The 143,772-nt window shown below is 29.1% G+C and overlaps 4 protein-coding genes and 1 non-coding gene across 10 annotated transcripts; 3 read left to right on the top strand and 2 right to left on the bottom strand.

The window, feature by feature from the left end:
- The first annotated feature begins 64,188 nt into the window (after positions 1 to 64,188).
- LOC112593795 (homeobox protein cut) lies at positions 64,189 to 99,245 on the top strand. 4 transcript variants are annotated; one of them, XM_025338340.1, is made up of 15 exons: positions 64,189 to 64,545; positions 67,081 to 67,270; positions 78,928 to 79,101; positions 91,765 to 91,946; positions 92,867 to 93,000; positions 93,094 to 93,261; positions 93,392 to 93,845; positions 93,956 to 94,227; positions 94,671 to 94,828; positions 94,896 to 95,038; positions 95,112 to 95,503; positions 95,600 to 96,115; positions 96,215 to 96,735; positions 96,793 to 97,095; positions 97,189 to 99,245. In XM_025338340.1, exons 2-15 carry the CDS (start codon positions 67,190 to 67,192, stop codon positions 97,984 to 97,986), a joined length of 4,296 nt encoding a protein of 1,431 aa, XP_025194125.1. In that variant the 5' UTR covers positions 64,189 to 64,545; positions 67,081 to 67,189; the 3' UTR covers positions 97,987 to 99,245. The 4 variants fall into 4 exon arrangements, with proteins under 4 accessions (XP_025194125.1, XP_025194123.1, XP_025194126.1 ...); XM_025338338.1 differs by having other exon boundaries at positions 94,665 to 94,828; positions 97,189 to 97,986; XM_025338341.1 differs by lacking the exon at positions 93,094 to 93,261 and having other exon boundaries at positions 94,665 to 94,828.
- Positions 99,246 to 99,850: 605 nt separating this feature from the next.
- LOC112593668 (keratin, type II cytoskeletal 1-like) lies at positions 99,851 to 101,690 on the bottom strand. The gene is made up of 4 exons (XM_025338174.1): positions 101,570 to 101,690; positions 100,682 to 101,114; positions 100,267 to 100,372; positions 99,851 to 100,053 (listed from the first exon to the last, which is right to left on the bottom strand). Exons 1-4 carry the CDS (start codon positions 101,627 to 101,629, stop codon positions 99,921 to 99,923), a joined length of 732 nt encoding a protein of 243 aa, XP_025193959.1. The 5' UTR covers positions 101,630 to 101,690; the 3' UTR covers positions 99,851 to 99,920.
- A 10,387-nt stretch (positions 101,691 to 112,077) lies between these two features.
- On the top strand, positions 112,078 to 115,229 carry LOC112593658 (KICSTOR complex protein ITFG2-like). The gene is made up of 6 exons (XM_025338162.1): positions 112,078 to 112,236; positions 112,519 to 112,909; positions 112,972 to 113,231; positions 113,294 to 113,491; positions 114,622 to 114,859; positions 115,062 to 115,229. Exons 2-6 carry the CDS (start codon positions 112,529 to 112,531, stop codon positions 115,227 to 115,229), a joined length of 1,245 nt encoding a protein of 414 aa, XP_025193947.1. The 5' UTR covers positions 112,078 to 112,236; positions 112,519 to 112,528.
- Positions 115,230 to 117,904: 2,675 nt separating this feature from the next.
- On the top strand, positions 117,905 to 129,289 carry LOC112593566. Of its 3 annotated transcripts, none has more exons than XM_025338026.1 (14): positions 117,905 to 118,093; positions 118,253 to 118,451; positions 119,482 to 119,648; positions 119,724 to 120,356; positions 120,494 to 120,720; positions 120,804 to 121,065; positions 122,232 to 122,294; positions 123,766 to 123,930; positions 124,728 to 124,998; positions 125,074 to 125,415; positions 125,552 to 125,700; positions 125,790 to 125,951; positions 126,058 to 126,197; positions 126,585 to 129,289. In XM_025338026.1, the coding sequence occupies exons 3-14, from the start codon at positions 119,490 to 119,492 to the stop codon at positions 129,244 to 129,246; spliced, it is 5,235 nt and encodes a 1,744-aa protein (XP_025193811.1). In that variant the 5' UTR covers positions 117,905 to 118,093; positions 118,253 to 118,451; positions 119,482 to 119,489; the 3' UTR covers positions 129,247 to 129,289. The 3 variants fall into 3 exon arrangements, with proteins under 3 accessions (XP_025193811.1, XP_025193812.1, XP_025193810.1); XM_025338025.1 differs by having other exon boundaries at positions 118,087 to 118,166; positions 126,585 to 129,246; XM_025338027.1 differs by lacking the exon at positions 123,766 to 123,930.
- A 668-nt stretch (positions 129,290 to 129,957) lies between these two features.
- Trnap-ugg lies at positions 129,958 to 130,029 on the bottom strand. The gene has a single exon. It is a non-coding gene; the product is annotated as a tRNA-Pro (tRNA).
- Between the last annotated feature and the right edge of the window lie 13,743 nt (positions 130,030 to 143,772).

The following is a 143,772-nucleotide window of genomic DNA, read 5'->3' as shown; positions in this document are numbered from 1 at the left end:
TTGCCGGAGGATCCGATGTTATATTATAATATTAATATTATTATTATTATTATTGGTACTATCGCTATTATTTTATTATTATCAGTATACATTTTTTTCCGGGTTTTCGACAGCGATTGCATTACTTATATAGTATTGTTTTATTATTATTATTTTTCATAAACGACATTTTATATGTGATTATCGAATAGGATTGAGGAATACATTAATGAGACAAATCTAGGTTTCAACTGCGATTATTTCAAATGAAAGAAACAAAATGTAATATTTATAGAATACAGGCTGCCACCAACGCTATGCAGTATATAAGCGCGCGCACACACACACACACACACACATACACACATACACACATACACATGCAGTGACGGCCTCCGAAAAACGCGCGTTTGTTCTCTGCAAAATGTGATGTTTAAAATATGTTTAATACATAGTATATTATAGTATACGATAATTATTATTACTCAAAAATAAAATTATTCTGTACCTAACCTTTATCTATAATATGTACGTATTAGGTGACATATCGTTATGTTGATACGTTGTAGTGTACTATCGTGTGCGTATACAATTGTACATAATTATAATTTATTCCAACGCGTGAAGCGTACTTACTAGCTGCTACAGAAAGTGCCACGTTATATAAAATGATAAATTAATGTTCTGAAACGTGAAAAATATTAAAGACTTATTACTTTTTACTTATTCGAACGATGTTATAGCTTCTATACTGTTGAATATTTTCAAGATCATAGTTTTATTTTTTTTAAATAATCTTACATTATCCATTATTTTGTCTTTACTATATTAATTTCTCTTTTCACTTGTGCTTATTGTAAACCTTACTTTACAGATTATACAATTCTCTAGATTAAAAAAAAAATAATCTAATTGTTATAACAATATATGACATGAATCCCACACAAATCAACTGGCTCCTCAAATATTTTTAATATTTAATATTTAAGTATTTGTAGTGTGGTTTTTTTCAACATAATTAACAATTTACGTGTTTTACGTAAACAAAGATAATTATACAAGTAGTATACCATTCCGGTTTACTGTATATATAGGTATTATCGAATAGGTATAATATATAGATATATAATAGGTGATAAACACATAAAATATGATATGATATGTTTTTCAAAATTGTTTTGCGAGTTATTTAAAAAATATTATTCAATTAATCGTAAAGTAACTGCAAAATAGAGATTTTAGTTAAATTTGATATACATTATAATTATCAAAACAGATTATTATATGAATAAAATGCATCAATTTTTAAGCAAGAGGTAAATCGATATTTTAAATTAGGTACATGCAATAATTTTAGTAAAAAACATTAATATAAGAAAAAAAAACAATATTTTTTGTTTCAAAATTATTATTATATATACAATATACCCACATAACCATTAACTACATAATTATTAGTCACCATGTAACAGTCGTATTAATAATTAAAAATAGTTAAAAAAAAACTTTCTTAGTTATTTTCATTGAAATCTTTTTGATAAATGCATTATGCATAGTAAAGCATATTTAAAATGTTTCTATAGTAATATATAGTATATACTTTCCAAAATAGTATATCAGCTTATTTTATTACACACATTATAATAAGACACCGAAAACTAGAAAATTACTTAATTATTACTTTATAAATAATAATATAAATTAAAATGTAATTAAATGCTGCATCATATGTGCTGCAATTGGAACATCGTAATATATTAAATATTCCAATAACTTTCGCGTGAAAACCTTCAAAGTGTTTAATTTTATAATCTCGCAAAACAAAGAAAGTTTTATTAACTAATTATTAAATTCTGGACAAATGTATATCCTAAACATTAATAAAATGACAATTTAATTACATAAGTTTTTTACAACTAAAAGTTCACCATTTTATTTATTAATATTTTTAGTCCATTATTTATTCATACATTTTTGCACAAAATCTATACACTCAAGTAATATTTATTTAATTCTACTAATATTTAATTATGTTAAAGTTCGTTATATTTAAAAAAAATAATCTTTTCTCATGTTTTTTATTGCACAACTAAAACTTTATTTATATTTTACTTACGTATATGTATATATATATATATATAAACGAGTATTTATATATTTACCTTATTTTATTATTGTTAATAGAAAAAAAAGTTTTCCTTGTTTAAGTCCAGCTTTAACACCTAATATTGTCCGTAAAACATTGAGAATGGGTTGCAATTATATATAAATGGCGTTTTTACTTTTATTTTGTATACACAGTTCATCTATGGTTATTGTTCAAACTTAGAAAAGCTCATTTTAGCATCAGGAAATACAACAAGGAGATCACACTGAATGAACCGCAAGACAAAACATTTTTAATAATGTTCTTCATTTTGCATAACAATTTCTCCTTTTCAAAGACCCAACTACCAATAGATATATCTAACCAAATCCTTGTTGATCTAATTTGTTCTCCAAGTACTTTTATGTGCATTATAATATTATAATCATCGTAGTATAATAATAATTGCAAGTATATGATCTATTACCTGTGGTATGGCCTACAAGGGCAAGCGAATGAAAAAAAACTAGTTTGGATAACTGCAACATAAAATTAATTAAACTCATTATTGGAAGAGATTGTCAATTTTTAAATAGATTTACTTATAAATAATTTTAAAGTGAAATTCAAAACATACATAAAAAACTTGTTTTTTGAAATATTTTTTCGTTCGAACGAGGAGGTAAAATGCTACCATATTGTTTTTAAGCAGCTTTATAGGCCAACTGCAGCAATTACCGATATCTCATATAATATATATATATAGTATATACCTACTTAATATAATATAATATTGCTTCAGTAAAATGTGATATAATATAATATAATGACATAGATATTATATATAGGTATAAGTTTATGCATTCCTGTTAATGTTAATCGTCATTTTAACCTTTAACGACTATGATATTTACGATATATATATTATTTGTTATCAATGTGTCTATAAAGGATGTACAACATTAATTCTCAACACACAATCAATTACATTATATCATATCCTATCGATGATATAACTATTAGCTATATTATTATATTACGTGGGTACCTATGCAATTACTAATTAGTAATATGCAGTTGTGAACATTTATTGAAGTATTAACGAAAAATGAAGACACATAATTATATCATGATACATATATAACTGAAACGTTTTGGTATAAGTTACTTAATTTTTATGTATAGGGTATGTAGCAGGTAAATTTGACAATTATTGATCATTTTAAATGTTATTTATTATAACTCTGTATATATATATATTATGATCATGTATATTCAATATATACCAGCTAAGTTTACTGCTACAGTCTTATGGTACCTATATTAAAATTGAAAACAGCAAACAATTTATTATTCTTAACACAACAATATTCATCTCATTTCGTATACAAATATACTGTTTTGTTATTAATATCTGTGTATATACGTATGCATTTCCAATAGATGGATCATATCCAATCAAATAGTTTTACATAAAAAAGTATTTAAAAATGAACAAACGTGTACTATTGCGACGTATTATCTAAGTAGATCTGTCGCACAACAAGGTCTCAAAAATTGACCGTGGCCAATTATTAAGTTCAAACAAAATACATAAAAATATAATTATTTCCAAGATATTAAAATTAATTTCTTTTCCTATTGTTTATTTTCTTCAAGTACCTATTATTAATAGCCTACACTAATGCAACATTTTACTATTGCATAGCCCGCTGAAAGAAAAGACTTGAGCTTCATTAGTATAGATTTTACAAATCTATCTACGTTATAATACATATATCCAAATATAATATAAATAAGTGATAGATAAATCATTATAAAATAAAATAATTATTTTGATTTTGTATCATATGTATTACATATATTATAGATATATTTGATGTTAATCTGACGCAAATTTCTCAATTATAATACAAAACACAATATACAGAATGTTCAATAAGTATGGAAACGGTCATTAAACTAATTGAAACTAATAAAACGATAGTATGAAATAATTATTGAGGTTATTAATTATTTACATTATAAATGTACAGCAGTGTTATCTGTATTGCTCCATGTAGGTATTAAAATATACATATCTACAGTAATTAAGGGTTTCCAAAGTTATTGAACTTCTTATATTATATGATATAGACACTAAGATTAATGAAATAATGTGCAATAATCACTGTTACTACATAGAAAATCGTCGTCGACTGTGCGAACGGGTCAGATAAATGGATGGACAGACGACGCCGGAGGAGGAAGCAATGTGACTCGGAATCACATCTGGATGAGAGGGTGGGTTGAAACCCGCGACATGCGCAACTATGTGTCCCGGTTTTTACATCGATTGCCACATTTCTTTTTTTTCGTCAAAACGTCGTTGTTGTCGACGGCTGTTACTCAATATAAATTTATATGAATGTGTATGCGCGCTTCTATTACATGATAATAAAATTTATTTTTTATCCTATAAACATCGCGAGCTCATCATGTATATATATATATCTTTAATATTATGTATACGTGTGTAGGTATATTGTTGATTTAAGAATAGGCTAAGTCAATAAAAATTTAAAACAAAATCCCATACGCATTTTCGATAACACAATCAGCGGAACCAGATAAACGTATATAAATGGTATATATGTTATAGGTATATACATTATATACCTATATATCCTATATATTATTAGCGATTGCCTAGATCAGCATGAAAACATATTTTATAACTTGATCTCCAAAATGTTACTGTTTGATGATACGACTCCTATCCCTTCTAACTACGCATATAAATAAATACAATAAATATAATAGATACTTACTTAGGTACATAAAATTTTAATTTCAAAATGACAAATTTAAAATTAAATAAGGGATTTGTTCTTAGATAGTTTAAATAATGTTTTCATGTTGGTCTCGTATTTTATAATAATACATTTCATGAAACTGAAACTTGTATTTTTTTTTAACACTCAATCCAGACCCATATTTTTTTTTAATGACTAGAGCAGAAAATATGGTTTTACGAAAATAAATTGAAGCTATAACAGAAATTGAAACGATGTTGATTATTATTATGATACTAGATATTCAAATTTAATAGAAATCCAAAATTAATCACATATGTCATGTAGGCGTCACAGTTTCAACAAATCCAATAAAATAAAATAAATTTAAATTTTTTGTTATTTTGTATTTGTATGCTTACATATATATTTTGTAATGTACCTATATTACACTACTATATATTCTTACAGGTAATGCAAACCGATAGATGCTTTTATATCAAAAACTCGTAAACAATACTATAATAGGTAGGCGTTTATATATTTAATGTATCTATATATTATGTACACACTGCACAGTGAACGCATATTAAAAAAAAAAAATAGGAATGTCGGAGAAGTAAGTTGAGTAGTGGGGTGCAGATAAAATCATCGTTTTTGACGCAATATTCGTAATCCAGCTCTGAAAACAACGCGCGTGGCTGATTATTTTATTTTTTTTATCTCATCATATTATTAAAAAATTTGAGGTAACGAAATCCGCATAGTTTTAATCACATGACAAACTTTTCGGAACGTCTACCTATATACGTCTTAATTATACAAATATGAAATTAATAATTATCATATAATATCATTAAATATACGTATAAACATTACATAAATGTATGTGTGTGTGTGGAAATGCTAGCGTAAGGTCGAAGGCGGGTCCACCGCGATATTCGATAACGTCAAGAACAGTCGGATTCGCAGTTAGATTTTTGCGTACATTATTATATATCATATAAATAACATACCATGTATATATATATAAATACGACCTCGCGCGTCGACGTTTCCCCGCGCCTTCCTCTTCTCACGACCCAAAAGGTTTTACTACACACACACGCGCGCACTCGTATAACATGTGTGTATAAGTATTCGCGTGTGCGTGCGTGCGTGTGTGTCAAACAGACGAAGGAACAGAGTTCGGAGGATTTTAATTAAATGATAATAACAACAGTTGTAAAATGCACGAGACAGAGCTTTTCGCACTCGAGCGAATTCAATTCGAACGCCGCCGCTGCTCGGGCACATACACACATTGCATATATACATATACGGGTCCCCAGATGATGGTGGTGTACTGGAGTGGCGCAGTGTGAATGTGGGTGTGTGGTTGTGTATGAGCGGTGGGGTAAAGGGAGGGAAAAAGCGAATGTAACGAGAAGACGTTACATAAAAAGGGTCATTGGATTACAAAAGCAAGTTCCGGCATAGATCTGCTATATCAAATTCATATTACATTATAATATGATGATTGCCATTGAACAAGAGATGATGAGCTATATTCATCTAACGTATAAAAAAAATATAATATATCCGCGATAGTGCAGCAATTATAGGTACTACATGTTTAAATTATTGTAAACTATTGGTTTTCGGCTAAACAAGTTTTGGCCTCAGGTCCGAGTTGTGACCTACGAACTGCGATTATGTCAGTACAAGCTATGAAATAAATTCGATTGCCCCTGTTCTACCACGTATATAGTCACATTTATGAAAATACTTATTTAATATTTAATTCGTATCATAAATTATTATTATTATTTTTTTTCATTTTTCGATAAATATACAAAAATTCGTCTTTGTTCAATTTAAATTAATTATAAAATCGGACATGTTTGAACAAAAAATGAAATAATAAAAATTGAACTAAACGCTGTTAATTTTATTTTAAACTCGTACATAATAAATTAAAAATCGTTTATTCCAGTGTATTGTGATCCAAATGATATAAACAATAGTTTCAATTATACTGCAATAATTGTAGTATAATTGAAACAAAAGTTTTAGATACAAATACGTTATAATCTATCAGTACCTATCATTATATCTTCAACTTAATTAAAAAATAATAATAATAGTAATAAAAAATAATTTGTATTTTTTATTTATTTATAATATTATTAAAAATAAATATATAGCACACACTAAATTCGTAGTCAATCACTATTTTGTAGGCCACCATAGTAGCCTGTATTTACTGATTATGTCTTAATCCAAGTCTGTCTATCTGTCCTTCATGACTTTACGTCATTATTGAAAACCTTATTATAATATTTGAACAACATTCGTTTGACATGATAATATTATACTCATAGATATATTACAAGAGTTACCAAGCGTGCCGAGTATAATGACTATTATTGTATATTATTTTTGTCTACATATTTTTATTATTCTCGGATTCGACGTGTAATTCGTATTAGTAATACCTAAAATTATTAATTATATTGTATCTTCATTTTTAAACTATAGGCACATTCATTTTTCTTATCATATTATAACTTTTGAACATTTTTTTCTTCAAATTTTATAAAATGTTATATTTTATACGAAGGTATGTCGTAGGTACACCTTATTTCTTCCAGAGTTTGAGTGTTTTTTTTTTTTTTAAACAATCTGTCGTATCGATATTCTGATTTTTTCGACAAGCCCGTTAAACTATTTTATCGGCGCGCTCCGATAACAATGTAGGCACGTACTGAGCATAATAAATACATATATATTACATATAATTCTAATCTAACCTATCGTTTTATATTAATAACAACTATATACCTACCTAATAATAAGAGATACTCGTATATTGATACAGAATTAATAGTTTGCAATATTTAAATGCCAATGTAATTATTGTGCGTATAATTATCGGTTATATATTTATATATGATATATAGAATCAAAGTCTACAGTATCCAAATTCAGTGTACTAAATAGTTGAACTTGTGGAATTTTTCCAAGATTGTAGTTTAAATTTTGTTTACATTTATTAGAGTAAGTATAAACATTATATTATAAACATACCTAATATCAGTCTCTTAATATATATTACTATTATACAGGGTTATTCACCAAGCATTCTTATCCCTTTTTTTCTTCTATAATACAAATTACAATTAAAATATATCCTTTCTCTATAGACGAAATAATTATGTCGATGGTTGTGTACTTATAATACACACATTATTTTTATGTTTTTAATTTAGAATTTTCATATTTTATACTTTTCAGAATATATTTATACATATGTTTATTATAATTTTAATATTCTGATATTATCAACTACCTGAACATTTTTTTTTTAAAACAATATTTACTTTAGAATTTCAAACAATTTATTTATAGGTTACTAAGTAATAATCTTTAAATATAATTTTAATTTTCAATTATCCGTGAGAATTTATTATTACTGATAATTTTGATATGTATTTTATAAATAATAAAAAAACATATGACAGCCTTATTTTAAATTGAAAGATTAGTCTTTTAACATTATTATATAATACCTATAGTAGTACTTTATTTTAATATTATACTTACATATTATGATTTAACACAGAGATCCAAAACTAATATAACGTACTACCAGTATTTAAATAAATATTACAGTTTATAGTTCTGTCATAAATGTGAAGTAGATTGTATTACCACGCGTATCATAAAGGTAAAATCCATTTTTGTATCAGATACTACCAAATGTTCCATTAAATAATTAATAAACTGTACTTGTCTGTTTTCATTAACTGTTAATTGTCGATGGAAGAAAGAATTTGGTAAAAATGGATCCGGAAGTTATATTAATGAAATAGACTATAATAACAGAGACTTAATTATTTGATCATATAATGCCAAACAAAACTTATTAAATTATATACAGGTAGGTATGTACGTCTTTAATACGATGTAAAAGATACATTTTCAACTATTCAGTTTATTTTTGCAATAATTGATCCCCAAAAGTTGCTTATCATAATTATCAATCTGTAATAAATATAACAGCAGGTGAGTACCTAAAATATAATACTTATAAGTAGGAAAAAATTCTATTTTAATGTTTTTCCTGTTCGAAAGTATTCGTGTAATGTCAAGCGTATCCATTATTCTCTGAGTACCTAAACTATATCCATAAAAAAATATATATATAATATATGTTATAACCGTTGTATAAATTATAAACGATGTGTTTTTTATTTTTTTTTTTTTTTTGTATTGAGGTGTTTTAGACATAGCCCGTTTAATCTCAAAAATTTTGAAAAACCAATTGTTATTTTGAAATTATTTATCAAAATTAACTAAATTAGAATAACTTTTATTATAATTATTGAACAAAAATAAGTTAGAAGCAATGTTTCAAATCTCTCAAAACACACTAGTACAACTATTTAATAACACCAATGAATATTTTAATAAAACTATTTTTAACAATAATATTATAGTAATATATTTTTAAATTATTTAATAAAATATTTAATTTAAGCAGTCATTTATAAATAACATTAATTCGATGAATCTATAAAATCTTCTAGTAAACAATATTAGACTTTTAATTTGAATCAACATTTTAAATGCGTCTAAAACTTTAAATATTTAAAACTAAAATATAAATTATAAATCATTACTCAAAAACAAATAATTAAATATTATGATATACTTAATAGTTAATAATACTAAAATTACACCATAATTGTGATCTAATTTATAAATGTTAAAAAATAATTAATTCTTTACACCTAAGTTTAGACTGTCAGGAAAACTTTATAATAATAAAAAAAAAAAAAAAAACTAAAATCACAATATATATTAGTAGTTTTATTTTTGGTTATTGCGTAAGTAGGTACCTATGAAAAATACTTAAAAATATAAAATACCAAATACAATAAAATGATAATGTTATGATTTGACTAGGATATTTTTTTAAATTTATTTTTGTAAGATCGTTGTTTCGTTAAAATATACCTAAATTATTTTGTTTTATAATTTATAAAACATACATATATTTATTGATAACTTTAATAACCCCTTGAAATTAAATTTTCTTGTACCCACCGACACTCTATCAAGATACAAAAAATAAAAAATTGGTAACAAGTACTTATACTTTTTTTATATGGGTTTTCCTTTAAACATATATATATATATATATGTGTGTGTATACTCGAGTTTAAATCACTCGAATACTATAGATGTCTACCTACTCGCATATTCATACTAACCTTTTTCGCTATTAACTAAAAATATTTCTAAAACTTTTCTAGCAAACACTGGCATTTTAAAATGGTCTAATATACTACGTCAACTATACTTATTACCTAAACAATATACATGTTTTAATGTTTACTAAAAATATACACAAAACAAACAATATAAAATAAACGAGTTTTGCTGCATGTATAGTTCTGTGGGTATAAATTATGCTTTACTTTTAAATTTAAACAATAAATATATTTACAAAAAAAAATATTTGTCCAGTCGGTAAGGTAAACTGTGAAATAAAATTCATTATAATTTTGTGTCACTTAAAATTATGTATTTGAAAGGAGGTAACTTCGTAGAATTTTGAAGTACACCTATGTAGATACATATATTCGTACAAGTATAAACAATAATATCCAAACGTTCGCTATGCTAAAAAAGAATATTCAATATCTGGAACATAAGTGGGTACTACAAAAATAATCGTTTTATTTATGTTATTAACAATATTTTTAATTTATTACATGCCTTATGTCTATCTATTTTATTTTGACATAGTACAAATTCTTAAACTGACATCGAATGAGGAGATGTTATTAGATTATTTCATTATAACAGTCCTAAACAATATTACTTGGCTGTGCTCTGTACGTACATCCGATTTTCCCATGTGTATAAATATTATAATATAAAGAAGCATCTTATAAATTTGTTCAGACATTTACCTGGTTATTGCGTGACTAAACTGGTTCTTAAGCTCTTAAGTGTAATATATTTATAGATGAATATTAAATATACTTAACCATTCTGATAAAAAAAAAACCCCAAGTAATAGCGATCCAACTGTAATCCATTAAAATTAAAATTACGAAGGATTCATTGAAAAAAATTAATTTATAATATAAACATACCTATAATACCCACCTACTGTATTTCGAACAATGTTGTATAAACATGAATAGAATTCATGTCAATCTGTATAAAATATCGTTTCCTTCTACAGTTTATTAGTACTAGTAGGTACTAAGGTTACTATATTTATATTATCATTATATCAGGTTCAATGAAAATAATTACTGTATAGAATTTTAAATGTGTTAAATTTATCAGCTAGTCGTTTCACTCATCCACAGCAATCTTAAAAACGAAATAAATAATAGCAAATATTTAATAGTCATTAAATAGTCATCATAAAAAATAGAAATAACGTGCATATATTATTATTATATTATAACATAATAATTTGCGATCGTAAAATCTATATGACTCACTATAATATTATGATTCTTACTAAACAAAATGTTTGGACAATAGAATTTAGTTACTGTGTAAAATCGATCGGTATGTTAGTATAAATTTGTACAGAAGGTATAAATAAAATTATTTTATCGAAATATAATTATTACAGTAGATACTTGATATTATTTTTTTCATTATTACTTGCAGGTCGTTGTATAGATCACATAATATATCTAATTACCATAATAATCTTAATTATTTTTTAATAGTTTCAGCAATCAGAATCAGAATTTTACTACTTGGAAACGTATTTATTGTTTTATCAATGAGACGTGTGAAATATTGGCTTTATAAGAACGATAAAGTACTTTAAGATCGTTTAACGGATACTAATAAATTTTCAGTAGTACCATAACTATTTATTAAGTATGGTTTTACAATAATATATTACATTTTTTATTAAATCAATTTTTTTCGGAACATATGCATTAAAACTGTTAAGAAAAAAAAATCGTAAACTTTCTATGAAATATTTGCTAAGTACTTGAGTTTCGTTTTTATAAAATTTAAAAATCGTCCTAAACACATTATTTAATAAAATCATAGGGATGGTGTAATTTATCATTTTATATCATAATATATATTGTTACATAACAAGTCAAGTAATGAAGATAAGACATCTGCCTAACAACCGCATACTTAAATCTTGTATTTTATTTTTAGGTTAAAATTATATCAAAGGATATAAATACATATTTGTTTTTCAGCTGATTTTTTATTTAATAATTCATTTCAAAAAACCAAATTTAAAACGATTAATAGTATTTATAATAATTAGATATAACATATAACACATAAACGCTGTAATGGATTATAAATTATCCACTCAATAATTATTTTATCTTTCAGTTCTTAGTTATTTTTGAGGAAATGCTAAAACAAAAAAAAAATACCTATAAAGTAATGCTTGAAATCGTGTATTTGAACGAATCTTGATTTAAAAAATTAAAAACGACCAATCAGAATCAGAAGTCTATTCATATTCCAGTAAATTAGCACTTATTTTTCATCACAATTTATAGCCTTTTAAAACTGTTTTTGGTACTTTTAAATTCTTTGTTTTTATAAAAATACATTTTTATTTTTTTTCATCAAATGAATATGTTTTTTTAAATTTATTCCCGTGCGTATGACTATATAATATAATATAATATATATATACGATTATAATATGTCTATTTAGGAAAAATTAGCAAAGTATACAAACAATATGACAAATAAACTTATGAAACAAAAAATTGATTCTTTGTTCTTTGTAATGGTATGATGTATAACCACTAAACATTTTTCAATATTCCTGCTGTTTCCATTATTACAAGAAGGTGCCCTACCAATACAAAATAATATTTAATAAATAAAGTATATATATACGTGTATAAAATATTTATATACTTAAAAATAAATATGGTACTATAAACATCGATTTTTCAACAATTTATTATTCCGCATACAATTTTCAAACGAAATACTGGGGAGAGAACAAAAAACTTTCCTCTCTTTCTAGTATTTCTATTATACACTTGAATTTAACATAACGTACTTAGGCGTCTTTGGAAGCGTTTCGAATGTCCCGGTTTCATTTCCGATACAAAATACAGTTTTCCGCGTATTCCGGGTGAAAAAAAAAATGAAAAAACAAATTTATACGTGAATAACAATACCCTGTTAGTCTGCTTGTGTTTTCGGTCATAATTTATTCAAAGAAACTCTTAAGAGGACGACAATAGAGCCATTTTTCGTAAGCGAGCGGTGCCGTTCCTGCAGTGCACGAAAAGCGATATATTTTCCACAAGCGCCCCTGCCGACCTCCTCCGCACATCATCATGACCACCGTCCCATCCATTTTTTGAGCAGGGCTTATATATATATTACACATATAAAACTAGAGCACATTTCTGATACAGCAATAATAATAATGACGGGGGCACGAAAGACACGGAGGTAGCTGGAAAAAAAAGAGAAAGGAGGGAAAAAACATTTATAAACGACCCTTATGCCCATCTCTCTACTTTTACCTTTCGGCACGGCGCTGCCGCCAGAACAGTAGCTGCAGCCGCCACTATACCACCGCTGTTCCGTTTCACTCGCACCTAGTCATAAATAAAATTTCTTTAATCTCCGAAATGGAAACACGCCCGGGGTTTAATCCCCGAGCAGAAAAACAAGAGTATATATATATATAGAGAGAGAGAGGAGAATGTGAAAGACTGAATGAGAAATATATAGAGAAAGAGAGAGAGAGAACGACGGAGATGAAGAGACAGTAGAAATATAAGGCGACTCCGTTTATACGTATACGTGGTGATAAATATGAGATCAAGAATGATGTATTCGATCAACAAGAGCAAATGCTCGAAATAAAAATAAAAACTTTCCATTTTTTTTCTGTACATCAACAATAAGAACAAACTTTTAATGTATCGCTTGCCTTTTTAATCTTCGTTAAATAAATTTTTATTATCCTCATCCAAAACAAGGGTCGTAAACCCCAAAATCCAGAGGTATTATTTGAAACTCTATGCATCACCTGCGTGCCTCACTTGTACCGCAGTATTTGTGAGTATATACTGTGCAGTGCGCACCTAATAATTAAAATATCGTCAGAAATCAATTTCATATACAATTCATTAATATACGCTTGTCTCTATATTTAAGTAGATAAATATTATCGTTACAAAATTAACAACAAAAAAAAATATGTTTTTCTTGCAATAAAATATTTTGCCCTAATTATTATTATAATAAGAGATGGAAAATAAATACTTTTGTTTAATATCTCTATTAAGATAGTTACCGACAATGACACAACGTTAAATAATATACAATGATTAGCATATTTTAAAACAGAAATCTATTTTAAGTTATAAACTTATAAGTTATAACTAATCAGACAAAATATAGACATGTCTATTTATGTAAAGGTGCTAAAATGGTTTCCTATATTACAGGCACATTATATCTTATCGTTTACCATTCATAGTTTGACACTTAATTTTGTAACAGTATCTGTTAGCTGATGATAATAATATGTTTCGTTTTTATAATTCATATACGAGAAGTAAGTCTATACATATATTATTAAATGTCAATAGAATAATAATTTAATACTTCAAAGACGTCTCTATAAGTCGTAAAGAACATGGATTTGGGTTAGTTTATGAAATGAAAAACTACTCCGGTGATGTATACAATAATATTAACTAATATCTTTATGACAATATTATATTGTATTACAGCAGTATATTAAGACGTATTATACAAAAGCTGCAAATCGGGGTAGAAACGCGCGCATACGCTTCTACATATAATCACGGCAAGTGTATTTCAATATCGGACGGCGGCGTTCGAATAAAGGACGACGACCGGTCCGTCAAATGGCGGAATGGTGGTGGGTGAAAAGGATAGACGCCGCGAGGTTAATTTATACACCTCTTGGGTCCACTTGCAGGACCGCTGGCGCCGGTGGTGGGGCCGAAAAGGTCGCCGATGATTGATACAGTCCGGCAGCGCCCCGTATAAAACATAATAATGTATAGGTTGGGTGCGAGAGTACAATCGAATGGAGCGGGGCAATAAAAAGGCCTCGGCGTGTTTTATTAACCTTAAAGCGGTCGTTTTATATCATATATGCACACACGATTCGGGGTTTTTATATTATATATATATTATATTGCTGTTGTTGTTATTCTACGAATTTTACGCGTTCTCAAGTATACACGAGCATTGAGTCGACGACAATGGGAAAAAGGGTAAACACGAACGACGACGGCGTTATATTAGCAGGTGGACCGACAGCGGCGGCGGCTTAATGACCCGGCAACGGTCGGTGCGCGCGTATTGTACCATTACACGCACACAAACACACACACACTCACACATACTAATATAATATATATTTATTCAGCCCCTTTCGGTCCCTGTTCACAAAGTTTCGGGCGAAGAGCCGGACGCAAAAAGAATGTATATATATACGCGTGCACGCACGACGATGACCGGTGAGTAATTCGGAATTGTTCTTCGGGATCCACTGACCGTGCACGCCGCCTTTGACCCGCTCCGCTCGCCGGAAGGGTCGTTTAATCAACGACGTGTTTTACGGCGCGAAATGGTTTTTGGAACAAAAGTATATATTCGCGGTAAGTACACACACGCAACGTAGTCGTCCCGCGGCGTTTCGGTCCGCAAATGACCATAGGACAGAATAACACTCATGTACCTATACTATACATATATGGACATTGTATAAGACAGACAACGCTGAGTTTTATCATGCATTGCGCAAAGTTAGTTTGTAAACTATGAGCAATTAATCGCGTGGCAACTTTCGCGGCTGCTAGACCGGACCAAACGCGCGAAGTTTGATTTCCGCCCCTGGACGCGGTAAAAAGAACCGTAAAAGTTGCGGAACCCCGCGCGTCATACAATCAACGTATATACAAATTGCAAAACGGTGGCCATTTACCACCTCTACATCTCCGAAGCTGGATTTTCCTGACACATGAACAATACATAAATGTTTATTTGTAAATGCTTATCCAAAAATTATATTGTTTTGCAAGGTCTTGTAGACCCCACCTATTCGGAAAATCCGAATTCTCACTCAAATTATACATTTGTAGTGAAGTGCTCCAAATTTTGATAGTTTTTCACATCAACATATCCTGAACAATATCCGTTGTAATATTTTATTCGATAGTTGATTTACAGTGAAACTCTTCGAAAAACTTGACCACTACGACTGCTGCTACTACTGTTGCGACCGTCTCATTTGCAATTATAAAAAATACGTATTTACTGAGTATATATATAAACAAACCATAATAACAAAAGGAAATTATGATAATATTTACGATTCACGCACCACCTCGTAGACGCGTAGTACGTTATATATATTAATCCAATAAACTATGTTAACAAAGATTTTATAAGATGCTAATTTTTCCGATGACGTTCTTATGATTTCTTACAATTATCCAATATCGTATAAAAAATGCATTCTGCTACCTTAAATCATCCTAGTAAATGTACTTTATTCTAATCTATTTATACTCATTACTAGCTCGATTAACTGCATAATACATAAAAATGCAAAAGACCTAGATATATTCTCTATTAGAACTTACCTAACGTCGTCAATAATATTATCCACAGAGATTCTAGTCCGTTCACCGATTAGTACGAGATTATCTGAGTTTGGAACTGTTGATAAAAGACGCTTAGTGTCGTATACGCTGGACAATATCAGCAACTACTACATAAAAAAATGTATGAAGAATTTTGAATCACACGTTCTCAACATAAATGGAAAAAAATAAATAAAATTTTGAATATTTCAAATGTTTATAAATTGTTTAAAAATGTCAATATTTTTTGATACTTAAATAATATCTATAAAATATAAATACTTAGTAAAAATGTCAAGTCTTTACGATTAAATAATTTTTAATAAATTTTAACTACACCAAAAAGTCATACGAAAAGTTAAAAATTAAAAAAAAAAACATCATTGTATAATCGGACGACTACGAATTGGTTCCCAATTATCGAATTGGTTCCCGGCTTGTCTACAGGTAACATACGAATTGGTTCCCGCAAGCTTTCATAATAATACAACCTTGTTAAATTAACTTTTCAAATTATTATAATGTATTCAACCAGCAACAATTTCCTTCCCATTTATTCAGACTTAGGACTGTCCAGAATTCAAATAAGTTCGAATAGTTCAAACACTATTTTAATTGGCACCCGTTCAAAAATATTCATTTTAAAATGCATATGTTGTATATTTAAGTGAATATCAGGTGATTTTTTAAAGCTACATGTCCTCTGCCCTACTGATAAGTAATTTTATTCGGGAACCAATTCGAACAGTTGTATATTAGATAGTATTTTTTTCGGGAACCAATTCGTACACATTTAATTGACCCGGGAACCAACTCCACGTTTGCCGTATAATCAATAACTAATTAAAAAGTAAAAATAAATTAGAATTAAATGCTAAAGTTCATGGACTTCACCCGTATACTATTGGGACTTGTACAACTAAACAAATTTTCCTAATTTTTCTTTTAAATAATATTTTTCTTCTAAGCAGAGAAAAAATGCTGTTTTGCTGTTTACGTATGATGTTACGTGGGATTACATTATTGAGCTTACTGGGTTTTTTTTTTTTTTTCATTAACCTACTGGACCACATCGCTAGACCTTCAGGTCAGTAAACGGTGGTCGTGGTACAAGGCTATACACACACACACATATACATATATAAGCTTAATATAGAGTGAAGGGTTAATTTCGCGCATACACCCTTTGCCACCGAGATTACCCTCGTGGCTTAACCCCGTCCGCTGCAGCACCGCTAATTATATACGCGTATATCATGTATAATATATATATATATATATATATATATATATGTGTGTGTGTGTGTGTGTGTGTGTGTGTAAGTTTGTGCAGGACGACGGGTGACCGCTGTTCCGGTGGCGCGGGCGGGTCCGAAGATCATTTATATTAACTAATAGCAATTAATAGATCCCAAGACGGTTGACGCTCTTTGTGTATGTATATATATAATAATAACATAGCGTGGATAGCAAAAACGTTCAATGTAAGGCAGCCGTCTCGCGCTCCGGTCGAATTAATAACAGAATTTACGCGTAACGTCTATACGCGTATATATATATATATATTATGATATGCCAGAAGTGGTCGACAACCATGGGTGGGTCGGTAGTGTAGGGGGGTACGTTGTTTAAACGTTCAGGTGCTTATATATATATATATGTATAAATAGTCAGAACCGTACATCGCTAGGGTTGTTGGCGACTTGGTGTGTATATCGAAAGGCCAAATTGTGCACCCGTAAACTAATCTACGACTTTTCGCACAGCAAAAAACTCGACAAACAAGCGCATAGATTTATACCAATAAATTATAATGTATATAGGTATTGTTTTTGTCGGATGGTCATCAAGTGCAATACCTACGCTACTGGTCTAGCTGTATGTAGATTGTAGATGATGCGGTATTGTCTTTTTGCGACGAGTGGATGGTCACGTGATAATCGTGAAAACGATCGGAGCATAGACGTGCGCACGGAGCTCGACCGAAATCTTTTCAGGGACATAATAAAATGTCAACCAGATACTAATACTAATAAATAATAATGAATCAATACATTCGTAGCTAGATTAGTTAATGGATTTTTCACTGTACTGAAATTATTCAGTGTAATACTAATTATAAGTTGTTTCTACGAACGAGTACTTTCTAAATTATCAATAGTAAAAAATAACTTAAAGAGTATTATACATTAAGATCAACTTAATAGTTTATTATTAATGTTTACTGAACCAAAACTAACATATAATATTAATAACGACATGGTCATTGACGAATTCAAAAGTATGGAAAATAGGAAAATTCATTTATAATTCTTTAACTAAAATGATTATTTAATTAAGTTTATATAATATAATATAAAATATTATGTATATATAATTTTTTATTCATTAAACCAATTTTTTTTTAAATTTTGAATATAGCGTTTTCTCCTTTTTATATATAATTTTATTCTTAACTTCAAAAATATATGTCTAGAAATTAGCACATTAATGTTGTGCGCACATATAACTTGATTCTATTTACACAGTTTTTAATTTACAATTAGAATGTACATTAATGTGTTAAAAAAAATAAATTAAGAGCATTAATAATTGTTCCAGGATCGACCACAAATTGAAGTCTGCGCGCGCACGCCTATGGATTGAAAGACGGTATTATTTAAGATTTATCGGTACACAGATATTGTATCTTTCCAGTGTAATATTTATACCCAACAATCATCTTAATAAGTGAATAGAATATTATAATTTTCACAATGTAACTATACATATTATTATAATATTATATAGCTTATTTAATCCTATAAACAGACGTGATTATTCATTAACGCAAATTATATCATACATAACAAGATATATTATTGAAACGCATTAATATTAAACTATTTCATAAATAGATGTTTCACATTTCATATGATACCGTCACGTTTTTTACGTCTTATTATAATAACTGAAAAATATTAAAATTTGTCAGAAATTAAACTGTTGGTGAAACAGAGCAATTCATCCTGTTATTAAGAACAGTTTATTCATAAATTAAACTTAAACTTTAGATCTAAGGATTTTTTTCGTGAATTACTATATATAACAAGTACTTATAACAATATACCTAACAATAAAAATGTATATATACTAAATATTCATTATAGAAGATTATATTGATTTTTGATTTATTTATTTTATCAAATCATTATATAGTTTTAAGTAATTTTGATTCTTCCTTGAAACTCACAATAGATTTTATGTAAACACGTACATATTTAAATTCAATCGAAAATAGTTATATTAATATCAATAATTTGTTTATCAATGATTGGATTCTGATTTTTAAAATATAAAACATTAAATAATATTAAGTGATGATTTATATAGGTATAGTTTATACAAATCGACGCCTGTTCGGTAATAATTGGTATTCGGTCCATCTTGACCGTAATTGTCGTAAATTTCAGATATTTTCGGTTCAAAGGATTTGAAAAACAAAATTAATCGTTCCTTCTACAAACTTCTCGTTATACATTCTATACGTATGGGTATGGCGCAAGAGAAAGCGAAAAAGTGTGATAGAGAAAAAATACACTAACACCGTCGTAATTAATTAAATTAATTTTTTCCACAGGAACAAAAAGTAAAAAAAAAACAAATACATTTTGTACAAACACAAAGCTCGGATAATACGTATATTTCGTACAAAGGAAAACCTTTTACTCGCAGAAAACAATGTGGAAATTTACATTCCGTTTGTTTTATGAATACCTGGAAGGGTTGGGACGGAAAAAATCCTTAAAGGAACACACGCGTGGTATCTCTCAGTAGTCACCCAAAGATATTTTCGCAAAAGTATTCATTTATATTCTTTTTTTTTTGACCCTCTCTTTTCGGACTGCAAATGTAATTTTTTTCTGTTACCGACGTGGTCCAAGTATAGGACGTAACGAGGGTTATTATTAATATTTTCGGTTTGTTTATATATATAATAAGCATACGCGTACGAGTGTGTGTGTGTTTTTGTAAGTGTGTATATGTATATGTGTATAGGACAAAACGACACGCTACGTGGAAGAAGGGTCAGAGAATTTTAATTTTTTTCCACTACCCGTCCTCGTGCGAAGTCCAGACAAAAGGAAAACAGCAAAAGCGAACGTGTGTTCTGGATACTATAGAATGAAAAAAACTTAATTACGGAAAATTATATATTTTCCCCCAGAATTAATCAGCCATTGCGTATGCGAAGTGTGACGTGGAATTGGCTGGCATAAAAATACAATTTATTTGTCGTTACTGCAAAAGGCCAAGCTGTGACAAAAAAATACAATAAAAAAGTACAATCGTCGAACGTGACCCTCAAATTCAATCGTATTTGACAAATTGATATATTTAAAGCGTTCAAAAAATAAATGTGGCACATTAGTACTAAATATTTTATTATACTAAAATGTTTTATTTGCTTAATATTTTACCTTTTACCCAGCTAAGTGTTTAGTGTTATTTAAAAATATATTAATATAGATCATATTATAAATTTATAACTTATAAATAAATTGTCTTATGAAACAGTATAAAAAGAAAACAATGATTCCTTTATGAATTTCAAACAAATTTGAGATTTTATTTAATACTTAGTATTCGAAAAGAAATAGAATGATAATTATGTAATAGTTGAGGTCATATTATTTAGTAAATATTAGATAACTTTTATAACAATATAAGTATTTAGATTTAAACAATTAGTATCATCTTTACAAGGTTCATCATTTAAAAAATATAATATAAAATTATATATAACCAAAGAACCTCTTTTAAATTCATCCGCATTGCTTTAATTGCATATTTAATTTATTTTTGATTGTTACCATAAAAAAATAAAACAAAAAAAAATATATAATGTTAATTGATTACCAAACAAAATCAAATTAAAATTGTTAATAAAACTCTAATACAATATTAATAATACTCACATGAATTATATGTCAGCAGAGCTCTGTATGAAACTACTCGAAATATTTTTTTTTTTTAGTGGTCACTGTTCATCAATATTATCCCTTTACAAAAAAAAAAAAAAAAAATAATAATAAAACATACTGAGCGAATGTATTAATAATAAAATAATTTCAATTCCACTACAAACGTTTTTGGATTATTAATTAATTTGTATCCATTTTTAGCTAAATAACTTTTTATTTTAGTACACAAAACATGTACGCAAATTATATTGTTTATTTTTCTATAAAAGTCAACAAACATGTCTATTTAGCACTGTATTTTCATCATGGAATTATATTCAAAAAAAATAAAACATTAAGTGTATCATATTATAATTTAGAATTTTGATTTAATCAGACTAATGCATATATCACAGAATGTATAACAACAATCTGACACAATTAAATGTGATTTTAGTAAAAAATTGTCATATTTCTATGATACATTGTGTGTATATATTATTTATGTATTAATTATTAATTAATTAATATTATTATTTAATAATATGGTATCGAATTGTAATGTATACTATACTTGTAAATTACATATTGGTTTATACTATAATACGTTTAGTACTTAAATTGAGTCCTCGCTGTAGTTTAATATCTATAATCAAAATTTGACCCACCTTATTATAAAAATGTCAATAATTTTAAAGATTTTTTTTTTTTTGCTTTATGCATGGAACACTATAATTTTTCTTGAAGCTTGAGTGAATAAAGTAGAAAAATCATTGATTTCCATTTATTTGCTAACACATAAGACACTACGACTTTTTGTGGGCTTAGATCAATAATTGTTCACAGTCTAGTGTTTATTACCGTGGAAATTTAAACTGGCATAAGCTCTCCATGCATGACTGTTGATGGTTGAACCAGTTTCTACTTCTGGTTAAATTATTGGGAGCGCAATTGCTCTGTCACGATTGCTTATTATAACATATTATTGTCTTTCTTGCATCATTGTATCCCCAATATAATCCAAAATTCAAAGTCTAGTTGCTTTGTCATTGTTGAATTTGCTATTTAATTCAGTTTAAGTGAAAAAATATTGTCTTTTCTTAAAAAGTAATAAGTTGGCTGATGGCTATACTTTACTTGACTCATTTTAATGTTATCTATACTTTTTTTAAAACTCCGTCGAATTTCGTTTCTTGCCTTCACTTTCAAATCATTTTTAGTTTCCATCATATCTCACTTCGTTATTTATTTTGCTCTAATTGAGGTTATAACTGTCAATTATTAAAAAATATATTATTATAGTTAATATTATTAGTAGGTTACGTATTAAACTATGACCGGAAATTTTTCAATAAAAATATTATATAACTGACAATATTACGTATTTAAAATATAATATTATATACTGTAAATACATTCAAACAGGATACCCACTATAGAGATGTGATCTTAGGCTAAATATGTTAGTCATGCATATATTATCATTATTTATAACATCTTACGATTATGGTTAGAGTTTATATTATTTCAATTAACACATAATAATTTAATAAAAGAATATAATTTATTGAGTGTAATTCGTAAAATATTAAACCGCAAGGTCAAATACATTAAGGAAAAAAATGATATATCCATCCCAACGAAATTGGGAAACATTTCGTGAATTAATTATTATTCCTACAGTTATTAATTAAATATTATGATCAGTGTACCGGCGACGATGGAAAATAATTAATGGTGACTATTAAATCACTATTTACACGACTGCGTGATGAGAACGGTGAAAATTCAAATCGCACTCGATTGAAAATAATATATATACATATGTATAACATATATTATATGCATAAACGAAAACAACGAATCGCTTATGTAAGTATTATGAGCAAATGTTAGGTCCAAAAACGATTTTTGACAGTCGTAATCATCCACCTATTAAATATGCTGTTGTACAACAAAATAATATTACATTATGGATGGCCTAAGTACTTATTATATTATTATCGCCCGTAAAGATTTCGTCGCGATAAGCCGAAGGTCGACGTACATCGTCTCGATTTCGAACGTGTATACTGTATGCGATTAAGGATATCTATACATATAGTACATGGTAGGTACATCGGTACATTTATTACGAAGGTTTTGCCTCCTGTAACTGAAAATTTTAATTCCATTCAATTCGTGTGAAACGCGTTCAATATGTACCTACCTATATATAATATTATATACCTACTAATTTCTGCTGTTTGTCTTGTCTGATGGGGACGGCGACGAATGCCAACGGTTGACACAATGTGGTGGAATTAAAAAACGACAATAGCGTTTTTTATTATTATTATTATTATTATTACTATTTTATTATTATCATTTTTATATAATATAAAATATATGTAGGTACACGTCGAAATAATAGAAACCCAAACAGGCGACATTAATAACGACACCTAACAATAAATAAATAACAGACGGTGACCGAACTGGAGTGGCATACTTGCAAGTCACTCACAAGATTCCTCGTTATTTCCATGACAGACTGGATTTTGTTGTTTTTTCTCCTCCTTGTTTCACTTCTAGGCGCCAGACTCCAATAGACGTTTATATGTGTGTGCCTATACACGTAGGTACGTATATCGGTAGGTACCTATACACGTAGGGATCGAGTAATTAACTCTTATTTGCTCGGCTAAAGGTCGAATTCAGATAAACGCATCTACAATATACAATAAATATACATATAATATTATGTCTGCAATGCACGAAGATAGATAATACTTTTCAAAAATCGTCGCGACACACAAAAAGCGTTTTAAGTCATTTAACACGTAATGGCGACGGCACGTGTATGTATATGTCTGTATCAAAATACTTGCCGTAAATAATCATGGAAAATGTGAAAAAATTATTAAAATTACTTTCAGTATGACAGTGTAACCTTAAAATAAATTTTCTCTAAGGAATAATCATTAGAACGAATGAATGACCGCATAAGCAATTATATAGACTCTGAGGCTTCATAACAATACTGTTTATAACTATCATACAAATTCTTCATTATATAAGATATTTTATTATTATACGATTTCATATGACAGTTAAATTGTAAAAATAATAAATAAGAATAATAATTCGATTCATATCAGTTTTTATTTATTCATTTCGTATATTACTCAAAGCGCATTTCAAAATTATAATTTAGCGACGAAACATTAATAATGAATTTAAAGTAGGTAATGCGTCGAGAAGAATAATCAAAATAAAATAACATTTTCCACTAAATTATTCATCAGCATAGAATATCATGAAATACTTTTATTTCATTTAAAATACTTGACATTTCAATAGATGATTGTGGATATTAAATCAATAAATGTAATAAAATTTGTTGAATTAATATTATATCTAAGATGTAGGAGTAGGTAAGATAAAATGAAAATAAAATAACTCATTATTTTATTATTTTAATATAAAACTTCAAACTAAAAAACAATAATTATGTTGATTTTATTTGAATAAAAATTTATTTATTTTTAAAATTAATTTTGTTTTACTCGCAGTGTATATTCACCTTATACTTGTTGACAAACATTTTCTAAATGTTATTAGAGAACATCTATTTAGACAAAATAACTTCATTCCATGACAATAATTTAAAACTATATACTATAATACTATATATATATTTACTATTGTATACGAAATCGTTCATGTATATAATATTTACGGTCGGTGTTTATTTATTATTATTCTAATTTTTTTCTTCCGTCGCATTTTACTCACAACAAAATGCTTTATTATATGAACCGTATTAGATTTCTATAAACGAAATGTTCAATGTTGAATAACAACTGCTGTGATGTGTGTTTGTACATAAAATCGAAATGATTTTTTTTTTTTTATAAATAACCAATTTACAATAATATAATGTATTATATCCAAAAATGGCACAAAACCAAATTAACTAATAGGCTAAAAAATTACAATACTCCCTAATTACTCGTTTAGAAAAATCAAATTTAAACAAAAATGTGTCTTATTTTTCATAATATAACTTAAAATTGTTTAAAGTATATTTATTAATAAAAAAGCTAACCAACCAATTGTTATTTGTGTAAGCATTTAAATTTTATTGATAAGTAGAATATCTAATTTCTATCTTAACTCAGTGGATTCGAGTAAAAAATATTATATACCTATAGGTACGATAATACTATGCATTGTGCAATTTTTTTTTAAATATTTTAAAATAAAACAAATACAAAATATTTTCACTCGAACCTAATAAATATGATTTTAAACATGAAATCAATTTTCTTTTGATGAATTTGTTCAAATGTTTTAATCATGTTTTCCGATGAGCATATTCTATAGGCATTCTCAAAAAATGTATTATGCAAAAACAAAAATCCAGACTTTAATTATTATCATAAAAATAATATATACTTCGTCAATCTATGTCTGTCTCTTTCTCTCTCTCTCTCTCTTTCTCTCTCTCTCTTTATCTCTTGGTGCCTGCAGCAGTATTTATATACAAGAGGAGGACTTGGTCTACATATATAGAGTCGTCTCATTAGAAGCAGTCCGACGGGCGATACGCGAAGCTGCTGTCATACGATCACCTCATCCCCTCATCATCGTTGTCATTGTCGTCATCGTCATCGTTCGTCAGGGCACGTCCCCGTGTATACATATATCTTTATTTATATATTATATATTATATATAGGAGAGCACCAGTGGCGACAGTGCCGTCGCCGGAGGGCTTGCATGGAGCGACCGGTCGAGAGGGCATGCCACTGTACGGTCTTGAGAACAATCCACTCGACAAATGTCCTATAAGACAGCGCAGTGCGTTTCAAAAGTAATAATAATAATCATAAATATATATACGTCATTGTTTTATCCCCGTGACGTTTGACAAACAATCCTTTTTTTTATTCTTTCCCTTCCCCTTCGCCAACTCTATAGTCGCCTTCGCCGCACAGTCATCATCGTTGTTGACAACTACTACTACTACTACTACTACTATTATACTATGCTTCTCCGATGACGACTACAATGGGATTTTGACGAGAGACGTGCCCGCGTGCAGTGTATGTATAGGGTAATTTTCGCCTCAAACCTCGCGACGGCGGCGGATTCGAGTGCACCCCCCCTCTTTCCACACTTCGCAGATATCAGTGCCCCGAGAGAGCCAAAGGACTATTTAAAAATTCTAAGCGAAGGCGTTCGGCCCCCGGGCCATCGGATCTTTTGTTTTTTTTTTCCGGACGAATAGAAATTAAAAACGGAAATAATTGTCGGAGAAACGAAAAAAAAGTACTATTATCATTATTATTATAATATGCGCACCAGTATAATAATTATTATTACTACTCGCTGGTGGCGGTACTCGATGATTTTTCAAAGTATCATCGCCGTTGAATATATTCTTGCAAAACACCACGTACATAACATATTAATATACATATATTTATATAAATACTCGTATGTAGATAAACTAAGTTTATACTATAGCCTGATTACAGGCCTTTGAGTTTGTTCCACGGTAGATACCTGCAGCGTAATATTATAATATGTATATTATACGCGCACTGTATACATACTTCATATAGTGTTGCCGTCACAATTGTCGTCTGTTGATGAAAAAAATATGTACCGAGTGTACAAGTCAAAGGAAAAAACCGAATATTATATAAGGCATATAAATATATATCATGTATATGTATAATATGTGTACACGAAATTGTGGAACGTTTTGTTAGGCGTGTGACTAATGGGCCGTCGTTGCCGCCGTCCGCGGGGGGGGAAACATAATATTATTGTATCTGTATAATATACACACGCATCTAAAATAGGTACACATTTGCAGTGTTATGAGCATATAATAATGTGCCGGCGAAATGTTACCGATTTGAAATACGCGCATACCAGGTTAATTAATTTCCCATTCGTGTAGCAAACTGTGAAACGATATTGATACTATACAGTCAACTGCGTGTACAATAATATAGTATTTGTCGTTTATATACACTCATATGTTATTTATTGTATATTATTATTACCACCTATATATTACATAAAATAGATGGTATTATAAATCGATAATAATTGATAAATGTGTCATCATTTTGTTCGTTTTTCATCACAATTTTATTTCCTATATTATTTACACAATAAAATATCACGTCATTTTACACAACACTAGTATAATATTATTGTAGATGTTTATATATACTAATATTTATATGTACTAGAGAAAACAAAGTCAGTCTCGTGGAGTTATGACCCATATATTATGTATTAGGATTTAATCTGAAATGGACTAGAACACGTTAATTGGATAATTTACACATGAACCGGCCAAAGTTGCAAGGACCAAAATACTGTTATAAATCTATTACAAAATTGACTTTAGCTTTAAACACCCAACAGTGATAGATTGATAACAATTTCCTTAAACACGTAGAAAGTAATATTATATATTATACTTAATATACTAGCTATAATATTCTGCATAGATAGAATTTTATAAAAACTTATATAATATTATCATTTTTTGTCGGTAATTTTTTTTCCACCATTCGTAAACATATTATACAATATTACATATGTATATTGTAAACACATTTGGGTTTAAAATTGCATCTTTTCAATGAACAATGTTCATATTATTAATAACTCAGGTCGTTAATCAATTACGTCGATAGTAGGTACATTACTAGATTGTATCTAATCGAAAAATCGCCGTCATTAACATGCAATCGGGTGGGGAAATGATATACAATGTAATACGAATATAATATTTATATTATAATAATATTCTTAATACAACTTTCGAAATTGTTGTCACGATTAGACTTTTTGTATGACAGCTCAACGTGCAATTTGAAGCATACATTGTTGTAGCTCGGCACGCGGTTAACGATTTACAGCGTTTTAATATAACTGTGGCTTAATACATTTACATGTTTAGTATATTATGACAAAGTACCTATGCCCTATATCTTAATAGTATGTATGACCTGATCGGTGATCGAACTTGTAGGTACATGTATATACTCGTTTGTTATATATATGTAATATTTTAATACACATAAATTGGAATTTGTACACAACGTGACGCGTAACAATATTCAGTAATTGTAACTTTCCTAAAGAAATCCATGGCATTAAAATATATATTTACAAATTACATTGATTTCATTAATACTTACTGCAGATACTAATAATATTTTTATTTTTTTTAATTTTACATATAGGTATTATCTTCTTATTATTTTATTTTCATCGCGATTCACCTAAAGGAAAAACATTATTTGTATGTAATAAAATAAATAATATTGCATATTTTATCCTAAAGATGAACATTTTGCATTTTATTACCATCGGAGATAAAGATACCTGTATACATAATACGTTTATATAATACAAGCAATATTACGGATAAGAAAAAAACATTAATTAAATTTTACATTAAAATTATTTCCTTTTGGTACGGATTTCCGCTTTTTATGATTTACGTATACATAAATATATGTAATTTAACGGGAAAATGTTTAAATTAAAAATTGTTCAGTAGGTATAATAACAGCACTCGAGTTAAATCAATACCGTATTGGATTGGCGTTCCTTTCATTAAGTAGAAGTTACACAAAAACGTATTTAAACTATTTATAATATACGAATGTGGAAATGGATTCAAATATAGCATGCTCTGCAGGTCGGTAATTTTTTAGTCACGGAACATTATTTCACATGCGATAACGCGAACCGAGTGTGGGAATAGTCATAAATCGAACCCCCGAATAATAATAATGCAGTATATACTTGTACACATGAATATATATAATATAACTGCAATGACTCCGGAAATATTAAGAAATTGAAAATTATTCCGACTGTCAAGTTTTAAAAAGTTTTAAAAATATTTGAGACAAGTTTTAACTACCTATATTATTCGTTTAACATTATCGTTTATAGTATATATTATTTTATATTAAAGTATAAAAGCAACCCGACAAAATTATCATTTTTTTTTTTTTTTTTTTTTTTTTATTTCAAAGTGGTTTTATCGTATGTTCACCCATTTTTTCCGCCGTTCAATAATAATATAAAATGTAACTACCTTAATACACCGCGTGTCCACGTATAATAATATAATATATTATTGTTATACTATTATAGTATTTTATTATTAAAATATATAGCCTATACTGCAACAAATATAAGGTATTTTAATATATACACATACACACACGCTGAATTTCGATTTCATTTCCATTACCATAATCCGATTACCCCTTTCATCTATTTAGAACTATACAGTATATACATACTTCGAATTTCTCACCTTTGTGATATGCGTAACTATACGACGGAATATGAGGGCCACCCGATCATATCGAACGAAATACGAATGATATAAATAATAACGACTCGACTAACCCAAATCACGAAGTCGGTACTCACAACTCACATACACACATGTGTGCATGTATTAATCTTCGACAAGTATATAATAAACGAGAACACCCTCCCCCCACAAAAATATAAAATATATCGGTACGTCATATATTATACGGTACGCGACGCAGTCTATTGAAATTCGAATATTGTATATAAATTATGCGCGACATAAACGTTCTCCGTCCATTATTTTTTTTCGGATAATTAAATATCCTACCCCGCTAATACCTGTGCGAAACGAACCACTCGTATTGCACTGAGAATAAACCCTCCACAGTGGCGGCGGGCGGCGATGCGTACCTATTTTAAACAACGAAACCATTTGATATTCTAATTTATTCCGGTAGTGTATTGTTCAGTTCGATAGTATTATACTTACCTATATATATATATCTATATAGTTTATAGTTAATATTCAAAATTGTTTCTTTTTCAGATGAAAGGATTATCCTTCCGAACGCGTTCTGCCGATCATATAGCTCTGCATAAACACAACGTCTTTATATTATTATATACTGTTATGTTTGAAGAAATTTACTGGAGGATTGCGATTTGCCATCGATTGGAAGGATATTGTCCAAAAAATTTTATTGTCTGCGTTTTTTTTTTTTTTTTTGTTTGTGGCTAAATTTTTGGAATATTATAATACCTACTCCACTGACCAATGGTCTATGAACAGTCTACGACCTGGGAAACAATTGCTATCTAATCTATTCTATTGTACAACTAAGATAATAACAATGGTAATACAACTTGTGCCGATACAGTCGGAGGGATAGAAGAAAGATAATAACAATTCGGTCTGCTAACACGTTTAATAATATGTAAATCAAATGACCGGATGAGTGTTTATAGTAAAAAAAATATTACATTTTGATTGGGACGAGAAATTGTACACTATTTTTTTTTTTTTTTTTTTTAACATCATATAAATAAACACAAATAAAAATTATATAGATAGCTCTTACGTGTATGCATAGAATTTATTACTCTAAAAGAACATCATTAATAATTTGTGTAATAATCATACCTACTCAATTCATAAGGTTCTATTTTTATAATTTATTCGCATATCAGATTTCGAGGATTTCTTTCAAAACTAAACGTGTATGAATAAACGGAGAAGCGGCAGCTGCAGTAGTTACCTACATTTAAAAAACGAGATAAATACCTACATATTTAGCTATATATGAATATTAGTTAGATAGGTCTTACAACGTTGCTGCTTCATTGTTGCAGTGGAATAGTTTTTATTATTTATCTGTCTTCACATAATAATAATATACCTATTATTATTCATTCAACAAGTAATAATGTAGTAGATATGACATATGTATATCATATATATATATATACCTATGTATGTATATGTAAACGTGTATAACTAAATCGATATTTTTTTTTCTCATATTTATATGCTTTCCAATCATTTTTTTTCATACAACAAACAAATTTATTAAAACGACTACACACAAATATACGGAAAATATTATAACTGTAGAATGTTTATAGCATACTTAAAATATTATACATATAAGTATATAGGTACATGTGTATATGTGTGTGTGTGTAATAAATAAATGAATTGTTTGAGAACACAAATTTACCGTATAATCGCGCATTTAAACATATTTATAATGTTCGGTTAGCGAACACCTACGGCATTGTCTCATTGTCCCATACTCCTATTTAAAACTAAATCAAAAAACAACTGTACAATAAACTTAATATAAACGTATTATTATTATATAATATAATATGATGCGCTGTACATTTAAAATTCAAACACATTTGAATAGAATAAAAATAATTCATTTAAATTATCGTTAAATAATAATTTAAATAAGTAGTCGATATTGTGAACAATAGATATTGAATTAAGTTGAAAACAATGTGTTTAGATGTAAGTGATATAATGCAATACTATAAAATTAATTTTTTATAATAAAAAAATACATAATTTGTTCCTGTATTTTTATTACGACGATATTGTTATGTTAAACCATGGATTGCATTTGAAATAATAAAATCGTATGACAAATCCATTTATAAAAATCGATAACAAGAAAATATTTCCTGCGGATTAGAGTTATTTCGAATCAGGACGGCCGCTCGGAAGCAAAATAATTCGACGGTTTTATTTATTATTGTTATTAATATTATTTTTTTTCTTGAACATCTCATCCCCGAACCGATGGGAAACAGAAACAACCCATATAATACTTGCGGCTGCTACTACACAATATTATACATTAACGGTCGAGGAAATCTGATTTTCTCATTTTAATAATCCTGAAGGATCGGGTTCACATAGCCGTAAATCTTATTCTTACACAATAAAATAATAATCATTATGCAGTCGATGGCTGAGTGTGTTCGAGTGGTCCGGGGGAACATATTTCGCATCCGAAATGAAAAAAAGAAAACATTTGCATATAATTCCAGAAGAAATCTGGAACGCTCTCCGAAAGAGCCTGCAGGGGGACCGTTTGTTATCCGTAAATAAATCAAAACAGATACTTTTGAAGGATTAATAAATTTACATAAGAACCGCACACCGTGAGCACACGTATACGCGCGATCGTGTGCGCGCGCCCTCGCGTGCGCGTGTGTGTGTATGTGTGCAGCATGTACAATAATTTATCAGCTATAATATATTTTCGTGTTGAATAGCTGTAGCAGTAACACTTCATATATGTGTGTGTGCTAAAATTTCGAAGACTACCGTAGCTATATAGAATACACTGAATATATCTATTCCAGCTATACATGGTATATATATTAAATAATATCTACCTCTAACCAAACACAATGGTAGTTAAGTATTATGTGTAGGTATTGGTATACAATATACATATAGGTATACGGGTAGTGGTTTTCGATAGAGAATAAAATCCGATTCGTTGTGCATATAAACCTGATTTTTGAAAATATTATCTTCGAAACAGCGAACAATAATATACAAAAACAACAAACGAAAATATTTTCCCGCTATAATATTAATTTTATTCTAAGAAATCTATCGAATTCCGAAGGTACGCGTCTCCCTCCGATACCGGTGTGGGTATTTTTATTATTATTATTATTTTTTTTTTTTTTGTTATTGTGATTATAATATTATACCGATATTAGGATTTTGAAAAAAAAAAATTCCTCAACCCAATATCGTTGGGCAACGCGTGTAATCCGAAAACGATAATAATTATTATTGTACGGTGGTCATATCTTTTCGGAATGATTGTATAATATTATCCGTGTGTTATATACAGGATGATTCACTAAGCATGTTAACACCGATTATTTTCATTAATAATGAACTCTGAATTTTGAAACTTTTGAATATACACAAAAACCATATTTTCAAATTCTTGAATATATTATGACTATTTAAAAAGTTTGCTGTAGTGATAAAAATGTTCTGTTTTTCAAATGCGGATCTCCTCCCACCCTTTATCTATTGCTATAAATTATTTATGAAAATCTCGGTATAGGTACCTAATTTTAAATTTAGATTCATAGTTGCTCAGATATTTAAATGTTTAAACTAAGAATAATAATTCTTAAAAAATAATTTTACGAAAATATATAATATAATTCATATGTAGCTATACGTGAAAAAGATCTAGTATTCATTAAACTAGGACCAATTTTACGGATTTAAAATGAGGTATGTCAAAATTTTCAGAAAAGTTACCCAATAAATTATTTACAGTAAAAAAGGGTGGCTTAAATTTGAAAAACAGAAATTTGTGTGTCCACAAGATACTCCTTAAGTATATAGTACAAAACATATCTCACAAATTTTAAAATATTGTTTTTAAGTATATTTAAAAATTCCTAGTATTGAATACTCGTATGTTTATTATTGAAGGAAAATAAGGGGTAGGTAAGCATGTTTATTGAACCATTCTGTATATATTTATAATAACTCGTGTAATATCGTGTTTTCTTTGTATTTTCATAAACGTGTGTCCCGCGTGTGATACGTGTGACGTATGCACCTCGCACGGCGGTTCATTGAATATATACTGTGTAATTGGATAAGGTATATTATAACACCATGCACACACACAAGCATAGACACACATATGTTTCTCTCCCGCCAAGTCAATTTCCAAGATTATTCACCTAAAAAACATTCAGGCCCGGTGATTTATTATTTTCAGAATTTAATACGCTCACAAAAACGTCAGACGAACGCACAACCGATAAATCTAACCGTTTTCAGTCTATCGAAGTCACAAAAATATAATTTTATAGGTCACACACCGCCGTCGTCTGCCCTCATCTGCACTACGTAAAGCCATCGTTTTGAGACCTATTAATATTTTTGTTATTATTATTACTAATATTTTTTTTTTTTTTTTTTTTTTGACAACGAGAAGCGTTCATAGACAATACTAAAAAAAAAAGAAAAAAAAAATGTTAACTATAAGCGCACTCCGTGTGTGATTTGTATTAAAAAAATTCGGGTATATCATATAATATTATATTATATTATTTATCACGAGCACGTTTGAAACATATTTAGAGATAGAGAAGAGAAACTGGGAATAAAATAATGTTTTGACTAAAATATTTGTGTTTATAATATCAATAGTTATTGTATTCGTAGTTATCGCGAATCGCAGTACCTATATTCCTAGGCGGTATATAAATGCATACGTACTTAGTAATAAATTTAATTGTTATAACAATATCTAAGCATTCGAATAATTCTCCAACGACCACGGTCGACCGTTATCATTGTTTTGTCCTACTTTTGTGTTCATTAGTATTATGTAGGTATATGTAAATTCTAAAATAATATTTAAGAATATATACGAAATCATATATTAGTAAATTGTGTACAATGTACCTACTTAATACATGTAATAATACTGGTCTTTAATGTATTACATTATTATATTTCCATAATAACGAATATAATATACATGCTACCACGATTATTATACGCATACGTTGACGATTCCCATAATTGATTTCTTATCCTTAAAAAAAAATATTGAATAGGTAAGTACTTATTACTCTAATTTAGCATTACGCAACTTTCTAGAGGTATATATCTACGTCTTCGGTATAACTGTAAGTCTGTAAACATTATTATGGTGTACAATAGCTATATCGAATCTTCAGCACACATGATACGTATGGATACGAATAAGACAGCAGCTAAGAATATAATTAAGAATAGGCAAACATGCGGGTTAAGTATTTATTGTGCATTGTATGTTAAAAACTAATATTTAACGTTGCATGCAGCACACTTGATGAGACAAGAACTTAAAAAATAATATAAAATTGATTGAAATTTTCATCCAATTAACATTTATATGTGTTGATATACATATAAACACATATAAATACACATATATTAGTGTAATGATATGCGTCTAAGGCCTAAGCAATCACTTATAATTAAAATTAAATATTTAAATATTGTATAATAAAATAATTTAAAATAGTTATGATAACAGATAGTTATAAATCGTTAGTATTAAATAAGATAAAATTATAGGAACAATAGATAGCACACGTACATACGCACACACATACAGGACATTAGTCACAAAAAAGTCGGTTGCCACTGGTCAAAGGACAGTGTTCTTACCGTCTTTTTGTGTAGACGATCACAAGCGAGTGTAAAAGACTACGCAGATCGGATATACAAGAAGACATAAGTGTTAAAATTATTTATAGTTAAAATTAAATATATATTGAATAATTTGTGTATTGAAAAGTTATAATAAAGTTAATAAGTGTACTTGAGTAAAGAAAGTTTTGTAATATTTAATTTATACTGGTCACCTTACTATATATTCAGAACATTCACTGCAGTATCAATAGATAAGTCGCTGTCAGAAAAAGAAAGGTGATATAATAATTTTTAATTAATTTAAAGACATATAACCGAACCCCGATATACATATTAAAGGGTTTTTTAAATTATTACATTAGTATAATTACGATAATATCATATTTATAATATTAAAAAAAAAAATGTATAATGGTGACTAAGTCATCAAAAGTGCATAAATAATAGTCAATAATACTAATAATATAGTTCACATAATATCCATATTCGAATGATCCATATGTTTCGGGTGTTTCTTCAGTATATAAACTATTATACTATTATACAATAAAATATTATAATGTACGATATTTATTAGACGTAACTACATAAGTATTCGTGACGTACAAGAAACCTGAAAGACTGATCAAGATTTTCGGTTATTTTTTTCTTTTCCGGATATGTCGTTGGAGAAATATGTACGTTAAAAAAAAAAAAATGATAATAAAACCGCACACATTAAAATAATTATACGTGTGCATCTATAACATAACCACCCCAAATCGCATAGGCAGGAAGAGTATTCATCCCAAGTGCCTGATGTACATAGCTGCAGTATACTTAATATGTGTATGAGAGTGTATGTGTGTACTGTGTATGCGTGTATTACGCGTAGACCTCGCGCTGAAGACGAGGAAAAACGGTGTCGTCGTAGTCGTCGTCGCGGGCCAGCGGCGTGTTCTCCCCGCAGCATCCGGTAAACCGCGCGACGGACGAAATTTGAATAAAAACACCGTCAATAATAATAGGATAATGCGAGCACGACGACAGCCAGTACGGCCTTATTGTATACACTGTCCTTGAAACGTCTATTTTGAATATAAACCGATTATACATATTATATCCCGTAAATGAAAATATATATGTATATATTATTGTGTATAATAATAATAATAATAAGAGACAAGTATAATGAAATAATAATAAAAAATTCGCTTTCATACAAATGCATGGAACGGTATTAATGGCCGTGTATTGTCTGTTTTGAAAGCGCGTCTTCTATTATTAATATTTTTTTTTATATTATTATTTTGAGTGATATATATATATATATACTTATTATACTATTCTCTTTCCAACCCATATATATATACACATACGGCGTATGTGTGTGCATGTGTAGTACGTTGATTAAACGACAATAATGAGAGAATAATAGGATTAAAAAATGGGTATATTATATCCATATGCACACATGCGCGAGCTCAGGCGGACCCACGCTGACGTTGTCTTATGGTGAGGCGGTGGTGGTCGTGAATAATAAACCGCAAACGGCGGCAGTGGTGGTGAAAGACCTGCATGAGACCAGATAGAGAAGGATATATTGATAAATAGTAAGATGTTATACGGAGATACCGCATCATCACCTAGATAGAAATTCCGTTGGCCGTCGGGTATAAGCACTACAATAATGTAAGTATACTTATGCCGGATTTGGTAGATTTCGATTTGCGCGCGTGTTCCACTAGATTAGGACAGCACGATGACAAACGTGCACTCACAAAAAGATTTTCACCTCCACCCCAATCTTACAAGAAATGCAAGAGTGACCTAGAGTACAGTTATTTAGAATTTTATTTGATGGTGGTAGCCGATAGGTTAACCGTTTACGAGGAGAATAACTTTAATTCCCTGTTATAATATCATAAATATATATTAGATAGACGTTCACGCAGTTTGCGATTTTATCTTAAAGATCTGAATGTTAACCCCAAGAATATATTAAGATCTTATATTAGTATAGTTACAAAATATCAAAAATCGTTAAATTTGTCATAAGTATACAAATTAAAGTACAATTTTTTAATTAATTTCTTAAAATGTGTATAATTTTGGTTTTCAAGAGTCAAAGTGTTTGTGTAAAAAGTTATATAATTTTGCTATACGTTTTTATTAGATATTGCTAATCCTATTTATAATTCTAATTATATTTATATTTATATTTTTGGTTGTAATGTGGCAAGTGCATTGAATTTTTATTTATACCTTTACTAATTGATACATAGTAAGTTATTTTGACAAAACAGAATAAACATTGTTAAAGGAAATAGGAATAATCTTACACGTTCATCGAAATAATAATATTGTAAAAGATATTTAACGTGTAATTTATAGACAGTTATGTTGTTTTGTTTTGTAATATGTAAATATAATGAATTTGTTTTCATCTAATCATCCCACAATTAAAACAACATTTTAAACGACGACTGTAAATTAATACTTACTGTATAATAATAATATGTACCCACGAAATAATTTCACTGGTGTACGAGAAGGTATGCAGTTTATTATCCCTCTCAATTTTCAATACAACGGCGGCATTCGCTCAGTTAATAATAGCCTTTGAAGTGACCCTTTTTAACACCCCTTTCTTCCGGTACGACCGCAAACCTCGAATCATTCGAGCACTTTGACCCTACACACGTTTGAAAATAAACATTCTTGCATTATACTTCTCTTTTGAAACACTACAATTATTATTACTGTTTAGTTTTTAATACGCATCAATAAAACACTATAATATTATAATAGATATACACGTTTGTTGATGTTATATTAGTTTGATCGTGTAATGCAATCAGACGCATTAAAAATGTCAACTATTTACCATGTTACAGGTACTCCTAATTTGTCTATAATATATATACGATATGCATATGCTGAATTACGTACTTCAGTAAACTATGTATCCTGAAGTGGGGGTATCAATAATTTATACAATTGTTTTGTTTTAAATTAATTTTTTAGAGACAATGACAAATAATGAGAGCAACGATGACTACTTGTAATTTATTATACATAAATATTAATCTAAACATACTTCGAAAACTATTAACAGAATTATAGTTTCAGAGGAGGAAATATTAAATTCCTAGTAAATTTTTATAGTGATTAATTTTCATATTATACTAGAATGACAAGAATACCATTGACATGGTTACGTTTATGGTTTTGGATAAGGTCATTGCAAGTCAAAATCGATTGAGTGGGTATACCTATTTATAATTTGCATCTTAAAAAAAATATGAAAATATTCAAAGTTGACAATTAACTAGATTTTAAATATTGAATAACTACAGTAAGTAAGAACAGAATATTAGATATACCGAACAATAATTATTGTAATACAATCGTTTCATAATTTTTATGCTGAAACATATAAAAAATAATGCTCATTATATGAATATTATTGTATAGTATACAATGTATACCATTCCCCAAAAATCAAATGATTATATTATTGTAATTAAATCATTACATTATAAAATTAAATTTGAAGTGAAAAACCATTGATTTACAATATATAAAGATTATAATGTAATAATGATTATTAAAAAAAATTATAAATAATTGTATAATATAATTTAACACAAAATAAAGAATCTTAAATTTGTTAAATAACTAATGTAATATTCAATTGTCGAAAAGAACAGTAAAAAAAGGGATCATTTTGTGAACTTTAAAATTGATACATATCGCAGTAAAATCGTATTTAGTATTTAATATAGGTAGTATAATAAATTACGAAATCGGTCAAGAATACACGTCATCGGGTAGCTTCGTAGCAGTGCGCGTGGCAGATATATTGCATGTTACACAACTAAGGCATTTTTATAATTTTGAGATACTCCCATAAAGAAATATGTTTAACGATTTTTAACGTTTATTGAATAAAGGACAAAAGAGTAACCTTGATGTAAATATTAGATATTAGTATAGGTACCTATCTAGAATGTTAAAATATTTCAAATTGATCGCAATCGCTAAGTGAAATCTAGGTCAATTGTCAACCGATCATTTTACGCCATCGATTTTAGGGATTGCAAACATTCACCACCTGTGTAATGGTAATTTCTTCCCATAAGAAAATATGACGATCATATACCTTTACAATAATTTTTTTTTTTTTAATTCCAGTTACACCAATTTAATATGTAGAATCTTGTAATTTATTTTCAAGCACCCGCATCAACAATTAAAATTATATAATTTTCGAACCTTGATAATGAAAATGAAATGAATATCTCTATAAGTACTATAGATCCTACAAATAACTTTTTTTATTTATTTGTCTGAAAAAATATACTTAATCATTTTTAAGTATACTAAAATATTTACACTATTTTTATATTTTTTGTTTAAACGTTGTTGGTAAGATCTAAATAAGATAAGACGAGGAATTAAAACCTAGTTTCACGTTATTAGATTAATCAATATTCTGTATGTTGGAATGAGAATTGAAAGATATTTTTAAAATTTTAAACAATAACAATGATGGATTTAAAATTTGAACTCCAAGTTTTCTCTAAAAAATTATGTCAAAAAAAAATTAATCGAAAATGGTTATTTATAATGCATTTAATTATTATTAGACTGCAATATTATAATTGAGATTGATTTAGAATGACTGCAAAAGATACTAATGGTTATAAATATTATAATAGACTAGTGAAAACCTTATAAATGATAATATCAAATAGTATAAGATGAAATGTAAATACATAATATCAAGTTTATAAGTAAAACATTAAATTATTAATAAAATACGATAAAAGCTGATAACGTTCATTTTATATTACGAACACAAGAATGGAAACTAAATTCGTACTATTTATTATATCGCATAATAAAATATCGTGCACGATATAACATGTTATAAATTAATGCGAATATTACAACTAGGTAGAAGCTTTACGTTAGATCACCACTAACTATTGCAGTTGTTCGATAAGTTTAACCCCGAAAACATAAAGCTCGGAACCGTAATTTCTGCTATAGTTATAATGATACTGGAAGTATATTATAATACAATAATAACTATATAAAACGACTACAAACTCTACATATAGTGACTAACCATTAATAATAGTGTATTACACGCGTATGCAGTCGATAATATATTAGGTAGGTACTCTTTAATCTTTAGTGATATTATAACTCTCTCTGTCGTACTAGCATAATTTATACATAATAATATATGTAATACATTTGTCGGGTGCACTTTATATGATATAACGATTTCATTTCCCTGTAATATATTGTCAACGAGACGATAGTTTAATATTATAATAATATATACGTACATATCGCGGGTGACGACGTTGAAACCGCAAGTATATAGTATATACTATATACCGCACACATATCACACCCACATGGTCGAAATTGACGCTATCCTTTAAACATATTATTATTATTTATACGGTGACATGTCGTACGAACATTTGAAAAACCAATTAAATCGGATACGTTATCATATTATATAAATGGAGCCGTTAATGATATTACTATTAACAATATTATCATCTTCTGACAATCCCATCGTCCGCGCAAACGTATTTTTACCGTCTATCTGCACAATCGTTAAACAATAACACGAGTTCGGTTATGATTCTCCTCTTACCACCACCTGTTAGTGTGTCATCCACGCAGAATCATGTTTATGACTGCGAGATGGGGGTGATGATGTCATATTTTTTTTTTGATATTTTTTGTCGAATGGTTTTTCATAGTTTATCATTAAAATGAAAATCCGTGTTATCAATATTTTTTCTGTGTAGTTTTTAATTTTGCATTAAAAACAAGTTAATCGATAACAATAAGATATATGACCAAGTCATAAAATATAATATTAAGTCATAGTAATTAATGCATAATATTTACTGCCATCACCGGATAGTTTACGACAAGATGTTACTATTTTTTTATAATAAGTAACAATACATTATATTGTACAAATTTTCCTCATACACAATTAACGGTTTATTATTATAATTAGCTAGAACCTACGAGTAAATTCAGTAATATATATTTTTGTTTTTTGTTAAGACTTGGTCTTACAATAGTCGAAAATTCATATCCCTCCCCCCCCTATTCAAAAAAACCGAGCGTGCCGCAGTCATCGCGTAATGAAAACTTTTTATTTTTCGCTATTCGAGGCACGGGACCGACGTCTCGACGCAACTGCAGTCGTGTGATATAATACGCGTACACGTTACACATAGACTCACGACTCTTATACTGCACAGCACCGCAACAATATGACGTGTATAAACTATAAATATATGTGGTGTACAAATGTACAATATAAAAGAAGAGTCAGTCAAAACAACACAATCGAACGGGACCGAATTAACGGAGAATTCGATTCGGCGTGCGTAACGCGTATCGATGTGTGTGCGATGAGGGGAAAATGCGTATATATATATATATATTACATAGATGGGCATACAATATCATTGTTATTGTAGCAATGAGCCGCCGGAGCAGTGAAAAGAAACGATAAAAGGCGAAATTAAGAAATACACACACACGCACACAGACGCGCGCGTACGAATTATTTTTATATACATATATATATTTTTTACGCGCATATTGTGTTGTATAGGAAACCGCGCGCGCGGACAGACGGCAAACACAAACTGCCTATAATAATAATAATAATAATAATAATATGCTGCGCGTATCGTATAGAGGTAAAACTCCAGCTCGTCGTCGCGGACGACTCCGCACACCTGTGGCGCGTTCATCGCCGCCCGTCTATAACAGGTGATACACAATGACAAGCGGCCGATCGGCCGTTTATACGTCTGTAACGACCGTCTATATAATAATAATAATAATAATAACGCTACACGTCTCATAATTTCATATTTTATTTTTTTATTTATTTTTTTTTTTTTTTACGGGCCAGGCCATTGTCTCGGAGTTCCCATGATGCCGGTTGCACACACACACACATGCGCGCGGGATTATCGGTCGTTCGGTTAAATTAGATTATCTCCGATTGTGTTATAAGATATTATATTATTATTATACCTGCCAGTGTGGTGTACGCGCGACGCGACCGTTGCGCGAAGTTATTATTTTTCTGTTCGGCGATTGAAAACGACGGCGAACGGTGATTTTTAAACGGATCGGTTTTTTTTTTTTTCAACTCGGGTCTCGCGTATTTGTAATTAAATTTAACGATTTCACGGACCATTCGGCACGACGCACGCACATAATATAATAATAGTTATAATATGTTGTTGTTATGTTGCGCGCGCGTCCAAATTAGATATCGTACAGATAGGTGTATTGCCCGGACATTTGAGCGGGAACGGACAGGATTTTGGCAACGCGTCATCGGCCCGAGGACTTGCTGCAGGACACTCGTGTGACTTCGCCGTCGGAACGGCGTCAAAATCGTGCCGTCAAAGTCTTTTATTTTCGTATTCCTCTTCTTTTTTTACTAAATTCCGCGATTGTTATACATTTATAAATTTTATCTCCCCGCCTTGGTCCCATTAACGTTTATCGTTTTTATACTTATGGCTCGTATATAATTATAAGATATGCTTTGGCGCAGAACGACACATATCCTGGGAAAAAATGTCAAAACGCGTATTACTCTCATAAAAATTCCTCTCCAGGCGTAACCGTAAGACTCTAGATATATATATTTTTTTAATTTTCGATATTTTTTTCATTGATCGGAATTTTATTACGCGCATAGTTTTTATTTCACGGTTTTTTTTTCGTTCTTTTATTATTGAAGCAAAATTGGTCTCGACTTCACAAAACAATATCATGCTGTATAATAGTCGTGAATTGTCAATTGTGATTACCGTTAATTTTTTTATTCATTGTATACAATGAAACTATATATATATATAGGTAAGTATATTATACATGCATATATAAAACTGTACATATAATACACCAGACGAAGCTTATACGTTTATTTACATTTATACAACGAGTCTTTACTCGTCTCGTTCCTATACATATACATTATATATATATATATACATATATACTTATTATACACAATATTTCAACAAAACACCTGTCACGTTATATAGTAATTGTACACGCTTGGCAGATTGTTGTCAATATCAAAATTTGTATTGTCTTCTAACTACTATAACAATAAACCAATTAAAAAATATACAAAATAAACAAATAACAATATCAATTCGGACAAATAACACAATAAAAAAATAATTATTACGTATTTTTTGTTTTTTTTTGTTTTTTTATTGAATTGCAGTTATCGATCCGGTTACTATTCTAACTATATATAGGTATATATAATATTTGAACCGGTTTCAAATCACCTTCCTACTTCAAACGTAATCGGTAGTAAATACGGTTAAAAAAAAAAATCACGTATTTCATACTTAGACTGTGTTATAGTATAGGTAAGTCGCACAAAAATCGAACGATAACACTGGTCCGCGCGGCGACACGTCTTCACCCAGTGGCCAGTATACACATAAAGTTGTGATACCTAAACAAAATAACTAACGTGCCGTTGTCGGGACGATAAACGACGTGGGAGCAATAAAGCGTAAGCACGACCTTCGGAATCGCCACGCCAAGTCGTCCAAGAAAACGTACAGAAGACTGCAGCGGTGGGAGGACAGAGGAAATGAATAATAAAAATTGATAGTGTAAAAAAAATATACACACAATATGTTACTAAGGGAAGACGAAGAAAAGTCAAAACCGTCGAGTTTTTAGATTTTTCTAAATGCAAATAAATAAAATGTATTAATGTCCCGGGCCACTGTACGCACACAAACGTATAATACACAGTATACACACGTATAATGAGCGGCCGTTGCGGTTCACTTGCGCAGTCCATTGTTTTCGGAACGGAAACGAACGTTATCGCAACCGGTTCGTCGAGTAGTCCGACAGCAAGCAATACATACACACTGTATAGATATTATGTTATATATATATATTTTTTACTATATATTAAAATAGACTCGCAAGCGCGTTTGTGTGTGTACCTAGGCATGTAGTATTATAGTAGTGCACTTAAATCGAACCGGAAACGCGATTCAGCGTCGGCCGAGGGGATGCGTCGGGATGGCGTGCGGTGATGGGTGCACGGCACTCGTCCGATTGTGTCTTACATGCGTCTATTATTATTATAAGGTTATCGTTATTATTCGCTTTTCGACCGGCGCACGATATCGTCATTACGTCGCATATTGATTATATAGATGTGCAAACAATACACGCTGCGCCGAAGTCGTGTGGGCACGGGGTGCGTGTACGTCATTTGGTATATACATAGTAGGTACTATAGGTATGCATGTCATCGTTTGAACGTCGAAAAAGTTATACATTGTCGTTATCATTATTAGGTACCTATATTATTATTGTTGCCCGAAAATACGAAGTACTTACGCGAGACGGGGTTGCGGGCGGTGGCGGCGGCGGCGACGGACTTATATATTATGCCGACCACCGTACATTATAATATTATCATGCTCGCGCGCTCCGGTTCACCTGCTCCATCGAAAATATATATACCTAACACACTCCTACACACACGCGCTCAGTCGTCCGACAAACGCGTTATCGGACGTCTCAATCGAAACGGCGTGTACGCAACGTATTATAATATAGTATCGTGTGTACGTGAACATGTGTGTGTGTGTATATATATATACATATAAGTACCTACTTAATTCGTTTCACATGTTATAATTATTATTGAAACAATAGGCCGATCGCAATAAACGGGCTAATTCCAATAACACTTTGCGCGCACATCCTATCTATACACACACACACACACACACACACACACACACACATACACACGATCACACTCGGTAGTTTGGTATATTATAAAACGTATTTTATGTACAATATATTATAATGTATGTACGTACTCGATGGCGTATAATATAGAGTAGTCGTAAACGTTGTACATTTATGTATGTATTTGTGTGTGTGGGAACACGTATGACGCGTCCTGCAATACGAATCTATTATGCATATTGTTTTATGTTTTTCTTTTATCGACTACTATTATTACTATTATTATTATTATTATTATTATTACTAACACTGCGGCGGCGGGTGCGCAGATGTTTTTACAATTATTCCAATGATTAATTTAATTCATATCACATATTACATTATAATATGCCGAATGTATAATATACGATACGCGCACAGCTATATCTAGTAGCAGTGTGTTCGCGAAATTAAGTACGTGCCTTTTTCGACGAGTAATCGACGACGCGTGTAAAGTTCGACTCCCATGGCTACGAAAAACACAACACTAAAATCGTCAGACATAGCAGTAGACACACTAATTATTGTCTTTGAATACTAAACGTAGTGTTTTTTTTCTCTATTACGCTGTAAATTAATCGTTGAGTTTAAAAATATGTTCGTTTACTGCACTGTCTGCACTGTGTACTATAATATAACGATATAGTACACATGTCAAATAGACATATTGTGTTGAAATCAAATAGTATTATTTGAAATTTAGGTTTATTAGGTACCTATAATATTTTTTAAACGTCACATTATACAATTATATTGTATTCATTCAACCGGATAGCACTGTTAATTATCGAAATCAACTTTTTCTGTTACTGGTGAAATTTGTCACCTGCACTGATAATATTGATAATATTTATATATACAGTATAAATTATAATCGACAAAATTCAAATTCTACTTCCGGCATTCGTGCACGTCATATTGTTTATTAAAATAAAATGTTATTATATCCGGCCGCAAATGGAACTCACGCATTATTGTGAATCTATACAATAATGTTATTCTAAAAATACTAATAAAACTACAGTCTACTACAGCTGAGCTACAATAGCGACAGTAACTACTACATATAATCGTATATAATACTAATATTTATGGGTATATATAGTACGGTCCCGGCCCCGGGTAGAGTATACAGTATAATATATTGCTTTATACACATAACACACACGTACGATAACATTTTGTCCTAGTGTATCTCGGTGAATGCGATCCGTCGACCGTCGTGTAACGAGGCAATAATAATTTTTGAAATCGTAGACCGAATGGCGCCTGCAGTAGCAACGAAGAGTTCTAGAGACCTAGTGACGGGAAAAATGCGTACGCCACCGTCCGTCTGTCCGTACGCCTTGTGTACCGATGCACACTGCAAAACGAGTGCATATCGCAGCTATTTAGTATAAATAATATACGTGTGTGTGTGTGTGTGTACTTAAATATTAATAATCGGACACGCTGCGTTAGTACATTGACTATAGTTGCAAACAGAAAATACTGTAATGTCTGTGGATGGACACGCGTGTATATTACCAGTTTTAGAAACTACAAATTTTTAAATAATGAGAATAATGAACATATCATTAAACGTATATACGTTTTATCGTCATTTTTTTTGCAAATAACTTTTTTACATTCCGTAACTAATTTCCCATTACGGGCCGCACGCTGTTAGCGGAAATACGTTGTCGTCGTCGTTTGGTCTCCAAGAGACGAAAATGATACAACATACGATGTATGAGACGTATCGAAAACAAATACAATTGATGCACAAAATGATATTATATATGGAGCATAAACTCGTTACCTATTTAGTTATTTTATGGTAACAATGGACCCAGCTACGGCTGCAGATACCGATGCAACCACTATGGGAGTAATGAACTGCCGCGCAAACAATCTTGGCAGAAAACGATCTTCGTCCGCTCGCGCACAACTCGTTGGCATAAAGACTGAAATTTAATGACTATTTCGGTTTCAGGAAAAACAAAAATGTCTGTGTCTGTTTCAGCGCGGTTCTTAAAAAGTCCCGTCTATGCTTATATCAATTGTAATCTGAAATTTCAAAATAATTTCAAAACCGATTTAACGAGAACAAAAAATTACGAATCTTAAAACGATCAAAGCCATAACTAACACAGGAAAGCACTTCAGTACCTACTCTCGTAATATCGGTTCCGGTTTCAAAAATATTCTTTGAACGGTTCCGGTTATAATGTTTTATGTTTTTAAAGGGTACCAATCCCTGCTGTTGTAGATATATACGTACATACAATAATATCATAATGTTTAGTATGTACGAAAAGAAAAAAATCCGTTCGTCAAATACGCTGGTTATATCTTATATTAAATGCGAATATGATTTCCACGAATGATTGTTCGCATTTTATACGAGTGTATTGTCTTAACAATCGTCCTCGTCGCATATTATTTCGTTCTCATAACATCTCTTAACGTGCTGGAGAAACACAATTCGAGGGATCGTTGAGAGGGGGGGGGCACGTTTACCCGTCCGTACTTATTACCAGCGTACGCGTAACGCGTATATGTATATAGGTATTGCAGCGCACACGTCTAAACAATTCAACGCTATCATCATATTATTATATTATGTGGCGTATATTTATCTTGTCTGTATCAACTCGCGACGCATATGCATCATATAATAATATACGTTTTTATGATTTTGAATTAATAATAACCGACGACCGGGATTCCGGGAATGAGCCCGGCCAAAACATTGTTTTACATTTCACGTGTGTACACAATAATATATGATACATATACCTACGCAAGTACTTCCACCGTGTATAATTGCTTATAAAAAAGTTATCCGTAGAAAAAAAATCGACTGGTTATAATACAGCCGTGAAGTACGTAACAAGGATGATAGTATATAATACGAAGCAAAGTTTTGTGTTATATTTGAGTATAAAAACATAAATGAATACTTCGTACAACGTTATTACATTAAATGTACAAAACAAAACAAAAGTCACATGTCTATTAAATTGCATCGTTTCGCGCAGTGGGTACACTATACAGGTATACTATACAGCAATCGGTACTCGGCAGTCGTACATAATAATAATATGATATAGTCGTCACAATATACACACATATTACTGTATTTATATCTAATTACTCGATCCAATTATTAAATTACTGTACTGTACTGATAAAACAATATATTGATCGTCTGAGATTTTTTTTGTAATCCGTTTTACGTTCGACTGTATGTATATTAAATATATATGTTATATAAGTAACATAAACTGCAGGAGCGTACGACGTTACGAGATAAAACCCGTTAACCGCTCGTTCGCTAAAGTTAATCTGACGTGGTGACTTTTCTATACTCCAATATATTATCCTTGATACGTTTATATATACTTAACGCCATATTAATGAATTCGATATAGTCCCTCGTTTAATTATAATAATATAAACTACACTCGACGTGCGCGCATGCAGTGTACACGATGATGTACACCTTAATGTACAGTCTTCGATACTATAAACGTTCGAAATTCGAGCACAAGTTTTATAATTAGTTTTGACAGTATAATTTATCGAATTTTTAGCTCGTAACACCGTATATATATAAACATATAATACGGTATACGTGAACGACATCGAATGCACAGCTTTTTGCCACAGACACGGGAAAAACTTCCAAACTCGTTAAACTATTATAAAATTAATTCAACGCAACAATATTAATACGAAAATCGTAGCCAGGATGCTAAAGATGAGTAACACCACTAATTCTTAATCTAGTACAACGAATCACACAAATCACAATAAGAGTATATAGGGCCAACACATAGTATTTAGGTACTCATCATACATAATTTTTTAATTCACAACCCTAGTAGAAGATTTTTTTTAAATGTCAATGTACCTACCGAGTATAATAAAAATAAATCGATAGCAGAGAACTAATAATAGTATAATATATTTTAATTTAATATTTTAGATGGACTTTGTGTCATGCAAATTTTTCTCTATACCCTAAAATATGATTTATATCAATTCACATACCTATATATTATATCATACACACTTTAATATAATTTATTTTCTCTTTATGAGCGATTTTAAAATTTGTGCGTATCTACTAAGATGTCGGAAACTTTGAGAGATTACCTTGGGAATGAATTAAATGATTATAACAATAATATAAATATAATATAATGACACGTTATAATATGTACTCATATAAAATATACGGCGGACGTGTCTATATGAGTCGTAGATTCGTATCGATATAATATTATATACCTTAATATTGTAGGTAACCTACCTACGAGTTTATCTCGACGCGGTACACATGACTACGATATCATAATATTATACACTCTGCATACCGACATACCGTATTTATAAATATATATATAGATATATAATATACAGGTATAAAGCCAATTGACGGAACCCTTTTTTCCTTTTACGTATCTATAAATAAGGGGACCGAGGTGTATAATAATAATATGATATAACACTGGAGTAGATACGACGCCGCATACGTTTATGTGTAATCGTATCGATACAAAACATGCAATTGGAAAATAGAATCGGATGCGCGCGGTGTATAATATGTAATATACGTACGAATGAGTACGTATGTGTTTACTATATAATATATATATATATATATAGGAACAGCGTATGGTATACACAGACAAGGATCTGTAAAACGCCTGCAAAACGACGATAATTGATAACTCCAATGCCGCGTGTGGGTCGTATAAAATCAACCGTGAAAATTGGGTTACCACGTAATATTATGTTTTATACCTATAAATATATATATATTCACACTAGTGTATTTACCGCATCGAAACATTTATACATATTATTATTATTTTCAGCGGCGTATGGACGATGATGACGACGAAAACGACGTCGACGACGATCTATCTCGAAATATTTTCCATCCCATATAATATTATCACATTATTACCATCATTACCATTATAAACGTGCGTCGCAATACATAAGAACACCGCTCGCACTACACCTCGAACCCGCGATGCGCCGCACCAGATTCGAACGTTATATTATAATATATAATATTAGCTACATGCATGTATTTACCTATACAGCGTGTACCCAAACATACAATTTATACATAATATAGGTATTATAATATATTGGTAGACAGATATATCACGTCACCACGATATTAAACACAATTGATGCAATACTGGTGGTTGTGTGTGTGTGTGTGTGTGTTTTTTTTTTCTTTTCGTTATTCCAATCTCATGATTCCTCTTTCCATTTGTATAATAACCGATCGATGGTTCGTGTTAAATTATATAGGTACCTACATCTGCATTAACACCTAGACTTTATAGACTTTATAATCATCGATTATCACACCGGCGGCGTAAACCGATCATTATTTATTGATAGGTACGTTTTTTGAAGGCGATATTAGCCGCAAACGTTATAAGTTTATAGCATAATATTATTTTCATCTCTACGTCGTCGACGATTCCAGACCGATGGCTTATCTTTGTATGCATGTACTTATACACCATCGTTCATGTTATGGGTTCGTATAAATATCGTTTTTGAAAACTGTTATAAGTCTTACAAACAATTTCGAAATTGTAAACGTATCGATTACATTGAAACATAAGTCAGTCACGTTTTTATTTTGTTTCTAATTCTATTTAATTAATAATATATTCTATTGTTATTTTGTTGGATGGCGGCAACGGCGCCGGCGGTAGTTTTAATGATTACGTTTGATTTGCCGCCCAAATAGTTTGTGGTTGACTTGCCGTTTTTTGTACATACTTTATCTCGACTAAAACAGTAGATGAGTTTTTATAATCGAAATACTTCATGATTGGTTATATCAAAATCGTTATTCGTGTATTTTAGTTTGTTATCCTTATACTATTATATAATTACATATCATATTCGACAAAGCTTGTGTCATAAACGAATTAGCACGTTTAACCATTTTAAACTAAACATATCGAAATAACAATTTTCGCAGTATAGTTGTCAGATAATATAATTTGAAAACATTACTGGAATTTCTTAATAAACAAACCGTATTTAAGTTATAATAATTCTGTTACAAAGTTTCGCCGGAATCATTATGCACGCATTTGAAAATTAATAATGCGGTTAACACTCGACATAACTTTATAAAAGCACCCATACACAATAATGTCGTGCGATTATAAAAGGAACAGATAGTCCTAGTTTTCTTGCACTGCAGAATTGTTAACCCCTTTTGTAGACTGATGCTTCTTTAGTTTTATCAGTATTATTTTTGGCATAGATTAATAGCGCTGACAGCTGTACGCAAACATTACTATAAATGCATTGAATAAAAACAAACTAAACTAATCTCTTGAAATCATATTTTCGAGTTAATAACTTCCTACCACAGAGTTAACTATCAAAATCAAATGTAATTGTGATTTTTTTTTTTTTATATTACGCACCAAATATGAAACTCAAATGCATAAAGCATACTGATTTAGTCTTTGAATAAAAAAATGTAAAAAATATTATAAAATTTCTATTGATTTTTTAAAAAGTTAGAGTAAAATAAATAAGTTAGCTTGCATGTAAAGTAAATTTAATCAATTTGTCTTAAATTTATAAGATATGTTTCTTTTTTGTTTAATTATAATTATTAGCAATACAGTTAATTTTATATTTTATCATAGTTTTATCGTCTTATTATTTAATACTAGCATTAATATTAATAAGTATATTTTAAGTTCAATTTAAAAACTATATTTCTTTTAAAACTTACAAACATGTTTAAATGTTTAAAATGTTTAAATATAAATAAATTATTTTTTATTAATTATTAAATTTGTAGACATTTTTTTTTTTTAGATTATTCCAGTACAATGGTTCAACTAAAACAGCTGTTAGGAACATAATATTGGTCAATTATAATAAATTAATTAACTAGAATATATATCATATAAGTCTGTTTAAACATAAACCTCTTAAATTTGTAAGGTACGCCACCTATAAAATAATGTATGCAGCGTATTTACATAGTCGACAATATTATTATTTTGTGAGGGACTTATCTACACATATACATATATTATAACACCTTTCGAGAGTCAGGATGTTTGATAAGAACCGCTTAATACAATACAAAAAACTAAAAAGTATAATATAGCTAACTGCGATTTAAATTAACTATCCGAAAATAATAATTCGTCTGGATTGGAACGAATCCAACAACCGCCACAGTAGTCGTTTGTTTTAATTGAGTTTTATTTTAGACACTCGAATTAGCGTTATAATAAATACATATACTTTTGAAACCGATCGCTCGTTTAATATACTATCACACATTTGTGTACTTATAAAAAGGATTCTTCTGTTTGTTTTCTTAAAAACAAATCGGCGACGGCTGCAGCTATATAATATACGGTATCCTACATATAAACTAGACACTAGACAGAGTAGGGACGGTCCCGCGACTGACGAGACCCATCATTTCAGTGACGGGAGTTTACGGTTTTAGACGTTTATTTTCAGGTCGTTCTCTATTCCAGATGAATTAAATTTGACGACGTAACATTTTACGGTCGTCCAAATATATACACGCGACACAATATTTTAAAAGCGAGATTATATTATACTATAATGCAACTATATATACTGCAGTATAACGTTCAATGAGGATGCGCTTTAGGAAAATAACAATATTAATAATCATAATATAATGCTGCTCTGTTTCACGTATACAGATGTAACGCAGCGCGGTGTTGTTTTAACCTCTAATCGTATTTGAATTGTACACCGTGGCCGGAAACGCTGATTCTTACGTATACACGCACGTACTTATGTATAGAATGTGTACATCGTGTTTCTATATCTACGCAGGGAAGGAAATTCGTGAGCGCGGTTAAACACAACCACGTCGAGCCATTGCAGCAGCATATGAGTCGGTTATCTGTCGGTTTGGATGTGTTTGATCGAAGAGTAAAAAAATTAAATTAAACAAACGGTCGCGTCCGAAGCTTAGCGCATATTATATAGTATAATAATATCATTTATATACATACGTGTACCTACGTATAGTCATACACATAATATACACTATTCCGGAAAATATTATATAGGTATGCCGGTGTGCTGGGTTAAGCCACGTGTAAACATTATTATTACGTCGATTTTCAGTAACCCGCGCAAGCGGCAGCTATCGCACATATTAGTTTAGGGTTTGTTTTGCGCTTACACGCGTTAAACACTCTATCGTAATACGTAATCCTACTTTATGTTATGTATATAATATATATATGTTATAGATACTCTGTATTTTCGATGGTTTTTTACGACTCGATAAGATTGGTTTTCCTGTTTCCGATGTATATTGGAACCAACGACGACACGTCGCCCAGGCCGCAGCCCCGTATTATTGTACATAGTTGCGGAGGTCATAAAAATTTGTCGCACAGGTGAAAAGCTATATATCGGACGAGGATACAACATTATTTATTATGGTACCTAACCGATTCGTGCCTAATATTTACATCCTTTAAACGTTATACGTGCGCCCTTGGGGCGTATCGTAGGTGTGTGTAACTGGAGCAGGTGCACTTTTGTCCACCTATCCGGTTTCATTCACCTGTACAGAATATATACCTATATAGTTGGCGCTTATATACCACTCGCGTGTGCATAAGAAATTTTAGAATTCAGAGTAACCAATTAACATTTATATATTTACGTGATACCTATCGCGTAAATAGTGCCACCGTTTAGTGGGTGGTCGGAACACAACGGTTTACTATATTACCTACTCTGTGAACTTTTCTATTATTGTACATGACAGGTTATTTTATAAATCAAACAAAATTTTGTGTGATCAAAATAAAGAAATGTTCTGAACGTTAAATTATTTAATTTAAGTGCATACCTATGTACGTACATATATTATGTAAGTACAACACTGTGTAATAGACCAGGTGCAGCTCTGATGTACACTAAAATTAAGCTATATTATTAGCTATATTATTAGGCTTCCAACTAAAGACGTTAAACGGAATAAACAACAAATTACATTATAATCAATGAGTACATATAATGAAATTATATTGTATATATTTACTCCGGGAATGAATATTTTTAAACTTTGTTATAAAAAATAATTAGCTCTCTTATTCTCTTTACAGGTGAAAGATCAAATCCACTGAATACAGTGTGGTGGTCACATGAAAAAACTCGTAAAATTATTTAATATATTATAATATATACTATCGGGGTCAGCCAGAGACTATCACCTCTATTTTTTGAATCAAGTTATTGATTTTTGTACGTTTTTGTGCGTGTGTGTATCTGTGTGTGCACGTATAAATAAACACTCATCGAACCCGTTGACAGATGAAAGTAATTTTCTTGTCTCATTTACTGCCGTGCGCCGCTTCAGTTTGCGTGCATTTGGAAAATAAAGAAGTCCTGAGGGGAACGAATAAAAAAACGGTTTTGATCGACAAGGCAATATCTTGAAATTCGAACCTGTGCGTGTATGTTATTGCTATTATATTATATTTTATACCTACTTATTTTTTTCTATACCTCCGTTTGTACGTTTGTTTTGTTTTTTTTTTTTGTTTGTAAATGTATGTATGTGTGTGTTTTTTCTTTATTGTTATTTATTTTTATTACTTTGTGCGTATATACATATAATCACCTGTCATCGTCTGTTAGAAAATTATTTAACGGATATTCTTCCTCGTTATCGATGCGATTCTCAAACACAACTGTCATTCGATTTAGTGAATCGTATAACGATTCGATCTAATGGCCTATATAATATTATCATGTAGGTACAATTAATACGAGAATTATTTTGACCGTTTTCAAACATACGCACGTGCTGTAATCGTCATCATTCTAATCTCGATCGAAATTATTGTACATTATTCACACATTATTCAATAACTATATAAATTGTGACATTCTGTAGTGAATCTAAGAACTATACTGTTGCATATAAAAGATTATACATAAGTTATCGACAGAATTGACGGTTTATAAATTACTAACTATATATGATGTTTCAATAATACCATTTTATATAAACTGTTTAATTTGTATTTTCACAATTGTTACATGAAAAAAATATTTTAAATTAACATAGGTACTGGTAGCTAAGTAATTTTATCTAATGAAAAACTTGAGCATTTTTTCAATCATCAATTTGTATATTTTATTAACTTATCAATTTGTGAAATGAATTTATCCATATTATATAGATTGTGCAATATTTCTATAGGTATACACAATTATGTAACAATTAAATGTAAAAATGTAAAAACTAACTTACGTTATATTTTTTTTTTAAGATATTTAGACGTCTAATCATATTTTATTTAATATTAATCAATAAAATATTATTATCACGTTTTAATAAGTAAGTAGGTAGAAATACACCAATTTTATGTAAATGCGTGTATATTTTATTCATATGTTTAGACTAAACACGTTTTTATATACCTAACTATATGCTACCTATAAAAGTTGTACACATAGGTGAAAATTATCAAGATCGAATTGTCTTATGTTATATACGTTTAATTACTTTTAAGTTAGAACCAATACTTTTATATATATTATATATATATATTCCTATAATAATTTAATTGTTTTAGCTATTTGTTGTTTTATTATATTCTAATAAATAATAATAACAAATAACTTGAATATTTTTATTACCATATAGTACTAATAATTATAATTGTTTATAAGTAATTAATTATATTGTCTAAGTATATATTGTTTTTTATAATGTTTATATGAAAATAGAGTATAAGAAATGTCATAAAAATGGTTAATATATTGTACATATCTATATTTATAATAGCCAAAACAAATTAAATGAAAACAATTTATAATCGCTTACATGCAGTCTATATAAATATAATAGCCTTGGCTAAATAATAGCTGAACAGACAAATAACATTTTAAAACGGTTTGATATCTTAATGACTTAATTAAATACTTCTCTTTTACCCATATCCATACGTGAGTTTACAGATTTCTTATTTATGCATATTTCACAAATAGCTGCAGTCTCGAGAATTGTTATATTTATAGATGAATTTGCAAATCAAGTCTTTAAAAATAATTTACAATAATTTTAAGACTAGGTAAAACTTGATTGTAATAGAATCCTTTTTCTATATGGTATTCATTTACCTATGTTGGTCACAATAGTATATTATAAGAGCATATACCATAAATTTTGATATACTTAAATTGGTATGCTATTATACTTGTTATGCCACTCATATATACGATATAATAAAAATTATATTGCGAATCATGTACCTGCGCATGCGTCTTAGTCAATGATCTACTCAATCTTGTAGGTAAATATATATATACATATATCTCTAAATAGGTATTTATATAATATATACTTAATTATTGCTATTACATAGGTTAGGTACCTACCTATAAATATTTTTTTGTTTCTAATGCATTTGTCGAGAACATTAAAAATATAAAATCGTATCTATTCAGTGCGTAAATCGGTTTAATAAACTACCGGATCAAGTTAATGGTCTAATTATGAACAAAGTCCTATACGAGACCCAGGCGGTGCGGCGGCGACGGCAGTGGTGATTAGAGTCGAGGAAACGAGCGCCTCGGACCGTGGCGGCAGCGAATTAGACGCACATTCGAATTCATGGCAATAATAAGTCAGATGACCGTTAAAAAAAAAATGAATACAAAATGTATATTATGTACACGTATAATATACACTATAAACCCATCAACCATCGCTGATAATTATGGATCAGCGATTTCAAAATGGCGGCCGATCTGCTGCCGATGATGTATTTACACCTAACTACCTAAAAGAACGGGATGAAAGAAAATAGTAATAATAATAACACAACAACTATATATACCTAAACGTGTATGATTCATATATATAATATAATAATAATATTTAACGGCTTGTTCCATTAGAGAGAAAAATAATATAATATATATAGATAAATAGATAGATAGTTGTACGAGCATTGGAGCGTTCATATCGGTTATGTACATCGTAGTACTGTACTATTACAAGTGAATATAACTATATGGTCAATAGATACCTTCAGTAGGGTCCGCGTACAATTTCTCTCGACTTATAGTATACCTATGTATTATAATAATTTAACTGTCTGGTTAATTTCGATTTTAATAAACAATACAATATAATAATACTTAACAATATATATATGTATATTATATATTTATATTTATAACGTCGGAGGCGCGAGCGAAGAAAACGGGTTGCTATCTCCTCTACGCGTCATGCCATCGAAGTTGAAAATATTTTTACTCATATAAGTACATGCGTAAATTATAGTACCTATATTATGTTCACGTGTTCATACTCGATATAATATGAATGCCGTTGTTATCGTTAATATATTAACCCATAAAACAGTGCGATGAAACTAACTTAACCTATATGCCAATATGATGACAGCAATTTGAATATTACATACTTAATATATAATATCTTACAAGCGTTAAAGTTTGTTATATACTCATTCCACACACATAAATTACTCTAAATGTTGTCATTATATAAGATATTATGTTTTATACAGATTATAGTTTAAACTAAGGTATGCATCTAAACGACTATATATACAAAATAGGCAAAGGCGTTGATAATTTCTAAACGAGGCGCTTATCTTGAAAACACTTCAAAGTCTTGGTTTTCCTCGGGTACGAAAACTGAATATTATTATAAAATATCGTATGTACCTAATAATAATATTACTCCTTTTCCCCCTGGAAAATCTTGTCACCAATAAATTTAATGTTTTTAAATTAATTATGATATAGGCAAAGAGCCGCATTGATGACTGACAAAAAATGCAAACACATTATTAAATTACTACATTATGATACACTATTTACGATATATCTATAATATTTGTCAACAGTTTGGACCGACCTGGGCCTTCGCATATTATACGCATGTATGGTATCAGTGCACTATTGCGTAATGTTGATGTAAAAAGTGATGAAAAAAAAATAAGTAATCATAAACGAAAAAAAAAACAATAATATACGAAATGAAATAGTACGATAAACTGCAGTAGTTGTTGATAATATTTCGATGCCGGCATATATACAGGAAGCGAACGAAAAGAGCGTTTTGAAAACAACAGGTGAATGTCTTATTTGTATACGCGCGGACAATGGCCAATAATAAAATTGAAAGTTCTAATATCATAAACTGTACAAGAATGCATTGTATTATTTTATACTCGATGGACGATCTTTTCGATACAAGAATGTATAAAAACAACCCGAAAATATTGAATTATCCGTATCACGAGCTATTGCAATTTACAGCAGTTTTTATCGCAAATTAATATACCTAATAACAAAAATAATATTATAGTATGAATGACCCTTTTTGGTTCCGTCGTGTCGCCGTGACAATTATGTACAATTGCCAGTCGATTTGTACGTGTATACATGTGATTTGTTTTATATATTATTCATTATTCGTTATTCTAATAATCTAATAAGTTATACAAACACAAATCCAATACTAATTATTACGGCCTTCCTCAGTTAGGTTTGAGTGTCATTCCGTAATCATGTTTATAATACGTACTAGATAAATTATAAACAGTGATACCTACATAAATAGCAATTTGATAATTCCAAGTTTACTTTTTTTATGGCTAAACAAAAATTATAGTATTCAGTTATACATGAAGAGTGCGTATTATAATAAGATGTTTATAGCGTGTATCAACTAAAAATTTAAAAAACTAACTCCACATGTAACTAAAAGTAGGTATATAAGATCCGATTAAATCGTGTATACCCGGGTCGATGATCGTTAATATCACCGAGAGAACGATATACTTAATAGTTGATAGTTCCGCCATCTCGCCATAACTTTGATAAACGTAAACATTAGCAAACTTATATTTATTATTATTTTAACGCAATCATAATTGATTTCCCGTAATAATAAAATTATTGTTTATTCATAACTAGATAAAGTTATCGGTATGCTTTATTTACGTCATATAACATTTAAAATATATTATATATTGTTTAATAATATGAATTTATAAGTAAATACTTATCTACATCACGTCTGATGTTTCTATATAGGACTCGTATTTAAATTTTAATCTTTATTATTAAAGACAGTGCAATCATTCAATGATAATATCCAATTCAGCGTCTTAACATACCATTGTGTCGATATTTGTCCGTAAAAATTGACAAAAATGTTTATAGCTGTATACATGTATGCGCATATACGCATTATAAAATTATATCACCAACATCCCTCCTCGTGTAATATTGTAATAACTAAGTATAAAATATTTTGGTCATTTGAACCGTTTAATGCGTATCGGGTGAACTGCAGTAATAGGTATCTAGGTACACCCACGCAATTAATTTTAACCTTATATTATTACTGCAGACATATATTATATTATGTATGATATGCTTCATTCAAAGGTCAAGGACACGCGGCAAATGTCACGAATTAAATATTACACGTGCCAATTCGTTTGGATTATAATAATATACGCGTTAATCGTTTTCGCACACACATGCATAGGTATACATGCGTACAGTACGAGTATAGAGTGTTATGATTGAGGCAAAACTACGGTGAATTACAATTATTAACCGGGGTGACAATATACGTGTGCGTGTGCGTGGGTGGACGTACAACAATATATAATTAACTCAATTTGTATATAACCCCTGAGAGCGACCATCGTTACTCATCGGTGTGGTAATAGCAGCGATTTGGTATGCGCGGCGGTACAAGGGTGTACGAATTAAAATCACTTCATTCATAGTCCATATAGATGCATTACTAAACTATTATATATAGGTGTATTTTATATAGTATATACACTGTTATTCGAAATTTCGGAAAAAAACATGCTTATACGATATACAGTAAATACACATATAATATATATTTAATAGACTTGCAGTATTTACAGGTATAAAAAAATGTGGAGAAATATGAGTGCACGACGAAAAATAGGACACTGAAGAAATTCTAAATTTATAACTTTGAAATTTTATTTATTTAAATATCTAAATAAAGAGTTTTATTAAAAGATTCTAGATAGCATAAGAAATTATATTTAAAGTTCTCGTCTATATAGTATACCTAATACCAATAGGAGTTCTACTACCTATTTAGTATTTAAGTAGGTATATATAGGATACGTATATGCTATTATGCCCACTGATTATGCAGTAAATACCACTAAAAATTTGAATCCATTCAATTTTATGTACGGAAGTGCATCATCGACATTCAAATCTAATTACGGGAAAATATTTGTAAAATTTTTATGGGAAATTAATTCGAATCAAAATATTTATGTCCATAATATTTTACGAAATCGAAAGAAAAAAGTAATGACAATAAACTTCAACGAAAATTTCAACCAGTCATTGTTATTGTAAACGTAATAATATCTACAGTGTGCATTGTATTTATTGTGGACATGTCAATTTCGTTTCAATTGCATTATTGCGGATCTTAGGTATAATTTTGGTTCGTATTTTTAATCGAAATGTATTCGAAAAAAATAGAAATAATGATGTTCGGGAATGACGATTGCTATTTCTCACGACCCGTATAATTTGTACACGGTAATGTACAAAACTGTGTATAATTTCCGAGACGTGTATTGGTAATTCGGCACTCAATTTAATTGAACCGGTCAACCGAAAGTAGCTATGTTATATTACTTCTTAGTAATAACTGTACTTACTATTTTTTGTTGCTTCATGTGTGTTACACGATAACGACCAAAATTATATTATTTATATTTCATATAGATACACTACATCTATTTTTAATGAAAATAGACTAAAAAGATATGTTATATAAATCATATTTAATATTTAGATATAATACGTAGTATAATATAAATATAAAAATACATAGGTACTATAATAATTCTATTATGCTGTATAAGTTTATTGTATACACGCTAAGTCTGAGCAGATTTCGTTTTCCATCACCGATAACCATAATTATAATTGAAAATAAACTAATGTTAAAGTTAATTATCAGACCATAGGTATATTAAATAATATAATATATACACTAGCGACTAACATAATAAATAATTTGTACCTAAGCACACATTTTTAAGTGACGTGTATTTATGAATCGATAATTTTTCAGTTGCGTTGAATTTAAATAACCTTTTATTATTTATGTATAATTGAGTGTTTTGGAGGGGATTTGGGCAATGTATTCCACGAACTAAAGAGAAAAGTACGCTGCACAATTATTATTCTCGTATAAATTAATCAATGAAATTGTTATTGTAAATAATACTAAATACACAGGTAAAATTTATCATATGAGTTTGAATATTGAATTATTATTAATTATTACATTTTAATATATTAGGTAACGTTTTAATATTTTAGATCAATTTTGTATGATTCATGTACTTATATTACCAACACATTAATCATGTTGTATATTAAAACCGTATTTTTATCGAACTAGTTGTCCTCGAAATAATATACGACAAAATTATAATTAATGATAATAAAAATTCGATTTTATAAAAATATCAACATAAAATTAGTGTCTACGCATATGCACATTATTTTATTGTAGGTAGGTCTACTTATCTACCTATACTTTTTAATAATTATCTCTGAACATAATCTTAACAGTTTATACTGTTATAAAAAATAATTGAACTAAATAAATAAAGTAATTTCAAGTAGTTGAATAAAAAAATTAAATTACAAAAACAAATTGGTTTAATTTTTTTATATACTCATAAAGGTATATTATTTTATAGTTTTTAAATATAATTTAAGTTTTAATTTTAGATTACAACAGTTTTTTACATTTACAGATACTTATTTTTTTTTTTTTTTTTTTTGTACGTGTATACCAAAAATTAACACTTATAATCTTATTATAAATAAATTTTGAATCGCTTAAAATGTTGTCGATATTCGTGAAAAATCTAATAAATTGTGTGATGAGGGGACGAGTACTTTGCTCATTTTTCCTATACCAATAACTCTTGTCACGAAAGCTTTTAATCCATATTTTTTATTTATTTTTTTTTTATGACAAACATATAATGTACATGTTATTGTGAATACTACTTAGTACTTACTATTTACCAGTTCAACCATCAAAATGTATGCGTTTTATGTGAAATATATATAAAGGTAATTGTTAGGTGAATATATAAAAACAAATGAGTAGGTATATAATTTATCTGATTATACAATAAATTGATGTATACACATAAAATATACCTAAGGTGCCTATCTCGTCCTACATAATAATATATGTAATAAATTACTAATAAAAAATATACAATTTTTATACAGAATTATTCCAACGAACATAATGAGTATAAATGTATATCTACACTGTTGTACACATTCCAATAAAATCGTTAATAATTAGAGTTTAATAGCTTTTTAATTTGTCTGAAAGTCCGATATACATTAATTTCACTTTTGAATTGGCTACAGTAACAACAACAGAAAATACCGAGCGTCTGAAGACCACGGTTCGTTGATTGGATTCGTATATAATGTACCAACTGCAGACACATTATGAAGTGAACAGTCGAAAGAGTGTTAAAGGGAACGTCGACAAGCCCAAAGAAAGCTCTAAAAAAAAACCACTATCGTTTTCACGTATTCACGCGAATACCGAAAGTCTGAGATACCTATATATCGGACGAGTTACCTATAATATTTTATATAATATATTTCGATAAATGTAGAAAAAATTTTAACCGTGCCATGTTGGTAATAATATATTACGACGAAAACGCGGCGGGCGGATGATGGGCGTTCGCGTGATCAGCTGCTGTGTATTGGCGGCGGTATCGGGAAAAAAAGAAAAGCGAAAACCGATCGGCGCACCGAAATGACGCGCTTACTACCCAGCACGCGCCGCCGCCGTGTGGTGTGCGCCCAAGTCGGCCGCAGGTCGCACACGCCGATTGGCCGTAGCAATATCGCCGTGCCCGGTGATTGATAATGTATATACGCACACGATAAAACATAATATCATACGATTCGCGTGCAACCCATATAATAAAATAGGAAGAGACGGACCGACGGAAGTACGATGTGTATATATATTATATATAAATAGAAAATACAGCCGGTTGGCGGGGGCTAAACGTGGCGGTAGGGGCCGCGAGAAGGAAAATGAGAAAATAAAGGCGGCTGACGGGGTGGCAGTGGTGGAAAATCGGAAACGGAAACAGGAAGAGAGAGAAAGAGAGAAAGAGATAGAGAGAGAGAGAGAGAGAGAGGAGAGGATAGGACGTGTGACCGTGGAGGAGAGAGGAAAAAAAAATGAAAAGGAAGAAATAATGCGGAGCTGTGTGTGGAGGGTAAAGGATTGTGCGCCGTACGGCCGCGGCCGTCTCGCGGTCGTCGTCGTCGCCGCCGCCGCCGCCGGCAGATGGCAGGAGTGCACGGGGACCGCTCGCGCCGGAGATATCGTCGTCGCCGCGCCGCCGCCGCGCGTCGTCTCGTCGGTGGGCCACCGGTATCCGCCGAGCGCCGTTCGCTCGCCAGTCGTCACTGATTGTACGCGCGGTGTCGACACGCGTGTGCTGTTCGTCGTCGTCGCCGGTTGTCGTCGTCGTCGTCGTCGTCGTCGTGTGGTGTTTGTGACTCGCCGTCGTCGCGTCTGCTAATCACATTGTCCGACGCAGCCGTCGTGTTTTACGCGAAAATAATAAAATAATATTACAACCGTAAAATAATTTTATCACTATTATTATTAAATTACCGCCGTCATTACCTGTATTATTATTATTGCCGTCATCGGTTGTTATTATTTTATCACTATTGTAAAATCGTTTTATTTTTTTTTTTCTCAATTATTCGCGAGTTACGCGTAGAATTTTTGTGTGTCCGAAATACCCCCCCAAAACAGTGTCGTATCCGTACAGAAAAACAAGTGCGGAAACATTTTTACGATTAAAGTTTTTTTGGGGTATTTTTCGAGAATAAAATTTTTATCACCACTTAAAACATTCCGATTAGTATCTTTTTTTTTTTTTTTTAATTTGTTTTCATCACCCGCGATTCGGGTAGACAATCTATTGACCCAGACACACTAGCGGTTTTTCTGTTACAGTCGAACATTCGAATGCGTTCGCAGAGGTGAGTTTTTATTATTATTACATGAATATTTTCATTTGATATTTTTTCTGCCTTTTATACATATTTTTGATCTTAAAAATTTTATCATTGAGTTCAAACCTATTTTTTTTTCATATTTCATGTAAATCAATTTTTTCCCGAAAAATTACATTTTCCAACACCTAGGTAGTATAAGAAAATTTGATTTAATTACAAATAAATAGCATAAGGTTATTTGAAAAAATCAACTTTAAATTAATAAAAACATGTCTATGAAAATAGTACTTTATTTGTTTTTCACAACAATTATATCTAAAAATATTTTGGTTCCTTATTATTTTAAAATAACTGACAAAAATCTATAAAAATACAGTTTTTAATAAAATACAGTATGGTAGTAGTTTAAATTTATTTCTAATTATTATAAATGATTTTCGTAGAAATTCTAAATTTTAAAATGTAATAATTAAATAATAATTTTTATCTGAAATAAAATAATTATCCGTGAAAATTACAATAACTCAGTCAGTTTTTTTCATACTGTGAAAAATAATTTAAATTTTAAAAGTATTGTTGTTATTTTTATTATTAATTGTTATAATTGTTTGTATTTATAATATGTATACCTATGTAAACTAAAAAACTAACTTATAGTTTTAAGAGTAATACAGTATTGATATATTATATATTTTTCAGTCTGATAAAATTATTCCATTAAGATAACATTAAATAATTATTAAACAACTTTTTTTTTTTTGGTTTGAAATTGACGACGCCGCGGGAACTGTTTTTACAATACTTCGGCGAATTATTAAACAACTTATTTAAAACTAAACTAATGTTTATTATAAGCGTATTATACAAGACATTTTTTTTACAAGTCTTTAGACTAAAATCTTCAATAGAATAAAATAATTATATTTATATACTATATTATAATATATGTTATTTTTTGTTAATGTAATTTTAATGTTAACGTACCTATTTTATAAAATTGTTTAAAATATATAATATATTGAGTATATATTATACCTACTACAATATATATTTCGTAAATTATATTTTTATTATAGTTATTATTTGAGCGAATTTCAATATTATATAATATTATAATATTATAATATTATTTCAATATTATTATTATTGTTTTCAATATGAAAACAATAATTACACAGGCAGTATAGGTACCTAAAACAATAACATCGGTTAATCATTTTTAATTTTATTAAATTTAGTCTTATGTATCAATATATTTTTCATGGTCAATATAACTATTTTTAATTTCGATTGACTGAACGTATATTCACCTTCTATGAAAAATAAACAATAATAAAAACATTGTGTCTATTGTTTGGCGTCAGGTGTTTTGTTTATACGCTTATAATATTTTGATAGCCTACTTATTGAATTCCAAAGCTTCCAAACAAAAATATAAATACAGCAAATATTCCCAACAAATATTCCCAACATATAATCCTGATCGTAGAATAATTAAAAACTATAAAACTTTAGGGATAAGCCTCTTATTAGTGTTATCGTCATCACCCATATATTTGATGTGCGTGCGTCAGACGGCTGACTGGTAATATGCTTTGATAATATTCATTTTGGAATTTATTGCAACAAAAAAAAAAAAAAAAAATTGGTTTCTACCTTAAACTGATTGCCCGCATATAATACTATAATTATAAACACGTTCAATATACTATAATTGAACATGATCAAAATAAATGTCATATAACATTATTAATTGTCAATTCATTTTTTTTAGTATGTAAATATTTATAGTTACCTAGTTATTTACACATAAATAATTTTATTCGTATATTTTTACAGCCTTAATTAAATGACAATAATAATTACCAATGTAGAATAACAATTATATTAATTAGGCATAAAAAAATGCAATGAAAATAGTTTAATCACACTGAGTTTTAGAAATTGTAATTTTGGAGGACGAATTAAATAAGTATATTAAATAATATTATTTTCAACTCTATTCGATTTAAGAAAATACAAAGATAAATATGTCAATTAAGACTTGTTCATTGTTAAAATGTTTATTATTACTTACGAGTAATCCATAATTTTTTTTGGTAATGATCAAACAAGTACATAATTTGTTGTGTATGATATTTATTTTTAGACACAATGTGTCAAGATGATTTTTAAAAAAATTTTAATGAATAATATAAATAATATACACTTGAAACAAAATACCTATGTGTTTTCAGCAATTTGTATAACACACATTACTTATATTTAAAATATTTTCCTTGATTTTACTAGTCATTTCATTGTATTTAAAATTTGAATTATTTTTTACTATAGCATGCAATAATCAATTGTATAAATTCCAATAATTGTTTTAAACAACAATTTTATTATATTTACGAAATGGAAAAAAAATAATAATAGAATAGTTTTATTAGGCGTTTTGTATATGCAATCTAAGTGCTCACACGCTTTTAAGTTAATTAAAAATCGTTATATCAATAATTCTAAACCTATTTGATACAGTATTATAAATACAACAAATTAATTTATGTGTTACAGATGAAAGACCAGACATCATTCAAATTTTTTACGTGTTAAACGCTGTCTTTAAAAGCTTTTTGTACGATAATTATTGTGTTTTTCACGGTAATTATGCGTAACACGTGATATGGATGTCCAGGCTATGCAGTCTATGGATTGGCTCTTTAAAAAGGAACGTATCTATCTACTGGCTCAATTTTGGCAACAGGTAAAATACTAAAACAAAATATAAAAAAACCAATATTTTTTCAACACAAAGTGCACGTCACATTGTTATAACAATCGAGGGTTAAATGAAAGAGGAAAAAAAAAGAGTAAAAAAGAAAACCGTTGGCACAGAAACATCAGCAGACGTTACGTCCCAGTTGTATGTGGTTTGCCGGCCGCCAGGATAGGGAGGGCTAAGGGGCAGGGCCAAACGGCTCTTTAACGCACGGCTAAACGTTATAAAACCGTTCACGCTTTATTATTATTCGATTTATTTACGACAGACATCCAAGATATCAATAAATTCGGTTTTCAGCGATATCAACATAACATATCTGTAAAAAATCAAATTATATCCAATTTCTTTAGAAATATGATGAATTTCCGTTAAATTGTACTTTTTGTGTATTTAAATTTTTATAAAATTTTGAAATTATTGTATTATTCCTTATCGTGTGTATATCTAATGTAATATTATATAGTAGCTAAAACCTAAAACATTTAATAGTTTTAGCATTTATTTTGGATTTACACGAATAAATCAAACGATTTTGAATAATTTTATTAAAACTTTCAATTTTATCAATGTATTCAAGTAAAAAATAACTTACAGAAATTATACAAGTATTTCCTTTACATCATGCACATACTGTGCAAAAATATTTCATTCGTGAACTATTAAAAATAATGATGTATTATTACTATTTAGGAAAATGTTATGATTTCTGTCTCAAACCTACACAGAGGTTTAAACATCTTTGTATGACTTTAAAATTTAACATGTGTATATAGGTATCTAAAATATGTCTAATGACATATTTTATTGCAGCAACGATCGTTTTGTGTTATTTGACTTAAATATATTAAATAAAGGAGGATCGTTGCTCGTCTAAAATTATGACGGTCGCTACAAAAAGCGAGATAGGGCATCGGGTGTCGATTAACTGTTGCAGCGTGGTCCAAAATAGAATTTTACTTAAACGCCATACAGCAGCAGTCGGCGGGGGAGATTTAGAGCGCATTACGATAATATGTATAATTAACGGGGTGACGTCTAAAAAAAATATTCATTAAATATATTTATTGTGTTCGTATCGCTTTACGCACGTATCGCCTCATAAAAATCTTATTTATATCTATCGTATTTTTTCTCTCGATTTTTTAATAATTTTCAGTGGCGCTTTATTTTATATCATATACGAGATATAAATACACCTCTATCCGTTCACGGTCTTTGCCCAGTGACAGAAGTGAATTTTATAATAATAATATGTCTCTTCCTATGCGCGCATGTTTGCGTGTGTTTATAATGTTTGTGTACGTATGTTCGAACGTATAAATTATTAGTTTACAGAATTATTTGGCAACGTCTCACAATTGACAACGTGTTTTAATTTTAGAATTTTAGCTCATTAAATAAATACACGCACATACATACATACGCATTATATACAATAAAATATATCATGATTATATTGTGTTCTAAATTTAAAAAAAAAAATATTTATAAATTGCGAATTTGTGAACAGTTTGTGAGACCGGAATGGAATAAACCCGCAGCGGTATCTGTTCGGGCGGCGTTTCGTGGCGCCGGCACAAAGGTCAGGCGATAGATGGTAGCACAAGCGACACACGTGCGTCGGTGGTTGAACAACTACACATATAATATTATATAATACTACCGTCGTTGTCATTGACGTCCTCGTTGTAATCGTATTTCATAAAGAGTTATCGTAGTAATACCACAAATATCTATATTATATCATAAAACTACTTTTGTACCTACGAAAAAAACGGAAATTGTTTTTATAACGAAAATCTAATCTTTTCATCTTCGAATCAGCCGTAGATGAATTGAACGGATAATAAATACCTTCACCAGCTAGACGAGACTAGGTGATGAGTAATAAGTACTATTGCGACGTGTCAATTCAATCGGAAGTTATGTAGAGCCGAATGCGCGACCGTGGATACCCTCTGTTACAGCAGTAATATAGGAATGGCGGTGTCCGTCTAAGTTTAGAAAAACTCGCGTCTCCTACGCTCGTTAGCAGCAACGACTTTCGGCAGCGGCAGTGTCAAAAACATTCGATTTTTCTTTAATGACGCCTATTCTCGGCCGGTCGGCGGAGTGTGTGGCAATGTGTATAATGCGCGTGTGAGTGACACTACGGAGAGACGAGCAGCGAAAAGTGAAGGAAAAAAAATGTCGAAAATTTACGATTTTCTTGGCATCCGACTCGACACGGACGACACACGGGTTCATCGGTGACACTGTCGCGTGGACTTTTTTCTCAATAGATCGAAAATACATGTGTGTGCGTGTGTGTGTATACGTGTTGGACAGACTTAAAGCACATATTAATAAACTCCCACCGTTATAATACGGGCAACTGTATATGACGACCACGATGACAGCCGTACTGAAATAGCACCGGGATCCACCTCCATCCACCCACCCTCTCAACCCAACTACACCGTTCCAAGTACCACCGCCGAAACCACCCCCGCTCGTCGACCGGTCCGAGCGTATAACTCTTCCTGCCACCGTTCCGCCGACGAAGACTAGGACGATGCGCGGGTGAAGAGGTGTCGTCAAACTAATGGCGTACACAGATTAAACACGTTTTAATGCGGTTTTTAATAATCGGTTTGTTTAGAGTGACACATCCGATCTATGCGGCGGCGGATCCCTTTTGAAAACGATCCAAAACGGCTATTTCGGTATATACGACCATCACCGCCGTATATTATAATATTATCGTCGGTCGTCTCAGCTATTATACTACCGATGCGGCGGCGACGTAGACGACGGTCATCTGTGTTTTTATTATTATTTAGTATATCTTACGCATATATATACAATACATAATATTTATTTCGACAGAGTTTTCAATATAACATTATACAGTTGTCTATTATATTATTAATTATTACTACATATACATCAATACGTCATAATATTATTATCCGACATAATAATAATACTCCTATTATTAGCTGAAAAAATTTCATCGGAAATGTTTTTTGGGACTTGTCATCCATTATTTTTGTCTCCCGAAGGGGGGTTAGTGAACTCAAACGAAAACCGGTTCCACCGTCATTGATAAATCGGGTTACTTGACAATTGATTAATTTCGAATAAACCACATCACGACCGCCATTGGTTTATGCAATCACGATTTAGAAGATCTTTCACGCCCGGAACGTCCCTCTCCGCCATCCTTCCCGAAAAAAAGACTTATAATCTATATTTAATTTAGTGAATAATAATAATAATAATTTAATAATATATTATACGATTCGTATAATTCTTAACGACATAAAATCATGCACACGACACATTTTTGAACATTCCGTTTGAAAAAAATTTTTATTATTTTTTTATTTTAATTTATTTTTTAGCTGTAAAAACTGTTTCAATCAATATAATATGAATATATATACGCATAAACGTGATTAAAGGGATCAGGGGATAGTATATGTGTAATCTTCATCCATCCTCGGTGATTCTTTTTTTTTACACGTTAATAATTGGATTACTCGGTAGAGGATATCTTATAATAAAATCTTTTTCCCCCAAGACTTTCTCCGGGGCCAATCTCGGGCCCTGTCATTTGGATAACAAACGACGTACCAAGAAATTTGCCTCTTCTTTTCCCATTTTTTTATCCTTACCACCGTGGCGGCTCTACCGCCGATTCTAATTATACGGCTGACAGAGCACTGGCAAAAGAGAAGCTTTTTTCGAATACTTTTCTTGTTTTTCCCTCCAAACACACATCGTTTTCCCATAACTAATTATGTATATACAGCACTGATGTTCGACATGATTTTCGATGCGGTTTTTTCATATCATTTATAGCTGCAGTAATTTTTATGTGACAAACAATCATTTGTAATAATTTTAATTTGACACATAAATATATTACGGTATACATATAATAAATACTATGCAATTATAAAGTTTAAAGTTTTCATTAATTTTTCACCAATTATTAATTTATATATATACTGCACCTAGTTTCACGATTATACGTATATATTCTATATAAATAATAATATCGATATTTGTATAATATTTAAATTAAATACTATATCTATATTGATATATCATTTTTATTATATACACTTAAAATATGATTTTATCATATTTTATATTTTATAGCAGAATTACGTTTATGCAAAAAATCATATTTTTCTATCAACTGATATTTTTTTAGATCTCGTATTTCAAAAAAAAAAAAATAATTTTAATTTTCTTAAACGATAATATTATATAGTATATATTATAATACCTATACTATATGCATATGCATGATATGATAATGACAGTATCATTATCGATAATGCACAAGCTACGCGTATATTTCAATAGGCACTGATTATACAAATAATTCAATACGTAATAAATTGCATTTTATATTATAAGTTGCTTACTGAGATATATTTTCGTATGGATTTCTATTCTGTGTTTTGTCAGTGATTCGTATAATAAGGTATGAGAAACGACGTATTTAAAATTACGAGAAAATTATTATTTGTGCAAATAAATAATGCGACGTTTACGAAGAATTCAGTGTAAACAGAAATCACTTATTCAAATTATTTTTCATTTTTTTTTTTAGTTGTTTTTTTTTTAACGTTGAATGGTTTTATTAGCATGCCCTGAATATGAAATCCGATATCCTCGTGTCAACGTGTCGGATTGTACGTAAACAAACACAATATAAATGTTCGGTTTTATTTTTTATGTATATACGCGAAACAAAAAATAAAAATCCGACCCTTTTCGGATATATGCACTTCCGCCCCCGTCTTGTTGTTCTTGTGTGATTTGCATACGTGCCCGTGTCAAACATTTTTCTCCCCCTGCCTCGCGTAATGTGTTCTTTCGCAATTATTATTTTCCACCCCCTCAGCTCACGCGGTATATCCACATAATGAGTCATTCTTGTTGTCCATTTTGTCTTCAATTCACCGATAACGATCTGATCGATACCAGTAACAGCAGCTCCACCACTCTACATCGTAACGCTAAAGAATGGTTCTAGAAAAAAAAAACACAAATAAAATCATATAAAAGTACATTTGTACGTACACAACAATATAATATATTATTTCAAAAGTCATAAAAAAAACAGAACTTCTTAGTTCTTTTGAAATATATTACTTATAGAACAACATATTTTAAATTTAGAATCGATTTATACTATACCTACGTAAAAACAATAATAATATAATATATAATAGGTTATTTCAAAAATCATATTTATAAGTGTATACGTATAATATATTGCATAATTAATATACATAGCGTGTATATGTACACTAAAAAAACGTGATGCAGTTTATTATACTAAAATTAAAAGTTTTGTAATTCCAGCGACACATTAACTATAATCTCACGATTCGTGGCTAAATTATTGAGATGTGTCATTAGAACACATTCATATATGTATATATATATATTTTTTTTTCCTTAGTCTACTTTTAAGATAAAGCCGACAGTTAACAGACGCAAGTCAGTAGGCGTAAAAAAAGTGTTTTAGAAAATCTGCAACTCTTATGAGAATCGATCTATATAGTTTTTACCTTTATAGGCGGCGTTCTTTCATCGTTATCGATGTATACGCAGAAAAAACAAGATAACATTGTAAATTTATAAAAGCGTCTTGTACCGCCTTAATTACTAGGAAACCACGAGGACTAAAATACACACACACACATGTATAATAGAAAGTTTTTTTTCTTGATTATTAAATCAAATAATAATTAAATATTTCATCAACACCTTTTTAACACAATAAACCCGCATCGAATTTATTATTTAATTTAATTAATCGTAAAAAAAAGGTCAACGGTTTTATATGTAAATATGTTTATGTATACAGTATATAATATGGTGTCGTCTAATCAACAATGGGACATCGGAAATCCAGGGGAGGAATAGGTTAGACTGTAGTCATCGCGTTGAATGTACGTATACAGAGAGAGAGGATAGTATATAAACACATAAATAATATAAATGAGCATAATGGAACAAAAAAAAAAAGTACTAGCTAAGAAAATAATAACACAAAGCGATTTATGTTTATAAGAATGAAGTCTCAATTCGTCAGTGTCAAGACCGTTTTTTCCTTTCTTTTTTTAAACAGTCTCCTCCCACGAACGGGTTTTTCTTCTGTTTGATCCGATTTATCAACTATACATACAACAGCACACACACACACACACACACATTCATGGCCTTATTATTGTCATTTTTTCAAAACGATATGGCCCATTCACTGGTAAACATGCGCGTGTGTGCGTGTCAGTGTAATATGTAAATGGACAGAAAAACAACAAGAGCCCGTGGGTATTTTTTTTTTCTAGTACGCCGGGGATGGTGAGACGGTGAGTGGATGGGGGGGGAACCCACGCGTTAGAAACAAAAGGGTCCGGACTTGCCCTGCGGAAGTCAAACGCGCGCCGCCGACGTCGACACTCGATGGTTGCTCGGATGTAAAATAATAATTAGAAAATAAATATTATACCATGTGGCATACGTATATGTATTATATGTATGTGTTTCATATTATATATATAATACATAGGTACCTACTATGTATAATATACTGAGTAAATATTATTATTCTAATAGTGTTTATATTTTTTTTTCGAACGAATTTGACAATATTAGGTATATCTATTGTATAAATTACAAGAAAATATAGTGACCGCCGCCGCATTCGCAGGTGTTTTATTGAATATAATTAATTAATATACACATAATGGGTATTTATAGATACGTATCAACCATATGAGTAATAATGCGAGGGGAAAAATCCAATGAGCTTTCCATATACGTCAAAACTCATGTATACATAATGCGTCGCAGAGAACGAATGTTTAATAATATGTTTCAATTTAAAAATTCGGCAACAAGGTAAAATTGTTGTGTTTTTTTTTTCGCTGAGTAGATAGGTAGGAATACCTCGATAAAATGTATATTTTTATGAAGGTATATATATTATTAAAACCCCGACGAAAAATATTGTTTTTTTTTTTTTTTTGTTATTTTACAACGTTAATGAATATTAAGTATAGATATGGAAATGAAAAATAGTGGGTTGACTTTTTTATTTATTGTGTAGAGATATTTTTTTGAAGGGTGTTTGTCTTGTATGTGGCGAAAAAAAATCACCCTCCTCCGTGTGGTACATATATTGTGTAGCTATATATACTTTTGGTTTTGGCGTGAAAAACACAGGTTATATACGGTTTATTTTTTCTACATATATTATACACACTTTGAGGGGGATAAACCACGATTTTTATCATGCGCACCCTAATGACTGGTAATGGAGCTAATATGTTTGAACGAATTCCACGCGATTGGGGGAAGTTGTTTAGTTATAGTCGAAGAGTGTCTAAATTCTTGTAAACTTTGATACAACATTCAGTTTAACGTGCTTGTTATACCTACATATACGATAGATTAACTTCTCGAAACAAACACCAATACCACTATCATATTTAAATTGAATTTGTATATAACACATATTGTTAATTGTTATACGTAAAATTTATATTTTATTTATCTATTTATATAATATTTGTGTTTGTGTATACCTATGAAAAAAATATTTATTTTTTTAATATTATATATAAAGGGTTTTTCAATACGTACAATGTACGTACATTTTTTTTAAAAATAATATTTTATAAACTATCTATATTTGCATTTTGCATTGTGTGTATATTCAATGTTGTTATCTTGTAAAACAGCCGCTGTAAAAATTATCGAGGGCCGGAAGCACTCTTATTAGCATATTACGACCCTGCGGCTATATTATACTCCCGGCGTACGTATATACGTAAAAGTTATATATTACATAATAGACCGAATACGAATAATTTTTTCCGTTCTTTTAGTCATAAGTGTAGTTACACCTAATTTGTCAAAACGAGCATGTATATACAGACTACACGTATAATATATTATATGTACGAATAGTTATAGTTAACATTAACAGTAGGTACATTATTATTTTTAATAAATGCGCGAATAGAAACAATGCGAGGAATTCAGAAAATGTTTTCAATGTTATGATGCCGATGGATGGATCCGGTACGTTATAATTATTAATAATAACTTATAACGCGGTACAAATAATTATCAAAACAATAAACATGTATATTTTAAAGAAATCTAATTAAAAATAAAAATGTCAGAATAGAATTAGGTATATTTAAAAATATTAACTAAGAATAATATTATACAGATATTTATATAGAAAAAAAGTAATAAAAATGATAATAATTCTTATTATGTATATGAAAAAAACAATTAGGTAGATTATAGTAGATACCTATTATATATATATATATAAGTATATATAACGTAATAATTATATACGGACAATGCGTGGACTGACGAAATCGTTCGAGACAGACATCCGTCGTTGTCGAATCGATGAGAACTTAATAATAATAATGACGATGATGATAATGATGATGATGATGATGATGATGATGATTATAATATAATATTCTATGGCGTTGCCCGTTGTCGAGGAGCGGTCGCGAACGTATTATTATTATTGCGAGGACGCCGCCGCCGGGTGGTGTATGGCCGGCGGAGTTGAGGAGAGGGCGGGTATACGGTTTCTAGACGTCCAAATATCACGGCGCACACATCATTCTATTACAGTATTATATATTATGTATATATTATCATATACCGATTAAGGTATTTCTCTCTCTCTCTCTCTATCTCTCTCTCTTTATACATTTATAATATATATATATAGTATTATATTATAGACGTTCGTATTATACTATATATTATAACGTATAGGTATGGGTACTGGCGGTACTGCAATGTACGATATGTGTATATTTTAAAGCACACCGCCGCAGTACATATAATATATATATATAAATGTTTAGATATAATATGTAATATGTATGGATAGGTATTATTATTACATTATAGTTCACGATCGACCGGTGATGCAGGCGGCAGAGGTGGTGGGCGTGACTGCGGGTGACTGTCGGAAAAGAGAAACAAAAAACGAAAAACGAAAAATGAAAAAAAGAAAAAACAATATAAAACTCGACAACAAAGACGGCGGGATAGAGAAATACGGAATGGAAACCGAACCCGACGCGTTTTTATATAGTGTGTATACGTACCTATGTCTACCTACACATAATATGGTATATTATACGTCACATTGCAGCACATACGGGTTTTTATGCACAAACGTGCGTGCGTGTGATAGCAACAGCAGTCGTCATATATACGTAATAATAATAATAATAATAATAATAATAATGTTTTAATAATATATAATATGTACTTTATTGTCGTGTTTGTATACGAGACGCGACTCTACGCAAACAAACGGCGTCGGCGGTGGCGTTGCAGTGTATAATATTATATCGTGGCGAGCAAAAAGAACGAGAAGAGAATAAAAAAAAAAAAAGTAAAAGAAATAAAACGCCGCCGCCTTGCACACACACGCACACACACACTCACGACGATCTATCGACGGGGCCGGTCCAATGGCGCGTGATACGGTCCAATAGTTCCACCTACTTTAAGACACCTCCCACCGGGCTCTTTATATTATATATATATATATATATAATAAACAGAAGGTCGATTTATTGTTATTTTTATTCATGTATATTGTTCAATATTTTCTTTTCGCCGTGCCGTTGTCCGTCGTTTTTATATGTATATAACATATTAATATACCTACTATTGTGTATGCGTTGTTCGGACGTCCCTCCACGCACCGCGTACATGCGATGATGTGTATCATAAATATATATATATATATATATATATATATATATATTATGTACATGCTCGATTGATATATTATTACCCCGGCGGCGGGGATATAGGTGGAGTCGATATTTTCGTAGCCATTTTCCAAACGCAGTTATATATATTGTACACCGTGTAGGTAAATAATATTATATATTTATATATATTGAGTACCCGCTGCAGCACGTGATACATTTTATTGTTATATGATATATATATATAATAAAATATTTCAGTGAACACTGCTGCAGGTAAATAATGTTTTATTTTATAATAATAATTATATATATAGGTACCTACGCGTAAGTAGCGTGGTAAACTTAAGTCTGTAAGTCTAAACACGGGCACTTGCCCGGAGCTTTTTTAAAAGAAAAATTAAGAAGTGATGAGATGTCTATCATGTAATATTATTTGTATATATATTACATAATTATAAGCTTTATAAATAGGCTATATTGAGTGTAAATATTTATTGTATGTTTCGTTTATATTTTATTCGATATGATAAAACTGATAAAATATATATATAAAATAAACATTTTACTTTTTACTATGATATGATAACAATTCCACTCATTACGTCTTTGCAACGTATACCGTATAGTTAAAATTTATTGTGAAATATAACATATTAATATTATAATTATTAAACTTTAATAGTATATTAGTATCACATATAGTCTATTACATTATGGGATAAAATACTTTTAAAAATTCGGTAGGTTTAACATCTATATTCTATATTTTAACGCATTTATAAGATTTCAGGTTATGGATATAAATAGATACTAATTTATATATTATAAATTATAATGCTCTATGACTATAGGTATTTCAAGTTTCTATTCCTAGTGCGCGTTATCATCATCCGCATGTCCCTACAAATAATATTGTACCATGATTTTATAACTATAACGCTCGAGATAAAAAATATTTATAACTTAATTTTCAAAGTTGATCAAATCAACTGTGAAAAAAATAAATAAAATTAGTTATTGAAGCAAAGTTATCATGAGAAATTTTTATTTTGAATACAACTACAGTAAAGTTATATGAATTATGACAATAAAAAGATTTAATGTCGAAATGCGTTCGATTATAATCTGCTCTAAAGTTTTGTATGGCAGTTACACAGCGTTTTCAGGCGAAAATATAGACATCAATATAACATCATGATATAACCTATATATTTCAGGCAGCATTCAAACAACATCATTACACATGGTACAACTTTAGTCAATATAATATATTAGGTATTATAATTTGTATATGCATATACATTGTTATGTGTATAATAATGGCAGGAAATGGCATAAATATAGTCTTATTAAAATTGTTTTATTTTAATCCTACGGTATGTAGGAATAATATGTGCGCAACCGGATTTGATCGATTCCGTGACATAAGTGGATATAATAAAATGTAATAAACGACGAGGAAGTCGTCTAGCAAATTGACCCGCGAACCATCGCGTGGACCATTATTTTCAATCACGTTCAATACTTAGAACCGCGCTGTGTGTTGTATTATATTAGATATATATATATATATATCACGATGCTAAAAGATTATATTACTATATTTTTATTATTATGAATGCCGTTATTACAATATTATACGGTCGACATGTATATATAACATTTATACGTATACGTATATTATTTATAAAGACCGGATACCAATGATTTTCTTTGGACTTCTGTTACTGCATAGTTAAAGAATGGAATTTGAATAATAATTTAAATCTACTTATAATACTATGTGGTGTACCTATTATGTTATACAGTTTTTGTTTACAATTTTTTTTACTATTATCTTTTGACTTTTTTCAGAGAGCTACTTTGGCAGAAAAAGAAGTGACTGCCCTGAAGGAAAAGTTGACCAACAACAAAGCACAAGACACGAACGTCATGACCATGGCCACGCCTCTGAGTAATCATGTCGAATCCACCGAGGATCAAAACAAGACACCTGCCGAACTTGAACTTTCGGCCAAAGAAAAAGAGGTAAAAATTTTTGAAAGAAATAACACAAAATACAATATTATTAAGCGAGTGGCTTGTTCTATTTTTTACATAATCATTTTAATATATATAGCATATACGATAATATTTTATCTATGTATATTATAAGCCTACTCATAGTGTCATAATAATAAATATATGTTTTTAAGTACATACGGTGACGGTTTATTACTTTGAATTACGCGCGAGCGTTTATTGCACTCAATAAAATGTATATATGATAATAAGTAATAACGTATACAATAGACGACTTCCGGCATTTGCTCTCTTCGTGCCGTTTTTTTTTTTTTTTTTATAATAATATTCAAACACTTCTTATTCAAATATTTGCCTGCCACCGTCGCACCGGATGATGTGTCTTACATATTATAATCTCGTATTTTATCACCTTTCAAACACCTCTATTTTTATTATGATTATTATTATTATTTATAATTCTTTTTATTATATTATTATTTTTAAACGAATAAAGGTAACTCCCGGAAATTCCTTAGCAGCAGCCGTTCTGTTGTTATTATATTATAATATATTATTCTTGAGTCCTATACATCTCCATATTTTATAATATAAATGCGCAATAAATAAAATATTATTTCTACGAATCAAAATACAATCGAGCGTTTGTGTACATGCTACACACAACGACAGAATTTCTAACGCGAGTGTGTGTATGTGTGTGTTTGTAGTTTGTATACTTATTTATGTCTTATATAATAAATATATAGACCAATGGCGCCATTGAATCGGAAACAAGGTGCTCGGTGGTCTTGCAAGAGGGGTATAGTTATAGTATGGCATGGTTGTGTAGGAACAAGAGTTGGTGTGTGTGCATACGAACGGGGAAAAAGGTAATGGTATAAATTTTCCACTTCTATCACGCAATTTCCTTCCGTTTCACGTCCAATCACGCTATTACGTCGGACGCATAATAAGTCTTGTGTGGGTGTAATATACCGAGAACTTTGGGATTGATTTTATTACATCTGCATTTTCAACGTGTATATACAATATTGTGTTATATATTATTATTGTGTGTATATATTATATCGTCGTCGTCGTTGCCGCCGCCGCCAGGGTCTGATATGATCGGGCGAGGCCCTTAAAAATCGAACCAGCTCGACCGGCACGACATGCACACACTGCAAACTATATTATAATATACGATCGTGAACGTTATATATAAATATATATACATATATATATATTTGTGTGTGTGTGTGTAGAGGTACATAATAAATAAGTATAGTAAAACGACAATATATATATATATATATTTACACACGCGCATAATATGTATAATAAACGCGTGGTGGCGGCGGCAGTGATGAGGTCACGAAAATGCGAAGGACCGAATTCGTAGACATAGCGAGCGCGGGGCAACGAATATATATCCCCCACCCACCCACCACCTACGCTGGAGGCGATTGTGCGCTATTAATGGCCGCAGACACAACGTGCGCAATTTAGTGTTTTAATAGTGTGCGTATATATATATATACGTAGGTATATTTTACATGTATATATATACATATATAGGTACATACCAACCGATCGTTTTATTACGTGAGTGCATTCTTCAGTCTTTTCATCGGTTGAAAATAGTATGTATACATATAATTAATATTATTATGTGATATATTAATGATAATAATGATATCATCCGCATAATAATACACTTTGGCGAATCATAGCTGTATAAATTGTAAATGAATATCATATATAATATTATATACCTAACAACTGATAGCACGCTTTCATATCATTCATGTCTCTTGGATATAATTTATATACATATAGACAGAGTATTGGAATATTTAATAATATAATTCTATAATTACATAGCGTTTGACGATTATTTTCAATCGCAATCGATATATCTATACGTCTTAATGTACGTCCTACTCAATGGCGTAATATTTTTTGTAACGTTGTTTATCAATTGACAACATAAAAATATTGTAAAGACACATTAAAGATATTTCATAATATTGACTAAAATTCCACATTATGTAGCATATTATTATTTATAATACACAGTTGTTTGCGAATCAAAGAGTGGAAATGGAATGCTGAAAGAAACCTTTTCACTTAATATTTAAATGTTATGCGTTTATTTTTTAAGTGTTTAAATGCTCAAAGGGTTTTACGTGTGCGGCCAAATTAGTTAAACGACTTCCCCACCGCCGCACCATCCACTACAGGTGCGGGTGTTGCTATCGTCTCACGTTGTTGTCACCGTCCATGCCGCATGCCGTACTACAGCCACCCGCGACCCACTCCTCGACATGGTTGTTTTCCTATGTACATTATTCTATTTAAATATATTCAGTCGACCGACGATGTCCCTAATTATTATTTAAGATGCACAATACTCACTGTATTTAATATACCTGTTTATAGATAATATTATAAGGAAATTATAAATTGTTCTAACAACTCACAACAAAATAAAAACAAAAATTTAAAAAATTTAAACTCGCGTCACAGGTTATCGTCTATTCCGAATTATTATTGCTGAATTTAATTTATTTGAACAACAATTTTAGTTTTATCGAGAGACGCTAGATAATATATATATTACTATTATATACAAAAGTATAATTTTGAAACTTTGAAAGGAATTTGCAGCTGTTTGATACAACACGATTAGCTTCGTTAATCAGGTTTAATTTCACTACTAAAGTTAAGGCCATCAACTGATGTTAAATTAATTACAAGATGGTGATTTAACACCAGTTGATGGTAAATTTATAAGCGTTTGAACAGCGTTGCTATCCCTTTTATATCATAAGTATTATTCATGCGTTATTCTTTCAAAGTAAAATATATAATATTGTACATACAACAAATATAGATATATATTGGAAACGTGTATTACACGAACCCAATTCATCCAATTGGAATCAATTTTGACGTTAATCGCATAATTATATTACACAAAAGTTAAACTCTTAAAAAATCGTACATTATGCTTTATATAATTTATTTTTTATGTTGTGTTGTATCAAATACCATCACCGGCCTAATAGTCTATACACACAAAGGTATACACACACACACAGACACACTCAATATATATATATAAACAAATACTCGTATAATTTATTAATTCAATAGTCCAGTACACACACAACAAAATGACTATATACAATCCCCGCAGTTGCCTTCTCCGTTTATAAGCAAATCCGTCCGTGTCTATACTTTTGGTTTCTCTACCTTTCTTCGCTAACGTTCACTCTACAATGCATACACACACGCTCGCGATCGCAAACATGTATAAACGCACATATGACGAGTGGTCGCCGAAGGGTAGAAAATGAGGGTTGATAGATGGGCACATAACGTGGTATAACGGCGTATTATATCTGTATATATATAAATATATATATTATATGAGTTCGGAACTTCGCATCCTCTCGTCCGTTGTACCCAGTGTTCGGGCGCACATACACACGCTCACACACTAACTACCCGCGTTTCTCGTCCCCTCTCTCACATGCGAAAGGGGTAACTCCCACCTACGGGCAACTATTAAAACAATAGACGATTGACGCGGCCATCTTGATTTGAAGATATATCTCCGGGGTTCGGCATCTCATTCCCACACACACACACACGTGGCCCGCACTTTAAAACGGGATTGAATTATTGATCAGCTCTTCCACCCTCACCCGATCATACCCCGCGACCATTTCCCACCCTCTTCTGCTCTGTGTCGGTGTCTTGCGCGCCCCATATATATATACGTGATACGATATATAGACGTGGCTTCTAATTATGAAATTTCATATTTCATATCCACCCCCTACACCCTCACATCCTAGAGGCTCAACCGTCCGTCGTCGTCATCTCCGCTCGCGCACATACACACTGCCCGCACCCTCTCGCATACTCACTCTTTTCGTCTCATTCGCTGCCAACGTTCATCCGTTCGATCCCCCGAGATACGAAGTCCGTCAAAACCTCACCCTCGTAACGATTGTAAACTCGGTCATTTATATATGTATATGTGTACCACTCTCCTCCGTCGTATCATCTTTTCTGATGCACAATGTAAATTATGCGCTGAAACCGATATTTGCCACTAATTTCAATATGCTGTCCACCGTGTATTAAAACATATTATGGCCGAATACACCGATATTTTTTTTACGTTTTAAAGTTTGAAGACGGCGACGGATAATTAGTCAAGAATGACATTAAACTATACCAAGTGAAATGTTATACTATTCGTATGATAACATTAGACTCAGATTACTGAATAACGATGTTATCGTGTATTGCTGTTTTACTTAAATAATACTCTATGTTAATTTCAAAATTTACGCGTATTTTTCGATTGTAAAAAAAAAATACGTATTAATAGTTATAAGAATAATAACAATAGTTATATCAAAATAGAAGAAAAAGTTTCGTATGTACGTATAAATAAAGAAACGTGTAGATACTTCCCGCCGAGTCGGAAGTTATAATACATTTCAACGACTACCTATAAAGAAGTTCGTACTTCGCTATTGTTGGTCTCGAAAACTTTCGGTGAGCGTGTATTTCGGCGAAGAATTATTTTCTCTTTTGTGCAGATAATTTGCGTAAAACGATATAATATATGTATTATACCATTAAAACAACCGCGTTTATTGCAATAATTAGGTATATTGTGCGCCAAATGCCGAACGTATGATCCTATTCAGACCTATTGATAATATATTTTGCTGAATGTGCTGACTATACACCGCACGGTATGCCGTACCTATAAACATATCATTATATTATATACGTAAATGTCTGTATAATATTTTTATATTAAAAAAATTATCTTATTAACTCCTATACAAGTAAATGTATAATACGTGTAATGAGATAAACGTATGCGACGGATTTATTATAAATTATTCCGACGCAAACTCTATTTAAATATATATACGTGTTTAACAATACATATAAGTACCTATAAGAAAATTTTATCTAAATCTACTGTTGGATATAAATATTAAATATGATATACTTATACGAATCTTTAAACTTATACCGCTATAATTGTAGCGATCGGGTTATCGAGACGACTCATGTAGAATGACGATTATAAAATATAAATATATACATATATAGGTTTATTCGGTTAATAAAATCATTTTATTTACAATTTTTATGATGTATTCACTATTCGTATTTTTATTTTAAGACACTATACCAATATTATACAGATATATGGATAATATATAACACACAGAGTATATGCGTTATACGCATATATGCATACCGTGATACGAGTGATATAATAAATGTAGGTGTATATCTTCGGGCCGCCGCGCCGGTCTTCTAATCTGTTTTTGCTCAAGACTTATATACTCTACTCGAGATTTCACTTCACATAAATTCGGTAGTTGTATGCTCGTTTATTATAATTATTTATATAATATAAATATTAACATTTATGCAGGTATAAATCGTACGCACGTACTATTATATTGTTGTACACACGTATTACATAATATATATAATATAACAAAATAAACATCGGATAAATATTAATCACCACGCCGTGAATATTACTAAACATGGCGCATGTGAGAAAAAACCGGATGCGCCCAGAAAACTCGCGCGCACTCGTCACACTCGGTCAGCGCGTATGGGCAATCAATGCATTGACTGTATAAATTATATATAAAATATATAGTATAGACTATAGACGCGCAGATGATACATTGTATATTATTATAGGTACGTCGCTGTGTGTGATGGACGTACAATAAAAAATTAAAATATAATAATAATAAGAGACGAAAAAAAATCGAACTATTATATGAGAGGGAACTGGTTAAACTGGTTATCGTCCGTTTTACCTATACACTATATTATATTATACTATTATTTCGTCGTGGGTAAGCTGTAAAAAATATTATTCGCTTAAGGTTTGACGGTCACCTTATACAGAGTTCGAAATTCGCTCCTTCGCTAAACGTCACCGTGCACGCGCGTGTGTAATGCTCGCTGCAGTAAATTTGAATAATGTCTTTTTACCGAAATCCACCCCCTCGTTTTGCACACGCACATATACGTCAGATATAACGACCCTCGGTTAGGATATAAGTGTGTGTGTGTGTGTGTGTGTATCTGTGTAGAAAAACAATATACAGTGTGTTACAAACTGACGAAATCCAATCGTCTTTCTGCAATACGATATTTGTACCAACGCAACGACAAAATTACAAAGTGTTCTATACATATTTATCGTGCGTTGGTTTTTTACACTTTCAGTGGAACTTTTAAAGCATTTACAGTCGATTAGAACGTGAGTATACATACTTGTACACTACGTATTAATAATGTACATATGATTTTTGTTCGAATGCGATGTTTTGAATATGATTATAATCTCTGACTAATGAAAATCGTTTTTAAACCCCAATATACATATAATAATATAATAAATACGATGAAAATTTGAGAAATTATTAAGTGTGAAATCACTGGAATTGAAGTGAAAAATCACTTTGAAGATCAGATTGTTTCAAAATTTTATCAACAATTTTGATCGATTTTAGACGTATATTTTCATCTGTACATTATAATATTCGTAATATTTACATAAAAACAACAACTTTTCATTTCGTGATTAAAAGATTGATTTTTACTTACTTAGGAACTGTATAATTCTTATACAAATATAATATTAACACTTAATAATAAATTGAATATTATATATGGGTAAACTCATAAAAATTTATTGACGTCCATGTTTCTTTCTTTACAACCAGTTTTATATTATTATTACTATTATTACTTATATGTGTTATAATAATTATTTCGCAATGGGTCCTGTCATTGCTATCAAGGTTTTCATTGCAATACGCGTTTAAAATAAAATAATAAAATTGTTTCAAAGGTCACAAATTACCGCCGAAACCATGATTTATATCAAATATTGTGTATTATAATAATAATTATATAATTCTTGATGAATCATTAACATAACAAGTGTTTGGTTGACATAAAAAAAAAAAAAAACCAAAACAAAAAATTAGATCTATTACTGTTATGATGTGTGTTAAGGTACAACGCTCGTAGGTACATATTACGTATATAATAACTTTATTATACTATTGACAAATATTCTAAGCAGCCACCTTTTCTTCACCACCACCGCTATCACCGCCGCAGTTGTCATCGTCCATACGGCATACCCCCGTTTCGCAACCGGAAGACGTAGGTTATACACAATAAAATCGAATTTCCTTGCCTACGTTTCGTCACGAATGTGCTTTTGTTACACACACGCGTATATACTATGTATACGTATACACTACACATACACACCACACACACACAAACACACATACACGCAAAGGATTGATAGTGGTTGCGAGTTGTAAGGCGGAGACGTGCAGGAAGTATGACGATGGTGATGAGAAGAGAAGAAAGGTACGACAAAACACAGTAGTAGCGGAGGGTTGTCGATGGAAAAGGCTAGGGATATATATCTAAAACTACTTGGCGTATTTTGAATGAGAGCGAATTGATCGGCCCTGTTATGTACATATATATATTTATACACGATTGTGTATTAGGGATGGGTAGAAGAAATATTCGACGGGCGGCGAGAGTGTGATGATCAGTGACTGTGTGTGTGTGTGTATGTGAACCAGCGTGAGAGATGAATATATGTATACGGAGAGAAAAGGGTTTAAACTTGCCGTATCTGTCTAATTGTCAGGGCGCTACCGCTCCTTCGCTCTCTACCTTCTCCCCCGTCTCACTGCTCTTCGCCTTTTATATACGCCTGTCGCTGAAGTAGGGGTGTGCGTGGCGGGCAACGGCCGCGTGGTAGTGATAGAACGCGAAGCCGCGCGGGGAAGAGAGGCTTAATCACTCGCCCTGCAGGCTCCGGCGACCGTTATCTTAATGCCTCCGACACCGCCACTGCCACCGACGCCCTTGTCAGACTCGTATATACATACGAAATGTATACGTGCACACGTTCGTCAGTCGATTTCCGAATCCCTTCATCGGCACTTGTCGATGTAATCAATAAAACCCTGTTCCACTATGGTCGCCTTTTGTTTTCTTCCCCGACGTTCGATCGTTATTTCCCCCGCGGTGTACTATTATAATATACATATATGCATATATTATAACGTATACACAATAATATACACAGGCCAGCTCTTTTCGCCTGTCATCCCACTACAGCCGCTTCCGTCTTTCATACTATACATCGTGACTCGTTGTTATATTATACAAGCAATCAAGACTGCGATTTTGACGCGTTCCTATGTAATGTTTCTTTTTTCTGAAATCGTACACAAAAATGTATAGATATAAATGTACCTTTAGCACTTCCATAAGTTTAAATTATTTTTGTGGTATCGGTACTTTTTCTAATTAGTAATTATATTTTCTTACTTTTTATCGCGTGACAATAATAATTATTAAAAGGCGTACGCTATATTACAAACTCATTGCTAAATATATATATCTGCAGTACGAGTTTATAATATAGCAGTAATGAGACACATTGAACAAACATTATAATTCATCGATGCCTCAGCTATATCAAAAATACGTTTATTATTCTCTGATGGTTTACTTGTGTGCGCACCGCATACATCATGTATACTATACTTTTTCGTTGTGGGTACATTTTTATGAACAATGACCGTTTTATGGAACGATATTACATAACATCCGTCACTTTCGGTTCCTTGCACACATAGAAATCTGTCGTTCTTTGATGTTCTCGGGAAAATTAAAAATTAACACTCGGCACCGACTTCAAACGACAACTTTTAAAATTGCTCGATGTCGTATTAATAATACTTATAAATAAATGTTTCTTTTGTTTCGCACGTACGTAAAAATAACAACAAAGTGAAAAATACGAATTAAAAGAAGCCGGGGTGGACAAAAAAATAAATAAATAAGTAAGTAATTCAAAGCTAAAACTGCGGCGAGAATCCTAATGGCAAAATCCCAAAATTGAACCGAAAATTAAAAACCTTATCAAACAAGCACGCGGCATATTATATTGTTGGACAATAGACAAAAAGAGTATAAAAATATTATGATATGGTGCATGTATAATATAATATATATATTATATATACATGGGGTCTTATAAATATCATGTGACAAAATGATAGAAGTTAGTTCATACCCCATTCCCGCCATTTTTGTGGCAGAACATTTATTTATCCTGTATATTTAAGTCCGTTAAACGAACGTGTGATCATTTGGCCGAGCGGCTAAATAATTATAGAGTGCTGGAGGTTCTTTGCAAGAACGTTTGTTACACATTATGCGAACGGATTTTCACAATTCACACCCCCTCGTCGATCGATTATTCTCAGCAACGTATATCATATGCATACATTATGCATACGTACATAATATACACACACACGCGTATTATATTATTATATGAGAACGGTCTCTTGCATGCGTAATTATTATTATACACAGTACAAACCACCACCACTACCACCACCACGTGCAGCGGTTAAAAAGGATATGTCGCCTAGTGAGCGCGTGGTTGTGGGGGTGCGCGTTCCAGAGACCCTGAGAAAAAGGATCTCATCCGGTGCTAATGAACATCGCACACGGAACCCGTCGTCGTCAAGCGACGGTCTCACGAATTCGGGTTTTTTTTCGCCATATGGGCGCTTGCGCGATAGAAACCTATACATTATAATACGGTGGTCACGTCATAATATACAGCATAATATTATCTAACTCTTCGAACACGGTGTGTTGTTCACCGAAATCAACGAAAAACAGTACACCAGACCCACGCACACACGCACGAGCAAGCGCGCAAACATACATACATGCCGAATTAATAATAATTACACACGTCTTTTTCCTTGACAGACGTTGTTCTCGCGCGCGCTCGCGGAGGACGGTGTGCATACGTATCCGAACCGGACACGGTCGGTTGATCTCGAACAAACGAGCCTGCAGTGTACACACAGGCGCGTAACAATAGTTGTGTTGGTTTGCGTCAAAAACGTAATAGATTTTAATGAGGAAAAAACAATGGATGGAAAATAACGACGTTTGTGTGTATAGAAAATCTGAAATATCACGAAAATGCGCAATGTAACAGCAATTATTACAATAATATATAATATTGTATCATCATTAGGTATTATTATTATTATTATTACTATTCTATCCGTATAATATCATAATATCATAATCCCATAGATCGACGACGACCGTTATTGCGTTACACATGGGATCGATAACCGGTATATTATTATTACAATATGATTTTATACGATGGCGAATGTCGATTCCGATAACCGGTTCCTCCTCGCAAACAAACGTGTCGGATTCGGGTGCGGGAGTCGCAGCGGTGTTTGGCTTCAAACATTTATTATTATTTTTTTTTTTCTGAAAGTAATTAGAATCTTGTGAATGTCCCACGCGACCCTTGCGAAACGGCTTGGGGGTGTTTTGTATCGGCGTATGGGGTGCGGACGAAATTAATTGTAAGCGTGCATATTATACGAGTATATCCGTACGAATCGATATGCAAAATAATCATTTTCTTTCGAGGGTGGTCAAACACACTGACGAGATTTATGCATGTGCGAGTGTGCACGTACACCCCACAGCCACCGCGCGTGTATAACGAAGAGACGCTGTATACGAACGACGTCGTGATTTTTGCTGGCGTATATATTATAATAATTTATAATGATATACTATTTAATGTACAATTTTTACGATGTATAACATTATACGATGGAATCACATCGGTGGCCGACAAAATATATATATACATATACGTTGTATTATGTATTCGTCGTTGTTATAATATATTATTATATTATATTTCTGTGCGGCGGACCCGCCAAGGTGACCTTGTAGTTTAGAAAATTTTCGGATTATATCGACGTTATTATATTAACAGACAAATAGTTATAAAAGCACAGGAAACAGGAAACCGATGATTTTTTGACATCCCAAGATTTATTGCGGTTAGTCAATTGGAACAAATTACGGGCTGACCCGAACAACGACTTCTGTTTCGCTTTAATACGATTTTCCTTTGCGTTTATAATTCCACAACTACTATTACTAGTTACTACTACTTTGCTACTACTATAGTTAAAAGTCATATTACGACGACTTCTACTAATACTACTACTATAACTACTACTTCTACGTACTGTCTACTATTGCCGTCGTACATACTATACACTGCAGGCCGTTGTCGTGGACCCCCCGCCATAACTACTCGTTCGCGTGATGTTTATTCATGTGAGCTGTGTAATAATTTTAGGTTGCTACTTCAGCGTGTGCAGTTGTTTATACATATATCGATGCCGACGATTCTCTCGTTTTATTTTTATTTTTTTTCCTTTCGGTCATTACTCAATATAATAACATTATACATCGAAATACCGACTAATGAGCCTCATTTGATGCATCCTTTCGGCAGCCATGTTTGATTCTTCTCTATAAAGTTTCGTTGTTTGCTAACGTTTAATTGTCTACGATGTATTCTGTGTGTACCTATACATATGTATATATTACCTTCAATGGTGATATATAATCGGACAAACACTTTTATCTGTTTTTTCTAGTTTTTTTTTTTTTTTTATTATTATTATTATCATTCGTTAACGTCATATAACCAGCGAACGATGAATATTGCTACGACGTCCCACTAGTGTTTGTGTGTCTATCTAATTACAAACATTTGTATTCCAATTTTTATTGGCGTTGATACCAACCGCAAACAAGCGTCGAGGAATTTTCGTGCGTGTAATTTATTCGACGAGAGTATTTGATGAATGCTTTATGTATACTTAGATATAAACATTTTTTTAACATTTTTTTTTTATTTATCACAAATAAATATTGTTCGAGAAGGACAATTTAAATGATTATAATATGTAAGTTGTACCTGTAACGAGTGTGTATAGTGGCTCTAGTGTGTTCAGGTTTGGACGTTCGTGAAATGGATTTTCAATACGTTTAATGGAAAAAACGTATGTATATTGTTTTTACACCCATCGCGCACATTATTTAAGCTCGGTATACGTGGTAATATAAAAGGGTGAGAGAAAAAAGTATAATCAATCCTGATGGATACAGGCACGCATAATAATGACTATAATTGTTGAAGAGAAAATCGGAAACGTCTGTCTGTCTGCATGCGGAACTTTTCCTTCATGACTAACACTATAGAATAGACTGGAGGAGAGACCTTTCAGAAAACAGAGCGCACTCGGCTCCCTTTAGTGTATCTCGTTACGGGCCGTTAATATTAAAATAAAAAGAGAATAAGGAATTGTCGTAATAATAATAATGTAATTACTGTAGTTTGATATCGAACACTCGCGCACGTTTTATGATAATTAAAAAAACATATATACATAAACATTTTATACATATCATTATGAATACATAAGGTAAATAGTTCTGTTTCGTGTCTATGTACCGTAGGCTATCGGTGGCGACAACGGTTTTCAGTAATTAACCAGGACGCTCTTAACGGGTTTTTGATGCAAATTGTATAAACAATAATTTTTTAGAACCCCTTATGTTTATAAACGCCATCTTGGATATCGATTGTGTTTGTTATTATACTCATTTCTACCACCCTCTATATTTGAATAATTTTTTATTTTTTAGATTTCACAATTGGTGGAGGATGTACGCAGACTGCAATCTAGTATCGGTAAACTACAAGATCACACAGCAAAAGAGATTGCTCGACTTGAAGAAGAGTTACATGATAAAAGACAACACATTATGAGACTTGAAGCCAGATTGGACGCTCAGAGAGACTACGAAGAAGTTAAACGACAGCTATGGTGAGTGACAAAATTTTAGGAATTCGATCGAATAAAATATTACAAGAATCTTGTGACAAAAATCTCAAAGTTGAAAACGTTAATTTTCTGTTTTTGGCACTTTTTCAATTTACACTAATTGTTTAATTTTTGGCATACCGGCCAAATTACACAATTTTTTATGATCCAAGAATATTATTTTCATAATCGTCCATAAGTCTTCTTATTTTATTTTTGCATCTAGCAATTTAATATGTTCAACAACCCAATTCAATTTTAGTAAGTTCCAATTCAATGCAACAAACTAAAAATATGTTTTCCGAGGCATTGTATTAAATATAATAATGTACTATAATATAAATTATATATAATATATATTTTATAAGTACCTATTTTAATACTTTACATAACAAACAGCTTTTGTCTGAGCCAACAAAAACATAATAAATATCTTGTATCTTAATTATTTCAATATTTCCTATACATTAATGTGTGTACTTAAGCAATGGTGGGTTTTTATTTTAGTGATGTTTTAGATATACTCAAATATTTCAACTAATAAATACAACTTGTTAATAAGAAATATGCTTTGGTATTTTTTTTTTTTTTTTTAATAAGTAAATATACTACCAAAATATTTTTTGACATCAATGCCGATATTTTATAATCATGTGGATACAAACTAGTTTATTAAAATGAAATCTGGTATGCGATGATACTAAAAAAATGTCATCGATATTAATTATATGGAACGGAAAGATGGTTATCGATACAGAATCGTCTTTATTTCTAATGTCAGCGGGAGGCTTACATAGTAAATGAGTCATAACGCTAATGAAATATTCGTTTGCTCAGTGATTTTTCACAATAAACGTGAATAACGGCGATAAAAAAAAAAAAAAAAAACTATTATTTGATTTGTTATATTTTATATATTTTAGTGTACTGAAGGCCGTCGAATGTTCAGACGACCGTAATAACAAGTCACCAAACAACAACAAATCTGAAAATACACAAGGCACATCACCTCAACAACAACAGAGGTCGTCTTGCAGTCCCGTACCTGAAATTCAAAGTAAGTAAAACATAACAATATTATAATAGCTCCCATTAGTAACATAACACGAAAAAGTAGCATCGCTAAAACAGCCGTCTGTCTATCTTACAGATGATTTTTCAGTTCCGGTGGCCCCACCCCCTCCCGGGCTACAAAACGTCGAACAGTTTGGCCCGATACTCGGCGAAGAGATCGTGGCCAACTGGCGAAGATCCCTCGAATGCAATAAATATGAACAAAAGAAAGTCTATACTTCTCCAAACCGACATGAAACTACCGGTAAGGAAAAGTCTAGACGTGTTCTTAAAATGAGGGGGAGGAGGCCTCGAGAATTGTCATTTTTCTTGTAGTTAATACGTTTATGATTATTTAAAAAATCCTTTAAATTTTTTTTATAAATTATTTTTAGACAAGGAAAAATCACCAGGTTTAGAATCTATCAAAACACCACCTCCGAGCTCGTCTCCAGCACCTACTTCACCGTCTATCACGGTTCAACCAGCGCGATCTGCTAGTAGGTCCGGAACACCATGCAAATCGCCTACAAGTGAATCAAACAGTTCACCGCGACTAAACAATAGTTCTCCTCATAATAATAACAATAACCCATCTCAGTTGAACAACAACAACAACAACAATATTCCCGCAGGCCTCATAAATGGTCTCTGTGGTCTTAATGTTGGTCTCAACAATAACATTTTAGGACCTGCTGGTGCTTTAGGCTTTGACTTGATAAAGTCGCCTTTTGATCACAGGTCTCCTTATCGATTTGGAGATGGTGATTGTACCATGGTTGGACGTTTTGGCGAATCACTTATACCGAAAGGTGATCCTATGGAAGCTAGACTTCAAGAAATGCTCAGGTATACAAATCGTATATAATTAAAATTATTTCATACTACAATTTACTTAAGTATTGTTATTAATTAGTTGTTGAAGAATATTGTTAAAAATATTAAAATTTTGTTTTTAGGTATAATATGGACAAATATTCTACCCAAAACTTGGATACATTACATATAGCTCGTCGCGTACGTGAACTACTATCCATCCATAACGTGGGCCAAAGGTTGTTTGCCAAATATATTCTCGGACTTTCCCAAGGGACCGTCAGTGAATTGTTGTCAAAACCTAAGCCGTGGGACAAGCTGACTGAAAAGGGACGCGATAGCTATAGGAAAATGCATGCATGGGCATGTGACGAGAACGCGGTTATGCTACTCAAGTCGTTGATACCGAAAAAAGGTATGGTGTTCCGAAGCGATTATAGTTAATTTAACCCCGAGAAATTCCATTAATCAAGACCATTCAAGTAGGCAAACACGAGGGGTCAAAAGTCCAAAATCAATTAAGTTCTTGTTTTACGTAGTAGATGAAGTAATCTGGGGGCACTAATTAAAACCACGAAACTTACTAGAACCCCTCTAAACAGTTGTGGTCAATAGGGTCACCGTAAACCCATGGAAATTATCAATGTGAAAAAGGAATAAATCTTTGTCAAGATAAATAAACATATAGTTTCACTATTGGTTTAAATAATTCGTTCTAATTCTAAATTGTTGAGACGAACAAAAGTTGAGAGGGAGTTTAATGTTTAAGAATAATATCCTTTTATGCAAACTTATGGGGTGTAGGTCATTGGGGTTTATCAAAGAAGGACTCCTTGTACTCATTGATTGCAGGTAAAGACTCTGGCATACCTACGGTAATGGGAAGAACTGATAATGACGTCACCGATGAAAGGATTGTACATATATTGAACGAAGCAAGTCAAATGATGAAACCTAATCAACAGCAAGACGATACTCAAAGCAATGACGAAAGCACTTCACCAAATCAATTAATTGTGATTATAATTTTTTTCTCTTATAATATAAGCATAACTTTATATTAATTTTAATAATTTTATACAGAGGAGTACTTCCCCGTCCAGACAAAGACCCAAAGAAGATATTCCGCAAGAACAAGTAGCCCGGCTGTACCAAGAAGAGCTATCTAAAATCATGGGAAAACGTTTAGAAGACTCTATGAGAAGCGGCGAACAGCCGTTTGCAGGGTGAGTTTAGTTATTTTTATTTAGATTTTTAAGTTAATAATTTTATGATTATTAATATCAAAATAAATTTTAGCTGGCTTTTCCCTCATTTCTTCGGAAATCATACTGGCAACCACGATGATATTCGAACTGCATTAGATGCTTATCACCGAGAATTATCAAAATTACAAAACTGCCCACAGAACCAATTGTCAGGATTATTAGCTCTTCAACAACAAGCTGCCGTTGCAGCAATGTCAAACAACAACAATAATAACAATAACAATACTATACAAGGAACTGGTATAGCCCAAGACTTGTCTTTACCAAAAGATAGAAAAGATATATATCCGTTTGTACAACGAAAAGATTTTGCTGTTAAAGTAAATGGAACTGAGGTTTCAGACAAAGAGTCTGAAACTGTAGCAGAAGCAATGAAACAAGCCGGAAGTGCTTTTTCACTTGTGCGACCTAAGACAGAACAAAGTAAGTTATTTGAATAATATTTATTACTTACTATATATAAACTAAACTATACACCTATAGTACATAGCTTAATTATATTTTTTTTGTTCAAATTAGGTGGTACATCTTCTGTAGGAAGCTCAGCTAGCTCACCATTAGGTAACAATATTTTACCTCCCGAGGATTTCGGTCAATCTGCTGCAGTCAGTCCACTTCAAAGAATGGCTTCAATTACAAACGCTTTAATTTCTCAACCCACAACTCCACATCATCATTCTCCTTCGCAGAGACCTCTAAAAGCTGTATTGCCACCAATTACTCAGCAACAATTTGACCAATTTAATAATTTGAATACTGAAGAAATTGTAAGGAAAGTCAAAGAGCAACTTAGTCAATTTTCAATCAGTCAAAGACTATTCGGAGAATCTGTATTGGGTCTTTCTCAAGGAAGTGTATCCGATCTCTTGGCTAGACCAAAACCATGGCATATGTTGACTCAAAAAGGAAGAGAACCTTTTATAAGGATGAAAATGTTTTTGGAGGATGATAAAGCTGTACATAAACTAGTTGCTTCCCAATATAAAATTGCACCAGAGAAGCTTATGCGAACTGGAGGATATGGTGGATCAAGTCGTAAGTATATTATTATAATTTAGCACTATTTAAATAGACATTAATTGCGTTTTATTAATATATTTTTTGTACTTATTAATTATTTTTTTTTAAATATAGCTATGAATCAGAATTTAGTAAAATCAACACACACTTTTGGTGGTAAAATGACCCCTTCACCTCTCGATCTCTTAAAAGTTAGTGGAGATGCGGATCGCCAAACACCACATCATCATATACTTACCTCAATGTGCAACACGTCTACAACAATGTCAGAAGATTCTGATATGGCGTCTTCACTACAATCGCCAAGCAACCATCATATACAACTTCAGTCTCCAGGTGGACATCACCACGCAACTTCATCTACTGCTTCTTCATTAATATCAACGGGTAGTCAACTTGCATCTATGATGGTCACTGACAATAAACTTAAAGCAAGTCCAATACCAAATAACGGAATTCCGCAAAACCTGATGTTACAACACGTGGCTGCAGCTTTCCAAAATTCGGGAACACGTCATCCACCTGCAGTTGTGCCATCAGTTTACGAGATGGCTGCTCTAACGCAAGATCTAGACACACAGACTATTACTACTAAAATCAAAGAAGCACTCCTCGCTAATAATATTGGACAAAAAGTAAATATTAAAAGAAATGTTAACAGTATTTTTTACTAATCGTTTATGTTTTTTAAGATTTTCGGTGAAGCTGTACTGGGACTCTCTCAGGGATCAGTTAGTGAATTGCTATCAAAGCCTAAGCCATGGCATATGCTAAGCATTAAAGGCCGTGAACCATTCATCCGAATGCAACTTTGGCTATCTGATCAACATAATGTGGAAAGATTGCAAGCTATTAAAAGTGAACGGAGAGAGTTGAACAAAAGAAGACGAGGTTCTGGACAACAAGACAATGGAAGTGACACATCTTCGAATGACACTTCGGACTTTTATCACAGTGGTACTAGTAGTCCTCCATCTGCCGCAAAAAAACAACGAGTAAGAATCATATAATTTATAAATATTATACTTTCTAACCATTGTTATGTGAATATTTAAAAAAATGATATATTATGGTCATTTTAATTTTAGGTTCTATTTTCCGATGAACAAAAAGAAGCATTGAAATTAGCGTTTGCCCTGGATCAATACCCAAGTGTGGGTACAATTGAGTTTCTTGCATCGGAATTAAATTTAGCGACTAGGACAATAACGAACTGGTTCCACAATCATAGAATGAGAATTAAGCAACAATCTCCTCATTCTGATTCACAGCAACAACAATCACAAACTGGTCCTGGATTCGACCCAATTCAGTTTAGAATTCTCTTAAGTCATCGACTAGGTTTCGGTGGCCTTCCAATACCGTTTAATGCAGGAAACCCTTATTTGCAACATGGCACTGATCTATCTTCTTTCATACCAATGTTGACATCATCCTCTTCTGCCACTGTGGATGAGCAAATGTCCGGATTGGATTTGAGCGTGAAACACGAAGTAGATACTGACTTTGATGACGAAGACAGCCGGTCGGAAGAATCGGAACCTAGAGAAGAAATCCCGGCCGTACCTGTAGTCGGAAGTTCTCGCAGAAAACCAGCTGCTCCACAATGGGTCAACCCAGATTGGTTGCAATCCGAACAGAAGCAGCAACAGCAGCAATCCGAAGTAATTATAAATGGCGTTTGCGTAATGCAAGCGGCTGATGGTTGCGCTGAGAGAAGAAGATCGGAGACCATTCGAGTAGAACCGTCGGATGTCAACGACGAAGATAAGTCTGGTAGATCTACACCATCAGAAGCCAGTTCCTTAAAACAAGAATCAGATGGCGAACACGAACAGGAAGCTATCAGTGTTAAGGAAGAGAAATCGTGGAACAACGAATTTTAGAGATTAGGCCAACGAAATGTTACCGCAATCTACGTGTGTAACAGATTATGACATAGTTAATTTTTTTATAACGTTTTGTATACACCGTTTGTAAATAGTTATTATACATATAAATATATTATTATAAAAATCATATACTATATTATATATATAAATATAAAGAATGTGCAATTTTTTAGACTTAAATACGCATCCCAAAAATTGTTTGATTTGTATCACTTAAGTGGTCCTATATTTTTTGTGATTATATAGTTTCTTCATTACAACTTACTATTTTGTTTAAATTTAATGTTAGTGTGAAAACAAACTTTAAAACAGTTTAAAATAACTAGAAAGACTGTCACATCTTTAATACAGCGTCAATAATTTCTTAGTTCCACGATGTAAACAATTTTTTCTAGTCTATCACGGTCTCTAGTCTTGGGAAAGTTTTTCATTTATAAAAAAAAAAAATACCTTATAATATTATATAATGCAATAATTATAATATTCGAACCGAAAACCATTGGGAACCATTTGAGACCTGTTAAAATAAGACTTATAGTGTTATTCGAAGGGTTAAGAAAACAAACGGATCAACCCGATTTATTTCGTTTAACTAATAGTTCTAGATAATAAGAGACTAATATCTGTAAAAAAAAATCGGGAAAATTACGTTTTGAAGGTATAAGATGTCAAATAATTTTCATTTTATTTTAAAATATACTCTTTGATTCGACGTAACGATTCGATCCGTTTGGTTTCCAAACCTTTTATTTATTATTATTATTATTATTATTATTATTATTATTATTATTATTAGTGTAAATGAGTACCTATTCTACTATAATTTTGTAATTTTTAAATATATTTATTTGTATAATATCGTATAGTTTTAACGAAATCGTATACACTAGATATTAGATAAGTAGGTTTGATAATGTTCTGCGATTGTTATTGAGTCATTGTCGTTGTCGCCGCCGATGCTACTGGTGTTGTCACCACATATTAACATAGGTGTAAACACCCTACTAAGATTTTTCTAAAAGGTACGCCGAAATTTTATTGTATATGTGTGACAAGTCTGCTGAATAACGATGACTCAATGACGGACATAGAACCGTAATGAATGTACTAAGATAAGCCTACCTAATTGCACCAAAAATAATATGTATAAAAAAACCAACTGTTTAGTGTAAATACTCTACATTTTTTAAACTATTCTATTAAGTTTCACTCGCTTATTATTGTTGTACCTTAGGCAGTTGATTTTTTTTTTTTTTTTTTGTGGAATCAAATCAAAAACTTTTTCAAAAATAATAAATATTGTTATTTTTTTCTTCGTTCTGATATTAATTTGTTTGTTCGATATTTTTATTATTTTTTTTTTTTAAACTATTCTACTTATAATTATTTTTTATAAGTAAGACTATTTGGTGTTGACTACAATATTATGAGCGATATAATTGTTAATTTATTTTCATTGGTTTATAGTTAAGAAAATTTCCACATGACATCTCACCGTCTGTCCTTTTTTTAAGAAAACAATAAATAAATACAATTATTATAATCAATATCTCGTTAGTATTAATCAATAATTACCTAGTAAAATATTATTTATTGATATATACAAACATATTTATTTTGTATATAGATACGAATTGCTCTTACGATTTAAGGATTCATATCATTCGATTGTTCTCGTGAATAGTAATGTGTAAAAATTATTAAAAAAAAATTGATTTTATTAAAAATAACAATTAAATAAAATTATTTAAAATTGTTTTTTTTATTATTAATATTATTGTTTATATTGTATTATAAAAATAATAATAAAAAAAAATATATATATAATAATAATAAATACTATACGTAAGTATATGATGAAACTACAGTGATAACGATTGTTTTGTTAGAGCAGTTTATCGAACTCTGCAGCTGAATCCGCTTAAGTCTCACATTTGTGTGGAAGGCATTCCCATGGACATCCCCGATCCCAAACCCATCCATGAAAATAGTAAACAATTCGGCTGGTAATACACTGGTTGCGGTGGAGGTTGATAGAAAAACCTGCACCAACCTTGGCACCTGAAAATCGTATTATTATTATTATTATTATTACGACCACAACAATCGACGTAACATAATAGTCACAACTGTTACACGTATTTGGTACATTATTTATTTATATAATATCAACAGCCGCACAAATGCTGGTCTTAAGGGTTCGGAAGCTGTAGACACAATCTTATAGGTTATATATGTATAACAAAACATTGGTATACCGTAATAATTCCTTACCAGTTCGGGTACATAATGATCGTTTGCGAGGTGTATGTATTGGTCATTGGCTTTTGTGCTGGTGATGTGGATTTCGGCGGTGGCATGGTCGTCGGAGGGTGTGTGGCTGAAATTGTGAAAACGAAATTTTTATGAATTTAAAATTAATCGATGAGAAAATCGTAAGAAGAAAATATAAAAAATAACAATTCAAAGTGGGATGACGTCAAAATATTGAAATCATTTTAAATCTAGATTTATTTTTATTGTTCTGCTCGCGTGTATAGCATTATGTCATTATGTAATTTGATTTTTTTTTTTTTATATTTAATTTTCTATATTTTATTTGTTACTTTAATTTTACATCAGTTTAGTTTTTGATATACATCTATTTAGTACCATTTGGTAGTGTTTTAAATTACTATAAATTACTTACTCGGCGCCTGAGTCGTCGGCGTAACCTTTGTCGACATCTCTTGTACTTGTTGATGCTGAAATACTTGCATTTGTATTGGTTGACATGTCGTGTCACATCCGAATGGAGGGAAAAACGGGAAAGGTAATTGTATTCCTGACATCCCGTTCATAGCAAAAGGCATGTTATCCATTCCAAAACCGCCACTACTGCCACTGCCGCCACTGCTACCGTGCCCACCACTACCTCCACTGCCGCCACTGCTACCATGTCCGCCATTACCGCCACTGCCACTGCCGCCACTGCCACTGCCACTACCGCCACTGCCACCACCGCCACTGCCACCACCGCCACTGCCGCCACCGCCACTGCCGCCACCGCCACTGCCACCACCGCCACTGCCACTGCCACCACCGCTGCCGTGACTACCACCAGACGCCTTATCGTCGCATATCTGAAACAATTACAATCAAATCAGCAACTATCTTAGTTTGATAAATTGCAATTGTCCAATTAATTTAGACAATACTGTATTACAATGAATGTTGAGCATTTATATTATATCATTTATGTCAAACGACTTCAAATCATCAAAATGTATATATTGTTACGATTACTGATTGATAAGATGAATAAATTATATGGATCCACGAAAAATAATATGAATGGGAATTAAAGAACCTATGTTTCGATTTTTGTTTACTAATCCAATAATAAAACAAACCGTCGATTAAATAATGTTTAAAAAAGAATTGCGCTACATTTAAGAAAACGCATATTATAATATTATGCAAATCAAACATACAATATTTTTGATCCACCCAGATAAAACAAGTATAGACTTATAATCATGAAACACAATTCAAGTAGTATTCTGTATTGTTATAGTAAAAAGTTGTATGTACTTACAGATCGACTTATGAATAATGTGGCTATAAGCCATGTGGTGTATGTCACTTCGAAATGCATAGCGATGTTTAATATGATTTAACAATTTTACACGGTGCTGTTAAGTTTTATACTCAGAACGTTGGTATGTAGTGACATTGAGTGGAATGGAGGTTAGTGTTTTTCCCGTTTTCCCAGTGATTTATAAATCCCACTCCAATGCTATTGTAATAAGGTTTATTGGCTCTTATTGACGCGTAATTTGTATAGGCCAGGCCTTTAAGGTCAACGATTTTGATTCATTTATTTCAAGGTACGCGCAAACAATGCAAAATCATGTATTGTTTTAAAATGAGCGAAATCTGTTGTTTGTCCGTCTAATGATTTAGAATCAAAAATTCCCATACATTGTATGAGAGTACGACATTTGGTAACTCGTTAATAATTAACCGTAGTATAATAATAATAATAGACAGAATTAAACTTTTATAAGCGAATTGTAACTTGCAGATCATCATTTCGACACAAGCCAATTCTTAATTAATAAAAATAGTACGAGTATTCTCATCACCAATCCATTCTTTAATAATGCAGTTATTCAAAACCTTATTTTAAGAAATTTTAGATATACAATCGAACTTGGTTATTTCAAACTTTTTTAACTCGAAATCGTCAATACCTCGAACTTTTTCTCTGATCCCTAGAATTTCCTATTTAAACAATGTAAAAAAATCTTGTTCAACTCGAATATTTTCGTGGATAACTCGAAATTTTGAGTTTTATTAATATTATAAAATTGTGATATTTCCCTCGTGTATCTATGTATATATTTTCATATTGAAAATAAGGTCACTACTCATTAGTGTTATCGTTTTCGATAAATGGTTTAAAACGATTCATTGCATAAACGCTGCGATTAACAACAAAATTCAAACAAAAATAAATATCTTTTTGAAATAATTTTCTATTTTTTCTAACCTCATTTTTATTTATACATAAATACATACCTCTTTAAAATTACATATACATAATTCATATATAAATACACAGTAAATATTTTTTTACATTACTTTATTCATTATAAATATGTAAGAATTAATGTATTTTGTACTGTTTTAAAAATTTTCAATTTGGATAACTTGAATTTTTGAATAATTCAAACTTTTTTCCGGTCCCTTCAACTTCGAGTTAACCAAGTTCGACTGTACTTAAAAACGATGTTCTCGATTACTTAATATTTTTTATATCATTTCAGGAATATTATTTGATGATCCAAACTTGTGATTTTTAAAAATTGTTCGAGTTTAATAAATAATAGGTTTAATATTCCATTCATCTATTTTATATTTTAATAAAACCGTATTTTAAATTTTTAAATTATTTACTGAATAGTTTAAAATAGAAAATGGTAGGTTTCATTTGAAAAATTAAAGAATGTATCACTACAAAACATTTCTCAAGTTGAACAAAAAAATCTCAACAATTGAAAATATGGTATTTATGTATACTTAAACATTTCAAAAATCAGATTTTTATAATTGCATTATTAAAGAAAATGGAATGAACATAATATATGAATCATTCTATACAATATTATAGTGTTTTATAAATTTTTAAGTATGACAAACTAATTTTGTAAAGTGTCTTTATGTGTTATTTGACACTTTGACAGCATTATATTTGAACAAAAGTTAAAGAACAAAAAATTAGACAAAGAATAGAAGAACTGTCACGACACTCACGAGTTCTATCTATAGGATAAATACACATCAATGTACATACATTTAGTTAAATACTTGCATAAGTTTACAGATAAACTATACAACGTTTGTTAATATACCACAAAAGAGACCAAATCGTCACTTGTATCATCATTATTTAACAGATCACAAATATTACAAACTATTAATATTCGCAAATATATAATAAATAATAAGGAATAATGTTTACTAAATATATAATAGTCATCCGTATACACTGCATATATAATACAATATATACTTAACACTTTATACGAGACACACCGTATCAAATTCATTAGTTCTGAGTTTATACCGTAATCCGTACATAAAGAAACTCCGGATGACTATAATACTTGTAATAGTCATTCATAATATTATATATATTATTATAATATATACTAGGGCTGAATTTAGTAATAAATAATTGTATAATCATAAAATATATTATTAGGAACTTATTATTTGATTTGCATTTTCTGAAGCTTAACTATAATTAAATTATTAAAAAAAAAAACTCTAAAAATCCTAAATTACTAAATTACGTTTGTATAACAGATTCCACGACCTTGTTACAGTTACATTGTTTGTAAATCGTAAGTTATTTGGTAGTATGTTCGTAAAAATATCCGAGAAAAAATAAATCCAAATAATATTTATTACTTAACTATTCATATTTTAATTATTGGCTATTACAGAATAGTTACCGATCGTTTATTTTTTTTGACTGCATGTATATACATTGATTATCGTTGAAAATTTTCTGTTAATTAGATTCCGGTAATTTTAACATTTTATTTACCATTTTATACATTCTTATACTTTATTTCCTGAGACTTTTATTTGATTTAATTTACTTCAATTACTTATCACTTTTATTCAATAGGTACGTAGTAAGAGGTATGTACATAGGCGTGCGCACAGAGCGTGTAGGGTGTAACCAGGTCGCCCTGTGAATTTCATGGGCCGAAGTGCCCAATTTCTCAATCAAATTTCTCATGTATTATTATTAATTACAATAAATACATCTTGATTACAAAAATAAATTTTAGATTATATTTTTAAAGCAAATTTTAAAAATAAGAATAATTCATTGTGATGGTACACTCTATTGTTGAAAGTCTGTATGTAGTTTAACGTGTAGATGTGTATAGTGACTAGCATTATATATTAAAAATAAATGTATACTTCCCCATATGCTCATTGTAAATAAATAATTACAGATTATATGTTTTAAAATAAAAGTTAAATATATATATTAACAATTTTTATGAGTTAATTGTATTAATTTTAATTTTAAACTGACAAACTAATTGTTTAATTTACAATTTACAAAGTAAAACTTGTGATAATTTATTATCGATAAAATAATTCATTAATTTTTCTTTTTTGATTGTATTTTAACTTAAATATTAACCCGCCATGACTACCTCTCAGAAATGATGTATAATAGTATGCAACTCGTATTTTTATATTATACGTAATATGTACACTAAAAACACATTAAACTTAAGAAAAAGTCTAATAGTTTTAATATAGGAGACCGATAATAATAATTTATGGGTACTACCTACTTTTGGAGTCTGCGTACGCCTATGGGTATGCATGTGAAAAATTATTAGATAATAATTATTTAACATTTAACACGTTGTTTTATATTTGAAATTATTAAGCGTTGATTGTTATGAATTATAATACTCAATGTTTGATATAGTAAAAACAAATAATGATGGCCAACGGATTCAATAACCTTGGGTATTCGTTCTTTTTTTATCACAATAATAATACACTTAAATGACGATTTTTGTATTGTTTACAGATGGGAATAATGCAGCAAATACTTACAAACACTTGTCTAAAAAATATGAATGAAGTATGGTTCAAAAAGTACATTTGGCCAAATAGAATTTTTGCATATTAGATATATAGAAGTTAAGTAAAAATGGTTAAAAGGATTTAATAATTATATCGTGTAAATATATGTGAAAAGAATTTTCATTGAACCAAATACTGGAATTCAGATGTAACCAATCTTTTCTCTTGTTTGATGACAGTCCTCAATATTATTACAAATAGTCAATTATTTCAATACATTTTACACGTATTAAATAAGAAATAGTATAAATCATATTATTTAATAGCCCTAAAAATTTTAATATGAAATCCAATAATTTGATAAATTATCACCTTACAATTAATAAATAACGAGTTTGGATATTTTTGCGAAATTAATAAGTAATAACTATGTGTATTATAATTTTACATTCCGAAGTCTGAATTAATTGATTGTGTGCATTTATTACTCATAAATAATTTTTACAGTAAAACATATTACTAATTATAGTTTGTTGTATTCCAAACACCAATGAAAAAAGTAAAATTATTATTTATTTTTTATGGCTAAATATTTGAACTATATACTTGTAAAATTGAGGAATTCTCGCATTTTCAATCTCTTTTAAGTATAATTTTAATTTCATATTTGTATAGATTAATTGTATTCGCATAAAATAGTTATTGAATTATAAGTATCACTGGACGAGGCAACCAATATCTCCTTCATTCGATCTGTTAAGTCATAAGATGTTTTATACTCATTACTCATTGCATTTTTTGTGTGTACTAGTTGTAAATATAATTTTCTTTGTAATAATAATAATAAAAATTTGGCGTGACAAGAGATAGGTACCACACGATTTATGGTGAATCGTAATTGTTACATAAAGATAGTTCTACGGTTCCGAAAACAAAGAAAAACACTAAGTCATACACATACTAAAAGCAAATTTTTAGACTAACTATTACTTGTGTGGTAAGATTTAGTTTATATTTTTAAAAATGGTTCTTGAAAACGAATCATCAATGACAATATTTTAATATTTCATTTCACGTTTTCACATTTTTTCGTAATATACAAATTCGAATAAATTACTATTATTTATATTTTGATAAAAATGATTAAGCATAATAATTATAAAAAATAATTTATTATCTTTTATTTAGTGAGACTTGAATAAAAAGAAAATTGAGAACCGTTAATATAAAGGACAGAACAAACATATAAAAAATTAGTTCATTTTATGTCTATTAAAAGTATAATTAAATAAATAAAACTTAGTTATTTATACCACCCATATACGTCAGACACTTGGCGATAAGATTTTATGACACGACGCCTCTTCTGTTGAGATTTATATTTAAAACTTGCATATTCAATAGTGTATATATTGTTAGGGGCATACAGGCAATACTAATAATATAGTACAAAATAGTAAATTCACTAAATGGCATATGTAGTGTATTATAATAAGACTCGTTTGTGAATTTTTCACGCTCGACCTCCTCGCATATTATACTTAATCATTCTCAATTTATATATATTATATATACATATCTTTACGATATCATTATTATCTCAATCGTTACCTCGTAAATAGTAAATCGTAAAAATCATCTGCGTGCGTTATATTATGTTAAACCGATAAAAACAAGCGACTGTATAATATTATATACATATGGTGCGTCTCATAACTTTTGGTTTGATTGTATTCATGTCGGCAAATCAATTTGTTTAAATATTTTAAGTTGTTATTCGTGTATTGCAGTTAAAAGGTTTTGAAGAAAATACTACACAAAGTAAATTCATATTTTAATTCCCAGCGGTTTTATACGCAATGCATATAGCTATATTTATATGATATGAATAAAGTAAAAGTTTTTAGTTAAATTAATTAATAACAATACAAATTCAATAAATTAGAAATAAACGGATATAAAATTAAAAATTATTATTGATATGTTAGATATATATGTTTCGTCGTTAAATCTCAAATAAATTTAGTCTCTCCATTATAAATTATTAATCTTAATGCCATTATAAAATAGAGTAAAATTATGAAAGATAAATTTTTTTAAATAAATTTTTAATAAATATAAAATATGGTGTAAAACAAATTTTACGTACATATTATTCTTTATTAAAAATGTTTTATTATACTGTAAATAATTTATTAAAAATTAGTACTGAATAATAATAAAAAAAATAATAAATGAAACGTTAAAATAATGTTCCTTCTTTACATTTAGGGATAGTATCAATTCATTAATCAAATTTATTAAGTCATCAATCATAATATTAATAATTAATTAGTTTAAGATATCATTATTTACTGTTCTGTAAACTGTAATAGTATAATATATTATTATTTATTGTATAAGTAATAATAATTTATTACTTATTAACAATTTGTAACGTATATGATATTAATCGACTTACATAATATCTTTTGTTCAATTCTTTTATTGTTGACATTGTTGACAATTTATTTAATACCCTGTTTTGTTTGTTGGGTTTATGGATATTCATAATTTTGATACGGCGTTGTGTATAGGCAATTTAGAGGCATATACGTACGTATACATCTCAAAATATTAATCACATGACGTACTTATATTACAATAATAAATAAAAAACGAAACGGAAATTCAGTAATCTAACCAATAATTATACCAACATGGATACGTATTAGAAATTTAAAAATAACATAATATGTATCAAATGATATAGGATGCTATTTATTTTCTGCATAAAACGATGGTCAGTAATATCATACACATGTTAGGCTAATTATATTACGTTATATTTTATTTGTTATATATTTATAAATACCACAATAAGCCATTGATTTGTAAATTTGTGTGTTTTAACAAATTATTGCACTTTCAGTTGTAGTAAGCATACATTAGTGTAAAACTCATTATTTTTTTTTTTAAGTAATACAAGTTTCTTGTGGTAAAAGTTCTATTCTTGTATACTTGTGAACTGTGAAGTATGTTATTGTATTTTTATAAATCTATTAATATGAAATATAATATCCAAATTACTAAGATATAAAGATATAAAGTATTTTAATATTGTACGAAATTATTTTTCAAATTACGATACTCACTAAATGTACTGCCGATGTAAAATATTGAGATAATATATTAATTTATACTCGTATAGTGAATTTATTTGTATAACATTTATTTTAGACTATTTTAAAGATATTTATTTATTTCGAATGATGCTCTACAATTTAGGTTTAATTAATATGAGTCTTTATTTAATAAAAAAAAATCATGTTCGTTGGCTGATGTAAAATGTTAATTAAAATATGAGTTGGTTTTATTTTTTAAGATATCAAATTCAATCAATTATTATCTATCTAGAACTATTGGTAGCAAGGTAATTGGTTTAGAAATGCATGTTTTTAAATCTCAATTTCTCAGCGCCTACTCATATCACAAAATGAACACAATTTTTTTATAAACTTAAATATTAGTAGTTGCAAGATGCGTATTTATTAATAAATTACTCATATTATCCCCTTAAACATTAGATGTATTACGTCTCTTTAAGATGTAAACTGTTTAACTATAACAATTTATATTTAAAGTACAGTTTTCTTACCTCATTTTTTTATATTAATAATATAAACCTTTGCACATAGTTGATATGTTAACAAAAATATTCTATTGATTTTAATAGTATAGTGAAACTTCAACATAAAAAATACATGATGGATCATTGAACGTTCTGTGACTTTACTTTTAACAAGACATATTATAAAAACTAAATTCAATGTATACACCATTAATTTACATAAATTAGATTATATTTACTTGCAATCTACTGCGATATTAAAAAGTAACAATAAATTCATTATAAATTATAATTAAAAAATAAACAAATTGTTTGATACAATGATATTCATTCAATACCATAGATGTATACCATCAATACATTGTATAGTTCGTGATATAATATTCTAGAATCAAGAATGTTCAGCGCTGTATTTGAGGGAAGCAACAGAAGTATTTCACAGAGCAGCTAATATTGAGAAGTAAATATTTAATTTTCATTATTTTAATCCGATTTTAATTTCATTGTTTATTTCTTACAAATGATATTATATTTTATAATGTGAGGGAATTAATTTAAACTTGTGGTATGTAAATTATAGGTAAGTTTGTTCCTCAAAATCAAAATTTAATGTTTATAATTTATTCCAAATAAACATGATTACTCTTAAAAATTATCCAGTTATTATTCAATTGTATACACTATACCTATTCATGTAAATTGTTCCCACCTTAAACTGAAAATGATAAAACTTTTGTACAAACAGAAGAATACGTATTTGTATAGTGCATGTTAGTCAATGTTACAGTTGGTTTATCAACAAATTTATCTGGAAGCTCTCCTTTTGCTAACTATAACAAACAAACAAATTAATTTAATTGTAAATCTTGTGAATCTTTTCCAAATTTAATATATAATTATCACAATTGAAGTATTATTTATTCATTTATTATAAACATTATTATACTGTAAAATGAAAAAAACTAAAAATCGAGACAATAATTTAAAATACTATGCATTTTAAAGCTTATACTATAAATCTTAAATTATCTTAACCTTTAAAATTATAAATCTATCCTTGATGAATATCAAGCATTAGCAATAAGTAATATGAAAGTAGCAGACGGTTTACTGGAAAGAATATAATATTGCTGTTAAGTAAGTGCATCTAATTAAAGTGATAAAAGATATTATTAAATTTTTACTGATGATTATTTTTTTTTTTTTAAAGATTTTTAATTGATATTTTAAAATTTTTTTTTTTATATATTTTTTTTTTTTGTTTTAGCAGCGTAAATGTGGACGACCGTTCGCTAATGTGTGAGGTTCTTCAGAGCTTCAACAATACAGTCGTGAGCTGTATCACTGCAGAAGCACACAGTGGAAACGGGGTTTTTACGGTGACGTCGTGGGGACAATCCGTTGCTATACGGGGATCTGCAGCTTGAGCTGTACAGTCTTATTCTGCTGTACCACTGCAGAATCCGTGTAGGGGGGATGCCGAGAGTTCCTCTGCAACGCTAATTTTTTTTTCGGCGAGTAATGGTTAAGTTAACCCGTCTTGACCCAGAGAAACCCTTCGTACCTTTACTTCCTCGGAGATGACTTTGCACACCCGTCATCGCCTACCTGGAGGTCCGTGTCCCAAAATTACAACGGATTATTGTATTGTCATACAAGACCAAGGTCTATACCAATTTTCAAAATTTTTTATCTTCAAAAAGTGCCTCAAATCTTGCGCGCTCGATTTGATTACAGACAAACAGACATGAAAGCGAACTTAAGAAAAGTGTGTAAAAACTAATATAAAAATAATCGACCAGTCTGGTCTAACTATATAAGTATAACCGCCATGCATGCGGCGGTGCGGGTCACCTCTCATCATAACACACACGCATGTCCATCGTTATCGAAAAATAATAACATAAATCATAATATTATATAAATAAAATTATAATAATCAACAATGAATAGAACAATTAAAAATATGGTAACCTGATATAGGTTATTATTGTTACTAAGTTGATTATCAAAAATGTTGTCTATAAAAAATAGTCTCCTAAAATTTATATTGAGTATCAATACTGAGTATACTCTAGCGTTTCTTGATCTCAAGATCTTTTTAATTTGTGACTAGTTAATAGAAAGCTTCAGTAAATAAATAAATAAATAAATAAATATACATAAATAATTAAATTTTAGTTTTAAATGTTTGCCAAAACTCATCTTCAAATGATCTTTAAAACTGAAATAAATTATGTACCTGCCACTTATTAGGTAATAGGTGCATTGAAATCGAACCAATGTATTGATGATTTTTCAGATAGGTATTACTTTTCTGAAAGACAATTCTACCGACTAAGATGAAAATATAAGTACATTTATATACATTGTGAAGACTGTTATTAAAACTTTAAATATTAGAGTAAATAATTAAACTTAAAAGTAAGAATTTTAGTATGGGAATCTTGGGTTTTTATTGATATCTATTTTCAATATCAGAATACAGTGTTATTAATTTAATATAAAACTAAAACACTCATAAGCTAAATACCACAACTGTGGATGCCTTAATATTTTATAATTAAAACTCAGAGCTTTATTAGAATAAAATGGATGATTCGTTAATAATTAAATATTTAAATGGTATTATAATATTATATTCGACTGTGTTATTGTAATTACATATATTTAAAAAAAAAAAAAAACATATAAATACTTATTTTATGCTTAATTAAGCATTTTTTATTTAAATCATATCTTTTTCATAATAAGTTAACTAAATTAATTTTTTAATGAGTAATATATTATAGATATACATTATAATCTATTATCTAATAGGTAAGTATTAAACGAATACGTAAACTAAATTTAAATATAATTTGGCGGTTAGTGACGAGATTTATTGTTTATTCCAAGTCGAACATATATGATATTTTTCTTCTACGAAACTAATGTAAACGTTCTTTTTCTATAGAAATGTAAGAACCTAAAAAAAAAGATAAACATTTTTTTTTTTTACCATATGGGTTATATAACCATACTGGTTATCTACAATCAGAGATACTGGATATCACGAATTTCTAATATGAAATTGCTGTTGAAATTATTATTTACATTTTATGTTATAAGTTCATTACAATGTGTTTAATGTTTAAAATGTTTAAATAAAAATTGTCCAATTTTAATGCCAATGTAAAACACGGATAATGTGTTACTGTTACGCTACATCTACATTTTATAGTGCTATAATGTAATAGTATATTATTCAGTAAAATAAAATAGTGTTATCGCTTAACTATGAGTTCTAAAATATAAAATTCTAAATTTAGCAAGTTTAATAACTAATTTATGTTAACATAGTAATTATATTATCATATCAAGTTTTAAGATTTAATCGAGTTAATATTTTATTTATGAAAATTATTTTATTATTGTATCTGAATAACAACGAAAAAATGTAATCGAATAATAAAACAGTAGATATTATCAAAAATTTATGTTTTGCATTTTTTTTTTGGATTAGTAAGAACTGGAATCATAAGGTAAATTATTTATAAATTACAGTAATTTAGGTTTAATATAAAATATTAATTTACATCATAGTGTTTCTTTGTTTTTAAATTATTTATAGGTAAAATTGAAATTGTTAAATATTACTTTACTTCTTTTAAACATTGTTATAAATTTAACGTTTAGACAGTTTAAACTAAGAAGTAATATAATGTTTATAATTTTATAATACCATCACTTAATTTATTTATATGATTAATACCTCATTAGTATTTTACTTTTAAAAGATAGAATAATGTTTATTTTAATTTTAGATTCAGTAAAATGGATGAACAAGAATTAAATATTGCAACTTTTGTTGACTTTATTGATTTTGAATTGCCTGGAAATGTATTCAATAGTGCCATTGCACTAGGCGATGTGGACAATGACAATGAAATAGAACTTGTTATTGGCAGTATGGAAGGTGACTTATACATATTTAAAGGTCATCGGCTGATCCAAAAAATATCGGGATTAGGCATAATTACTGCAATAGCTATTGGAGACTTAATGAACTGTGGCAGTAATGCTTTAATTGTTATATCTGGTGATGGCTGGTGTCATATTTATTTATGTTTAAAGTTTAGTAAATTAGATCTAGCTGATGAATGTATTATGAAACTTGAGCCTGTACATGATCAGCGAATCCCAGCAAACACTAAAGTAAATATTGAAAATTTACTAAATTAAAATCTAACTAGTATTATAAATCAAAATAATTGTAGGTGATTTTACTAGGTGATATTGATTCTGATGGAATGTTAGAACTAATCGTTGGTTTAACAGACAGAGTGGTACGTTCCTATCGTTGGAGTCAGAGTGCAGCTGCTGGACGACTAGTACCATTACATAAATGGGAATGTGCTAACCAAATTGGATCAATTATATTGATTAAGGACGTTAAAAATAGACCGTGTTTACTTGTTTCTCAACCCGGTGTCAGTGCAATGCGTTTTTATTGTCCTATAGCTTTTCCAGAATTAATGTAATCTTATAAAAATAATTTGTCTTTGTAAATAGTTTTACTAATAATTGATTTTTTTATAGTGAAAAATCAATTGAATATGAAAATGAAAACAACTTACCATTAGAACTTCTTAATCCTTCCATATCCTCAGTAATGATAGGAGATCTCAAAGTAGATGCAAATTGTGAGCAAGAACTATTTGATATAAATGATCATTTATATGGAATTGCTTCTTTAAATGGTTTGGTAATGTTAGCCAAAAAAGAGACAATTTTGTGGTAAAAATTATTTTTTATTAATAGTTAATATTATTATTATGTAATTTAAATTTAATGTTAAGTAAGTTATTTTTAAAAATTAACTGCATTATGTTTAGTTAAAAAATTTAAAAGCTTCTATATTAGTTTTTTGTTACTAAAATACAATAGAATTATATAACTTCTTTTAACTCAATAGTAACTAGTTACAATGATACTATTTTCTATATTTTTAAATATGTAAAACTAAAAGAACATAAAATTATAAAAATTTAAAGCAAGTAACTCTTGCATGTAAACAATTTATTTATTTTATAGAAAAATGTATTTAAAAATTATTGTCACTTATTGTTGAACATATTTTTATTTTTATTTTTTGAGTAAAGTCCCTTGCAATATTATATATACTATATAAAATTTGACTCATTATTTAATAACATTTCTCTGAAAAAATAATTAACATAATTATTCTTATGTTATTTCAATAAATAAATAATAAAGTTAAGTGCCTTAGTATTATTTAAAATAGTATGTTAAGTAATAATTAAGGCTCAGAAGTTATAGGTATTGCATATTGTTCTGTATTCTCTCAATTTATAACAGACCAATTTAGAAATCTGAACTGTACAATGGAGAGTTAATAAATTAAAAATTAAAAATGCATATTTCGTATATTTTGTCAATTTTAAGTAAAAAAGTGTGTGTTTTATTGATTTTATACACATATTGTGCATATTTTATATTCTAAAGGAATTGATTTTTTCTTTCTTAACCTGTTATATATTTCAATTAATATTGTAATTTCAAAAATACTGAAAATATATTTTTAATAATATTTTCAGCTAAATAAGATGTCAAAATGCCAACCAGTTATAAATTATTTTCAGTTATAAACAGTTTTTATGTATATTATTATTTTATTAATTTATTAACAACATTTTTTGATTTTTTTTTTTTTTTTTTGGACTTCAGAATAATTTTTTTGCATATTTAATATCGTTTTTAATGCATATCTTGTAATTTTTTCATGTATATTTTACCTTTTTTAGCTCCTACAACTTTTGAGCCCTAGTAATAATTAACTTATATTACTACTCATAACACTCCATATATTTAATGTGTAATGTGTATCCAATATTTTGGTTTTCTAGGAGTAAAAATATTGATCAAGAATTGATTATTTTAAGTAAATTGTCGATAGCAGACGGTGGCCCTGATTATTTAATAACATGTTCATCAAATGGAGAAACCTTGATTGTGGATCAGAAAAGTCAACATGCAACATTTAAATTTGGAGAATCTGTTTCTGCTTTTTGTTGTGGAATGTATACAGTAAAACCAAATACAAAATCTATGTCTAGTTTTGTGTTTATTACTAATTCTCAGAAGGTATTTAGTTAATTTTATTATTTTATTTTCATAATATTTTGGATTCAAGTCTTGTCGATCAATTAATAATTAGATTTTTTTTAAACTTTCTTTTTTATTATTCAAGATTAAGAATAATTTTTCTTCTAATCTTCTCATCTTTATAATTTTAAATTTAATATTTTATTTTCAAATGTGTAAAAGGTTTTACTTTATTTTCTAGGTTTATGTCTATTATGGCTTGAAATTACCAAATACATGTGTCCAGAGTTTATCAAAATGTATTGAAAATGACAATCAGCTTTCAAAATGTATGGAAAAATATAAAGGACCATTGAAAAAAAAAATTATTAGAGATTGTCTTTATAAATATGATCCTAATAAAATGTAATATAATATATATATTTTAATAATGTATTTTTTTTATTATAAATTATTTACCAAGATGGTTTTTTAAATTCATTATAATATGTATTCAATTTAATTAACCATTTAACAATAATTACTGGACTTTATTTATTTATAATATTTGATCTAAAATAAAATAATTTAATTTTTTGAATAAATAAATATAATAATTATTGAAATTATTAAGTATTAGAATTCTGCCCTATTTTGTTTTAGAAATTGCATCAATGAAATTTGCTTGCAGGCACTATCAGTTATATGGCCTGGCCAAGTAATGCACTAATATAAATCACTGCAGCCTAATTGCTTGCTATAATAATTCATTAATTTATTATGATATATATTGGCCTCCTCACGTTTTCCCATTAAAAATACAAATATTTCAGTAAAATAATGTTTTAGTAATGCCATTATTGTTTTCTTTATTCTATGTAACTATGTTCTATTTAGTAGTAATATTTAATACTAATTGTTGTTAGTCATGTGTCTACAATACACATTGTACTTTGTATTTTGTAGTATTGATGATACTGGGCAATAGATATAAAAATATATTATTAATGAATTGGTTCATTTTTAACCTATTGGCTATTTTAGTTGTCAGAAGAGAAATAATAATGTAGCTTACTTGCATCATATATAATAATTCTCGTACTAGTATAAATTTGTAAAATAGTCAATAAATATAATGTAATGGCCAATAGGATATGTCAACATTATAAATTATAATTCATAATTCATAACTAAAATTTAAGACAGGATATTTTTTTCATTATTTATTATTTATTATTATTAATAAAATAATAACACATGATAATTAAACAATGATGTACTGTCCTTGATTTCTATTCCTAGTTTTAATATTATTTTAAATTTGAGTAGGCTTTGCTTCTTACGTGTCCAATTCAAGGTCTTAAATTATTTTTATGATTAAAATGCGATTAAAAATTAAATCATTAGTACTACTTATTTAATAATTTAAATCAAAAATTAATTTATTATTAACGTTTTGTATTTAAAATATTAATCTTAAAACTATTATTGGCTGGTTGTAGTTGTAAATCTGTTGTTTTTTGTAAAAATGAATTATTTATTTGTTAATGTAAAATATTAATTAATCTAAAAATGATTAGGTATGTACCATGTAGTAAATAAATAAATAAATATAAATATCATTTTTAATCTTCAAAACATGTTTTTATGGATTAATAGTTGATACAATTGACCTTTTTAATCTTGGATATGCAATTATTTATTAAAAACACAATACGCTACTTATACATTTTAAAACCAATAATATGTTCTAATTCTAAATATAAAAGGATGTTTTTTTTGTGGCTATTTTTTTATTCGAATAATCACAATAGTCGCGCTCACAACTCCATCTTTGTATAATGTACCAACGTCTTAAAATCAAATGTGTAATACACTAATGTAATGACTTTTATACTATTATAGTTGTACTGTTATGACTTATGAGTTATATATTATGTGTATCATAGTATGCGCGCACGCCGCATATATAATGAAATAGATAACTTGTCATAAACTCATAACTCATAAGTCATAACTAAAGCGCGGATTTTTATGCACTTAAAAGTATCGAAATATGCCATATAATATGCAGTAAAAATTATGAAAATATACAGTCAAAATTATGAAAATATGCAAGAATTTTTTATTTATTTAAAATTTACAATAAAACTTATAATAATTAATTACTTAAATACTTAATAATAAAAAATTTAGGGAATTTTCTAAACTTAATTTATTTTTAAAATTGTATTTATTATTAAAATGAATAATCATATGCATTTCAAGTTTTTCTTCTGTGAAGCTGTATTGTTTATCGGTTTACATATTTTTAAAGACTGAGAACGAACGTTCGACGTCAACCGAAGTTATTGGGGCATATTTGAAGCAACTTAGTATTATCGGATCTTGATAAAGTTCTTTGAGCTGAACGTTTTCGCCTAATAACACTGAATTAATTTTTCGTAGAATTTTCAGACCTTCATTTTTATTGGAAAGCTCGTTTAATTTTGTTGTAAGTGTTACACCTTTCGATCCAGAAATAGAATGCATTTTTTCTTTCTATTCGTCAATTATTGAAAAGCTTAGATGTAAAGTTATATTTCGAGTTTTCAGTTTTTTTTATGACTATCACTAAAAATGCCAAATGAGTAGATATAAATGTTAAATCATTCTACTTGTCAAAATATTATCTTATACACTTTTTTAAATTTTTTTAAATTTTCGCTTCAATATGCAATAAATTTTGAATTTTGCCAAAATATGCAAAAATATGCAATAACCTTTAAATATGCAGAAATATGCAAAAAAAGATTTCACCATTAGCTTCAAATTATGATGATTCGTGGAGATAACTGACAAAAATCCAAAAATATTAAAAGGAAAAAAATATGCAATTGCATAGAAATCCGCGCTCTAGTCATAACCTATTCATAACCAATAACGGCAATAACCATACAAGGTTTACACTGTTTACAGTCTGTGTTGATAAGTGATAATACATAAACAGCGAAAAGCGATAACAGCCCATGTGCCTCTGCAGTGTTATTTTTTTTTTCCCGCCAATATGGAATGTGATGATGATGAACATAGAATTATATTTTATGTAAACTATTTAAAAACTAATGACTATGCTAAAACGCCTAAACAAAATATGTCTAAGATGGCGGTGATGATTATTGATGAGTGGTGACCAACACAATATGTGTATTTTACATATTATCCGTGTTGCTACCGGTCTATAAAATTCTTTCTTGGTTGTGATAACATTACGAAATTAATTTAATATTCTTTGGAAACAATTTTATAAATGAGGTATTTTTGATAAATCAGCTCTAAATTTAATTTTCTTTGTCTTGCTCCTTTATTGTTAAGCCTGGCCGCCTGGGTATTCACCATTATTATGACTTATGAGATTATTATTTTTAAACCCAAATAATAAATAATTATTACTTTTATTTTTATTCTTTACAGGCCCGCGCCCCATAGAGCACAATCCTCAATTTTCATTCCTCATCATAGTGAATTGTGACCACATTGAACGATTCGGCTTTTGGTTAAAATTTCTTAATTATCTTCTTTCGCTCCATGATATTTTAAAAACGTACATGAAGAGTTATTGAAAACGTAACCCGTATGGTAATGTAACTTATGTCTCGTTCCTGTTCAAGAAGTATGTATTTACCATGATTTTATGATATTATTAGCAATTTTTTTTCTTAATGTCGTGTTTGTGTTTATTAATTTTATTTTTGTTTTGTTAACAACTTACCTCTAATCGATTGTTAAAAACTACAGCAGTTGTGAGTTATATAGTAGGTAATAGATACCTATTTTTCTGCAATCGACCTTTATAGGTACTTCGAAAAAGTCATCTACCAAATCGAAAAGGCGTTTGTCTTATAAGCAACTAAATGATGCCCTGTTAAATACGATTTATTAGTATAATATAATGTATTTGATCATTTCATTTGTATAAATCACATTTATCATGTTTGCTCTAATTCAAATGTTTCTTTTATAATTTACCTATATTTACTGAATTCTGTATAGATTTTTTAGATCTCTATTTAGATATATAATATTTAATATTCTATGTGTTTTTGGAATTAATGTTTTCTGTTGGTTGTCAGTGTTATTATTAATTTTTTGATGTATTCAATATTAATGATTAATTTTACTGTTATAATAATAGGTCTATATAAAAACTCAAAATCCTATTACTGGGTAATGCCAATCTTGTTGTAATAATTGTTATAAAAAGCTGTTTTATATTATAATACTGCTATGTACTTTAAATAGGCCACTCAATTATTATAACTATTTTAAATGTTTTTATTTTATTTTATTATAACTTCTTCTTCATCTGGTCCTTAATACTGGCTAGTTTTCTCTGCCATCACTTAATCCCTCTATTTTTGAACTCCCATTCTGTTAAGATCTTCTTCCACTACATCTAACCATCTATTTCTTAGTCGTACTTGAGGTCTTTTTCCCCACAAGCTTCCACTCCAGGACTACTCTGTTTATATTATCTTTACTACGTAGCCACATGTGACTTAGCCATTGGATTCTTTGTCCCCTAATGAAACTTATCACTAATGCCATTCATTTTATTATAACTAATAAAGAAAATTGTTATAATGTGTAACAACTACTAATTGAGATTATTTCAACATTAATAAATTTGCAATTTTTTTTAGAATAAACCATGGAGAAATTATTAGTACCTCATAAGTATGCTAATAATGACCTTTATATTACTCATGCTGAATTTCAAGGATGTTTCATAAAAATTTGGGCAAACTTTTATTCTCAAAAAAGAACAAATTTAGAAAAAAATATACAAGATTATGAAAATTACTCTAGGGTATGAACACTAAATAGTTAAATTATTTTTATTACATGACAGTAAATTAAAAAAAAAAAAAATTATTTTCTAAAGGAATGTAACAAATTGGACTTATTTGGAAACAAATTATACGTATATACTTGGAAAAATGACTATGAATCCAGAGTTTATAGATGTCGAATTCTACATTCAGATTTAGTAGCCAAAACTCACAATATAATACTCATAGATTATGGCCGAACTATGGTGGCATCATTTTTTGATGTAAGAGAAGTAATCCAGGATGTAGATCCATCTTTTTTAATTGATTTGTGTCAAAGAGCTACTGTATACACATTTTTGCTTAGTACATTCATTAGTAAACCAAAATCAAACAATGAATTAGTTAATATTTTGTGTAATAAATACTACAAGTATAGAAGGGACTTTGAAGTTGGTGGTATCACATTTGTATCATTATTTGATGTTGACAAAATACTAATTGACAAAGGCATAGCAGATAATATAAATTTATCTACAATGATAACCATCGCTAAAAGTATGGAATCAACGATTGAATTAAACAATAAAACTGACATGATAAACAGTTTCCCAATTAAAAGTAACTCTTTAGGCTCTGGTTCTTTTCTACGATCCCAACATTTAGACTATGTTACTTTAATAGACATATCTGTCACAAGAGTTGTTATGGATAACACTTCAGTTTTATTAACAGTCCGGATACTTGTAAGTATACCTATATATAATACTATATCTATCAAATAAAATATTTTGAATGTAACAATATTATTAATGAGTTATGGAAACTTATTTAGCAATAACAAATTTAATCTCAAAGACTCAATTTATTATTTTTATTTTAGGATAATGAATCTGAAGCATTAGCTAATATGTTAAATTCAATTGACAGACAAAATTTAAAACTGGCACCTGTTCTTGAAGTGTATACTCCTTGTTTGATTATTTTGCATAACAAATTGGTTAGAGCTATAATTTTAGAAGTAAAAGTTGATCAATTATATATTGATCTAGTTGATTACGGAATTAAAGAATTAGTTCCCAGGACTATAGTTTTTGAAATACCTCCGAAGTGAGTTAATATGTTAAAATTTTATTAAGTATTTATTTTTATTTCAATATTAATTTATTATATTTGTTTACTATTTTGTTTAGTTGCTATTTAATTGAAATGCGGTCTTTGAATGTATTACTAGACAAACCAAATGATGTTATTTTAAACCAAAACATGTTTATTCAAAAATATTTTCAAATGTTACCTTTGAAAATGGATCCTAATTTTGGTTTATATAAAGTTAAATTGTTCAAAAAAAATAATGAAGAACTTGTAGATGTAGGCAATGTGTCAAAAAATAATTATGAGCAATGTTCAATATCTTTGAAATCTCAAGAAATGTTTTCAATAACTGAAATAAATGTATGTATTTATTCAATTTAAATATTTTTTCTGCCTAAATTAAAATAATTAAAAGGGTTTTGTGATATAATCAACAATAATTAACTGATTAAATAAATACTAAAGTGAAAATAATTTTGAAATTTTTTTCACAAATTCATGAAATTTCATAGTTATCAAATATAATGAATAAGTTTAAATTAATTATTTTTTAATTTTTATTAGCGTAAGTTAGATTAGGTATTTTATACAATTATCTGTTTTCCAACAGTTAAATATTTTAAAAAATAAAAAGAACATTACACCCGTGTATATTTTTTTTAATTTTAATAACTAAAGACAGTGAATTCCATGGTCATAATGTATTTTTAAAATTAGAGTGAAATTACTTGTTATAAAATTTTAAATTAAAATTATTATTTAAGACATTTTAAAGACTTGTTGATGTTTTAATTTTTAAATAAATGTTCATAATATACTTTTTATAATTAAAATCACAATAAACTCTAATAATGCCTTGAATAATAATCTTACCTTAAAATTTTATAATAGATCAAATCACTAACTTTATAAATAACAGTAAAATAAATTATTGTAAATGTAAAATTTAATTTTCCCTGTTAAATGATTATATGATTGTGATAACATATGCATAAATAGCATCCTAGAATCTCGGCGCAATTTTCTCTTTCTAGTTTATGGACAACTTGATTGAAACGCGTAAAAATTGTTTTATGAGTTATGACTTTTATGTAATCTTAAATAAGATTATTTATTACAAATGTTATTGAGTTTTTTACATTTAATTAAATATTGATAAGATTTAAAATAGTGCTAATCAGTATTTTAAAGAAAAACTAAAAAATAAAAAATACAAAAAAGGTATTTAAATAATACTTAATAAGTATGCATGCATATATCCATGTATATATTTTTTACTTAAAAAAAGTTTTTTTTTACTTATGGCTTTTTTTATATTCATAATACTTATTAATAGTAATTAGTATTTTTATTAAAATAAACACTAAAAATTTGAACTTAATGTCTTAAAAAAACTATTTTAGAAAAAAAATAACTTATATCTGATAAATGAAATCCTAGAATATATTTAATTTTAAAAGTAAAGTTTATTTTATTTATATTTCCAGTTTTATGATTTTTTTTTTTTTTGTATATTTATTTTTTAGGATGAGATTAAAAGCATTGAAAACAATGTTGAAATGTGTACAACACCGATAAACCATTTTAAAGTAACTATAACATTATAATATGATTTATTACATAAATCTAATTTAAAGTATTTAACTCAATTTTAAGATTTTTGTATTGATTGTTAGATATATAGTTGTCTTTGAACCTCCTTATATACCTTGTCCATAGGTGCAGGCACCATTATTTAAATCATACCTGGATATTTTGTTATTTTGTGAATAATATTTCAGTTTAATATTATTTTCCAACATATCAACTTTATTTGAATGATTATCTTGTAATTCCAACAATCTATATAGCTATCATTAATCTATTTTGTATTTTATATATTGATTTATATTTATATGACTCATATCTGATATACGATAGGTCTATCATATTTTAAGTTGATATAGTTATATAGCTTAATAATTTCATAAAATAAACCATAGCTTAATACCAACAAAATAAAGTATTGATAGCATAGTATATGTTGTGTAGTCCAGTGCTACTAAAGCACTACTTAGAATTTTCACACGATTTAAAAGTGTAATTTAAATAAAATAAATAATTTATAAAAAACTCAGTTATCATATTACTATTATGTGTTAACTAGCATTTGAAGTAAAAAATAACATTTTCAGTATTGATTTCACTTTAAAAATTATAAACTTAACAAAAAAAATAGGAGTAACTATATTTATTTGTTTTTTTTTTTTTTAACTGGTCAACTATGGTATACTGACTTTACAAAGAAATATAACATGACTTTTTCTTATTTTTAGTGGATTGATTATCTTGATTACTACTTGTGTGGTTTATGTGAGTTTACCATGTGGTAAATCTGTAAGTTAATTAATTGAATTTTTACAATAACACTACTTAATATTTGTGCGTCACTCTGCATGACACTCAATTGATTATAAGTTATGAGGAAACAACAAAAATTTACTTGGCAAATAATTAGAATGTATATAATAAGTGTTCAACAGAAAAAAGAAATGAGAGTTATAAGTTACAATTGAATATTATATCAAACAAAGCTTATTTTTTAGTCTTATATTTCTATAAACATTGATTTCTATAATTATTATTATGCACGAGTACTCTTGTTATTAAGAGATATAATTTTTATTCATATATGCGTGCTCTCCATTTTAATAGACATTCTGTATACTTAAGTATTTTCAATAGCCTGTATTAACATACAAGAACTTTTTTTTAAATTAGAAAAAGATTTACATTCATTACGCCTATAGTGTCCATTGTATTTTTTTAAACTTGGCGCCTATGATTGGTTTTATATAATCAAACTGCATTAGGTCATTTTTATACTATCTGCTAAAAATTTAAATGATTTTATTCCTTTTTGCTAAAAATCATTTAAAAATTGCATATCTTTCTGTATAGGGTAATTGATAAATAGCTAATAAATGTTTTTTGTAGTTTACTGTAATCTTTGTTTAACTAGCAGTTTTATATAAAATCCAGTAAATACAAAAAATTTACAAATGTTAACTTCATTTCTAGTGTATTCAAAATGGAAAACAAAATACAAATCTTGAAGAAATTATAAGTAAAGATTCAAAAATGAAAAAAAATACCGATTCAGAAATAAAAGAAATCAGTAATTTAGAAATGAAAGAAATCGTATATCTAGAAGTAGTAGAAAAAGAACCAGAAATTATAAAACATGTGAGTTGGTTGTTAATTGGAGGTGTGTGATTATAGCAATCAATTAATTTAAAAATTTTAGATAATCGATTAATTGTTTCGATTAACCGATTAACAATTCAAAAAATCGATTGTTTGAAAACATTGACAAATGACAATTGATCTATTAAGCAATATTTTTTTTAAAAAAAAGACAATATTGTAATACCAATAAATTCTTATATTAAGATCTAAAATGCTCATGAGGATCTATGTCCTATATTAATGGTGGTCCGTGGTTAGGTCTCTGCCGGGGTTTTGCCAATTTTTTACACCAGTGAGGGAGGTGTCAAATGCAGCACTGTCAAGTGTTAGTACTCAGTAGTACACACAGATATATATACATATACGTATATATATATATATATATATATCTGTGGTAGTACACAAAAAATTGAAAGTTCTAAAATGATTAGGTGTTTATCATTTCCACTATAACGATTCTATCCGCTGAATTCTTGAATTGATTAATAATTAATAATGTAAATAAATTAAGTCACATATCGATATTTGACTTACATATTGTCGATTAACAGTTAAGATATTCATCACCAATAATCGATTAATCGATTAATATGAAGTATTTTAAAAACAATCGATTATTTAAAAAAAAAAAAAACCGCGTACCCCTATTGTTAATATCATAATATTTATTTTTAACTTGAAAATTGTATCAAGTTTTATATATTCATCAAAAACTGACTTCTCAAATGTTTTAACATTTTAATACAATAATGTAAATCATATTTTTAATATTTGTTTTATGTTTTTATTTTTAGATTTTGCCAACTATGTCCTTAGAGAAAGAAACTTTAAATGACACACAAGAAATTATTGGTTTATTGATTTTTTACAAATCACCATTTAACTTTAGTATAAGACAATATAATCCAAATTTTGAACCTTTTATGAACCATATTAAAACCGTATTAAACTCTCGTTATATTTTAAAAAAATGTGAACTTGTGAAAAACATGTATGTTATTTATCAAATTCAATCAAATTCTATATATCGTGCTAAAATAATTGACATGGATACTGAAATTAAAAGTTAGTAACTTTAATTTGCTTATTGTGTTCAGTATTATTACTTCTAAACTAAAAATAATTATATTTTATTTATAGAGATTAAATTACAATTGATTGATGAAGGCGATAAAATAATCGATGAACATTTTGATAAAATCAAATTGTACAATTTTGTTGAAAATGATTACAGTTTACCCAAACAATTAGTACTAAATTGTTCATTGAGTGACATGTGGTTTCCTGTTATAAATATTGATACAACATTAATATTACAACCACACTTTAAAATAGGTCAACTTTATAAGATTCTAATTGTAAAAACTGACGAGTCTGGTAATAAGGTAGTACAGATGATTCATAAAGATACCAATGTTGATGTTTCTAATGCTATTCTTCAATCTGGAATTGGGCAACGTTTAAATGCTGCTATGAAAACAGGTATTATTTTTAAATAATGTTTTTCACAAATATTTTAATATATAATATATTTTATATTTAATTTTAAACAATAATATCATATTCTTCAGTATTAAAATATCAAATCAATTTTTTAACTATTAATTTATTTTAATAGATGAAAATCCATATGAAGAAAACTTATTAGTAGGTCAAAGTTTTATCTCATATGTTTATAACTATCATTTAAAAATAACCATTCAACCTGAACCAAATACTGTTGATGAACTGGAAGAAGAAATTCTGAAACACATCAATGAAAATCTTGTTAGTTCACTCATTTTGGCTAATAATGATATTAATGGTATTCAAATAGTTCAATCATAATTTATTTAATTTTTAATTTTAATGCATAGGATTCTAAATCAACGGATATTGATTATTCCCAAAGTACATATTGTTTAGCAACTATTGATAATGAACAATGGTATAGAGCTTATATAAAAAGTATAAATGAAGAGTCTATCATAGTAAACATGTTTGATATTGGCTTATTGACTGATGTACCTTTAAATCAGGTTTTTGCTTTTTTTATATCTTATTGAATCTGATGTGTAATGTTTTAATTTATTTATGTCTTAATAATTAAAAGATATTTAAAAGAAAATATTTATAACTGTTTAGATTCGACCAATTACAAGTAATTTAATGAGGAAACCTCAGCTTTGTTTGAATTGTCATTTAGAAACTAAAGACTTAGATGTTAGAATTACTGAAAAAACATTGTATAATGTTACAGTAAAATCTATTGATTCTAATGGAATGTAAGTTGACACATTTTAAATTTCTGTTAAAATATTTTTTGAAAACAGTTAAAAAACATCTTTCTTAAAAACTTCAAACTAAAAGAGAAATACTTCATGTTTTTAATTTTTCAACCAAATTGTTTTTAATTGTTAGTTTTTCAATGATTTTTAACTAATTTATGAAATACTTAATTCAAAATATATTGTTTTTATAATATGTTTTTTGCTGACGTGACATATTTTAGTTTTTAGTCACTATTAAATATATACTTAAATTTAAAAAAAATTGTTATTGATAAAATCTATATCATACAGATGAATAACTAATTAAATAATAATATTTAATTAAAATTAATGTAATATGAGTTGTAATATTATTTTTATTAATATTTTTTTATTTTCTAGGTTGTGTATTAATATTAAAGAACATAAATCCGCTCCACTTTCCACTCCAATTATTCGTGGAATTGAGAAAATATCATTTTTAAATGTTGATGGTGATTTGACTTACTTGCAGAGATCTCAAGATATATCAAAAGTTGAACAAATATCTGAAAAGCTATCAAAATTGAATGGTAAATTAGAAAGTAAAGCTTCCATAGTACCAGGTGACATATACATGTTTGAAAATTATGGTAAATATTATAGATGTGTAGTTAAATCAATTAATTCTATAATGGTAGTTGTACATTGCATTGACTTTGGTTATGAAAAGCAAATAGAAAAGAAAAAATTACAATATTTGGGGCGTACTAAAATAGCACTGTTACCAGCACTTGTTATCACTGTTAAAACATTCCCGATGGCAATTAACATGTGTAAAACAATTTTCCTATCCTATATGCATGTAGATCAAGATGGAACACTTAATACTTTCCCTTACAATATGACATCAATAGAGTCAGAAAATAAATTAATGAAAACTCTTGAAAATGGATGTTTAGTAAAAGTCACATGTGTTTACTCAGACAGTCATTGTTGGATTGTTCCTCATTTATTCAATGATAGGCTAAAGTTTATTTCGAATATTCTTATAAAAATGCAATCAAAAATGATACCGGCTGTGACTGAAATTGGTTCAATGTGTGCTGCCTTACATTCAGTAACAAAAAATTGGCATAGGGCTCTATTATTAGATATTGATGAAAGTACTGAAAACGTTTTGTCGATAGATACAGGTGAACGGTTTAAAGCATTGAAAACCACTAAATTGGTTAGTGAAATTCAAAAAATACCAAATTGTGCCTTACGCTGTCAAGCAATGTCAAATGTAAATATTAATTCACTTTTAAATAAAGATGTAAAATGTATGCTGACGTCTTGTACACAGTCATTACTCGAGGTAAAATTATTTACAAATGACATAAATGAATCTGAAATTACTTCTACTATGTCAGTTATGGAGTGGACTGTTACAATTGATAGGTTTGAGTCATTTAACGAGTTCTATGTCAAAAGAGTTGAATTTGGTTCTAATAATGACATTTTGGATATGCAATTAAATTCTGTTGCTAACAACTTTGAAGATTTTCCACAGCTGCCGCCTATCGGCACACTAGTTGCAGCATTAATTGATAAGAATAATGGTGTATGGTATAAGGCTGAAATGTTGACCCCCGTTAAAACTAATTTAGTTGTTCGGATCATTAATGATGACACTATTTGCAAAGCGATAAAAATAAAAGTTCTACCAAGCATCTTTTGTAATGAAAAATTATATTTTAATTGTTGCTTGGATCAAGAAATTCTGGACATTTTTATTAATGATCCTTTAAATTTTGATGTTATCTCAGAAATGATGATGAAATACAAATGGAGAATGAAAACAACAAGTAATTCTGAACCATATAAAGTGACATTGACTTATAATGGTATAGATTGTATTGATATGTTATATACAATTTTATCTATTGATAACCATGAAATTTCTGAAAATGAGCCACAAACTTCGAAAAATGTAATAAATGATGATTTTACAAACTTAACTTTAGAAAATCCATCAAATAACATTCTGAAGAAAACAAGTAATGAAAATGATTTAATTTTACCTGAAGTAGAAACTGTGGTTATCAAGCATGTTGACACATTTCAATACTTTTATGTGTACTCTGAAAGTTTATCAATGTTATATATGTCACAGATTAATGAGAATTTAGATGTTAGCATAGTTGAATTATCTTTAAATGATATTAAAGTTGGTTCCATTGTTGTTACACATAGTCATCATTTTAACTGTTGGTGTAGAGCCAAAATAGAAAATATTCTACCTAATGGTGACAGTGCTAGTTGTTATCTAATGGACTTTGGTGACTATGAAGAATGTAATGAATTCTATAAGCCATCAGAATTTCTTTGCATGTGTCCTCCATTGGTAAGACGCTGTTCATTGTATGCACCAAAATTAGCTGGTCAAGAAAATGAAATTTGGTTTCCTAATGTTAATGATATGTTCAAAGATATATTATCAATTGAAGGTGTTAAGTTTGATATGGTTATAAAAACCCAGGGAGATCCTTGTGTAGTATCTTTACAGCAAGCAAGTTCTGATGTTAGCGCAATGTTGGATCCTCTTTATGTTCAATTGACACATGTTAATTCTTTTACTGATTTTAAAATTAAAGCAATATCTAGCGATCAAGAATGTATGACTAAAATGTTGGACAGCTATATTAATAAAACAAAAAATTTGGTGCAGGTAGAAAACCCTAAAGTTGGAGAGATATATCTTTCCAAAATTGAATCAAAATATGTACGTGTAAAATTTGAATCATTTAGTGGTTCTAAGTATGTAATCATTGATATTGATAATACATTGAATGTTTTGTCTGTAATGAATTTGTATGAACTACCAAAAGATATACGTGACATTCCAATCTTATGCATGTCTTGTGCTTTAATTCTCGATGATAAAGAAGAAAAGTATAGTTTAAGTATGTTCCAAAAGTTGGCAAACCCCCAAGTTACCTTTATTATGTGTATAATCATAGAGAATGATGGTAAAAATCCTAATTTCGTTAAACTTTATCTTGACAACAAAGATGTTCTTGACTTTATTAAATTACAATAAAAGATATATTCAAATATGTTAAATTAATTTAATCTCATTTTAAAGGACAAAGTTTTTAATTTTTTTTTTTTTTTTTACCATAATTTAATGAAGTTATTGTTATTTTTTATTTATCTAATTATTTTATATTATATTTTTTCATATTATAAAATTTGAATTGTTATACTTACTTTAATTTATAAATGAAATATATGAAATTTATTTGCATTTTTAGTTCTTATGGCATGAGTTTTAATAAGCACAAATTTTAATTGTTAACTTGTTGTTGCTTGATGATTTTTATAGATATTATACCCGAGTCTGGCACTTTGGCCACTGAAAGTTATATTTCTTTTGATAAACTCATGTGAGTTGAGTATTAAAGGTTATAAGTTTATAAAATTATGCGAGTATGAAATATTGAAATTGACATTAAAATGTCTACAAGATTTTGTATGAACTATTTCATGTGTAAGAATTTAATAAACTACATTATTTAGCTTATAGATCCACTAAAAAATGCGAGCAACAATTTTTGAAATGTTAATGCGTAGGATATCACATAATTTTGGTCAATATATTCTAAAAAAATTCCCTCTCCAACACGTACAAAATCTTTCAACAATATTTGTAATAAAAATAAAGTATTTTTTAGTTTTTACAATTTTAAATTTGTAAATAATTGTTATAAATATCGATTGAATGAGTATAAAAAGTGACAAAAGGTTTATTGGGCCTGTCCGGGATTTGAACCCGGGACCTCCTGCACCCAAAGCAGGAATCATACCCCTAGACCAACAGGCCACACTGAGGATAATTTCAAAAATTCAAATATTTAAAATTAAGGCTAATTTGAGAACATAAATTGTATTGGTACCTATCTATAGTATAATAAATTTTGAGTGCTTATTTTTACTTCGCCGAAACTTCAAAATATTAACTTAAAATTGCATGTGTAATTGCTTAATACTTGTGTACGATGTATCTTTATAAGATAATAATATTTTGTACTAATACATATTAATAATATACACATTTGGTAAAGGTTAAAACTGACTTTGTTTACTTTATAATATGTCGTACCTAATAAAAAAAAAAACTTTATGAGAAGAAGAGGTAGTAATTTGCCTTCTATGATTAATTTTTAAGATCAATCCAACAGGCGAATTAGTTATGAAAAACAATTGGCATTTTTAATTATAAGGAATAGGAAATATTCAATTGTGTTTGTAGATCGAGAAAATGTCACAACTCATTATGAGCATTTATTAAATCTAAAATTTCAAAATATTTATATTTATACGAACGTGAGTATATATGTTGCATGTATGTAATAGATGCATGTAACACTACTATAAAAGAAGATATGTTGGTCATTTAAAGAAATCTTTATTATATTGTTTTAAATTTGAAGTGTGACTTATCACTGTTTCTCCTTATCTATTAAACCGAAAAACGCGGACATATTATGTATTTCTATTTAATATTATATATATATATGTATATTATGGTACCTATACCTAATTACTTTGTCGTTAACAAAAATGCGTGCGGGCTTGTACAATAATAAATCTTAATCCTATTTAATTTTTTTAGTTGTAAAATTTATAGTTTCAATGCTACTAATCTTGTAGGTACCTACCTAAATATATTAATTTATTTAGTGAAAAAAAAATATAGATTACAACTTAATAATTAATTTGTTATTTCTAAAGAACATCTATTATTTTTCTTTTTTAAATTGTACTACCTATATTTTCATGTACTTTATAGTGTTTGGTATTGAAGGTTAATTTGTTCAATTCTTATTTAGGAAAAACAAAAATAATCTATTGAATCGATTTAAAACATTAATTTAATGTGAACGGAATCTGGGCTTTAAAACAGCTTAAAAAAAAAATTAATTGTTTTTTTAAAGTTATCTTGCATACAATGGATTATCGTTTATAACGTAGATTGGCTTTTTCAAAAATTGGTAACCAGTTATGGAAAATTCTAATTTTTAATATACTACAGTGGATTATTTCGTCTAGGCTCTAGTCCTTATGCTTATTATCAAAGTTGGGGGATTTTATAACACAAAAATTGTATAAATATGCTCTATAAATTTATTTACAATTTATAATACATTAAAAATATGCAAAATTATATTTCTAATTTTAATTTTATGAATTACTACGAAACAAATTTTAAACTTCGATTCTATTTCTTAAGCATTTTGTAAGAAGTATACGAATATTATACAAAGTAGGTACTAACCTTGTTCATGACAATAATTGAATAGGTATAATACATAATATAAATATATTTATAAAATTGTTTTGCACATTTATTTTGTATATTACAAAAGAATTAAAAACAGAAGTTCAATAAAATAATTTATTAAGGTTTATGACTTTCAGCTTAAATACTCATTTCATTATTTTTTTCACCTTAGCTACAAATATAAACTATAAATACAGTTTAAAAAACAAACTGAAAAGAATTAATATTTATGATTGTCATTTGTCTCTTATTATTATGGTAAGTATCTTCTAAAATTCTTGAAAATAAATTATGTTTATCTATGATATTTACATTAGATAACCTATGCTCAACAACTTATTTAGAAAAATAATTAAAATATTCAATAGGTAATAAAAACTAAAGATTTTTGTCGGAAATAAGTTTAAATTATTTAACCGGTTTTAAACACTGGATAAATCCTAGATAATTGTATTTAAAATTACACTACCTTCGTATGTCTTGTGTTTGTCTAACTAACACACAACAAGACAAATTTGCGTTCACTAGAACCAATAGTGTGTTGTTGAATTTAATATTAGAACATAATATATATTAACCTGTTATCAAAGTTATAAGTAAGAATATTATTTGTGCCCGCGACGTTTTCTGATATTTTAATTTTTAAGTTAGAAATGTCAAATGAGTATTAAATTGTGATAGATACCTATTTAAAATACTCGCATCTTGCTTTAAAATTAAAATACCAAAAAAACCTACCCAGAAGCGCAAATAATGTCATTTACTTAGATCATAGGTTAATTTTATTATTAGGTACTTAAATATTGAAGCTAACAACACACTATTATTGGTTCTTCTGAACGTAAATTGTCCATGTTATGCTGTACTGCCAGTACTTGTGTGGTGTTAGTAAGGCTGAGACTAGATATATATGTGAGGGTAGCGTACCCTTAATAATCGGTAAGTGTAGGTTGGTTGTAGAATGTAGACAAATTATTTTATTTGTCTAGTTAGAGAACAAGACGCGAAACTGATCTGGATGAATCGATGGTATAGTGTTGAGTGAGAGGGATGCGAAGTATCTCGCTGGATTGAGTATAATAAGTAAGTTATTTTTAACATAATAAATAACTCATTGCATACATATTAATGTCCTTATCAGTGAAAAAAATAAGACGAAAATGTATTGAAGTGACATCGAATTTTTCAATGAAAATAGGTATTCGATTTTTTTTTAATGCTTATATCGACTTCCGAAATTCACGATTGTATTCTATAATACGTAATATATGCTTATAGCCCGTAAATTATTTTTTTAATAGTTTTTTTTCTGACAACTAATGTATAACAATATTTTTAGCTTATTTTTGAGCATATTTTGACATTTTTGCAGTACTTATAGATTAGCATATTTTATAATTTTAAAACATATAAATTTAAACCAATTTAATCCTGCTATTAACAATTCCTATACATCGCTACTAAGTTCTTAATAGATGTTTTTAACTATCAATACTTATTTAAAAAATTAATAAAACGATTATTTTTTAAATTCCGTTTTATTCATGCGGTCTGTTACTGTTAAAAAATACACGCGTGTAGGTACAACAATATTACGATAGCACTTTTTATATATCCAATACAACTATACAAGATGTGATACATTGGAGGGTATATTTACGTTCAGTTTAATACTTGGTTTCAACGTGGACTATACCTAATGGCTAATTGAAAAGTTTTTCAAACTAAGGTAATAGGTACCTATCTAATTAAAATTATTAATTTTTGTTTGCTATAATTAATAGTATTAATATATGAATAAAGTATAGGTTATAACTTATAACCTATTACATTAGATAAATTATCTAAATTCTAAAGTGTGTAAATACACAATATAAATATAAGACATATATTTATTTTATTTTATTTTACGAAATAAAAACTATAATTAAAAATCTAATTAGTGTGTTTGATTTTTGATTAAGCACAATGATACAATGTGATTTACTCTACGGTTATAAACTTATCGGTATTCTTATCGCACCATCAGTTTAATAATACAATATTACAATATTATTATGTACTGTTGTCTATTAGTATATTAATATATTAATTTATTTTATTAAAATGATATTAATTAATTAATATAAAAATAGATATATTATGGTCAATATACCTATGCATAAATACTATTTATTTATTTATTTTTTTTTTTTGGCAGTTTTTTGGGTAAAAACATAAATTATAATAGTACTCGCTACTATAGCTAGAGTAAATTTCATCTCAAAATATCAAAAACTACGAAAATGAGTATCTATCTCGTTACGTTTGTCCCAGGTAATAATCTTTTTTAAAAATTGATGATCTTGAAATGTGATTTCTTATTTATTATAAATTATAATATATAAAAAGTGTTTTATATTATTTACATTCGGTATAAACACTATAAATATGAAACAATTATTACACCTAAACAATTTTGTCGACATAAACTGCAGTACCTAGGTAGTAGCCAGTAGGTATATAAGTACATTAGTACCTACTACATATCTACTGTATTTCAATCAAAATTATCTTAAAAACCTTTTGTTGGACTTACTTCATGATCTACCTATAGCTAGTTATATTAATATTCAATATTAACTAATATTTTACCGAGTCCAGTCTTATGGCCTTTATGGTACTACAATAAAGTATAATTAAACTATTTAACGATAATAATACAGTGAAATTAGATATAAGTTTAAAGATATAGCATTATGAACTCCATGGTATAATAGAGTTAACATATCTAATATCCCTAAGTATCTATATAAATTATTATCAGCTTGAATAATTCATTTATAATTTATACGAGAATTTTTAGTTGACTTCTCGATTAATAAATATAGGATAATTATTTAAACAGCAAAAAACAGTAAAGTTTATTGTTACAGTGTAAATAGTTAGTACCTACATAGGTAGTAGAAGTTAGAAAAACTTATAAAAAAACTATTATAAAAATGTATTTAATTAATTATTCTTTTCTATATGTTCTATAAGGTTCTAACTTCTAACACTAAAAAAGTTCAAGTAATTCTAATCTTTATGTTGTTTATCATTATACCTGTTACATTAGTTAGTTAACCTCTAATCTACTGTATTAAACGCAATTATATGTTTAATACATTTTAATTGCAAAATCCGGAACAAAAATGCAAAATGATAGTTTTCCAAAAACGTTGATGCATAAATATATTTATAATATGAGTATTTATTGGATTAGATAATCTTCTAGATATCAAGGCGTACGTTTTACTGGGATGCTTCCTCCAGCACCATTTATTTATTTAAATAAAAATTACGATTTGCGCCTGTACATCGCATTCAACCACATGTGCGTGTTGGCAATGAGAAATAAAAGTAGACAAAATTTTAAAAATAGCGTATAATCGATATTATGATATTCTATAATGAGAGATACAATAAATATAAAATATATTATGTAGGTAGGTACTCCACTTATAAATTTGTATTTAAAAAAAAATCACTCATGTCAGGCATTGCGTATATTATTATCTATTATTTATTATATTAGCTAGCTATAATGCTATATAGTACACTTGTGTATTGCTATTATTCACCAATTAGGAAGTGTTGTTCGCGTAAATATATTTGATAGTAAACAGAGGTAAATATAAAAGGTACGTGCTTATTACTTGATCGTGTTTTACAATCTGTATGTAGGGTATACACATTATTCATGTGTTTATATTTTGCAAACGTAATTATATATTGTTGAATATTATTATTATAATATGATATTTGTAAACCAGATTTGGACGACGCACCTATATTTGTATAAATAAATATTTTGCCTGGTCGTATTACGACTCTGGTCCATATTAATACGACGAACGTATATCTCATACACATTTCGTTTAAACCATCTCAAGGTAATTTTATATCAGTCCGAAACGCGATCGCATTGCCAACTTGCGGCGTTCATCGTGATCATACAATAGGGCACTACAATATAACCGGGACTGGATTTTAAGAAATAAATATTCTATACGACTATACATAATTTACTTTGGGATTATTTTTAATTTAAATTATTTGTAATAATTAAAAGTAGTAGGCAAAACTTAAAAAAAAGCTATATTTATATGATAGCTAACTACCGAATAGATTAAAAGACAATAAATTGAATTCATAAATCACGCAACGATTTTTTAAAGCTTATTACAATACGCGATTTTTCAAATTTTTGAAAATTCTGTAGTAATGTCTTTAAACGTTAATGCATAGATGTCTATCATCGTAATTAATTGTCAGTATATTGACAATGAGTTAAATTTTTCTTTGTTAATGTGAGTTTTATGTTTCAAGTGTGAAAACAATAAACGTTCAATCACCATTGTCTACAACAATTTATTAAGTGGATTGACTTTTTCTTTTAGGTATAGAGTAGTAGTAAGAGGGTTATGTACACACAATATGCATAAATCAAGACTTGGATTTATATCTATAAAGTGTAAATTATAATACAAAGCGATGTAATAATAATATATAAATTACATATTATATAATATACCTACGTTTACTACCCACATGCATTATAATAAAACGTGTTTGTCCTTAATTTCGGTGAATATATGGCGTTAACACGAGTATTAAAATTAATATTTTGTAGTGTGTGACCAGTGCAGACTAGTCTCACAGGTTACAGGTTACATCTATATTATAATAATATATGATAAGTATTGAGATCAAAATAAGATATTAGCTATATTCATTTAACTGTTTATCATCCAAAAAATCTTTTAATACAGAATTTTATTTTATTGTAATCAACAATCAAAATTTAAGATCTTAATAAAAATTTAGTTTTCCATTCAACAGAATATTACCTCTGAATGTACCATTCTATAAAAAGTTCCAACAATCCTTTCAAATATTTTTTGGAAAATTTATAAAAATTTGTTTTATATTTTTATAATAATATAATATACAATTTATTTTTTTGCCTATGTTGTATTCTTTTTTCGGTAGATCACTAGTTAAACGAATAATAGATAATAGATACCCATGTTTTTATTATTAATTTTTTTTAAATATAATTTTTTATTATTGTTAATATATTTTAAGCACCGCTTATTATATTTTAGACTTTTAGAGTAGAATTTTTTTTTTGATTTTTGATTAGTTTAATTAAAATAACAAATATTATAAGTACTTATTGTTTACATTTTGGAAAAAATGTATCAAGGTGTATAATGTATTGCGTGGATTGATTTTACAACAATTTTTATTTAAAATATACTCCAATATTCGTTTATTTGTTAATGGACATTATTTCATACTATATTAAATAAAGTGTAATATTTTTCCTGAGGCATCAACTATCAAATATAGGTACAGAGGTCCAAAATAATTATGTATATTATATATATTTATATTAATCGATATTCGACTAAAAACTAATAGTCTATATTATTATGATAATTGATTAATTTAATTTGAGTTGAAAACTGTAGATTGATTATGTTATTTTTTGATTTTCTCAGTAATTTCCTTATTCCTCTTACTACACTACCGTACATTATTATAGGTACAAATGATGAGTTGAATGCTTATATACATATTAAATATATATAACATATTATACATGTATGGAAATGTAGCCACATGTCCATACATTTATATATTGTCCAACTATAATTCTATACAATTATTTAGGTATTAAATATATTTTGTGAGAGATTACTCTACCTACAGGGTTTGGACGTTTTTAAATTTCATTTAGCTCAATCAACTATACATAATATTGAATAGTTAAAAAAAATATATATATATATAAAAAAAATTATTTTAGTTATTTAATATTTTATTATAATTTATAATGGAAATTAAAGAAATTAACGCGCTTAGTAAGTTATTCTCTTATAGACTGTTGTTTTATATAGAGCTATTCTAAATGTTTAATCTAAATTATAAGTCATCGCGATAGTGCGTAGATCAAAACTCTAGGACAATTGTTATTGAGTGGGAGAAGGTTATTTGTTTACATCATTATTATTAATACATTTAACGGTTAAATAAATTATATTTTAATTCAAAACCTTTCTAATGGCCTTTGTTTTCGATGAAATTTCATTTATGATCAATAAAAAAAAATTTTATTTTTTCGTTATTATTGAGTTTTGGTGTTCATTTTTTCATTTCACTGTTTACAGGTGATCACCATATGAACGAAAGTATAGTTAAAATATCAATAACTGAAATTGGTTACGAGCTATTATAATAGAAGTAATTCTTGTTTAAACAAAAAGTTATGATGAAAACAATTTATAACATTTTAATATACTATTTTAAGTCATTACATAACGTTTTATTTTGCAGATAAAAAATATTAAGAAGACACTACACAGACATTTGTTGTTTTTGACTTATAACTTATAAGTGCGTAACATCGCAAATGTACCTTTAGAAGATTAGGTTTAGCTTAGTTAATTTAAAAATTAGAACGAATTGACCTATGATAAAACTTGATGGTAAAAACATTTTCTGTGTTTAGATGTGGATTTTTTTTATGATAGTTCAATTTTTTTTTAGCAAGTTTTGTGTATGTAAAATATCACCTATTGCAAATTTTCATATGCTATGGTTTTCAAGTTTTCAAGTGTCAATTTCAACGTCATCTCTCATCATATAGGTGCTAAATGACTGAAAACAAAAGCAAACATCTACGGTTTAAAAAATATAATTCATCATGTTATAGTTATATTATTATACATTTCTGTGGCATACTTAATTATTTTATAACTAATGCCTATAGGTTAGACACAAAACTTAATTTATATCTATAGGTGAGTATAGGTAGCTCTATATGGGAGCCCTCCTACATCGCGCCTCTCTCACGATATGTAAACCACCTACATCATTACTACTTGTGCAAAACTTTATATAGTTTATTATATATTGTAATTTTGTATTTTTAGTTATTTCTACCTAATAAAAATATATATATATATATACGTATACAGGAAAAGGTGTGATTCAAACAACACTATTATTTTAAAAAGTATTGATTTCTTTCAATCTGTCTTCTTCAAAATTTGGGATTTACGCTATTTTAGAACTAACAATTTTTATTTTTTTTTACTGTTATATTTATACAAGAAAACCATCCTCAACTTTTGATTTTCAAATGACAACCTATATAAATAATTTCATGAATTAATAAGCCTTTTTTTTTTATAAATAATCACGTTTAAATTTTAATTTTTGGGTAATCCATTAACTACATATAGTTCCTCAAAGTTAGTTGGTTTAGAGAAATGTTTATAATATGTAAATGCGTTATACTTAGTTTATAGATTCAGCAGTAATTATGATTTTATGCACCGAGGTAAAAGATATCACACTTCTCAAATCAATTCAGTAAGTACAGTAAGCTTAAGCTGTGTTTCTAAATGTATTTTATAATAACTTTTTGCCAGAGTATCGCACAGTCCGTCCCACTGAAGGCGTTTGGAGTATGTCATAAATTCGTATAACTCATACAGTCATACCTAAGTCATAAGTCATAATAATATTTATCAACTATAATGACCAGAAGTTATAAGTAATAAGTTCAATATCGTTAAATCCAAAGATACAATAGTGATGATTATTGCACCTACTCACTACAATAAACTATTATTGTCATAATGTCATAATATTTAAGTAATTGGACTATTAATATCATCTGTTGCCTACTATCACGTTTGATACCATGACCCCGCCGTCTACAGGTACACACACACGGACTCAAAACAATACAGTGATGACTATTTAAGCTGATACAGTGGAATCTCGATAACTCGAATCGGTTGGGGGCGAAAAAAAATTCGAGTTATCGAAAATTCAACTTACAGAGGTTACACATATGATATATTATAAAGTAGGGGCCAAGACGTTCTTTCGAGTTATCGAAAATTCGACTTATAGAAGTTCGAGTTATCGAGGTTCCACTGAATACGAATTCACCATTAGGTAAAATCATAAATATACCTAGATAATAATTCATTATTTATAACTGTGAGTAAAATATAGGAACTATAATTATTTAGATCACCTATTTTATTCTGTCACAGAATACAAATATCTATACTAATTACTAGGCGTAGTAAATATATAATATGTGTGTTATTCACGGTTAAAGATAGTATTATCCTTAAATCGTGCTCTGAGGTGATATCATAGTTCTATAGTTACATTATTATTTGGAAGTATACTTAATATTACTTTATATCATGAATCACATGTCGATACATTGAGTAGATAAACGGTTAGGTTATAAGATTATATTATAAACTAATCAACAAAATACCTACAATTAATTGACTTGTGAGTTGTTAATAAAGTATTTATTTTTTAATATTTTACAATTTTAAGTTCTTAAATTTTAATGATAAATTCATAATATAATATTAGCTATTTCATACATTACTACTTTCTTATAAAATGAAATTCTTAAATCAACACACATTGTTGTGTTTTAAAGAAGAAAAACATATATTTTACTTAATTTTATCAAGTACTAAATAGTAGTATTGGGTAGTAACTGAATATAAATAAAACAAATAATAATAATAATAATCCTTATATAATACAATATTATATATATATATGTAAAAGAACAAGCCTTTTTTATGTTCTCATTTTGTGACGATACTATTTAACATTTTTCCAATTTTTTTTTTCCAATTGTTAAAAATACCGTCCTGCGTGTCACCACGTCGCTCGATTTTTAATTTTTTTTTGTCTTAAGAGAGGGAGAGGGGGAGTTATTTTTTATCCCTGTTTATATAAAATGAACTGGCTTTTTTTATGTTCCAGTTTTGTGACGACACTATTTAACATTTTTTGAATTTTTTTTTCACAAGGTTGTACCAAATACTTCTGCGAGTGATCTATTATTCACAATTTTATTTTATTCGTTATTATAGTTATATTTACGCACTCTGTCGTAAATAAATACTTGCCAAAATTATAAACTACAAAATTAGAATAATATATTTTTTCGATAACGCAATTTATATAATTGAGCTAGTCGGTGTTTTCTAAACTATACTCCAAGTAAGGTTGTTGCAAAAAGAAAAATTTAGAAAATTGTCCGGAAAATTGAAAACTTCGGGAAATACGATTTTTGCATGAAATTGTGATTATAATAATATATGCATGTATTATTTGCTGAAGTTTGAACATAAGTTTTTTGAAGTAATTTTATTAGTACCTAAGTAGTTTTTTTTATTTCTGAATAAAATTTAATTTATAGAATATTATATACGTTATATTATATTAATATTATTTTTTTGTCAAAATGAAACTTGCCAGTAGGTAGTTAGATTATTTTTTTATATATATAAATATTCAATAGCTTCTCAAAAGTGGAACCCTCGATGTTTTTTCTATAATCCTTAAATTATAAAAGAGTAACAGACTTGCAGACTTACGACAAACAAATATATTGTGTCATTTTCCGCAATTTACCTTGTCATCTTAATGCATACCGGCACAGGTATTATAGGTACCTATATTAAAATATTATAATATAAACATTAAGTATTTAATGAAGTTTTCTAGTTATTAAAGGTTAGGTTATATATAATATATATACACAGCTAAAATAATTATAATAACACATAATCACTATACTACAAATTACAATATCTAGTATATTTAAAATAAGAAGTATAAACAATTAATTCACAAATATTAAGTGCCTACGGACTACGGTAATAATAGTAAAAATGTTAAAATATTTTTCGCTCGATTTTATCAATTATTAGGTATGTTTATAATTGTAAGCTTATATGTAATTATGTATTTAATTTATTACCTATTTATAGTGGTGTAATTTTCTCAGAAGTGTTTAATAACATATTTTTATAATTTTATTTATATTAAATATCTGAGTTTACTACATGTACCGCAGCTTAATATTTTATAGGTATCCCGTTGACCTACCAGCTATCACTTTTTTTTTTTTGAAAATTTATTTAAATGTATTATTCTTTAGTATAAAATATGTATAATATTTGGTTAACAAATTAAATTATTTAGTATTTTAGTAATATTGATACTCAATTATACTGCCTACTTCTCATATTAACACAGGTAGGTAAGAATGGTAGCATTAAGAAGTACATTAAATAACTATTAAAATCTATATTACTATGTGTATAAATTATTTAATACAATAAATTTTATAATATTATAGTCTTATAGCCTATAGGTTCCTATAGATAATAATAATTAATAGATATATTAAGTGTGCATCATTATTTGTTGGTATAAACATGTCTTAATATTATTATTTATTAATAACGTCGATTACTAATTACCTAATGTTTAATGTGTTCGTACAACTAAACATTGTATAAAACATTAATTATATAAATCTACTATCAAGATAGAAAATATCTTTTAACTAGGTTATTCATTTATTATACGTAATATTATTAAATACAGGTATACAGCGTGTTTTTTGTAAAATATTAATTTAAATGTCAAAATAATAGAACTTCCATTACTCCGTGATTTTAAATTAGTATACCTAATGAATCGTAGGAAACGGGACACTCTGTAGGTATAATTCATTATAATGCGTGTTATTCAAAAATTGTTATAATAAAGGTCATACTGTGTACCTACAGATATTGCATAGTGCATACTATGCACATCGACATAATATCACGTATACCTGTATACATATAAAGATTTTAAAAATACATTATAGAGAACAATAACAGTATAGGTATATTTATCTTAAAAATATGTATCTTCACTGTTGTACTTACTAGTGTATGATTGTATAAATAATGAATAAAATATAAATTTTATTAATTTGTATATAAAATTATATTTATTCTTAATTCTTATAATATAAATTGATATTTTAAAAGATAATCTTATTGTATTGTATATAATATAGGTAGGTAGGTGTAATTTACAATTAATATACTAAATAAATATACATACGTCATAAAATGTAGTGTTATATTTTAGATCTAATCATGATGAAATATCTACAGATTAATTATATCTTTATAAGTTATAATAATATCTTATCATAACTAACATTTTGTGAATCATTAATGAGGTTCATGCATCACATCACGTGTATTATATTATGTAGGTTATTACTTATATGTATATATATACAAAAATATATGTTTGTTTTACCTAAATAAATACAAACCTATAATATAGATGTTAGGTAAAATATTTTTAGTATAATATGTAAGAAAACTATATATAGGCGTAACTATAGGAATGAATGGGATGCTCGGGTGTGCTTACTGTTTAATATCCTTAAATATTTTGTTAGCACCTCTGAATAACTTCATATGTATAGGTAGTTATACTTGTATATTTATTTCTATTTAATTATACGAAGAATATAAATTGACTAAGAACTAGCATAACACAATAGAATTATTTTTAAACTTATCACTGTTAAATTTTAAAAAGATATAGCAAATATCTTTAAAAATAAAATTGAAGATATTATTAATATTTGCAAAGATAAAAAAATGATTTAATACAGATAATTATACTTTTAGGAGAAGTACTGGTACCATGGTTCCTCCTCCAGTCCTCGATATCATAAGAAAAAAAAAGATAATTATACTTGTTATTAATCTTTTATTTAAATTATTTATTCGTAAGCTTTATACAATTTTAGCATCCCCAAAATTTCCATTATATAACATAACAGTATAACAGGTACTATATATATATAGGTACTTACTATAAAATACATATTTATATTAAAATCGAATGTCAGTATGTCATCTATCATATTAGCATAGTTTATCTTCCAACCGGCCGTTTTCAGCGAATTTTTTTTTTTCTGTTATTAATTGTATGTTCAGTTCTTTATGTAGTTCTCGGGCCAAAATATAAAAAGTAACTAGAACGAGCTCGTCGAAAATTAGAATATTAATAAATAGCCGCCATGGGTCGCACGACTTTTCAAGAGGGCATAGTTTCACAGCGACCGTGATTATTACGTTACTGGCAACACTGGACCGGAACGATTTTCGTCACTCCACGGTTATCAGCAGCAGCCAGCAGTTAGCTGACGCCTGACGGGTGGTTTAGCAAACAGCACTACTGTAGATTGTAGTGTAGTTGTAAGTTGCAGGCACTAGTCAGTACTCAGTAGTCACGTGAATGTAACGATTACGATCATAGTGGTAAGTGGAGTACTTCAGTGTAGACGGGTGTATACTACGGTAAGAGTTAAAATCTCGTCGTACTCCTGTGATC

Source organism: Melanaphis sacchari, unplaced genomic scaffold, assembly GCF_002803265.2.
Source record: "Melanaphis sacchari strain LSU unplaced genomic scaffold, SCAv2.0 Contig20_pilon_pilon, whole genome shotgun sequence".
NCBI classification, from domain to species: Eukaryota; Metazoa; Arthropoda; class Insecta; order Hemiptera; family Aphididae; genus Melanaphis; species Melanaphis sacchari.
The sequence above is the reverse complement of the archived record's forward strand: the minus strand, read 5'-3'. Positions and strand labels throughout refer to the sequence as shown.

Excerpts from the sequence above, each read along its gene's own strand:
- LOC112593795 (XM_025338339.1), top strand. The coding sequence starts at position 67,190 with ATGGATGTCCAGGCTATGCAGTCTATGGATTGGCTCTTTAAAAAGGAA. Across the intron at positions 79,102-91,764 it reads TTTCGGCCAAAGAAAAAGAG|ATTTCACAATTGGTGGAGGA; the intron begins GTAAAAATTTTT and ends TTTATTTTTTAG. Across the intron at positions 94,829-94,895 it reads CTTCACCAAATCAATTAATT|AGGAGTACTTCCCCGTCCAG; the intron begins GTGATTATAATT and ends AATTTTATACAG.
- LOC112593668 (XM_025338174.1), bottom strand. The coding sequence starts at position 101,629 with ATGCATTTCGAAGTGACATACACCACATGGCTTATAGCCACATTATTC. Across the intron at positions 100,373-100,681 it reads GCCGACGACTCAGGCGCCGA|CCACACACCCTCCGACGACC; the intron begins GTAAGTAATTTA and ends TCACAATTTCAG. Across the intron at positions 100,054-100,266 it reads ATCATTATGTACCCGAACTG|GTGCCAAGGTTGGTGCAGGT; the intron begins GTAAGGAATTAT and ends TACGATTTTCAG.
- LOC112593658 (XM_025338162.1), top strand. The coding sequence starts at position 112,529 with ATGGATGAACAAGAATTAAATATTGCAACTTTTGTTGACTTTATTGAT. Across the intron at positions 112,910-112,971 it reads GAATCCCAGCAAACACTAAA|GTGATTTTACTAGGTGATAT; the intron begins GTAAATATTGAA and ends AAATAATTGTAG. Across the intron at positions 113,232-113,293 it reads ATAGCTTTTCCAGAATTAAT|TGAAAAATCAATTGAATATG; the intron begins GTAATCTTATAA and ends ATTTTTTTATAG.
- LOC112593566 (XM_025338026.1), top strand. The coding sequence starts at position 119,490 with ATGGAGAAATTATTAGTACCTCATAAGTATGCTAATAATGACCTTTAT. Across the intron at positions 122,295-123,765 it reads CACCGATAAACCATTTTAAA|TGTATTCAAAATGGAAAACA; the intron begins GTAACTATAACA and ends CTTCATTTCTAG. Across the intron at positions 123,931-124,727 it reads AACCAGAAATTATAAAACAT|ATTTTGCCAACTATGTCCTT; the intron begins GTGAGTTGGTTG and ends TTTTATTTTTAG.